Genomic DNA, 144,179 nt, shown 5'->3' with positions numbered 1-144,179 from the left:
CTGTTATAAATCATTTTGGAATTGTTATATTTAATTTCTCTTGCAAACCAAGATTCTTTTTTTTTCTACTTTGCAACAAATTCTCAGTAACTGTCTACCATCTTTATCTTCCAGCTATTGTATGAAGGCCCCAAAACATCACTCTTTGGAGTAACCTCACAGTTTTCTAAAAAGCATTGTAATGTATACATTGACATTTGGTCATAAAGCATACATATTTTAAAATACATAAAATAATTATGTAATTTCCATCATAAATCATGAACAATAAAGAACCCAGTAATTTTTCCACCACATATAAATAAACCCATCTTTTATGTCTGTTTTTTCTCCTAAGATAAATCAACACGATCCATATTTAGGAAGACTGGAATAATTATATTTTTCCCTATAAGTCTTCTCTCTAATTCCCAAATCAAAATGTCATATATATTAGGGCTTTATCAGATGTCAAAAGGGAAGAAATGTGTTTGTGTGTGTGTATGGGTGTACATGCAGCTGGTGAATAGTGATTAATGATGATCATGATGATTACAGTCCTTGGTATTTTGGGGATTCTCACCTCCCTCTCAGATCTAGAATAGATAATAAATGAAGTACACAGCTGCACATAGCAATTTAGATGTCTTCTGCCTGCAGTTTTGTGGTCTGATTATCAAAGGCACATTTATCTCTGAGTCCTGCAAACTTCTATGAGAAATTTAGATGTTCAGGAAATATTTTATATGCCAGGTTTCTCTTTCTATGCTTTTCTCACACTGGACATTTACACTATTATTTTTTCATAATTATGAGTGATTTCACATTATAATTTGATTAGAGAAATTAGATAGGGTAGGGATAGATCTTCTTAAATTGTTTACAATCAGAAGCCAGAACAAAAGACCTCTGAGTGCTGCAATGGCTGAAAACATCAGGTGGGTAAAGTGAAGTCAGATTCAATCAGGTAAATGAGAGAATGAAACCTGACACCCATGCCCATTAAAGCACCATCCATTGGATAAAAAATAGATAAAACTTTCTTCTCTACAGCAATTGAAGTTATTTTCTAAGTAGAAAATTCTGCAAAAACTTTTTATTGAGTTTAATTATTTAACAAGTGTCATGTGAAAATAGTTCCAGGATAACAGACGAGGACAGAAATGAGGGTGGTGGTTGGTGGTGGTGTTATTGTTTTGTTGTATTTCCCCAAATCTTCTATGACTAAGAATTCATTCAGTAGGTCTGTGTTTCATAGTTCTGACAGCTCAATGTCTGCCTTACCTTGTATTAGGCAAAACTACTGTCATCTGAGGACAGACTGGTCACAACTAATAAGACTCTGGAAGAAATGGCCTGAAATAACTGATATTCTCTTCTCCAATACTTCAAAACATTTTAGTCTTCCTTTGTATGAACAGACCATGCACATAAATAAAATAACAAGAGGCAAAGTTAGTTTTTTTAATCTTTTAGGGAGTTATTACTTCAGTTATAAAAGGAACGTGTGCTGATTGTCTTCCTGCATCAGATGCATCACCATATTTATTTGAAACAACTAAATCAATTAAAAAAAAAATAGTATAGCTGTATTTTTATACAGTTTGGGGAAGTCCTATGAAAATGAATGTAATACATTCAAGTAAATAAAAATGAGAACCTTCAATTTACATTTCTTTATTTTTTCTATATGACGCCATAGAGCTGTTTTTCGTTAAACTTTTATTTTCTGTACAAGACCCAGTTTTGTATATGGGCTACAGTCTTTCAAGGGATCACAGATGCTTGGATTTGGTACTTGTGTATTTCTTTCTCAGCCTCATATAGTTGCCACATGTTGTATACTTTGAAAGAAACATTCTCATTTTGCCAACAGACTTAGCTTTCTGGTTGCATCAACACAAATGTAGTGCCCTGTAGCAGTTTAAATGAAATATAATTTTCTCATTCATTCATAGAGACAGATCTCCCAGAGAAAGAAGAATCATTACTTTTTGGAAGAGTAAATTAATGCTTTTATTATTATATATGAACACATTCTTTGTCTTAAATAGAAAATAATCAGAGAACAGCACGCAATTTTCAAGAAGAAAAATAAAAGAATAAAAGATTGCATTTCTAGAAGGTTATGCTGAACAAAATGATTATGACCTTATGAGAATGCAGGTAAAATGGATAGGGAAAAACGGAGTACTTACGGAGAAGAAAAAAAGGCTTCAGGTCTCCTTATAGCTATTATTTCTCGTTATGTAATAAGAGAAGATAGTTTGTTATTCATTTAGAATCACAGAATCATAGATTCACAGAATATCCTGAGTTGGAGGGAACCCACAAGGATCATTGAGTCAAACTCCTGGTTCCACCCAAAAAAAAAAGAAAATAAATAAATAAATTATCATGTGTCTGAAAGTATTGTCTGAACACTTCCTGAACTCTAGCAGGCTCAGTGCCGTAACCCTGGGGAGCCTGTTCCAGTGCCCAACCACCATCTTGGTGAAAAACCTTTTCCTGACAAGCATTCATGAATATTAGAGCTTTCCTTGGACTGATCATGACTTTTAAACATAATTTGTAACTTTGCTTCTTTTTTTCATTAGTAAAAGTGGTAAAAATCTTAAGAATTTACTTGTGATTTTAGACATCTACATTATTTCAACTCATATCCCTTCCACCTAGTGTGTCTCATGGCAATGTTTGGTGTCACTTTGTAATGACAGATTTAGTCATCTACAAGCAAGTATGTCCGTTCTGAACAAATAAATCTTAGAATGTACATCTACAGTAATAAATATATATATACATATATATGATAAGTTGTCTGTGCATCCATGGAAAGTAATACGTCCTTAAAAGATGCTATCAGCACTGAAGGAAATCTAAGGATAACAGTTCCCTTAAAAACATCAGTACTAGAGGAATAGCAAATTCAACTAACAGAGTAGTAAACGAAAACAAAAAACAACAATAAAAACAGGGAGATCATAGAGTTTTAATCTAATATTTACAGAGAAAATCCAACAAAGTTAAAGCCAGTAGATCTTATTCCCCCCACAGTATAGTTAGTGTAATATTTATTCTGAATAATGATTAATTATAAAAGCCATAAGGTATGCATAAAGTTCCTGTTATGAACGTATGGACCCGACTTACCAGTCTGTTGTACATGGTTTTCTCTGTCGTAGTTACGAAAAAAAAAAACAAACAAAAAAAAAAAACCTACTAATCAAGTATCAGTGGTGTGAAAGCAAAAGAGGTGATTTATACTGAAAAAGCTTAAAATTTCATTGTGATTTCTGTAAGAATTATAATTCCTTAACATTTTAAACATCTTTCATTATTCAGAAATATTAAATAGAATTTTTTTGGTATATAATTTCATTCCCATTCTTCTCTCTGACTTTTTCCCCTTTCTTTTATTTCAAGGCTCTGAAAATAAACTCTTCATTTTTGTTCAGTGGAGAACAGAGTTTAAAGGTTAAGCAAATGCTATAATTAAAAAAAAAAAAAAAAAAGAAAGAAATACTCTAATTTTAGATTTTATTTTCCACATAAAAGGAGCCTAGGTAACCCATCAGGCAAATCTAAACAAACTGTGTTAATTTCTGTGGTTGGGATACTAAATGGAATTGTGTGGTGGCTGTTTCTTACATCCCAGCTTGTTTGACTAGTCTTAAATTCAGCATAAATCTGGGTCAAGATTCACATTTGCAAGAAGCCATTCTTGTGCTATCACTATGCTACTGTAAACTAAATTCCCCTGAGTAACAAACTCAGCTTGCCTATTTATACATTAAAGTAGGTAGCACTGAGCAGTTTTGATGTATAACTGCTTCTCATAACCTCTACTATTTGGGACAAAATGACTCTTGGCTTCTGATGCTCCTGAATGTTGAGGAAAGAGCCAAATGTCTTCCCTTCTGCTCATGGCCTGCTGGATGTACCTTGTAGGATAAATATCAGGTTTCATATTCCCAGACTTCAATAATTCTTGTTACCACCTTCTTCGTGGCAGCACACAGTATCTCTTGGTTCTTTTAAGCTGTGCACATTTATTAGAGAGCTGAAGGGTTGCAGTTGCCTTCAGTATGCCCCAGGATAACTCTGGGCCCCACGGTGTAACTATGGCCACTCACCTAAGCACCACTTCCCGTTCAACTTCCTGTAGTACTTGGTCCTGTGCACGGTAACAGAAGATCCTCACTGACAGATTTTTCTATCATTATAATAAATATGGGTAGAGATCATAGAAAAATATAATCATTAAGGTTGGAAAAGAGCTCTAAGATTATCTGGTCCAACCATCACCCTTCCACCAATATCTCCCAATAAACCATGTCCCTAAGTGCCAGGTCCAGCATTTCCTTACATATCCCCAGGGACAGGGACTCCACCACTTTCCTGGACAACACATTCCAATGCCTGACTACTCTTCTTCTCTTTCTGAGAAGAAATTTCTTCTAATTTCCAACCTGAACCTGCCCTGGCACAACTTGAGGCCTGGCACAACTTGAGGCCTCTAGTCCTATTGCTAGTTACCTGTGAGAAGAGGCCGAACCCCAGCTCCCCACAACTTCCTTTCAGGAAACTGTAGAGAGCAATGAGGTCTCCCATAAGCCTCCTCTTCTCCAGACTAAACAACCCCAACTCTCAGCTGCTCTCATAGGACTTGTGTTCCAGACCCTTCACCAGCTTTGTAGACCTCTGGACATGCAGCAGGGCCTTGATGTCCTTCTTGTAGTGAGGGATCACTAGATATAGATATACCATATAGATAGAGTTTGTATGTATATATATATGCACACATACATTATCAAAAAACAACAGTCGTAGGATGGTCTGAAGACGTGCAGAGGGAAGAGTTTCAGTAAAACTATCTTTCTTTAGACCAAATGACACAGCTGGAAAAAGCCTTTGCAGTGTATAATATCATCTTTATAAATACAGCAGTACTCCCACCTCTCCAGGGACCCCATTCCCCCTCCAACCCCCCCCCCCCCTTTTTTTTTTTCTGGCTGTATGCATGACTCTTTTGTCTTTATGATCTTATTTCCTGAATAAAATTTTATTATTATGAATAACAGTAATAATTATTTTTATACAGGCTAAGGAATATTTACAGCTCTGGAAATATCAGACTATTGGTGACTTTAGCAACAAGTGTGAGCCAGCAGCAGATGCTTTTCTACCCAAGAAGGTTCTTTTCAATGTTGGAAGGAGTGGCAGTTCAGCACACCCTTTCTTCTCATCATGTCTGAGCTGTACAGAAGCTGGGGAATTCAGCTTTTCGTGGGGTGTCAGTGCTCCAGGATAGGTCAGAATTTTGCCACCCAGAAGTTTACCAGGATATCCCTGAGATCAGCACACGCTTCTGGCCTTCAGGGAAAAAAAAAAAAATAAATATCTCTTTCATCTCTTTCTTTCCGGAGTAGAAGAATTATTCTCCTTATTCATTATTCTGGGGTGAATGTGTGCTGATGAGTCTTCTGTCAGTGTGAAGCAGGCAGGGGCTGCCTGATGAGGCCAATGAGGGGAGTAGCCAGGGCCAAGGGTTGGGTGCAAAGACCTCAGGCCCCAAGGTGACCAGGAGAGCTAAGCCAGTGCCAAGAGGCTGTGGTCACCCTGAAATTCTGCCATGATGGGAAGGTCCAAGATAAGGTTAAAACGGTAAAGTCAGCAGGGGGTTGTGAGACCAGGCACACACATCACAGTAGCAACACAATTCAGGCAGGGACTAAAGGCAAGGGCTGAAACTTTTGCTCCCAAGAGAAGAGAGGGAGCCCCTGCTGAATGTTCTTTCCTATTTTCCTCAGAGATGTCCTGTGCCAGGCAAACCTTCTCAAATGGCCCTCTTATCAGAGGGCTACCTTGAGCACAGAGAGATGTAATTTCCCAGGGGGAGAGGTAAAATGTACAACCTCACCTCCCAAGAAGAGATATAAGATCTCATATCTCCAAAATATTTGAAAAACACCATCTTACAGTTCTTCCTAAACTCAGAAATTCAAGAAGAGCTAAGTTCAGCTATCACTGTTTCTCATGGCTGCAAAATATTTCCAGTGAACTCATCAGCATCTGTGATGGGCAGGGGTTTCTAAGCTGGTCTGGTCCTGGGAACATCTGGCCTGCTCACAAACTGCTAATATCAACAAGAAAAATCTGGTAATTTTTACTGTTTTGAGTATTGAACGAACATTTATATATAAATTTTCATAGGTGCATTCTCTCTCACAGAAACACACAGGGTACATTTAAGAAGAGTTGAACCACTTTGGATTTGTCCCTTTATAGGAAAAAGGCTTTATGTTTTAATGGTTACTTTAAAAGTAATAAAGAAAAAAATAATAATAAAAAGAAATAGATAATTTCCAAAATTCATGGTTACTCTTAAAATATAGGAAGGTTTAATAAAGTTTAAACTTTATACATTTCAGTTGAGATAGAATACCTGGGATACTGAAAACCAGTAAAAGAACTCCAACTCATGTTCTTAGCCCTGTCATCAGAGTGGTTCCAAAGATTGTTTATCAACATGGTGATAGGTGCTTTATAAATGTAAATATAAACATAAATATAAACACATGCATATATATATATTATCTGCTCCATATTTACATATGGATTAGAAGGCTTTTTTCTTCCTTCTTTATTGAATTAAAATTTCGAGAATTTATTTATTTATTTATTTATTTAATTAGACCTAAACACACTGAAACTCTGAACACACATATTAATAAAATAATCTTCAGGAAATGTTTACTTTCTACAGATTGGTGCTGGGGATAAGATTAACTTGTAGAATGATCCTCTTTATTTTTAATTTCCTCTCCTGTTCCGGTAGCTTTATGACTTTTTTTTTTTTCTTTCAGAGTGTAAATTGAGTACTGCTCCCCAGCAGTATTTTTTTTTCCCTAAGTTTGGATTATTTGAATTGTTATATAGCTTCAAAACCTTTACACGATATTTTAATGACTCCTGAAATAATAAGTATCACAGGTAAATGTAACAAATTGCACATTTTCTTTCCTTGGAGATTTTATCTTTCTTGTATATCTTCAAAAGCTGTCTGGACATGGTTATGGGCAATATGCTCTAGGTGTTCCTGCTTGAGCAGAGGTATTGGACAAGATGACCTCCAGAGGTCCTTTTCAATCTTAACCATTCAGTGATTTTGTGATTTTATTTTTATTTTTTTACTAGCCCTTTAAACATTTGAAAAAGTACAGCTTAATAATATATTTTTTCCACAAACACACATCTTATTTTTTTCTTGGTTGGTTCCAATCATCTGGGGGGGAAAAAATGTTACTTAACTAATGTTTTAAATTTTCTAGCAGGAAATTATAAAATGAACCTCTGATGCTACACAGAATCAATTTACCATAATTAGAATAGCTGACAACAAAAAATCTCACAGAACACCAGAATACCAATCATTTTAAGACTAAGAAGATACATACTCCTCAGATGCACATTCCTAATTAATTAGGAAAAATATCTTCACTTACAAGGCTCTAAAATACTATCACCTCCCTCCCTTTCTCTCCCTAAATGAAGAAAAGTGATCTCTGAAGCTAATAGGTACTACCAAAAAGAAAGCTGCATTTTTCATTCACTTTTAGACCACACAATGTGCTGTGACCTACAGAATCTTTCAGTTTGTCCTGGAGGCCCTTGTATTTCTGGCCACATACCAACTACAGTGGAGTAATATACACGTATATTAATCGCCTGTACTCTGGTAATTCAGCTACCCAAGACTGTGTGCTTGAACTTGTCATGGCTGTGCATGCTGTGTCCCCAGATAGAAGTGTAAATTATAAGTCAGTGAAGATGTTCAAATAACAGTTTCATTTGATTTACTATAGCCATGAACCAAGCAGGAAGGATGTGGAAAGAAAGTGTATGTGCAGGATCCAAATTTTGGAGTCATCTCAAATGAGCCTTTCCAGTCTACTCTGCAGAAGAAAGCATCTTCTTTCCATGACAGACAGACATACAGGCTCAATCCTGCCAGTTCCTTGGCCATAACTGTATCATAAGGGAGAACTTAATCTCATCATACTCAGCCCATCTGGATCACCCGCAAGGAAGTTTTCAGGAAACAAGCTTGAGAAACCTAGCCAGCCTATAGCAAACTTAGACAAGAATTATGTGCATTTTTCACTTCTCAGAACTTCAACTATGTTCAGAAAAAATGAAAAAGGATGAGAACAGCTGTAGTACTCGATACAGAGGCACCAGAGTCCAATGCCCTCTGACCAGACTTCCTAGATGTTCCACACTTTGAGGGTTTAAGGTTTAATACCAAATTTATATATCTGAAGTAATTTGAAATTGCATGAGATTTGATTTAGCAGAGTCATACAGCAATATATTTAAATCATGATACAAGTAGAACACTTAGAGTATAGATGTTGCAATATGCAGCAGACTGACAATACAAACATGGTTCTTATAACTGCTCTTTGTGATATGTTCAAAGTCACTGTCTTCTCCAGTAGCCAAGAAAGAATATTTGGAATGAAATCAGGTCTGTCCTGATACTTGGATTTCTTTTGGTTTGTTTTTCAGTGTTTGTATTGTCTCATGCTGAGAAGTAACACCCCAGTGTATCAGGAAGATACACACTTGTGGTTTGTTCGGTTGGTTGGTTGGTTGGTTAAAATAACTCCGGGATGTGCTAGATGGTACCAAAATCCAGTGGGATCCAGTGGGCTTTGGAGCTCAGATGTTCCTTCCTCCATTAGGGCTTTGTGCAGTGATCTCTAGGGCACAAGTTCCTCTCAGGCTGGCCCAGCCAACAGTCACAGCTGCTGCAGTGGTTCCGCTGCAATAGGTTAGGATTTGTGCATGCTCCCAATAGGCATCTCACATTATACACAATATATATACATCTTTAAAAGACTGGACCTACAGTCCAACAAGAATAGTCTGACATATTCAGCACACAGATGAATAAAAACAGCACCAATCATCAGAAAAGTGTAGTGATTAGCCCTTACTTACACACAACAGGACTTACTTTGGTCTTTTTTTTTTTCCTCCTATTTTCTTATATTTCTTCCTTCCCAAATCACCTAATTTTCTTAATTTCTCCACTTTTCATTCTTCCCTCTGGAACTTCCCATAATCAGTCTTGTGCAAACCCAAAACGTTCTTACCCTGCATCCCATAGCGTGCCTGGGGCATACTCCTGGGCAGCAGCCCTCCTATTTGAAAGGTGCTCCACTGTTGACTAGTCGTCATGGGTGTCATACCAGGAAGTTGGGGCTGAGACTCTGCTGAGACAGCTTCCAGCTCTGCTGTAAAGGACCCAGACAGAGCATCCCTCCCTCTGAGTCTATCAATTTGGGTTCTCCCTTGCCTGCCAGCGTACCTTCAATGCTCCCAGGGTTGGGCCTGGGAGAAGCGTGGCTGAGCATTATTTGTGAACCACCTCAAAATTTCCCTTATTAATTCTTCTGTCCTTTCTCAAATAAATTAAATAATAATTAATAATAATAATGTTGTTAGAATATTTCTAAGTGCCAAAACAGCATATTTCCTCTTTTTTTTTCTTATAAAAGGTTGTTTTCTCTGATTATTATTATTATTATTATTATTATTATTATTATTATTATTATTATTATTATTATTATTATTATTATTATTATTATTTCTGTTGTTGCTGTTCTTCCAACAAAATAAACAACAACAAAAAAATCAGCACAACTAGTTAAGGTAAAGATAGAAGCACCTGAAAACAATGCACAGTCAAGCCACTGAAATAATGGACAGTATTTTAAAAGTCTTCATTTTTATTAATTTTCATTGTCAAACTATTAAAAACAATATCAGACATTCAGTAAAAAAAAAAAAAAAAATTAAAAAAAAATCTCAGATACTGTGATAATGGACAGCTGTAGAAAATCACCCATATGTGGAAGACTATGTAAACAACACTTTTGCATGATGTGTTTGCACAGCTGTTTTTTCAGTGTATTCATATATAGCACTCTACTGCAGCAAGCCCCAAGCAACAAAAATGTGCCACCATTCTTCTTTAAGCCCACAGATAAGTCAGAATGACAACTTAGTTGTAATGTCTCCTAACTTAGTCAGCTGATATTTGATGAGAGCTAATATTTGCAAACTGACCTACTGAAGGAACAAAAGAATGCCATACTATATGGTCTTTGACTATTTTACATTTTCACTAAACTACATAGACTGCAACAATTTTGAAAACAGACTTCAGTAGAATCTTTAATACATTTAGTTCTTTTATGTCTGGAACATATTTGGAAAGCAAGAGTTATTTGTCTGCAATCCAAGTGAGAAGATGCAGTAAATTAATTTTATTTCCTATATCACTTACTATCTCTTTTAGTCATCTGGCTAAAACCTATTACCATAAATCATTACAAATTAAGCTATGAGAGGCAGAGAGGTAAATAGAATTTAGGAGAGCCCGGACTAAAATATATATATATATATATATATATATATATATATATATATATATATATATAATGTAAAGAAGTACAGATTGTTTTAACAAGTCCCTGAGAATACACATAAATATTGAGTCTTAGCACAGTATCTGGAAAATTTACTGTAGTAAATGTATAGCAGCCACTGTTTGCTGTAAGCTAAAAAAATCCAGGAAATGCATTCCTACATGGAGGCTATATAACTTTCTAGCAAAACACTGAAGAGACTGGCATTTGAATAAACTGGAGGAACACCTCTCTATTACTTTTGTTTCCTTATCTCTATAACATTTGATCCAAACAAAATTTGTTATGGAAGAATTATAGAAAAAACAATAAATCTCAATGGGAAAGAACATGGGTTGGAGCATTGTCAGCTAATGTATATTTTCAATATTTTGTACAAACCAAGATGTTATAGTATTCTGATATTAGAGACTAAAATATTAATCCAGACCTGAGCTTTATATTGGCTAAGCATTTTCTCGTCAAGCTTCCTATCTAGCCAGCAATTTAGCACATGTTTATATATTCATGGTTAAAGATTCAGACCAAAATATCCAGACTTGGGTGATATTCCTTGAGCTCAGGAAAGAACTAAAATTAAATTAAAAATTAAATACAAGCAAATAAAACAAATTACCCTTCAGTTTGGAATTTGGGGAATGAAACAAATTTTATGGGGCATTGCAATTTGTTGCAATTTCAGGCAGGAAAGCAAAATTCTAAATTTAACTTTGAATGAGAATAAATAAGCAATATTTTCTGCTTTCTGAGTTAATGTTGATGGATTTTTTGAAACAGCAAAATCCCATGGCTTGCTGCAGCTGAACAAACCAAGCTACCAGGGCAACTATGAGAAGTTCCCATGACAGAGTTCCCACATCGCCCAATTGAGGAATTTAGAAAAATATTGTTACCAGCCTCTGGCTTCAAGGACAAGGTCTATGTGACTGCTAATCACAAGGGGGTTGTTTTCTTGTACTTGTTTGTCTGAGTGCTTTTGACCAATAATGTTGTGTGAAACACTATCTGCCCCTGTTAAGTTCACTATAAAAGCTAGGCTATTCGGGCAATAAAATGGAGTATGATCTGACCATACTGGTGTCTGTCGTGCTTTTGGCTGTGCTTCTTGCAACAAGTTAAGACCAAAAAAATGAAAATGTTGAAGTTAATACACTAAATAACACTTTCTGAACTAGTGGAATTGAATATCACTTTGAATGACTGTAAATGTCTGTAAATACCACAGCATATATATGGAAAGCAGGAGCATTAAATGTTTACTTTTTCAGTTCTGGAACACAGTTATCTCAGATGTTTCTGAATTAATAAAATGTAGATTGTGATATCAGCAAATTAAAACAACAACTCATTTTCTTTCTTTTCAGAATTCTCCTTGTATTTGTCAGTGAAAATAATGAGATTTGAGCTTCCATGCTAGCATTCAGAAACAACTTCTTTCAGTTCTTTCAGTCTCTATCAAATAGAAGTTGTTCAAGTGTAGCACAAAGCTGAAAGCATGAGTCTGGCTCTGAGGAGGTTTCACAAGTTTGCTCAGTATATGTGCAGGACACTCTGAGGCCTAATTCTGTTTTTTCTAGTTTTGGCTATGATAGAGTTAATTTTCCTCCTAGTAGCTGGTATGGTGCTGTGTTTTGGTTTTAGGATGAGAATATTGTTGATAACACAGTGATGTTTTAATTGAGCAAAGCAGTGCTTACAATAAGCCAAGGACTTTAGCAGCTTCTCACACCACCCTGCCAGCAAGGAGGCTGGGGGTGCACAAGGAGCTGGGAGGGGAGAGAACCAGGACAGCTAACCTGAACTGGCCAAAGAGATATAAAGAGATATTCCATACCATATGGCATCATGCTGAGCAATTAATATGGAGTGGCTGGTGCGGGGAGGGAGGGAGGTTGCTCTGCTTGGGAATGGGATGGGCATTGGTCAGTAGGTAGTGAGCCATCGCATTGTGCATCATTTTTTTGTACACATTAGTAGTAGTAGTTTTATTATTATTATTATTATTTATTTTCTGTCCTAATAAACTGCCTTTATCTCAACCCACAAACATTTACTTTTTTTTCTGATTCTCTCCCCCATCCCACAGCAGGGGAGGGTGAGCAAACAGCTGTGTGGTGTTTAGCTGCCATCCGGGTTAAACCACAACACTGGTGTAAATAAGGTAGATAGAAAACTTCCTCTTGATTTCAATGAAATATGACTGCCTCTGCAAGCTTCCACTTGTTGACCAACATAAACAAAGTCTCAGGTTTCTTCTTTGATTCAAAATTACATTACTTTTATAACAGTTGTTTTCACACAGTTCTTTGCATAAGCCTGTATCATTATGAAAATGTAATGTACTGTTGTATACCTCTGCAGTAGCATCTATTTCACTTTGCTGTATTATAGCAATATAAAACCTGAAGATTTTTCAGTTACCATAGTTTATATGTTTTTAAATAGTTCTGACTAGTTGCCATGAAGTATAAAAAAAAAAAAACTACAAATAAAAAAAAAAAAAAAAAAAAAGGAACCAGAAGCTTTCAAATATATCACTGTGATTCCTTCTTTCTTCTAGTAATTAAGGGAGTTGATTCCAAGCTGGGTAGGGCCTTGGCAAACCTGATCTAGTGAATGGCATCCCTGTCTATGGCAGGGGGGGTGGAGTTAGATGATCTTTAAGGTCCCTTCCAACCTGAGACATTCTACAATTCTATGATTTATCTTTATTTATCTTCATCTTCATCATCTTCATCTTATCTACATCTTTATCTTACCTGCATGTATATCCCTACATTTACCTTATTCTCTATATCTTTATCGCTGTCTTTATGTTTATCACTTGTTCCTTCTGGAGAATCCAGGTGAACAATGGCATGGGGAAAGAGAGGGTTGGCAGGGGCAGGAGGACAGGGCAGAGCAATGTAGCTCTATTGCATCTCTTGTGCTGGACACTGGGACAGGAATGCAACCAGGTTGCAGCGCACTCCTGTCCTTTTCCTTCAGAGAACAGTCAGTGCTTTACAGGACGGATAAGATATATCTTACAGAGGGCTAGAAGCCCCTGTGGGGCTTCCAAGCCCAAGCAGAGCCACCTAGAACAGCTCACCCAAGACTGTTCCAGATGGCTTTTGATTATCTCCACAGAGGGAGACTCTGCAGCATCTGTGGGCAACCTGAGCCAATGCTCCATCACCCACACAGTAAAGGGATTCCAGATATTCAGAGGGAACGTGTTTGGACTAGGTGATCTTGAAGGTCTTTTCCAACCTAGATGATTCTGTGATTCTGTGACTTTATTTTGTCCTGTTACCATGCACAGAGCCTGTTCTCAGTCCTTATTTTATATTGGCAACACCTCCACAGAACACCTAAAAACCCTGAAATTAAGTTGATCTTTTTATACTGGTAATAATGAAATAAAAATAATTAAGTAATAAAAACTATTAAAAGAATATTGTGATTTCATGTCCAGATTTCTCTATCTAACCCAGAAGAACTATGTATAGAACTGTAACATACTCAGCTATTCTTGGAAAATAAAACACATTTTAGTTGAAGAAGTAAAAACTTTAAGTTAACTAGTATTTGAATTAAATGTTTCTTCAGGATATATTGCTGTTCATCTTTCTCTCAGTGAAAAATTGATTGATGAGGTAATAATCATCATTGGCATCTAATTGCTATTCCATTAATATCATTTATTACCTATCCTATCCTGTTGATATAGGTAAGCAAGACTGTATATCAAAACAATGAAGTGGTACAGATTAAAAATAGCTTATAAATATTTTATTTCTATTAAGATCATCTATCAGAAAGATTTGCTTTTATGAATTCATTATTTTCACTAGTTGGTAATGTTTTGCAAACATGCTTCCTATAATGCACTGTTCTTGAAATATCGTCACAACTCTTACCTCTGAGTCTATGATACTTTTTTATTTTGTGTATGGCACGGATTACTTAAATCATGGTGATGGTATATAAATTCCATCTAGAGGATTAAAATGAGAGGTGGCATATTTCATGGTTAAATACAGAATATTGAGTACTTTTCAAATACATATCTGCGCTAGCTTATATGAATAGCTGTTTTGATATGTAGCCAATAAAATAAAATTCTGCATAAAAATGAGCATGAGAGGGATGTGAACACAAAGTGCAGTGCTCAAAATTCTCTGGCTGAAAGCCATTTTTTATGTAGTATGAAATGCAATTACAGTTTCTGTAGATCCCTATAAAAAGCAATGAATACACCCACAAATTGATTCGGAGGGAAAGATACAATCTGAAAACATACATATACATAAATAATGCTGTTCTCTTTTACCATAATTGATGGATTTTGTTTTGTTTTGTTTTGTTTTGAAAGAGCTGTTTTTGAGAAACAAATACTTTACTTTTCCTCGTCGATTTTGCTTGAATTTCCATTTTCTTTATCAGGATTAGAAATTCTTCTGTTATTTTCTTTTTAAATAATTTTAAATAGTTAATTTTCTAATTATTCAATAAAATTCAAACCACTTCTCATTATAAACAATAGAAAGATTATTCTAGGTACAAGTCAGTTTTAAAAAGTTTTTTTCATTATTCTTATTTTTTTTTTATTTTACTTTTTCACCTGTTGTTTGTTTGTTTGTTTTCCCAAAGGTGGGAAGGGATGCCATCCAGAGGGACCTGGACAGGTTTGAAAGGTGCGCCTGTGCAATTCATGAAGTTCAACGAAGTCATGCGCAAGGTCCCACATCTGGCTTGGGGTAAATCCAAGCACAAATACAGTCTGGGTAGAGAATGGATTGAGAGCAGCCCTGAGGAGAAGGACGTGGGGATGTTGGTGGATGAGAAGCTCAAAATGAGCTGGCAACATGTGCTTGCATCCCAGAAAGCCCTCTGTATCCTAAGCTGCATCAAAAGAAGCGTGGCCAGTAGGTCAAGGGAAGTGATAATCACCCTCTACTCCACTCTCATGAGAGTACACATGCTGCATTCACCCCTGGGATCCCCAATATAAGAAGGACATGGACCTCTTGGAATGAGTCCAGAGGAGGGTCATGAAGAGGCTGGAGCACTTCTATGAAGAAAGGCTGAGAGAGTTGGGGTTGTTCATCCTGGAGAAGAAAAGGCTCTGGGGAGACCTTATAGCAGCCTTCTAATACCTAAAGGAGGCCTACAGGAAAGCTGGGGAGGGACTCTTTGCCAGGGATTGTAGTGATAGGACAAGGAGTAATGGCTTTAAACTAATACAGGGTAGATTTAGATTTGGTATTTGGAAGAAGTTCCTTATTCTTAGGGTGGTGAGGCACTGGAACAGGTATGGTGATTTTACTCAGGTGGACAGACGAGTTCCACCACAGCTGCTCTCTCACTGCCCCCTCCTCAAAGAGGAAGAGGGAGAAAATATAACACAAAGAGCTCAAGGTTTGAGATAAGGATGATTTAATTAAAAGGAAAAGGGAGAGGGGAAAACAAACAAACAAATAAACAAACAAACAAGGCCATGTGGAAGCACAGAGAGAAAGGAAAAAAAAAAAAAAGAAAAAAGAAAAAAAAAAAAAAGGTTATTCTCTACTTCCCACCAATGAGCGATATTCAAAACATGTAACAGTTGTTTGGGAGGACAGCCCCCTCCCCCACCAGAGCCCCCCTTTTATTGTTGTGTGACATCATCTGATATGGAATATCCCTTTGGTTGATTTAGGTCAGGTGCCCTGGTGATGTCCCCTCCTCATCACTTACCCACCCTCAGCTTGCTGGCTCCTGGGGGCTTGGAGGGAGTCTTGATGCAGTGCCAGTATTATGCAGCAATAGACACAACACTGGAGTGATATCAGTGCTGTTCTAGCTACAAGGGCAGAGCACAGCACTGTGTGAGCTGCTGTGTGAGCTGTTAACTCCATCCCAGACAGACCCAGCGCAACAGGTTGCCCAAAGAAGTTGTGAATGCCCCATCCCTGGCATCTCTGGCAATTATTCAAGGCCAGGTTACATGGGGCTTTGGGCTTCCTGGTCTGGTTGAAGGTGTCCTTGTCCATGGCAGGAGTTTTGGAACTGGATGATTCTTAATGTCCCTTCCAACCCAAACCATTCTATCATTCTATGATTTATGGATCTACTTATTCGGATACTATTTATAGCTAAATAAGATTATACATATTTTCCATTAAATCAATAAACCCAAAGTTCTTAAAATCTTAGACTTCAGTATTAGAGAACAGTCATTTTCAGGAAAGCAGATCAATGTGTGTTTAACATTACACATAATCCATAAATACCACTGAAATCAATGGGGTTTTTGGACACGGTTTAAAATTATTACATCCCTAAGGGTTTTTGTTTGTTTGTTTGGTTGGTTGGTTGGTTTGGTTTGTTTTTGAATAAAGAATGTGAGTTATGACCTTAGTTAATTCCAGAGATATAATGACACCCAGCAGCAGAACTATCCATATTTACGTTTCATCAGACTAAATCATTATTTTCTTGGATATTTTGTTTTAAGTAATATAATCATTAACATTCAGACCCAGACTTCAATGAAAGTATTTATTTTTTTATAGTATACGTATATATAAATAAATAGAATTTATTAAGCCGTTAGTATGTGGTCCATTGTGTATCAGTTGCTTGCTCTGGGCCATCACTTTCTTGATTTAAACTATGGCAACTGAAAAATCTTCAGGTTTTATGTTGCTATATGATAGCAAAGTAAAATAGATGCTGCTGCAGAGGTATACAACAGTACATTACATTTTCATAAAGATACAGACTTATGCAAAGAACTGTGTGAAAACTGTTATAGAAGTAATGTAATTTTGAATCAAAGAAGAAACCTGAGACACTGTTTATGTTGGTCAAAGTCACAAAATCAAAGAATGGTTTGGGTTGGAAGAGACCTTAAGGATCATCCAGTTCCAACACCCTTATCATGGGCAGGGCCACCTTCCACTAGACCACAGTGCTCAAAGTCCCATTCAACCTGGCCTTGAACACTTTGAGGGAAGGTGCATCCACAGTTTCTCCGGGCAACCTGTTCCAGTGCCTCACCACCCTCAGAGTAAAGAATTTCTTCTAAATATCTAATCTAAACCTACCTCTATTAATTTACACAGAATCACACAGAATTGTCAAGGTTGGAAGAGACCTCAAGATCATCGAGTCCAACCTCTGACCTAACACTAAAGAGGCCTCCACTAAACCTTATCACTAAGTTCATCATCTAAATGTTTTTTAAAGACCTCCAGGGATGGTGACTCAACCACTTCCCTGGGCAGCCCATTCCAACATCTAACAACCCTCTCAGTAAAGAAGTTCTTCCTAAGATCCAACCTAAAACACCCCTGGTGCAACTCTAGCCCGTTCCCCTCATCCTGTCACCAGGCACATGGGAGAATAGACCAACCCCCACCTCACTACAGCCTCCTTTAAGGTACCTGTAGAAAGCAATAAGGTCGCCCCTGAGCCTCCTTTTCTCCAGGCTGAACAATCCCAGCTCCCTCAGCTGCTCCTCATAGGACTTGTTCTCCAGACCCCTCATCAGCTTTGTCGCCCTTCCCTGGACTCTTTCGAGCATCTTGATGTCCTTCTTGTAAGGAGAGGCCCAAAACTGAACACAGTACTCAATGTGTGGCCTCACCAGAGCCGAGTACAGGGGGACAATCACCTCCCTAGACCTGCTGGCCACACTGCTTCTTATACAAGCCAGGATGCTGTTGGCCTTCTTGGCCACCTGAGCACACTGCTGGCTCATATTCAGCTGACTATCAACCAATACTCCTAGGTCCTTCTCTGCCAGACAGCTTTCAACCAATTTAAAGCCATTACTCTTTGTCCCATCACTACACTTCCTGATAAAGAGTCCTTCTCCTGATTTCTCATAGGCCCCCTTTAGGTACTGGAAGGCCACTACAAGGTCTCCCCTTCTGGGCTGCAATTATTCAGGAAAATGCAGGTCTCCCCTTTGGATCTCCAAGTGCATGTTGTAGGCTCAATTTGTGTTGAGTTTCCTGTCAACTGATACCCCCAAGTCCTTTTTTTCAGAGCTGCTCTCAACTCATTCTCCACCCAGCCTGTATGTCTGTGATTTCCCCAACCCAGATGCAGGGCCTTGCTGAACTTAGTGAGGTTCACAAAGGCCTACCCCTCAAGCCTGTGAAGTCCCTCTGGATGACATCCCATTCCTACACCGTGTTGACTACACCGCACAACTTGTTGTTATTAAAAATCGTCATTCCATAAATCAGCTTCTATCTCCTTGGTTCACTGCAAACTATTATGTCTTTTTTAACTGACAGGACAAGCATTAATGGGCACAAAATGAAACACAGGAGGTTTTCTCTGAGTATCAGGAAATCCTTTTTTACTGCGAGGATGACTGAGCATTGGTTCAGGTTGCCCAGAGAGGCTGTAGAGTCTCCCTCTGTGGAGACACTCAAAAACAATCTGGACATAGTCTTGTTAAACTGTTGTACATGTCCCTGCTTGAGCAGAGGGGTTGGACCAGATGACCTCCAGAGATTCCTTCCAACCTCAAACTCTGTGTGACTCTGTGGTTGATAGCAATATAATTTCATTTTTAATTATATCAACTTTCTACAAAAACATTTACATTACACTGGTGTGTTCTTATTCAAAGAAAAAAAATAAGCACATTCTGTCTTAATAAGTATTTTCAAAATTTCAATTATTTAATCATTCAAATTTATCTTATTTTGCTGACTTAAAAGTTTTTTGTTGGCTGTGTTTTACTATTGTTACCTACAATTTTAGGTTTCATGAAATATGAAATATCAGAGGAATATGTAGGTAAGGAGTCTCTTAATTTAATTTGCTCATGCAGAAGATACAGCTTCGTATGTCTTTTGACTATTGGGTTTGTCTAGCAGAAGACTTGTGCATCTTGCTCCACTGGGCATGGCCAAGTAAACCAAGCTTAGGTTGTTTAAAATAACATTGATCCCTCTTCCTGGTGTCTTGAATTAGTGGACATTGGACAGGCTAACTGCTATGTTTTTCTCAAAGGATTAAAAGCATAAGAGAGAATTCAGTTCTAGCAATCCTTGGATTATTTGATTACATCTTGCTCTTCTTTCCCATGCACACACAAAATGACAGACAATGTTGTTATTCTTGGTAACTGTATGTTTTGTTTTGTTTTGTTTTCCCTTATGATGGTATTCCTCCTCTAAAATTAGACACATTTAGCTGATAAATTTTTGCTCATGTAAAAATATTAAACACAGCATTCTAGGTTTCAGAGAAAGTGTGAGTTATTGTTAATAATGGCTAATGGAGACGATTACTAAACATACATGAGGTGTTATCATGGAGGTGGCAATAGACATTTTTTTCTTCTCTTAAGCTGTGACATACTATGCAGATATGAAAGTTGTGTTCCAGTGCTTTCCACCTCTAAAGGAAAGTATGCAAAATGTATGTTTCACAAACACTAAAATTTCATAACCTCTGAAACCTGAAGATACATTTAAACATTTTATTCCTGGGAAATAAAATTCTAGATGGGGAAACTATAATGAATATTTACATGCCACAGTTGTACACTGTTACAGCCAAATTTATAGAATTCAAATTATTCTTGGCTCTTAATGTAGTCAGATGTAAATTGGGTGCAAGGGCCAGTCAGGTTTTTTGGTGTAAGGTATCTCTGATGAATTTTTTTCCATCTTCAAATGTAATTAAACCTTCAAAATTACTGAGAGAAGAGATAGCTTGCAACATCATATTCATTTTTCTTCATTCTCTTAGATTAAGAAAAGTGTGTTTACGACTTGAGAGGTTATTGCCTGCTGTTTAACTTCAGACTGTCATCTATTTCCAATGTTCTTGAATTCATTTTTATATGACAAATTAGCCCAAAGTGCAACAATGGTATATGTAAATGAAAAGATAGAGGTATATGTGAAAAGTTCACAGACGCATTAAAATATAACCTTTTTTTCCTTTCCAGGATGACACTGAGGTTATGAAATGCATTACTTTTATTTTAACATATAGGAGTGATAGCTCTGTAAGTAAGCTAAACAATGCAAGATATATGCAAAAGTCTTAATTAATTTCATGTCCTTGCTGGCTTGGATTTTACTCTACAAAGTCAGTCTTGTCTTGACACCTTCCCAACACATTTTGGATGCAAACTAAGAATAAATCTGCTGATTTAACCAGTATTGTGTTAATCAAATAATGATTGTGAAATCATTTGAAATTACATTGATTACATGTGAAAGAACTTCTTTACATGCAAAAGAACTTCTTCATGGTAAAGGCGACAGAGCACTGGAACAGGCTGCTCAGGAGGTTGTGGAGTCTCCTTCTCTGGAGATATTGAAGGCCTGTCCGCACACCTACGTGGGCAACCTGCTCTGGTAGTGGGGTAATGATCTCTGGAGGTCCCTTCCAACCCCTACAGTTCTGTGATTCTGTAATGATTTTAGCTGTACTTATGAATGAAACTAGTTTCAAAATCCTCAATGAAAGTATCACTCTCGTTACATAGGCCTCACTAAACATAAGTCTAAGCATACAGGAAGTATCACTAAAAAGAGTGGAAGCTCTTTCTGAAAGACTTTAATTTTCATTTAAGTATAAACAAGAATTTCATACAAATCTTTCTTTTATAGTTGATGTGCGTCATGATAGTATATCAAAACTAAGGGCATAGTGTTCTTGTGAAAGTGAAGTGAAAACAGTCATTGGAATTTGTCAATGCACAACCATGTAGCAGGTCACAGGAACTCAAAATCTGCCATGTTTTTGTTCTTCTTGCACAGTCTTCAGTTGAAAGTTGGATATTTTTTTCTGTTCTTCTTTAATTTCAAAATAAAAGTTTCGTATTAAAATAAAGAACAGCTTGCATATCCAGCAATACAACTATCCTGCAATAAGATAAGAGCAGTCAAGCATTCGAACGGGTTGCCCAGAGAAGTGGTGGAGTCACTTTCCCTGAGGGTGTTCAAGGAAATGCTGGACCTGCTGCTTAGGGATGTGGTTTAGTGAGTGACATTGGTAGTACGGTGATGGTTGGACCAGATGACCTTGAAGGTCTTTTCCAGCTTTAACGATTCTATGATTCTATGAACCAACTAGTGCAAGTTTACTGGAAATGGAAAAAAGAGTTGCACATTTTTTGGCCTTCATGATTCTAAGATTTCTACTAGACAACTTCACAGGGCTAAATAGATTCTTCTCCACCTTTATTAAGAATTTTAATTTTGAGGTTAGTAAGTTTGAAATAATAATCTTCTGGAAGTTCCTTTTTCAGTCATCCTCAAAAACAAGTTAGAAGGATGTGAAAGGTTTTACCAGTTAAAACGTCTACATCCTTCAGCAATTACAGCCATTAAATTGTTATTTGATTGAAAAATAAATTTTCAACTGAATGCATAACTACAGAAAGAAATCCACAGAATATTCTGATGTCAGACAGTTAGGATCATGAAAGCCAAAGATCTCTCCAGAAGGGCAGTGACTGGAAATGTTTCTTTCTAGCAGAATGAAAATTCTAGATGGAGAAATCCTGCTAACCTCCAAAACAGGCAGAAAGATTTTCAGACAGGAAAGCTTTGGTGAGCTCTTTCAGTCAACTCTTCAAACTCCACCTGAGAAGCTTCAGTTAGATTCTGTAGATTATGGAGATATATGATAATATTTTATTTATTTATTTATTTTATGTACCCTTCTGTTTTCAGCTACAACTGAAAATTTGGGGTTATTGTCACTAAAGTGCTTCTGAATAGTACAATATAGTAGACTTAATTTAACTGGCACTGCACTGATGTAAGTAACAACTGTTTTACTAAGAATAAAAGATCTTAATTCTTGTCTGAGACAAGCTTCATTTTTTATCACAAAATCATTTGATCTTAACATACTAAGAGACCTAAATGAATAAAAGCTGTATTGTGTTGCTCTCACCTGAAGGCAAGAAAGGTTACTATTCACATTTCAAACCACTAAATTCATTATTTTTGTAAAAAAAATAAATAATAATAATAATAATAATTTCCACACTGGGACAATTCAGATCTGCTGTATACATGATGAGTAGGTTGACACAAATTAATTGTTCTGGGAAGTGAATGCATTAACATAATGAATAGGGAAAGAGTTTTATAGGTTATAACATGCATCTAGTTATAATGAAAAGTACATATGTGGTTGGCAAAGTTGACAAAAATACCAAAGGAATGGATCTTAGTGGTTTTATAACAACATGGAAATCATCATTTCTTAGGGGTGCATACATATTTATTTCTGATGCTATATCGATCATTAAGAACAATCATATGAATACTAGCTTAGATTATATCCACTCTAACTTTTCATATTAGGAGCAGTTAACTAACAATTTAGATGCAGCAAATACCATCATGATGAACAGTTATGAAAGCTAAGAATTTTATTGCTACAAAAAAGAAGATACTGGTTAAGAGATATTAAAAGTAGCAAAGTCCATTTCACTTACTAAGGAATAGTACAGTCTTTAAGAAGGTGACACAAAATTCTACTAGCAAAAATACAAATCTTTATATTTTAATTAACACCTATGATAGAATTGTCCGTCCCAAACCACATTTTCATAGCAACCTTTTCACCACAGATTTGGAGATGGATGAGGCAAATATCTCATCCAAAACTTAATTAAGTCCTTGTTATAGCTTCGTCAAAATTTTTAAGATATTCAGATCACTATGTGTTTTTGTTTTTGTTTTATGTATATATGTTTATGACTCCTCTTTTAAATAACATGACTAAAGAAACATAAACTCTTTGATGAGATGATCAGAGCTTTCAGTTTTTCCTGAATTCATCAAACTGAAATCTTCTGAAATATTCCTAGCAAGAAAATGCTGGAAATCTCCCGTGATCAGGCTATATTGCAGGAATTTTTTGTTAAAGTTTTTCACCTAAGAGAAGACTTTTCTGGGAATTCTTAGTTATAAAAAAGAAATCTCAGAATTTTTATTTTCTCTAATTGAACTTAAAGTTTCACTATACTAATATTCTCCTTGGCCAGTGGAGAGATGCGCTGGTTTTACTCAGGTGGGCAACGAAGCTCCACCACAACCACTCTCTCATTCCCCCTCCTCAAAGGGAAATGGGGAGAAAATACAATGTAAAGGGCTCAGGAGTTGAGGTAAGGACAGGGAGATCACTCAACAATTATCATCCCAGGCAAAAACAGACTCAGCATAAGGAGATTAATAAAATGTATTGCCTATTACTGACAAACCGGAGAAGTGAGAAACAATTAAAACGAACTAAATACACCCTCCCCCCATCCACCCTCTTCCACCTTCTCCCCCCAAAGTGGCACAGGGGAATGGGAGAATGGGGGTTGTGGTCAGTCTATAGCACTTCTCCACCACCGCTCCTTGGTCACCCTCTGCCCCTGCTCCACATGGGGTCCCTTGTATGGGATGCCATCCTTCCCGAACTCAGACTGCGGGAGCTGCCAACAGTCAGCAGCTCTTCAAGAACTGCTCCCTTTTTGGGTTCATACCTCCGGGTCCATCTGTCAGGAGCAAACTGCTCCAGCACGGATCCCTCACGGGCAGCACCTCCCCCCAGACCCCCTGCTCCTGTGTGGGCTCCTCTTCACGGGCTACAGTTGCAGCCCGGGGCCTGCTCCTGCAGGGGCTTTCCATGGGCCTCAGCCTCCTCCAGGCCACATTCACCTGCTCCACCGGGGGCTTCTCCACGGGCTGCAGTGTGGAGATCTGCTCCATGTGGGACCCATGGGCTGCAAGGGGACGGCCTGCTCTACCAGGGGCCTCTCCACAGCCCACAGGAAAACTTCAGCACCTCCTGCCCTCCTTCTGCGCTGACCTAGGGGTCTGCAGGGCTGATTCTCATTCCTGGCTCTCCCAGATGACGTTGCATGGCAGTTTTATTTCTCTTTCTTAAATATTCTCTCACAGAGGCACACACAACATCACTTACTGGCTCAGCGCTAGGCAGCAGTGAGTCCCTTTGGAGCCAGCTGAAACTGGCCTTATCTAACATGGGGCAGCTTCTGGATTCTTCTCACAGAAGCCACCTCTCCATCCTCTCTCTACCAAAACCCTGCCACATAAACCCACTAAGATCCCTCTTTCATATGTACTTTTTGTGAGAGGTGTAGGAATCTCATCTTTATATTTAACCTGAAAAGATAGTATTCTTTTACTTGAAGAGCTGCATTTTGTGCACAGAACAGAGGAATTGTTTTGAATGTTTAAGAAGAAATTAATCTCTGACACCTTTTCAGAATTTGTCTCTTGTTCTTGGATCAGTATCCTGCATTTTGCTTTCTCACTCTGAGAACATCCAATATGGAAAACCAAGTTAAAAAGCTCTGAGCACATGGTAATATAAGCTTTTAAATGTGCACTCAGTGACTCATCTGCTCTTCAGCATTGAAGAAAGGAACTGGAATCACACTGATGATGGGAACAAAGTTACGGTGCATCAGATGTGTAGGAAGGTTTATGGATACTGATAAATGTCATGACTTAGCTGAAGTTTATTATGTCAAACAATAGTGATACTTCTCCATATGTGTTGGTGTTGGTGTGTTCATCAAAGCTGTAGTTTGTGGTTGTCTGGACAGAAAAAAAAAATAAAAATTTGTTTTGTCTTCAAACTGAGCATCTGAAAAGAATTTTACATGGCAGTGAGACAGCTTACTGCTTGCTAGAAGTGCTGTTGTTGTGCATCAAATGTACGTTCTGATAATGATAGGTTTTATCCAGTTTATTTTATTAGATTATCTTATCTTCTGCATATAGGCAAATATATTTTTAGCTAATTAGGTGTCCCCCTACCCTCCCCCACCTTTTTTTTTTTTTTTTTTTTTTTTTTTTCCCAGAGGAAAACTACTCAGTTATTGCTTTCAGGGAGGATATAAAATTACTTAGTAGACAATTATTATGATTATGATTATTATTTATGGAGATTACAAATGTACAAGTTGTATGCTATTTATCAGGAGATATTCCTGATCTAATCCTCAAATTATTATTCCTTTGGGCATGTATAACTCATCATTAACTTTTGACATTAAAATTTGCATCCTGATATCCTAAGTGGCAGTTTCCCCTTTTCTGGTGTACTCAAAGAACTGAGGTCAGATGGGATCCTTTACCTGATAGTTCAGAGCTTTGTGCTTTTGGTTATTGAATACTTCCACTGGAGGAGGACCCTGGAAAAATATTCTTAAATTTCCTAGCTGCTATCATTGATATTTCACCAAAATTTTCACTAATATTCTTATGGACTGAAAAAAATAATACGGGGGGATGGGCAACCAAAATACATTCTATATAAAATAAACTCTATCTATGTATATCTAGAGATTTACCCACACTGTATGCATGTTATTGAGAAAATATTGTACAAGGTGTTACTTATCTGGAAAATGTTACACACATTTTTTTTTTTTACCCCTCAGTCACCCATGTGACAGTAAAGTATCAACATGAAAAGCACCATGCAATTGATGATATCATCATACAAATGATGATATTAAATATGTACAAATGCTGCTGTCTTTAAAGCAAGAACAAATGTCAGACACCTGATCTAACCTTTGATAATAGCCAAACATCCTCCCAGCCTGTACCTCATCACTTCTTTGTGTATTCTTCAATGAAAAATAACAGATGGGATAGATGGTAGAAACCACTTTTAGATATCTCTTTTCTACCTGGTACAAATAAACTCGCCTACCATTTCTGTTATATATGTTTATTTTTCTTTAATACATCTGAAAAATTGAGAAGATGCCTTTCAGTTAGTTTCCCATGGCTTATGTGTGTGTGTGTCAGGGTTACATTTACCAGTCTTAAAGTGCTTGAATTATTTCTTTTGTTACATTAAGTATGGGACTATTCTGCCATAAACTTTATACTGCTACAAAAGTATATACTACAAAAGTATTATCCCCTTTTTATTCCGTCATAGCATAATTAAGAGTTTTAGATTGGCTGGAAGAGATATGATCTATTTTTTATGTAATACCTCTGGGGGAAAAAAAGAAAAAAAAAAAAAGGAGACAGAAAATTTTGTAAGCATACTTACTGATTTTAACTCTGAAAAAGAATCTGCAGTCTTCAAAGAACAGACTCAGAAAAAGGAATTGACTGAAGTCTTTTTTCTTTTTTCCAACTATACTTTTTCTAGATAACATCCTCCTACAAACTTTGGGTCATCACAGTTACAATATTGCTATCATGAGATTTATCATGTTTAAAATGCAACTAAATTATTATGACTTCTTAGTAACTTCAAGAACAGCTAAGAACAAAGAGTAGTGCCTAAGATTTTCTAAACAGAGAGACCATGAAGAAGCCCAAAGATTCATTTCTTGTTCCTGGCTGTCAGCCAGATATTAAATTCTGCTTTGCTATTCCAAATTATGACTGCCTTGCATAAACATGCTGGCTGAAATGCACTATCAAGCAAAGATTTGAGGCTTAAAGGTCAGTTTGTGAATTGCCTGCAAGAAAATAGGTTCTTGCTTTCACTTGTTTTTCCCCCTTGCCAAAGGAAAGCAAGCTTCACTCAGGAGGGAATAGTACTCTGGAGGCCTCTGTAATTCTTGTATATAAGACCAAAATACTCAGGGGACCTCTGGAATTCTTGTATACAAGACCAGAATAAATGGATTTACTATTCAACTGCTCTTTTCCATCAGTCAGAAAATGAAGTTCTGTGGGTTTGACAGTTACACACTTATGCAACAGTAACTCAATTTGTAAGGGATCTCATAAACTTCAACAAGCTTTGAGTAATCTTTCAACTCTAACAATTTTCTGAAAGAAAAACAAAGTCCTCACTCTCATTTCCACTCAGGATAATGGGAAGAACACCACATATTACTTTGGTCTTTATATTAAGCCCATATTAAAGAAGACAGTAATGGGGTGATAAAGGCCATCATTAATTGCCTGAATAATCCCCTTTTAACTTCAATTTGTCTTTGGCCAAAGCATTGTTACAGTGCTATAGTTATCCAAATAAAATATCTTTGCTTTTGTACACAGCTATTTAGCCTACATAGATAACTTATTCACAGTGAGGGTGGTGGAGCAGCGGAATAGGCTGCCCAGGTAGGCTGTGAAGTCTCCTTCTCTGTAGATATTTAAGGCCCATCTAGATGCCTACCTGGGCAACCTGCTCCGGGGAATCTGCTTTGTGGGGGGGTTGGACCCGATGATCTCTGGAGGTCCCTTCCAACCTCTGCAATTCTGTGATTCTGTGATAAGGTGATATGAAATGTCTGAGTAGACATAAAAACATATAACTGAATCTCCACTCATAACTTATTGTAAATTGTCTACTTTAACATTTAATGTTAAACAATTGTTGGTAGAAAAGGAAACATCCTACTTAGAGCAAGTTTTTTGCAGACTATAGTGACAATTGATTATAGCATTGCTTTGTGGGCCAATGGAGGAGTAAGAAAACTGTTGTTTATAGGAAACATGACAAAATGTCCCCAGGTGAAAGTAAAGAGAGAAGAAAACACTACCATCATCACCATCAGAATATGTCTTAGTAAGGATCTGTGGTGTTGATGTCTTCCTGAACAAGACATGTGGCCAGTCAGCTGACATGTGACCCTGAAGGTGGTCCAAGGAGAAAAGATTCTCTAGAGTAAGAGCTGAGGTAGCAAAAATTTTTCTTATTGTTTGATCGTTGGTTTTAGTTTTGTTATCATGAAATCTATGGACTATAGTGTTTGAGTTTGGTTTTGTTGTTGTTTTTGTGCCTTTTTTTTTCCTCTCCTACCAAGCATCACACTTAAAGCACAAGCAGTGAGTGGAAGCAAGGGTCTCCCAAAGATCTGTCTCAAATGTCCTGGCACACAAATGCTGTGTCAGGGCACTATGAAGACAGCAGCTCCCTCAAGCTGGGACCATCAAACTATCCCATCATCCCCGCAAGCAGCAGGGCAGCTGGCAGTGCCAGGGCAGCCCCCACCCTAGGAACCTCTCTGGGGACACTGATGGGCTAAGACTGGGCCAGGACATGGCCTGTGGGTGGGTCCAGCTGGATGAGGCCCATGAGCAGGGCAGGGCTCTGTGGAACTGGAGCTGGAGCTACTGCAGCCTCAGTAGGGCAGGGGATGACAGACCCAGGGCTGGCATGGGGGCCTGAGCCTTTGCAAGTGGGGGAGCCTTAGGGATTGGGTAGGGACAGGAAGGGCCCTCAGGGCCCTGGCAAGATGCATCATGTTTTTCCCTAGGAAAATTATTCTGAGTTATTAGAATATTTTTTCATAGCATTAGTTTATTTAATCTATTTTAATAAATATTTGTTATTCTTCATTAATGAATATACTTCAAAACTTTGATTCATTTGTTCAATTAAAATATGGATGTCAAATCTTCTTCCTTTTTTAGATTTTTTTTTCTCTAAACTCTAAAACAGTAATTGGGAAATTAGCAAATTTACATCTAAATAGAATACCTCTGTAATGCACCTATAACCATTTTCAAAGGACTATGGAGAAGAAAGCCTTACTATTAAGAAAATCATACATACAAAACAAAGATTAATTTTGAAATTAGAAAGCATAACTTTTAATTTGCCTCTAAATGATGATCAACTTCTTCCCTTTCTGTAGGTTAAAATACAGGTAACCAGGTTGCAAGAGGGGATTTCATAAAAATATTAATCTTTAGTGAGCACACCCTGACCACACTGGGTTGTTGTGTTCGCTGAGGGTATGCATCTGACTCCCTCACACTGCTCTGGGGATTGAGGCTCCAAAGGCTTCTGTGTTTGAAGAAACAAAATACGTCCATCTCCCGCCTGGATTTACCCCTCATGTTTACCATCAAATATCCAGTCTCTAACTCCACATTGTGTTACTGGCACCATTTACCAACCCTCCAGCTGGACTGCAGCTGACAGATTGTTGTCAATGCACCTCTTCCATTACTCTAAATTCAATGATTTTGACTGTTGCCCTACTTTCTATCCTTATGTCCATAGTTTTATTCAGTTTGACCCCTCAAATTTCTGCTAGGCTAAATACAAAAATACAATAGCAAGGCAGTCCTCAGAAAATTCCTCAGAAAATGCCTGATCTCTTGTTCCATACTTATTTGGAACACTGAACAACCTTTTTGGTTAGCTTGTGCAGCTATTAGAAAGTACCATCATGGTTCTAATGTAATTCGTATTATAATGTGCTAGCTATAAGGTATACTAAGTCCTCAAAAAAATGATTGGATTTTTTTCCCTGCTTTAGGGTTATCCATATATATTTCTCCTTATTCCTGCACTGCTTAAAGATGTAAGCAAGTCACCATGCTGTCATTATCTGGACAAGCCATGCCCAGATAAATTTATAAAAATAAAATGAAAAAAAAAAATCATATTTTTAGAAATGAATGCTGTTTTTTTTTTATTATTATTTTTTAATGATGCTGGAAATTCTTCTTAGTTGCTTAGCAATTTTTTTTTTCAGCTTACAGCTACAGGCTTGGAGCTGTGATGCTGACCCTGCACCTGTCTATGGAACTGCAGATGGCTGATGTAACACAGGCTATTGACTTCAAAACAGGAAGGAGGAGGAGAACCAGATTGCTTCTCTGAGATGCACACACATTTTCAAAATGCTAATTGTTTGTTCCCTAAAATATTACAAAGGCTTGTGCATTTACAACTGGGATGCATCTTCATGCATCATTGAAGTCCTAATGTATACCTTTGGTGAAGGAGGGAAATCTGTTCAGAAATTATACATTTCTAATTGTGTATAAAGTGACTTGCAGTGTTATTCAATAATATGTTCCATTTCTTTCAGTGAATTGAAAGAAACAAATGCAGGATGGGAAAAAAAAAAAAAAAAAAAAAAAAACACCATATAGAGTAATTTAAATAATGACTTGAGTGTGTATTTTTTTTATATATTAATGAAACTGCACCACAAAAAAAAAGACATACATGTACATCAAACACACTCACCATATTTAAGACTTTAGAAATACCAGGGATCCTAGCAATAGTGAAAGGCAATGCCACTGTCGTTATGCAGTTAACAAAAGATATCAGAATAGTTAATTAAGAATAGTGGACTATTAAAGGTCTAGAAATAGAACAAAATTGGTACCTTTCCAAAGATATAAAATGACAGCAAAGTATTAGCACAATGAAGCAAAATAATGACCATTTTTACAATGAAAGGGTGAAAGAGAATCAAATTCTGAAATATAAATACATAAAAACACAAACACACATTCACATATATATACATATATAATTAGAATTTTGAAAAGTGATCCATTCAGATCATATTAATAATTTATGTTAATATACAAAATATTGATACTCCCCATTTTAAGAAATATAAACATCCTATATGCAAGCGTGTGAACAAAAATATCTTTTAAATGTAATTTGTTATATTCTGCAGAACTTCACATTTCTAGGTGAAGAATTTAATGCCTGTTGAAACAATCTTACTAGGATTTAAATCATCTTGATATATTTAAAGAATATACTTATTTTTTTACATTGAACTCTGCCTTGAAAAGTAAGACCCATTCAGTGGATAGAGTGGAAACAAGGGGTTCGGTTTCCTTCACTACTTTTCTAGTGAAATGGGAAAGATGGAGAGGATCTTAGCTCAAGGGACAGTGAATCAGAAATTTACATCTCTCAGTAAAAAAAAAAAAAAAAAAAAAAAAAAAAAAAAAAAGTATCACTTGTTGGATTTTAAGTGCATGATCCACTAAGGCATGTCTTATGTCAAAGACAATATCTAAATTAGAGGAAAGACACAATTCAGGCACATGTACTGAGCAAAAATCTCAGTAATAAATCAATTGATTGCAGTATTTATTTCCTAACAAAAATAAAATACCTCTTTGCAGGGGCTGTTATTGCACTTACCTGCTTATAAACTAACAGGTAAGAGGTATATGCTACACACAGTTTCATGCAGATATGTATCTGGGTACCCCCTTTTCACCAGTGACTGCACCAATCCTTCCCCTGTCCATCACTTCAGAATTAGTTTCACTCATAATAAAATATGACCAAGTCTCAAAGAGTGTGCAAATTTAGAAAGGATCTAATAAACACCTGAAGTGTGCTGTTCATATATCTATGACATAAATTATGCACACACATATATGCATACTGCAAGTAAAGAAGTTTCCATTGGAATTATATGTTTTGTATTCTCACTTGAAACTAAATTCAAACATATTGATATGTACATGTAGAACAAGAGATATGTATTATATATATACATGTGTGTAAATAATAAACTCTGGGTCCGTGTCAGCTAATATGTAATTGACGTTTAGCTTGTCAGCTAAAACATATATATAAATATATATATTAATATATATATATACATTTATGCGTACATACATATAAAAAAGATATATACACCTTAATTCAAGTGTCATTTCCTTTTCGTTTTTTTTTTTTTTAATCTTCATAAATCTCTGCTTAGTATTTTCTTGCATTATTTTGTGGAACAGTCTTCAAAACACCATTTAGACAGCTGCACCTGCAAATATCTCCCCACAGTACTATCTGACTTTCCTCGTGGGTATGAAATGGAATGTAGGCTAGTGAAAGATACAGAAATGAACAGAGTTCTGACACTCTGCAAGTAAGACACTAAAACCATTTTTTTGGTCAAATAGTTGATGTAGCAGCTAAATGAAAACCTCTTAGTGAAACCTGAGACATTCAGTTTCTTTAGATAATCAAACCAGGCTCTGCTTCTTTGTGTTCCTTCCCTATCTTTTCAAAATGCTTACAGCTCTCAGTAACGTCTACTGACATAAAGTCTTAGGGTCAGCATCAAATCCCATTAAAAATAATCCAAAAGACTCCTTTTGAGTTCAGTGGGTTTTAAATCAGACTCCTTTAAACTCACCTTTTAGAGTAATAAATATTCATAGGTGGATGAAAGAAAAGAAAATCTCTCCAGTAGTTTTGAGTCCAGCAGAAAGATCATTTCCTTGGTGAAGGATACTTCACTTATTGACCAAGAAAGTCTTATGGACCAGGATGAAGAGTTGTGTTTTGGGGGTATGCAGTATGTAATCAGGTGTATGAGGTAATAGAAAGAACAAAACCACAGGGGCATATAACACAGTGTATGATGAAATATCTGCAAGATATTTAGGTTTCTTATTCGTTCTTTAAGTTAAATATAATTGAGATTTTTGTAAATGTTAATTGATTGTTCCTAACAAATCACCTTGCCATTAAATAACATGTTGGCACAGTTTCAGAAATCAAAATAAAGCAAAGAAATTTCTAATTCTGCTTCTTATATCTCCCACTATGCACAACTCCTCTCCAGCTCATATTGTGCAGCTGTCAATAATATAATCTGGTTCAGCCTCTTGTGGGATAATAAAATCTTACTGACAGGAATGAATTCAATTTTCTCTGTTTTACATAATAAGATTCAAAGACTAGTTAGTTTGAGTGGAGACTTGGCTGGAAAACCTCAGTGTGCTTTATCAGTGCATGGACTTTTCATTATGCAAAGTGATTAAGAAAGGGAAAGGCAGAGGATTTAGAAATGGAGATTAAGACATCATAAAGTGCTAAGAAATATGATGTTCCTGCAGGGGAGAATATTGTGCGGGAGTTGTACTTATGGTATAACCCACAAGCAAAATTCTCAAGGTGAAAAAATTGCACTACCATCACAATACTTTTATATTAGCACTTAAAACACACTTTTTAGAAAGTTGATGCTGTGTTTCCAAAATGTTCACTTGATAGAATAGTAGCAAGTTATAATAACATCCTTTGTTTACACGGGGAAAATCCATCATACCATGCTTCCTGCTGCAATCACTCTGACCACAGTACTATCTAACCACATGCAAAGAAAAAATCATTCCTACATGCTTTATACAGGCCTAAATATCCACCTTTATGGATTAGTGCAGTAGAAGAAGGTTTTGCATGTAAGCTTCTCAAAGAAAAGACTGGGTCTTCAACAAGGCTTCAGCAATTGCTGACATTTTTTTGGCACAGCTATGTATTTTGCAGTATTGGCATGGACTGTAGTTGTATTTGTCACTTAGTACCATTTCCTCAATTTAAACGTTATATGCTTATAGCATATATACTATGAGAATATATATATATATTAATTCTATGGGAAAAAATAAATAAATAAAATAAATAAAATAAAATAAAATAAAATAAAATAAAATAAAATAAAATAAAATAAAATAAAATAAAATAAAATAAAATAAGGAAATATTATGTTATGGTATTCCTAAGGAACTAAAAAATATAATGTACACACATTCTTGTAGACATGTGTAGATACAGAAGTAAAAGCATTTTATTTTCTTATTATCCCTACTATTACCCTTTTTGTGGAATTATCTAGCCTAATATAAGTATACTAGCTGTAAATGTAGCTTTAAAATGTGGTTTAAGTGATAGTTTAAATGCACAATCATAAAATATCTGTACCAACAGAACGGAGAATTTAACTCACACTAATTATCTCCTTATCTCATAGTCTTAGTGAAAATGTGGTTCACCAAAAATGGCTCTGTCAGCTATAGGCATCTTCCCCTATTAATTAATAATCCGTTGTATTGGTAGGATGAGAATGTAACATTTCCTTTAGAGTTGCCATTTCCTAGTACTAGCTGACAGGTGTTCTTGCCCTGGCTCTATGTTCAGTGTCTGTCTAAGGACAATGTTAATCTCAAAGGTGTATCTGAAAAGAAAAGCCCAAATTCCAGGAGCTTTTTAAGCTACAACCAATGGTCTGAAGCACTTGACAGCTGTTGTAATGGTAAAATAAAATGGTAATATTACCATTTTATTTATTTATTTATTTATTTATTTTTCTGATTCTTCATTTAAAAAATCAAGATGAAATTCTCACAAATCATTAATAAACATTCCACCAGAGTTTTTCAGACAGATCTAATTACTATTATCTCACTTAATTTAAAAAACACCAGTCTAATATTGTCTTTCAGATAAAGTCCTCAAGTATACAGATTTAAAAACAAATACATGATGAACACACTAAACTGAGAGCTTATTTAATTAAGCTTAAGCTGAGTTTCTCATTTAGTATGTTTATGGTTTCATAATTATCTATTCTACATTTTGTTGTAAGAGATTTTAATTTTATGTACTTCTACCTGTCAGTGCTGAAAATTAATAACAGTTTCCATGTTGTTTACTGGTGATGAGTAAGAATTAAACTAGTATTTTCAATAAAAGAAAGCTCCCAATTGGCCTTTTAAGAAAAGGACATCATGCATTGAAGTAAGCAGCTTTTTTGTTATGTTAGCAGAAATTACTGCTATGAGAACAGTTCTGGCATCTTCTGCCACTGTAAAGTCAGAGAAGTGTTTTTAGGCCTCTAAGCACCTGGCCTTACTCTATCTTAGAGATCTTTGTGCTCATTGATATAAACATTCACAAACAGAGAAGTGTAATGAGAAACCAATGGAATGGACAAGTATTTTTTGTTAGAAAATAATATAAGAGCTAATGCTGTTGCTCTGTATTTTTTTCTTCTGTTATGCAAAACTTAGATGCCAATGTTTCATGTCCATCACATAGTTACAGGTTATTAAGCTGTGAGTAGTCAGAACTTAGCTTTCCACAGAGGTCATTCTTCAACCAAAGTAAATCCTCATTCTGGCCAAAACTCCCCTGTGACTTTCTCAGCTGTGATGAAATGTCAGCTGCATTTAGCTTTGTCTCAGAGAACATCACCTCCTGAAAACCTGGCAGCAAAAAAGCTACCATGAGGAGCTACTACAATGCTAACAGAACACCTGAGGCTGCAAAGTGGAAAAACTCCTGTGAAGATAGATCACATGATAAACCTTAAAGGGAACTAAATTAACAGAATTTTGATTAAGAACACTGTGAAAGAAAAACAAAATACCAATGGGAGTACAAGACCTACCTTTGCAAAGAGTAAGCTATTACAGTTTAATGGGCTCTGTGGAGTAGTAGGGGGATAAGTCTGCATGGAACTGTAACATGAAGGTAGACTATGTGCTTACTCTTGATTTTGTGAGAAATTTTCCTGAAATCCAAGTGAGGTTAGAGATACGTGCTGTGGTTGTGTTTGACAATTTGTGTTGATCAAAATTTTCACCATATATTTCCTGAAGAAATTATTCAAATCAGGGAGTTTATGTTTTCTCATTCTAGATGATTTCATAAAATCAAGTGTGTCTCTATCTAAACTATGAAACTTCATATGGCAAAGAAATGTAGGATTTAATAAAATGAACAAACAAACAAACAAAAAAGTTCCCCTTTTTACCACCCTAAAAAACAATAAAGAGTGCTTTTTATTCTGGAGGAATTCTGAACAGAAGTCAAATATTCAAAATATTCTTTTACTTCGAGTTACTGTGGAGTTCCTTAACTGTCTAAATCATGGTTCTTTTGAGACTGAATGTTAGATATTTTCTGTCCAGTGATTAGGTGTGTATAAAACCTAATAGCATAAAACCATAACATTTTTTTTTATTATTATTATTTTTTTTTAGAAAAAAATCTATAAATTCCAGTGCATGTAAAACCTGTTGAGAAAACTATTTTTATGTCCTGGCCTGAGTTTCTAACCATGACTTTCAAGGTCATCTTTTATTTTTCTCTGGCATTTGCACAAAAGCTGAAAAAGAAATTCATTTAAAATTATCTCTTATACCATGAATTAGTAGAATGATAAGGTGACACTGGTAAAGAATTATGTGTTGTGATTTGGTGCTTAATCTTCTATGGCCACGTTGCTGAGATGTAAAATCATTTTGGAACCAGCCCTGTGACCTCATTCCTATATCTAACATATTATTATTATTACTATTATTATTATTATTATTTTTCTAGAGTAATCTGTGTGTTGCTTCCATAACTGAATTTGCTGCTGCCTTTGAAGATGTCTCTTCAACAAGTGACTTATCGTGTCATGTCACAACCATTGGGGTTCTACAGGACATAGCCTCACAAAACTTTGTGTTTTCAAAAATTAAAATTTCATTCAAAGTTCCATTTTTCCCCAGTGACTTTAATCACAGCAGCTTTATTCCTCTTGGATTAAAGAGTGATTCTCACACATATGCATTATCCTTCTCAAAACATTAACTGGTAGAAGAGACAAGGTCCTTAAAAAATTAAAAAGCATAAAATAAATGAAAGTTGATGCAAATGCACTAATCATTATAGAGGGGAAGAATGTTTATAGACATGGTTTCATGGTTTTCTTTACATTTAGATTTTGTATTAGATCAATACATTATATAGGAGGCAGAGTAGACAAAGTCAAACAGTAATCACAAATTCTATCAAATTTTTTAGGGAAAATGGAAGAATGAAATTTCATCACTGCAAAATTCTAAAGCAATCAGCACACAGAATTGAGCTGTCAGAGATAACAACCATAAGTCTACCTAAGCCTGAAACAGATGGAGCTACCTTATTATTGGATGCAGCCTAGCAATTAATAAATAAATACATTTAGCTTGTATTCACAGATTAGAGGAAATACATATAGCTTTAATTATCTTACAAAGAGTATAGAAAATGATTAATAAGAATGAAAACAAATAATACCCTTGCAATATGAAATGTATCTTGTAATTCAGACCAAAGGGGGGGAAGGGGGAGGGGAAGGAAGAGGGAAAGAAAGGGAATAAAAATTGTTTTTATTTTTGTAAGTTAATCAGTTCTCTCTCCTCATATATGAGATATTATTAATTTTCTTTGCTTGCATAATTCACAAAAGCAATTGATACTCAAAAAGACATTTAGTCCGTTATAAAATCCACCTGCATTTCTCATTCCTTCAGACTTCTGAGACAGTGAATCATTTGGTTTCATTAGATTACACCTGAAGCATTTTTTCTTTCTTTCTTTGTTTAACACTTTTCTTTCTAAGACTCCATTTTAGTTCAATTCTAATTTAATTTATGTAATATTTTCTTTACTATGACTCACTGTGTGAATTAACATTTTTCATTTCTCAAGCACGGGGATCTGTAAGGTGTGGTTCCAAATACAAGGAATGTGGCCAAGGTCATCTTCATGGACTGGTGGTTGCCAATTTCTACTGAATTCCCATCTAACGTGAACTCCTCTCACAAAGATACGTAAAAAACAGGGTCTCCCCCTGCATTATGAATTTAATGGAATGGGGCAACCAGGACCAATTGCTTCTCTGATAGGACAGCTTGCTAGCTGAAAGAGCAGGATCACATCCAGTCAGTCTAAGTCACTCTGGAAGGCAAGGAAAACATTGACAGATGTCACCTTACTAACGAGAAAGCCTCTGAATTTCGCTCATTGTAATTCCTTACTATCGGAGCTAAAAATTTATATACTTTTTATTAATCTTGTGTTATCAGAAATTTGGCCTGACTTTCTTTCTCAGCTCTTCAGATACTGTCTCCAGCTCAGCATGTTTCTTAATGAGTGGTTTTATTCTGTGGTATTACACTCCAATTTCTGAGATATTGATATAGATTTTAAGAGCTATAAATGGTAAAAGCTTATTGATCGCACATCTACTGGTATTCAGAGCTGTAAACCACACAATAATCCTGATGGAAGAATTAATTTCAGTGACTAACAATTTCTTATTTCATTAAGACTGAAAACTAAGCAATATGCCTGAAGCACATTTCAATTTTAGAATTTTCCTCAGGTAAACAATGTGCATGCTGCTCCCTAAAGCAATGCAAGATTTGGAGGGTAACCAATGATTTGAAAGCCTTAGTAAAATTAAGTGCTCACACTGAATGGTTTTTTAAAACAGACACGAGAAAACTGAATTAATTCAAAGGTGAAACTTTAAAAGTATGGGTACCCTTAAGGCTGAAATATGTTTCCTTTTGTTGTTTGTTTTTTTTTTTCCCCAAAGGAAAAAATATATGTGAAAGGCACTCTTCACAATTGTTTCATCTCTCTTAAATTAACAGGTCAGGATAACCTAAACAAATCCAAGAGTCTTACAGATTTGGCTGGGGTTCTTTCCAGCTTCCTGGTATTTAATTTTAATCAATAATAGAATGGAGGTGTCATTTCTGAAGATAAGTGAGTTAATTGTGAGCCAAAGGAGAGAGCAGGATGACCCAGCTAAAGTATAGATTGATTACCATGTTATCCTAGAACAAAAGAATAGAAAGCTGGCATGTGATTCAATCAATACATAATTAAATTAAGAGGAATATAAATGCAGTCAATATCACGTTATGGAGAACAGGCCTTATCAGACAAAACCAATCCTATTTTTTGATGAGATTACAAGTTTGAGTGACAAAGGTAACTGCAGATGTAATATACTTAGATGTTAGAAAGGCATGACTTAAATTTGCAAAGACTTAAAAAAAAAAAAAACTAGCACAGACAAAAAAAAAAATAGCACCTAACTGTTCTCAATGCCTTGAAAAAAGGATTAAGAACTGTCTAACAGGAAGACAACAAAAAGTAATGCTGAGCTAGGAATCATTAAACTGGATCTATCTAAGGAGATTCATTGAGTGTTAGCATTAATTTAAGTCTACACATGAGACATATAGGTCTCAAAGAAACACATTTCATATAAATTCTGATGTAGGCTTTTGGTTTAAAAATTGTTGGATATCATACAGGTATAAGCAAATAAAATCCTACAGTCTGAATTGCATATAATATCAGATTAGAAGCTAGCTGAAGTTCCATTCTGACGTCAGAAACTATTCAAACATATCAAAATTTCAGAATATGAACTATTTCACGACTTCAGATTTATGATATATATTTTTTTCTATACTGGGCTTTCTGTAAGAAAAATTTTCTCATCTCAGCAGATATTTAAATAAATATTCTGTTCTTATACTGGCATGTGTAGGAGTTCAGTGAGTTTCAATTCTGACATCACAACCTTGCAGAGATTTTACACTTAGCAGAATGATAAAAGTGGAGGTCAAAACTGCTGCAGCTGTGGAAGTTGTACTTTCCTTCTGATCCTTTGGGAGTTCCTGCTTTGGGAGAGATAAACACACCAGCAATGTGCAATATGTGAAGCTTGCTCAGATTCTGCAGAGTAAGCAAACAAAGGGATCCACTCACCATGTTAATCAATTGACAATCCTCATGAGAAATACATTGTTTAGAGATCACATTGTGTGTTAACTGCAGTACTTTTCTGTGTTTAAGAGCTTTGGACATGAGCTTTTCCTGTCAATATGCCATGCTTCTGTTTGTCTTTGTCATGACTTTGACTGGGACAGAGTCAATTTTCTTTGTAGAGGCTTACACAATGCTGTGACTTATATTTTTGATGAAAACGGTGGTGATAACACACTGATGGTTTAGTTGTTGCAGAGTACTGTTTACACAGAGCCAAAGACTTTTCTGCTACTTGTGCTTCCTGCCAGTGAGGAGGCTGGGGGTGCACAAGGATATGGGAGGGGACACAGTCAAGATAGCTGATCCAAACTGGCCAAAGGGATATCCCATACCATATGATGTCATACTTAACAATAAAAGCTGTGGTAAAAAAGGAGGAAGGGAAGGATGTTCATAGTGATGGTATTTGTCATCACATGTAGCAGTTCCTTGGGAAGAGCCCTGCTTTCCTGGGAGTAGCTGAGCACCTGCTTGTGGATGGGAAGTAGCGAATGAATTTTCTGTTTTGCTTTGCTTGCACATGCTTTTGCTTTAACTGTCTTTATTTCATTTTTTTATGAAAAAAAAAAAAAAGCTAATAAATAGAAAATAAAAATTTTTATTTTATTTTATTTTATTTTATTTTATTTTATTTTATTTTATTTTATTTGCTGTAAACTGTCTTTATTTCAACCCGTGAGTTATTTCACCTTAACTTCCTGATTCTCTCCCCCATCCCACCTGGACAGTGAGTGAGAAGTTGTATGGTACTTAGCTGCCTTTTGGGGTTAAACCACAACAACCTTGAAAGAACAGATTAGTAAAGTAAATAGAATGAATACATCACAAGGTCATTTTAGTCATTATTCATGTTTGCTGTTCATTTCTTAGCATGTACAAAAATTTCCCTGAAGGGAACTATTCATTGTCCTTCGTTTCCATGAAGGGACTATTCATTCACTTAGATTCAGTCAGTGACATGGACATTCCTATCAAACTAGTCATTCTACTATCCCTTTACTATTGTTTGGACCTGGGAATTTATGGGTTGTATTCCATTTCATACCAAGATAAACATCTAGAATATGTTAAAATTGTGCTTTAAAAGTTTAATTCTCTTCAGTGAGGACAGAGTATACACTAATCAGGTCACAAATAGAGAATTGCTTGGTTATCAGACTGTCAGTTTTCAGATCATAGACATGATTACTGGCTGACCTCAGAGCCAACTGCACCTTGAGTAGAAGGTTCTATAAGGGCATCAAATAGAGCCCGTTTAAAACTCACTGTAATTTAAACAAGACATGGATTAGCTGATGAAGTTCTCATAGTAACAACACTTCCATTATTGCTTTATATTCCAGTTGCACTTCTTGGAGAACATGTCCATTAAAATAATGTATGATGCATGATAATGTCTTCTAATTAATAGTCTTGAGGAAGGAGAAAATACATCTTTTATAAATGCTACTATGAGACTTGCATATGACTATTAGTTAACATCTGCAGTTGAAATTTTATCTTAAACTGTGAATATACTCACAGCTGTTCTTAGGACTTTACTTAGCAACACCTACAGAAAAAAAAAAAAAAAAAAAAAGGGGGGGGGAGGGAATTATAGAACTCTGTAAAATTGACAATTTCATATGCTGACCACAGGACCCACACCTTTTCTGTATAGAATACTTATTGCCTGGCTCAGTGTAAGATGAGAGGATCACATGATCATTAAAACAAGTTCTAAAATGCTGATAGCTATGAACATTATGACTTTACTTGTTAAAAATTCTCTGAACTATGTGGGAAGAATAGAGTTGTATTACCACTGTAGGAACTTTCAGGTTCTTAGGAATTTAGATGACACATTTCACATTTTAGAGCTACACTCTAGAATCATAAATTTGCTAGCAGAAGGAAATTTTGAGGAAAATTACATTTTTTTGTGTGTACCGATCTTTAAAACTCCAAACATTATACTACAACCATATCTCTAATGAGTTTACTGTGGTGGTTAAAATGTGGAAATCTTACAGTACTGTCTTTGAATATATATATATATATTTATATATACTTAATACTACTTATGGCTTTTGAAAGATATATTACTAAATTACATATTTGTCTTATAACATCTAATACCAAAAATTGTTTTGAATGGTTAGTTTTTCATTCATTACACATACTTGGTTTTGCTGCTGCGTGCATTAAAAGTAGCTGAATGTCATATTCTGGTACCCTGTCAAGGAAACAAAAACCTTTGTTTAGTGTAATTTAAGATGAAGTCTACTTTTTAAAAGATATTTTACCAAGGTAAGTTAAATTAATTTTCTCTTTCCTTTCTAATCCATATAACTTAATCTCTTCTTGCCAATATTCTCAATGATAAAACATAATGGAAATTTGGCCAGGTAATAATAAGTGGAGTGACTTGAATGAGTTTTAGTAATAAGGAAGCTGATGAGGTTTCATGCAAGGGCTGTTGCATTGAAACTGCATTAAGAAATGATTAGCAAACTGAAATTAAGAAGCAAAGAGAACAAATAGAATGTTAAACCAAGCAGGTGGTAAAGAGGAAATACTAAGGAAGGAGCTAGAAATTTAGTAAAGCTTAAAGCTGAAATATTTCTTCACTACTTAGAGAAGGACTATTACATCCTTTAAGTACTTCAGGGGAACTAAATATGAAAACCAATTAGAAGAATAAATGTCAACACTTAGGTGACAGAAGTTTTTTAATGTAGCTAAAATACTAAAGACTTCAGGTCATAGATATCAGACACACAGCAAAGCATACTGGCAGCTGAAATTAAAGCATTTTGCAATAACAGGAATAATGTGATTAAACTATTTCTATCTTTGCATGGAAAAGAGGAGGAAGACCAAACAAAAGGACTGAAAACATCAATTCACATAGAACACATTTTCTTCAAAAGTCCTTGGCAATTATGTTTTTCTATGATTATCTCTAAATACTTATTTTTACATAATCTTGTAGAGGAGAATTTCTTAATCAACATTTAAAAAAAATGTTGCATGACTATTTGCATATAGGATGCAGTTTACGTAAATTTTCTGCTTGTATCTCAGTTATCCAATAGGTCATCAGAATATATTGTGTGACCACAGAAATAAAAATATGCCAGCCCTTAAACACTGATAGTAAATTATGAATTCTCAGAGAAGACATTACAAGAAGCGCCCAAGGGAAACACAGGCTTAAAAACTTGTTTGCATAAGTGAAGACCCATGATTATGAATAATTAATGCTACCACAAAAATCTACACTTGAGGAACATAAAGGCTGTAACCTAAACTTGAGGTCAGTTTTTCAAAATGACAATAAAGCTATTGTGGCAACAGTTACTTTGAAAATTATATGGAATTCCTAATTGGGGGAATCCTATTAGTTCCCTATTATTTTATTTCTAATATGTCTATATTATTATTATTAATAAGTAACTATCATATTTTTATTAATTTATATCAAAAGTGATGGTTAATATTTTGCTGTTGTTTAATCTTAATGTTTTCTATTTCAACCCCCTCCAGAACTGAAAACATACAGGGAATTTGAGTCATAAGGACTAGTGTGATACTAGTTTGCTATCTTCAAAAGTATTTCAGATGAGGGAGAATAGTTTGCTGGATGGTAGCTGTTTTTTACACAGGAAAAGCTGATTCAAAATCATCAGGACCACTACTCTGACCTCAATCAGAGGCACAGTAAAAAAACATGCGGGCAGTCACTTCTCTAACTCACTGAAAATACTGGGAGGCAAAATGAATTATAAACCTCTGCGTTCAGATCAACTCTATAGTTATAGAACACAGGTCCTAATGTGGAGTATACAAAGTAACTAGTATCTTTATCAGACCAACTAATGCTTTGATTTGTATGTTATGAGGTAATGTCAGAACATCCTTTCACATAAGCTAGGTATGTAAAGTCCAACGCCCACAAGAAATCAGGGTCTGATATTTGTTAACCCAAAAATGGTATTTTAGACCACTGCACAGGCCAAAGATGATGACAATATATGGATAGGTGTCAAGGCAATGAGGATTAGTTCAAGGCTTGACTGTTTTTAAGACCAGCTCTGATACAGTACAGCTGTTTGACCTGGGTTTGAACTGCTGTCCGTGAAAAGGTCTGTAGAAGGGGTTATTGAGGGACTTCTCCCTCCTTCTCTGAGAATTGCATTTAAGATCCTTGGTCCATTTTTTCTTGCTCTGTGTCTGAGTTAATTTGCAACTTTGCTTGTGCTTGCTGATCTGAATCTTAATTCGCTGAAATGAATTCTTGATTTGTTCTTGGACATGTGAAATCAGTATGGACTTGGCTCAGATGGACTTCTGGCTTACCTGATTACCTTCAGTAGACTCCAGCTTGCTTACATCCTGTAGGATGTTGTCCTTGTTGTTGTGCTCCCTGCCTGTGGCTACTCTGCTGTCACCCTCAGCTCCCGGCTCCCCTGACCATGCAAAGAAGCCTGTGGCATTGTGGCTCTTAAAGGCTTTGTCAGCGTTCAACTACATGCAGTATCACACCTCAGTGAAGAGCATTTAAATGACTTAAATGCACATAGAAGGTGAAGAAGCTTATTTGAAGATTTTTCAAGATTAACTTTCACCTAATTGTGACTTGTAGGGTCCTGTGGACTTTTTTTTTTTTTTTTTTTTTTTTTTTTTTTACTGCATAGCAAGATCCACAAAATGGTGGAAACAAGCTGTGAACACCTAATCTTTACATTTCTTATTTTACATTTACTTCAACAAACTTAAAAATGTTTCTTTGTCAGTAACAACTTTTGTGAAACAGATTTTGGAGGTGGTTCCTTCCAACCACAGGATTTCTGTTGTGAAATGTTTAAGTTGTCTCTTGTAATGGATTTTAAAATTGTTATAGGTATTTAAACTCCTTGGTCTGGAACTTGGTGTTTCCAGGCATGGACACATGCCCCCTCTGTGGGCTTCTTGTCATTAGACAAATGAATCACAATGACATAATTTCAGGAAGAGAGGTGAAGCCTACTCCACTGATATGGATGACCAGGATATGCCAGAAAGAAAATCAGAATGCATGCCCCTGGTAAGTGCTGTCACCACTGTCAACAGCAGACAATAACAACTCGATCTTGTGAGGTGACCAACATAGCTGGTGTTGGGAGAACATGTTAGGTGTGTTATATAAATGTTAAATCCTCTGAGGCTCAAGTTGAAAAACATCTGTCTTCTGGACCCTCACTGTAACTATAACAGGATTTTTATATTTAGACAGCCAGCTAACTTCTAAGTCATAAATTAGTTGCCAAGTCCTTTCTTCAATATTCTTTTAGTAGAGTTCTCCACACTGAATTTTTGATTTCATCATTCTAGAAAACTCTGTGTAAAACTTTATTTATATTGACAAATATTTCCAGAGTATTACATACACAGTTTCTCCTCCAACTGCAATTCCATTTACCATTCTGTGGCAGCATTTCTTTAAGTTTTCTCTTTCCACACCTCTGCCAATTACCCTCCCTAAGGAAAAAGTTTCCCAGATAAATGAGTCAATGGAGATATCTGTTAATAAAATCTTGAAATCTATTCTTTACTGCTGACAAATAACATTTAAGGAATGCCCTACAACTTAGGCTTTTAACTTTCTACCTTGACAATATTTAGAAATATCAATCACTTCAATAGTCTCATAACATATTCAACATCCAGCCTTTTCAGGGAGACTTTTCAGAACGAAGGCCATTAAGATTATTGCTCCCTTTTGACATAAGTTATTTAAATATAGATATTTGCTGTAGAATTATAGATCAAAAGCTCATCATAATAGCACATAATTTGCTTTTCCAAACACCAATATAATAAAAAAGTTAGAAAAGAATTACGCAGTTGAAAGCACTAGTTTAATGAATAGTCTCTCTCTTCATTACAGAATGCTCATCAAGTTGGCTTGTGACACCAAAATGAAAGGCAGAAATTCCAAGGGAAAATTTAAAAGCAAATTTGAGGCATTTTTTCTTCCCTTACAAAGCAGAGGAAATGGCAGAAGCAAATATTTAAACAGCTTCAAGGTAGGGAGTTTTAAACTGGTAATCTTCAGTAGAGAACTCTTATCTCTCTCTGTTTTTCTAACATATTTCAAATCTCTAACTTCTAGGCAATTGTATGGAATTAATTTATATAATATCTCTTCAGCATCTGCAGAAACTGTAAACATGACACAGATTGCAAAGTAAGGTAGTATTTTTTAATATTAGTAAGTCAAATAAAAGAACATAGACAAGTCAGATATTAGTTAAATTGAAGAGGTTTTTTTAATATCTGAGCTGAAGGAAAAATTTGCCAATTACAGCTTTTGACATTGATCAGTAGAGTTGTTTGAAAATAGGATATACTTTCTAATGTAATATTTCAGAATAAGTTTTTTGGTTTTGGTTTTTGGTTTTGTTTTGTTTTGTTTTTTCAAATTTGAAGTTTCTGCAAAGATTTATTTGAAAGTTTGAATTTCAGACTGCTGAGAAGCTGTTCTGGTGCAAGACTTCAGCTCTTCACTTTATATAGCTCTCTCTAGAGCCTCTGTTGGTTTCTGTAATGTCTAGCGAAGATTTTAAAAAAAAAAAAAAAAGTCTAACAGTTATGCTGGGGGATAAGGGTGTTCCATACACAATTTTTGTATTCTCTTGAGGGTAAGTTCTGATCACCATATTGGGTGCCTACTAGCTCACACAAGCTTTTGATAACACAGTGAGAAAAATGTCTTTTGTGATTATCAAAATCAGTGCTCAGAGCAAAGTGGCTTGTGTTGTACAAATCCATAAAGCCCTTCCTCCAACCCATAGCATTTCTTTTAATTAAATGTCTTGACTCAGATCATTTGTGCCGTGTTGTTATTCTGAGACTCAATTTGATTCTTTTCACATATTGTTAAGTGTCTATGGTAAGAATTCAGATAGTCAGGACCAAGTTTTCCAGACACTTTTTACTAAACCAATAAAGTAAGTACACAAGCATGTATGTAAAGCAGTTCATTAATGCATAAACTTTAATTAAATATTTGGATGGTGTGTCAGTCACAGCCTATGAGGGTTACCATAAATTTGAGTGTGTAAAGGTTGCAACCATAGGTTTGTAAGATTCCATTACACACAAGGACACAACAGCTTTGTTCACATGACTTTTTGTTATTATTACCACAAATTACTGCAAATCACCACTAGTAAAGCAAGTATATATTACAAGTTACTAGAAAAGTAAATGTACAATATGAACATTTACCTATATGTGTGCCTGTATATGTTATTTGAAGTGTCACTGATATAATTCTCACCAAAGTACTCCCAGGAGTGGGATTAACCAATGACAGAAAAGTCTCTCTTCATAGATAATCTGCATCTAGGAGTGCAGTCAGCTAAGTATCCCTGGTGAGGGTCCGGTCTGTCCTGGAGGTCTCATGCAGAGCAGATTATTTTGCTTGTTTGCTTAGATAATGTCTTACTTTTAACTTTTTTTTTTTTGGGGGGGGGGGAGGAGGGGGGAGGGGGGAGAGTGGGGGAATATGTAAAAGTGCATAGGAAACCAGTTCCCAGCTTTTTTGTAACTACAATTTCTTTAAACTAGGTAAGAAGGGGGATGAGGCTGAAGCAAGGATTGTTGGAGCTGTGCCAGAGGGAACAATAGCAAGGCCGGGGGATAAGGTGATGGGCCAGCTGAAGTGCATCTACACCAATGCACGCAGCATGGGTAACAAACAGGAGGAGCTGGAAGCCATCGTGCAGCAGGCAGGCTACGACTTGGTTGCCATCACAGAGACGTGGTGGGACCACTCTCCCAACTGGAGTGCTGCAATGACTGGCTATAAGCTCTTCAGAAGGGACAGGCAGCACAGAAGGGATGGTGGTGTGACTCTATATTAGAGAGTCTTTCAATGTTGTAGAACTCGAGACTGGGAATGACAAGGTCGAGTCCCTTTGGGTTAGGATCGACGGGGCCAACAAGGCTAGCGTCCTGGTCAGGGTCTGTTATAGACCGCCAAACCAGGATGAGGAGATGGATGAGGAGTTCTACAGGCAGCTGACAGAAGTTGCAAAATCTTCAGTGCTTGTTCTCGTGGGGGACTTCAACTTCCCTGACATATCCTGGAAGCACAACACAGCCCAGAGAAATCAGTCTAGGAGGTTTCTGGAGAGCGTGGAAGATAGCTTCCTGACGCAGCTGGTTAGTGAGCCTACCCAGGGGCGGTGCCCCGCTAGACCTTCTCTTCACAAACAGAGAAGGACTGGTGGAGGATGTGATTGTCAGGAGCTGTCTTGGGCAGAGTGACCACAAAATGGTGGAGTTCACTATTCTTGGCGAGGCCAGGAAGGGGACCAGTAAAACCGCTGTATTGGACTTCTGGAGGGCTGACTTTGAGCTGTTCAGGACACTGGTTGGTAGAGTCTCTTGGGAGGCGGTTCTGAAGGGCAGAGGAGTCCAGGAAGGCTGGGCACTCTTCAAGAAGGAAATCTTAATGGCGCAGGAGCAGTCTATCCCCACGTGCCCAAAGACGAGCTGGCAGGGAAGAAGACCAGCCTGGCTCAACAGAGAATTGTGGCTTGAGTTTAGGAGAAAAAAGAGGGTTTATAATCTTTGGAAAAGTGGGCAGGCCACTAGGGAGGACTATAAGGATGTTGCGAGGCTGTGCAGGGACAAAATTAGAAAGGCCAACGCTCATCTGGAGCTCAGTCTGGCTACTGCTGTTAAAGATAACAAAAAAAGTTTTTATAAATACATCAACACAAAAAGGAGGACTAAGGAGAATCTCCATCCTTTACTGGATGCGAGGGGAAACTTAGTTACAAGAGATGAGGAAAAGGCGGAGGTGCTCAATGCCTTCTTTGCCTCAGTCTTTAGCGGCAATACCGGTTGTTCTCTGGATACTCAGTACCCTGAGCTGGTGGAAGGGGATGGGGAGCAGGATGTGGCCCTCACTATCCGCGAAGAACTGGTTGGTGACCTACTACGTCACTTGGATGTGCACAAGTCGATGGGGCCGGATGGCATCCACCCAAGGGTACTGAGAGAACTGGCAGAGGAGCTGGCCAAGCCCCTATCCATTATTTATCAACAGTCTTGGCTATTGGGGGAGGTCCCAGTATACTGGTGGATAGCATACGTGACGCCCATCTACAAGAAGGGCTGGAGGACTGACCCGGGAAACTACAGGCCTGTCAGTTTGACCTCAGTGCCAGGGAAGCTCATGGAGCAGATTGTCTTGAGAGTCATTCATCACACAGCACTTGCAGGGCAAGCAGGCGATCAGGCCCAGTCAGCATGGGTTTATGAAAGGCAGGTCCTGCTTGACGAACCTGATCTCCTTCTATGACAAAATGACGCGCTGGGTGGATGAGGGAAGGGCTGTGGATGTGGTCTACCTTGACTTCAGCAAGGCTTTTGACACCGTTTCCCACAGCATTCTCCTCAAGAAACTGGCTGCTCTTGGCTTGGACTGGCGCACGCTTTGTTGGGTTAGAAACTGGCTGGAAAGCCGGGCCCAAAGAGTCATGGTAAATGGAGTCAAGTCCAGTTGGAGGCCAGTCACTAGTGGCGTTCCCAAGGGCACGGTGCTGGGGCCGGTCCTCTTTAATATCTTCATCGATGATCTGGACAAGGGCATTGAGTGCACCCTCAGTAAGTTTGCAGATGACACCAAGCTAGGTGCGTGTGTTGATCTGCTCGAGGGTAGGAAGGCTCTGCCGGAGGATCTGGATAGGCTGGACCAATGGGCTGAGGTCAACTGCATGAAGTTCAACAAGGCCAAGTGCCGGGTCCTCCACCTGGGGTGCAATAACCCCAAGCAGAGCTACAGGCTGGGAGACGAGTGGTTGGAAAGCTGCCAGGCAGAGAAGGACCTGGGAGTGATGGTGGACAGTCGGCTGAATATGAGCCAGCAGTGTGCTCAGGTGGCCAAGAAGGCCAACAGCATCCTGGCTTGTATAAGAAGCAGTGTGGCCAGCAGGGCTAGGGAGGTGATTGTCCCCCTGTACTCAGCTCTGGTGAGGCCACACATTGAGTACTGTGTTCAGTTGTTCAGTTTTGGGCCTCTCCAACAAGGACATTGAGGTGCTTGAGCGAGTCCAGAGAAGGGCGATGAAGCTGGTGAGGGGCCTGGAGAACAAGTCCTATGAGGAGTGGCTGAGGTAGCTGGGCTTGTTCAGCCTGGAGAAAAGGAGGCTCAGGGGCGACCTTATTGCTCTCTACAGGTACCTTAAAGGAGGCTGTAGTGAGGTGGGGGTTGGTCTGTTCTCCCACATGCCTGGTGAAAAGACAAGGGGAAACTTGGGGCTTAAGTTGCACCAGGGGTGTTTTAGGTTGGATATTAGGAAGAACTTCTGTACTGAGAGGGTTGTTAGACATTGGAACAGGCTGCCCAGGGAAGTGGTGGAGTCACCATCCCTGGAAGTCTTTAAAAGACGTTTAGATGTAGAGCTTAGGGATATGGTTTGGTGGGGACTGTTGGCGTTAGGTCAGAGGTTGGACTCAATGATCTTGAGGTCTCTTCCAACCTAGAAATTCTGTGATTCTGTGATTTTTTATGGATATTTTGAAACATATAAAATATATATATACATGTACATATTAAACTGTATCTATGTATATCTAAACATATGCACAACACCTAGAAGCATTCTTATTGATATCATAGTCTAATTTTACCAGTGAATACAAGCATTTACACAGAATCACAGTTATGTGTTCTTTATTGAGTTTTTCCCCTTAGCTGTCCAATTGCAAATAAAGTTAAAACTAGAGGTGGAATCTTGTTAGTATCCTTATGGATGTAAAAGTTGCAGCCTGTTTTTTGTTTTTTTATTTTTATTTTTTTATATTAGGAAATCCACATTACAATCCATTGCAGACTTCCCTATTTTCATTATTAATAGAATAATTCATTTCCACTGGTAAAGTTATGCGTTTCTGTATATGCAGTAGTATATTTCAGGCTACCTAGTAATTGTCTGATTTCCATACAAAGTAGAATTGCTGATACATTTTGTCACTCATTATGGTTGCATTTTTTTTTCCATTTCTTTGTGTTTCTTCTTTCTTTCTGTTCTTTACCTTTATCCAATATTGACTTTCATATAGCCTTTGTCCTCCAGGGAAGGTACATAGTCAGCTATCTGGAGGAGAATACTGCTGAGTAGGAGTCTCCTCTAACCTTGGTACCAAGACCCCTTTCTGTGAGACATTTGTCAACGACAAACACATCCTATTCTGTCTCTAGCAGAATAGTCTTCGGGCAGCTCAACATGTTCCAAGCTGCTTGCTAATACCTCATCCAATCAGCTATCTCCACTACTTCTGTAAATCTCCAATCAGCTATTTCCACTACTTCTATATAACCATCTTTTATGGATGTATTTCAGTCAAAAGAATACAGATTAGTTTAAGACATTTAAAGAGAATACTCTTTGCTAACCTGGCTCCTTTTATTCAAAATAAGGAGCATTCGTATCTCTGCCAACAAACCTGAGAGTGCAATAACTTCTTCAGAGGGCAAAAATAGAGGGGCAAAAGATACATGTCTGTAGCCTTGTATTAAAAGAGAATTGATTCCTATACATTCTTTTTCTGTTCTGACACTGTTCAAATTGTAAGCAATTTCTCCCACCCAGGCTACCTTTTAGAATCCTGTTAAATCCTGACTCCCTCTGCTCCCAGATTTACTTCTTTAAATTAAATTCTTTCCACTTTTCCTCCATTCTAGTATTTCTTTCTTCCTGCTATGTCCCTTATGCCCCTAATCTCTGAGTAACTTCCATCCACTCCCTGGTGTCCCATTTATGATTCATCATTACTGCTCTGTATCACTAATCATTGTGACACTCAAAAGCTCCAACACTTCCAGAACACCCTGCTGTACAACCAGACTGTGCATACCAGATTCTCAGTTTTCATTGTGTCACAGTATTTTTGGCTAGCAGTCATACTGAAACTAAATTGTCCCTTACTGCACATTCACTTCTCAGACAGACATTAAAAAGTTAAGATGTGAATTAAGCATTTATTTCTAAAGTTCATCTGTGTATGTATGTATGTTTTCCCAGCAAGTTAAGATTAATGTACTTTTCTTTTTAGGATAAATTAAATTTACAGATTAGATAAAAATTCAGAAGTGGTCTATTGTGTTACAAGCTAGAATACATTAATGTTAATGTGGAATCCATTAGACCTGCTTGTGAGAATTCAGCCAATACATAATGCAACCCCATCACGTATAACTTACACATCAAGAATTTGGGGCAAGGGATAATGTAACATGGGAGGAACTACTTTCTGGAATATGCTTGTCACAATCTACCACATAAATGTAAAACTTTGTGTCTAACCCACCAAAAGCATCCACACACAGGCCTGTAAAAACACAATATTTTTACATACACATAGAAAATAGTGTCAATATACACAAAAGTGTATTTGTATACATAGATATATGTGTATATACACAAACGCCTATCTACATCTACGTACATAGTATAAAAGAAACAATGAACATCTTTGTATCACACTCTGTAACCCTTTAACTATGTGATATGGTATTGCCTTTGCTAGTAAGTGATCACAGGCTTTGCACCAAGTTTGTGTGGTCTCAGGGCTAAGGCTTGTCAGACCTATGAATTTTTATTGACCTGCCCCCAGCCCTGTCTCCTTCCAAAAAGGGGCTATGGCTAGTTATACTTCTGCTTAGCACTCTACGGTACAGCTATAACTTTATACAGGTAGTATAACAAATTTTTCAAAAATATGTATTAAATATATACATATATATATATACAAACACATATATGTATATATACATATATATGTTTATATAAAGACCAGGTAAAACTGCAGAGTCTTAAGAAACAGAGGCCCAGGATGTGACATAGACGGGTACAAGCATGGGGCAATAGAAAGATCACAGATGTAAACTTGCCAATGGTCAGTTAAAGAAACAAAGACAGAAAGAAAAAAAAAAAAAAAAAAAAAAAAAAAAAAAAAAAAAAAAAAAAAAAGACAAAAGATGAAATTTTTCAGGGCAAAAAAGAGAATAAAGAAATATCCAACATATGTAAAATGCACTGTATTATAATGAATCTGAATGTAGTATGGTTAATACAGACAATGAAGAAAGAATGAGGTGTAAAAATGTATTATCAAATATATAAATGTAACTCCACATGGATCCTTAGTGTGAGAAGAAACCATCAAGATGAATATCAAATTCTTCTTACCAAAAGACTACAGGTGCCAGTGATTCCCTATGACACTCTACTACCACCACCAGAGTGAAACCACCAACTTTAGGACACAGAGGAACAGTGAAAGGCTGAGCATCATGCCAGGAAAAGATTAGAAACTGTGTGTGTGTAACAATTTTAACAGTATTACTACTTAGATTTTTCTCTGTATAAAATTATAAGAAATCCAGATCTGGAATTTTTATAATATAAATAATATAATATAATATAATATAATATAATATAATATAATATAATATAATATAATATATATCATTAATATGTATTAATATAATATATATTATTATTATATTATATTATATTATATTATATTATATTATATTATATAAATATATAAATGGAATTATTATAAGAAATAGATCTGGACTAGTAATTATACTTGGATTAAACTGCTAAGGCATTGTTTATCTTAACAATAAATTATTGGCTTTATATATAACATTTGTTTCCTCTTTGCCAAGAAAGAACATTTTGAGTATAACAACACACAAACACTAACATGCATGTATTACATACATGAATTTAGCATGTGTTCCAGATTTTTAGTTCATCTATGGGCAATCTCAAAACTTTTGAGATTGCTTGCTTGACTCACCCCTACAATGGGGTGTATGATCTGTTCATCTTTTCTGTCTTTTGCTGAGTTCTCATTCCTCCTCCCCCCTACAATGCAGCTTTCCATGAGGCAAAGCATTTAAATTTGGAACACATATGCTTTGGAACATGCATACTATGGATTTGAAACCATTACTTTTCCCTGCAGTCACATTCCCAGTGGACACAGTCAGCTTTCTTGACATTAAATACACAAATGAATTATGGCAGTAGGTATTCAAATCAGTTTCTGATTTCAATTTGAAATTCCTCCCTGAGGCTGAGCTGTATAAGTAAGTTTTCTGTCCCTGGAGCATGACCATTTACAATTTTCACTGTCAGCAGCCTAAACTTACAGTCGCAACAGTGAAAAAATTTGGAATGATAAGTATGCAGACACTATGACTCAGGATGAGGTAAGCAGATGTACACTTTCAAATCTGACACTCTATCATTATACCTACTCTGATAATTTGTACATGCACAGAGTCTAAATGCACTTGCAGTGAGTCTAAAAATGTCACAGGAATTGAAGAATGGTATTGGTACCAGCCTTAGGAGCTTAGTGAACAGGTTATTCTATCACCTAGTGTTATCCCTGCTAATTGAGTGTTGCTCCTGACATATGTATTTTCTACTCTTTGTGTTTTAAATTTACCTTTTTAATAGTATTTTCACTGAGTTTCTTCTTTTTGTCTGTAACTTGCAGGTATCTCTGTTTGGTGGTGATAAGCATGCCTTTGAGAAACTCTCACCTGTTTTCTTTGTTCGGCCAGGCTTTCAGACAGCATTACTGTGCCATTGCATCATAGGTTTCCAGATCATCCAGAGTAGCCAAATTACATTTTCAATATATATTTTATAAATACACTTTCATCCTCTGTGGATCTTACACATATATTCGGTATTAAAAAATAAAAATAAATAAATAAATAAATAAATCTGTGCAAAACATTTAGAACCTCTATCTGTTGAAGATTGTTTTAGCAATGTGGTCAACAGCAGCTGCAGTGCAAAATGGTGGCTGAATAATAACACCAGATGGATATGATTCCTTTACAACTAATTTACTGTAAATTATTGCAATATTGTGACTCATCTAACTGAACATCACTATATTGCATACTGGGTGGTAGATAATCAGCTCCATGTATGTAATGGGTAGTTTCATCCCAGGTAAAAAACAGGAAGGGAAACATCTTTGCACTTGTACCTATAGTATATGCCATTGAAATAGTGTTAAAGTCCAGTTTAGTACTCCAGGAAAATCCATAGGAGACTTAAAATATTTTTCAGTGATTAAGCAGATCACCATACCACGACATCTGTCCACCAAGTAAGGTGATTATAATGGAACACAAATTTTCAGTCAAAGCCTCTTTGAGGTACTTTTACTGCTCATTCAGGCTAGGTCAGGCAAGAGCCCAGGCAAGGCATCTTCTGCCTTTTAGCCCTAGGGCTCTTCCTGGGAGACAATCACATGAGAGGGATTGGGTATTCATCTAGTTTAATAACTCCTAATCTCCCTGGGGGAAAAAAATATAGGAGAAAAGGGATCAGCTAATTATAGTTAATTGTATTAGCCTAGAGAGAGTGATTAACATAATTAAGATAACCTTGTGACTAGTAGCTCTGGCAGGAATGCGTTCTTGGGTGTAGTAGGTGAAAAACAAAATTAAAAGAAGTATAGGCTAAAAAAACTAACTAGTCTTAAATGGATTACTTTTTGAAAGACATGTGCTACTAAAAGTGCACAAGATTGCTGTAAGCATGTAATGTCTCTAAGTGAGGAAGGTTTTGCAGAAAGAGGGAAGATTGCAGGTTAATGACTGGAAAGTCTGCTGTGTGTGAGTGATGTGAAAGAGGTAAGCATACATGAGTTGCTTGGTAACAGAGCATTTGGTCTAGGAAACAGCTACAAGTGTACCAAGAAAAAACAGGGTGAATACAAACACTGACTCTAGGCAACTAGTTTTGTTTGGTATTTTGACTTTTTGTTGTTGTTGTTTTTGTTTGGTTGGTTGGTTTTGTTTTTGTTTGTTTGGTTGGTTGGTTTTGGTTGTTTTGTTTTGTTTTGTTTTGTTTTTATGTTCCTCTCCCTCCCTCTGGTTTGAATGTAAATTTATGTTGTGAAAGCCAAATATGTGTCATCGTATAATTTCTGTCTCTAGTAAAATGTGAGACTGCTTGTTCTCTGTGAATTTTGTGGGGTCTGTCATGACAGCATGATAATAATACAACACAATTTTAAACTACTCCTGAAAAGGTACATACATAAAAATATAGAAGCCTAACTTTTCAGTAGTTTCAGGTCACTGGTAGTAGTAATCTTCAACTTATATTTTCATGATATCTACAGACTTAAGAGCTATGTAAAGGGATTTGTAAAACTTAGTTAAGATTTTTTTTCCGTTTTCTGCATTTTTTCTCAAAGCAATGGGGTCCTTCTGCATTCAGAGATAAGAGGGAAAGACCAAACTGTTCAAGAAGGTTGTGCTTCAGCTACTCCCATAGCGCTAAGAGTTTCCTGGATTGTATTTCCGGAGCTATGTCTATGTTTTTCTTTTGTATTTATGTTGGTCTGAAATGTTTTTTAAATTAGTTTTTCTCTTATCTAGAGTACAAAACAATCCAAATTGTTCCTCCAAGAAGATCATTTAAGAAAAGAAAAAGAAGGGGTAGCTCATGTTGCACAATACAAATAAAAATTCACTGTAATCTTAATATTTGTTTTTATATTCTTTAAATAAAGCTTTTCCATAGATTAACGATTTTAATTTCACCTCACACAATTCTTAAGCCAACTCTCTTTCTTCTTTCCCTGAAATTCATTGGCTCAGTATAATTAGTAATGTTTCTACTTCTGTGGTAGCTTAAAGGCAGTTGAACAGAAATGTTTGTTTAAATGCCTTATAAAGAGTTTGACTTTCTGTGTTACTAGGGTTCCTCCATTCCAACATAGTAGTTCAGCCATCCCCAAACCTTCCACCCCACTACTGCCTTCCAGTACTACTGAAACAAAACAAAATGTATAGTTTACAAAGTGTGTGAGGAAAACATCCATACTAACACAGAAGAAACTATGGATAGTGATCATAATAAATCTTCAATGAAAGCTCTAACCCATGAATTTTAAGCTTATACCTGAACCATCATTAGAAAGAGTACAGGAGTTGAATAAAATAATGTCTGAAAGTTTCCTTTCTATTCACAAAAGCGTATTGCATGCCTGCTGCAAAGACACAGACTGAGGCCAAAATGTAAATCTTATGTTTGGAATTAAAACTTTGACCTGTCAGTGGATTAAATATATACCTTATTTTCACTATCTAAAGCTGGGGTAGCTTGCTGCTCTAAATCCTGTATACTTATATCTAGCCAAAAAAAAAAAAAAAAAAAAATCAAGTGGAAAAGCTTAGTTCCATGGAGAATATGCCCTGAGCTCTGTGAAGCTCTCGCATTAGAAGATATCCAAACAAATGCTTTTCACAGTCTCAAAACCTACAAAAAAAAAAAAAAAAATCAGTGGCGAATAATGTTACAAGTGGAATGTGTGCCAGTCAGACATGTTGATCAAAAAGCATAACAGTGTAATAGATCACTGGTAACTAAGTTTACATTAGAGTTCAGGTTTGGTGAAGCTAAAATGCTTATTGCTTTCAATTTGCTTTTCATCAAGGCTCTATGAAAAATTCTCTGTATCCGGTTGGCTGGTTCACTCTTCTCTCCCCCCCTTCCCTCCTGGGTGCTCTCTTGCTCTCTGTGTCTCTCTCATTCACTCACTCTCTGGGATTTTGACATTGCAGTAACCTTCTTGCAACATAAATAAATATAAATAAATTAAGCTTCTGCTAGAAGGAGCTACAGTAATGAAAACTTATTTGTGGGACAAGTTAAAAATGATACTACATATAAGAAAAAACAACAACAACAACAACAAAAAAAAAACTAACTTTAAATTTGTTATGATCTCAAGGTGTTACAAAAATAGTAACTAAAATTCTAATAGGAAATAATCCAATATTCACTTGATATTTTAATAACTTTATATTAATGTGAACATTATATTTCTAAAGACTGTAACTCTAATCCAAATGGTTTAATAATTAAAAAATAAATAAAATAAAATCTCATTTTTATAAGCATAAAGCATAGTCATTAAGCAAAGTTGAAACTGAAATACATACAAAGAGATACATCATAATCTAGCTGCCACTTCAATTTTTTACACTTATTAAAAAATACATGTATTCATTGTTCCGGAGATATGCACATTCAATAAAGCAGTAATAATTAGCTTTGGCAGCCAACATGCTGGCTTTTCCTGAAGCTTGAACTCTTCTTGACATAGCTACCAGCTGCATAAAACTTCTCTCAAGAGTTCATGTTTTTCCTTAGGAAAAGCCTGTGAGAAGAAACAAACCTAGTGGAGTGTCCCAAAGTCAACAGAACTGGTCTTCTATAAAATGAATAATGTTACAATATTTTGCTTTTATTTCTCACAGTCAACATCTTTTTGAGTAGGAGAAAGTAAAAAAGATAGAAGGTGAATGTTTTTACAAACTGACAGCATTTAGTCTAAGACTAAAGTGATGACTTATGTATTCAACCATGCGTTTTGGACTTCAAGGTTTTTTGTTTGTTTGTTTTTCCTGTAATCTTAATGACATCTATTAAAACTGTTAGGTGTGTACTCGTGGTTCTATCTCTAAAGTTAATGATGTAATTTGAAACTGCTTATTCCTGTTACTATTTACATGATTTTTCAATTAATACAACCGTGAACTGAGAAGGTAAATTATATTTCTCTGTTGAAGTTTTATTTGTTGATGCATTCATTCACAGTTTTTAGGAATAACACAAAATTCATTTATTCATCGTTCCGCATTTACAGATTCTGAGAATCCACAATCTTCAAGCTGCTTGCTCTGCCTCAATCTATGTCATTGTTTTGATGTGTCTTTAAAATTGACCTGTTTCAGACCAATGCATATCCTGAAATGAAAACATTTTGTATGTGTGCATTTATATGTACACACAAATGAGAGAGGGAAAAAAAAAAAGGAAGGAAGGAAGGAAGGAAGGAAGGAAGGAAGGAAGGAAGGAAGGAAGGAAGGAAGGAAGGAAGGAAGGAAGGAAGGAAGGAAGGAAGGAAGGAAGGAAGGAAGGAAGGAAGGAAGGGGATATTGCTAACTGATGTCATTAGAGACTAGAGAAACTAGGGCAAACCATCAAACCATCATGGGCATGAAGAAAACTTTGACCACATCAAGAAATATTTAAATATTCCCGAGGCAAGAGAGTATATATAATTCTGTAGTATATAGAACTTAGGCATAGAAACAGTTTTGCACCTTTGTTGTATCAACTGCTGCATGCTTCTTGTTGCCAATTTTTAAAACAAAACAATACCACACCTGTGTTCTGTTATGAATCTCCGCAGAAGTGTCTCAACTATTACGTGTTTCTGGAGATGTGTTTATCAAGTAAGTACTCAAAGTCTTGGAAGACCAGCAGAGGCCTAACACTGCTTTGAAATCAGCTCTTTAGAAAGTTAAAAAGTAAAAATAAATGAAAAACAGGAATAGATAAAAAGGCAAGAGTGCTAGATTACCTTGGGAGATTAAAAATGTCCAGCATAACTGCCAGGCTTAACCACAGAGAACACATCTTGGTAAACTATTACCCATTTGAATTATAGCTTTAAACTCTGTTGTGAGAGCTATCCAAGAACTCCTAATACCAACTTGCCCTGAACACATCCAAAATCCTTGACTGTGTTGGGTCACCACACAGTTTTACATCAGCTTCAGAAAAGCTCCTGTACTTCTTCTCCCACGTGCCTGGTGACAGGACGAAGGGGAATGGGCTTAAGTTGCACCAGGGGAGTTTTAGGCTGGATGTTAGGAAGAACTTCTTTACCGAAAGGGTTGTTAGACATTGGAACAGGCTGCCCAGGGAAGTGGTGGAGTCACCATCCCTGGAAGTCTTTAAAAGACGTTTAGATGTAGAGATTAGGGATATGGTTTAGTAGGGACTGTTTGTGTTAGGTCAGAGGTTGGACTTGATGGTCTTGAGGTCTCTTCCAACCTAGAAATTCTGTGATTCTGTGATTCTGGTATTCTTTCCTGCAGATTGTATGAGAATGTTGCAAGCTTACTACTCCTAACACGCCAAAGCAATTCATCAGCATTGCATAAAATCCTAATGGCACTGTAAATATAACAAAATACCACTAAAATCTTCCAAATCTCCCTGAAGGTTCTGGTCAACCTGCCATAAATCTCCTCTGGCATCCAGGGCACTTTACTTTTTCATCTGAAATTGCAATTAACAATCTCTCTGCAGAAAGTTAAACCAAATAGAAAATTGGATCAATTTCAGTTTCCCATGTTACCATTAAGATAGCTCATTATAAAATACAGTTGATAGCTATAAGCATGTACTTTGCTTTGATACAAAACTCTGTGTAGTTATTATTCAGTGCTGTAATGATTTAACTGATACCATTGTAATTACTGTAACAGATTCCTTACAGTATGTTTCCTTCAGAATTTTTAGAGCTAGATTCCAAAGTCAGTTATAAATAGACCTGGAAAAGCTTTTAATTTTTGTATTTGATCATCTGGATAAATAGCAGTCCTCCTACTTGAGGTGCACTTAACTGTGCTTACGTCCAAATCGGTGTCATTCCTTACCTTTCATTTTAGTATATCTGAACTAATTAAAGTGCACCTTTTCCTAAATGCATTATTATAGCTAGAAAGTAATTTTATAACAACAGTAAATGAGTTGCTATCCATGCATCTAATTAAAAATTCACTGTAATATTGGAATTAGTTTGTTGAATTAACATAAAACTGCTGACAGTGTTCAGTGCTTCTGAAATACAGCATTCCATTGTGTATGCTTTAGCCATATGTTTTCACAGAAGAAACTCTGATAATTAACTATAATCCTATAATCTGATAAAGAAAAATAAAATTTTGTAATCTTTAAACAGGTTCTTCCTTTTCCTAGAAGTATGCTAGCCTAAATCCAGTGTTCCATCTTTGATAAGGGGAAAAAAAAAAAAAAAAAAAAAAAAAAAAACACTTTTAGAAAATATTTATTCCAGGTGTTACTGTCAAGATTTAACAGGCACAACTTGTTTAGTTATGTAGTTTAACATCGGGCATTAATTCATTTCATGCCAAATATTCTACAGCAGTTAAACACATTTTACTTCAAATTTAATATCCTCCATCCAAAAAGAAAAGAAAGATGTTTCAGAAAGTAATATTTAATATTATGGAAAAAAAAAAAAAAAAAAAAAAAGCATTATTTAAAAATAGCTCAATTTCCTTGTAAACAATAGCAGTATTTTAGCAGACAAGGATGGGTGTCAACTACTTCTCTCTGAATATGTTAAAGGAAAATTTTAAAATTGTTATTTTCAACCTCTAAAAATTATTAAAATATCAACCTGTCTCACAACTGTATCAGTTTCTGCACCATTATAGCAGAGAGAATGCAGAATGAAGGAACATATAGAATTCTGAGGGTATTCCAAAAAGATTCAGATACTTCAGAGGACTTTCTATATTTTAAGGAGGGTTTCTTACTTGTGATACAAATTTTAAATTCTACTAATATAAAGAGGATTTTTCTTCCCATGAATGATGAGATGAAGAGAAAGGGTAAGAAAATGGGTAAAAATAATACCTCTTCCTGTAGCAGATTTTGTTCTTGTCTGGTCCAGAAAAGAAAACTGGAGTGTCTGAGTCAAAGGAGAACATTAAATTTGAAATTCACTTGTAATTAAGAAAAAAATAGCTCAGCTTTGAGTGGTGGAAAGGAAACAGGAAGGGTAAAATAGTCGGGCAAAATGTAATTTTCACATACAGATTTACAGACGAATGCTTCAAAAAATGTTGGGCTTTTAGCCCTTTTTTCTTAATGTTAAAATCAATTTTTTTCAGACAAATATTTTTACCATAAGAGTATTTTACAGAAAAAAATAAAAAGAAAATATAATACAAAAAATGTGAAAATCATAGAGTTTAAATTAATTACTTGGTCAAAAACTTATTAACTAACATCCTTGTTCAATTGTAGATGATTAAGCACAGAATAGACATTAGTACTAGATATTTCTCATTATTGGTAAAATGTATTTGGAATGTTAAGTATTTAACAATTATGTGAAATTTCATGTCACAAAGAAGCAGTAGCAGGAAACAGTACTTGGGATTATTGATGCATGTTTTTCTGGCTGCTTCAAAAAAATAGTAGTCACATTTTAGTAGTACAATAGTAGTGACAAGTGGTGTCCCTCAGGATTCTGTCCTGTGACTGCTACTGTTTAATATCTTTATCAATGACATCAACAGTGGGATCAAGTCAACCCCCAGCAAGTTTGCAGATGACACCAACCTGAGTGGTGCAGTTGATACAGCAGAAGGAACAGATGCCATCCAATGGGACCTGGAGAAGATGGAGAAGTGGGCCCACATGAACCTAATGAGGTTCAACAAGGCCAAGTGCAAGGTGCTGCACCTGGGACAGGGCAACCCCAGACAGGTGTACAGACTGGGAGAAGAACTCATTGAGAGCCACCCTGCGGAGAAGGACTTAAGGGTTCTGGTGGATGAAAAGCTTGACATGAGCCATCAGTGTGTGCTTGCAGCCAAGAAGGTCAACTGCAACCTGGGCTGCATCAACAGAGGAGTGGCCAGCAGGTCGAGAGAGGTGATTGTCCCCCTCTACTCTATCTTTTTGAGGCCCCAACTCAAGTACTGTGTCCAGGTCTGGGGCCCCCAGCACAAGAAAGATGTGGACCTGTTCGAGCGGGTCCAGAGGAGAACTAAAAAGATGATCAGAGGGCTGGAGCATCTCTCTTGTGAAGAAAGGTTAGTAGAGCTGGGGCTGTTCAACCTAGAGAAGAGAAGGATCCTGGGGTGACTTCATTGTAGCTTTTCAGTACTTGAAAGGATTATAAAAAAGATAGAGAACGACTTTTTGCTAATCAGATAATGACATGACAAGGAGAAATGGCTTTAAACTAAAAGAGGGGAGATTTAGATTAGCGGTTAGGAGAAAATTCTTCACTCAGAGGGTGGTGAGGTACTGGAACAGGTTACCCAGAGAGGCTGTGGATGCCTCATCCCTGGAGGTGTTCAAGACCAGGTTAGACAAGGCCCTGGGCAACAATTAGATCTAGTAGGTGACATGGCAGAGGGGTTGGAGTTAGATGATCTTTAAAGTCCCTTCCAACTCAAGCCAGTGATTTTCCATTCACAGGTTTCTTGTCTACATGGCTGGTTGAATAAGGGGACAGTCAGTTCTGATTTATTTATTTATTTATTTTCAACCAGCAAGTTAGATTATCTTTATTTTGTAGTAATCCCATTTGTCTTTCACTGCCAAAATTGTTTTTGTTGATTTTAACCCAGAAAACTAAAATTCTTCTAAGAAGCATAGAATTGCTTAAGCAATGGAGATAATTGGAGACTAACATAATTCATGCTTAGATAATGCTTAAATACAACAAAACTATTCTAGTGGGCACTGATTGTTGTTATTTGGAAAACAGCTTCATCTGTAACATGGTGCTCTTATTTGTTAATGGCATTACATGACAGTTTTATGAAAACATGATGTTCATATTATCATGTTACCAGGAAAAATCTGAAGTTTAAATAAAAATATTAACAGAGTTAAACTAATTTCTGATCTCCTAGTACTTGTATATTTATCAAAATTTAAATATTTTCCATAACACTTATACATCCACACCATCTGCTCCCCGATTCATTTCTATTTAGCACCCTCTCCCCAGTTTTATCCACTTGGAAGCTCTCCAACATTCACTCTCTCCCTTTAGCGAGACTGGAAAGTAATTGAAACATAATGTTTGGAGAAACTAGAATTAAGTCTTGATAAAAGGATCTTATGATGAGCTACTTATGCTAACAATATTTGTAGAACCATATCTAGGATGAATGAATGAATGAATGAATGAATGAATGAATGAATGAATGAGTCAGAAATTGAGATCTGATGTTAAAGAAGTTGTAAAGATTATCTAAATATTAAGCAATCAGACAAAAATGTGAAGAAGTATAAGATTTTTTTAGTGGAACGTTTTTTAGGGGAAATGTGAAAGAAAGATGAACCACTTTGAGTCATGTTCACTGAATGGTAAATAGGTAATGGAATAACATTGACAGGGGTTGGGACATTGACATGCACCAGGAAGCATGATAAGCTGAGACAGTCTATGTAAGGTTGATGGAGGAAATAGCATGGAAATAACAGTAAGCTTTACATAAATGAAAGTGAAACATTAGAAAAGAGTATGCTTCTGTACCTCCATTCTCTGTCTATGAATCATAGACAAATAGTGTACAAAAACTGACAACTTCATTGAGCTTAATTATGTGAATGTCTGTGAAGTGATGGACCATGACTTATATAAGTGAGAAAATGGTTTGATAGTCCAGTGAAAAAGAAAAAGACAACACTGAGATGAAAGGCAAATCAGAGAAGAGATAAAAAGAAAAAAAAAAAAGGCAAATAAAATGGCAAGTGTGAAAAGACGGATGATGTTTCAGGAACTGTGACAAGTTTGAATGTGATGATTGGAGCAAAGGAAAGTCATAACACCCTGTTTCTACTTCTTATATGATTCTTTTTTTTTTTTTTTTTTTTTTTTTTTTTTACGTTTGAGTCTAGTCAGAGGCTTTTGGTTCATCTGTGCAGCCCCCCTGCTTCTTTTGCTTGATTCCAGGTAATGACAGATGAGGAGAAGGCACAGGTACTTAACAACTTCTTTGCCTCAGTCTTCATTAGTGGTCAGGCTTCACACAACTCTCAAGTCCCCAAAACTCTAGACAGGGGATAAGGGAGTGGAGTCCCTCCCACTGTAAGTAAAGAGCTAGTCTGGTACCTTCTGACGCAACTTAACTACATGTCTAATGTAGTGGGCCCTGATGACATCAATGGGCCCTGATGACATGCATCCCAGGGTCCTGAGGGAATTGGCTGATACAGTTGCCAAGGCTCTCTCCACCATACTTGAAAAATTATGGCAGTCAAGCGAAGTTCCTGGTGACTGGAAAAAGGGAAACATCACTCTCATTTTTAAAGAGGGTAGAAAGGAAAACCCAGGGAACTACAGACCAGTGAGCCTCACCACTGTGCCTGGAAAGATCATGGAACAGTTCCTCCTGGAGGCAATGTTAAGGCACATGCAGGACAAGGAGATGATCCAGATCAGCCAGTGTGGCTTCAACAAGGGTAAATCATGCCTGTCCCATCTGGTGGCCTTCTGTGTTGGAGTAACTGCATCGGTCAACAAGGGAAGACCGACCAATGTCATCTACTTGGTCTTCTGCAAGGCCTTTGACACAGTTCATTATGTTCCTAATCTCTAAATTGGAAAGATATGCCTTTGAAGGGTGGACCAGCTGGTGGATAAGGAATTGTCTTGATGGCTGCACCCAGAGAGCAGTGGTGAATGGTTCTATAGCCTACAGAAGAGAAGGCTCCTGGGTGACTTCATTATGGCATTTCAGTACTTAAAGGGGTCTTATTTATAAGACTAGGCTAAAAAAATTGGAGGGCTATTTACTCAGGTAGGTAATGATAGGACAAGGAGTAATGGCTTTAAACTAAGAAAGTGTGGGTTTAGATTTGATATTTGGAATAAATTATTTACTCTGAGCCTGGTGAGGCACTGAAAAAGGTGTTGCCCAGAGAAGCTGTGGATACCCCATTCCTGGAAGTGTTCAAGGCCAGGCTGGATGAGCCTGATCAACCTGATCAACCCTAACTCCCTCAGTCTGTCTTCATAGGAGAGGTGCTCCAGCCCTCTGATCATATTCATGGCCCTCCTCTGGACTCATTCTATTAGGTCCATGTCCTTCTTATATTAGGGGCCCCAGAACTGAAAACGTTAGTCCTGGTGGGTTCTCACAACAGTGGAATAGAGGGAAGAATCACTTCCCTTGACCTGCTGGCCATGCTTCTTTTGATGCAGCCCAGGATGCGGATGGCTTTCTGGGCTGCAAGCACACATTGCCAACTCATGTTGAGATTGTCATCAACGAACATTTACAGGTCTTTCTCCTTAGAGCTGCTGAAATGCAAATGAAGCTGTAAGGCTATAGAATGCACTAGATTTAAAATAGCCATAACAGAAAAGTCATGGGAGCAACCTGCAAGTAGAAGCACATGGATCAGCTTGAGAAAACTTATAGAAGATGGTTTTCCACCTCAAGGATCCTCAGAATGGATCTGATTGGAAAACAGTGGGGCTGGCAGCAGCCTGGAGGAATTCCTACTCACATGGCTGCCTTCCAGCACCTGGAGTGCCACTAGGGACAAAGTTAAGAGATGTGATTCATCTTCTGCTTGTAATTGAAGCTGACAGAGTTACATGTTTTTTTTTGTTTGTTTGTTCTGTTTTGTTTTTCCAACAGCATTGGCAAAGCAATTGCTTGTTCTCCACTGGATTCCCTGTGCATATGCAGGAACCTAGAGTGCAGGCCCTGGCAGGCTCCACATGCTGGATGGGGTAGATGACACCTATGGTGGGAGAGGAGCACAGTCATGCTGACAGCAGTCCTTTGCAGATGTTCATTTGCAGATGTGTATGAGTGACCATACCAACAAAATCAAAACGAGCTGCATGTCTGGCAGGGCAGTGCTACTATGTCAATGTAATAAAATCATCCCAAAAATTGGTAGTTTGTTAGGAAACTAAGAGTGACAATTCATTAAATTATTCCAGAGGCTTTTTAAATGAGCTTTGCATGTAATGATATATTTTCATCACATTCATATTTTTAAAAGATTTTTCTAATATTTTTCTGTATTTTGTGTCTGTTTTTGTGTATAAGATGTAAACTCAGTTGAAAAGGAATCCATATTTTATTGTTTAAGACGGGTTTTTAAGTTAATTATCTTGCCGGTTAGTTAAGACTAAACAGTGCCATCTGGTGAATGGTAGTAGTGACTTTCAGGAAGAGTTTACGGTCATTGTACTTTATGAAATAGAAGCATAAAGAGAGAGATCAAAAAGAGAGACAGTGATAAAAGGAAGGAGAAAATAAAAGCAACCTGAAGAGGTAAAGATGCAGAGGTACAGAGAAGGGTCTTCAGTAAAAGGAGGGTGAAAACAAAACAAATTATTTTTTGAGAATGTAGGAAGTATGGAGACAGAGAGAGAGCAAGCAAGGTTTCTATTTTTAACACTATTGATTTAGGGGTTAGAAAACCATGACAGCTTAGATTCGTTAAAGTGACCTCCCTTGTCACTGTGACTCACCCCAATGGCAGTGATCTGCCCATGTGAATAATCTTCATCATCAGTCTTGCAAAAGAATTGCATCTAAAGGTCTTTTAATCAAGTGAAAATAATAACAATTAATTGGGATGCAGTTTTGGCCTGTGTAATAAATATATTCTGCTTATACATTCTAAACAGTTTCTTGGCTTCTACCCTGACTTTTTATTATTATTATTAGCTTCTGGAAAGGATTGTTAATGAAAAAAAAAATCCATAAATGGAAGAGGTAGTATTGTGTGAAAAACAGATTTTTCACCTAATTGAGTGAAAATAAAAGATTGGACTAGATGATGTTAGAGATCTTTTCCAACTTGAATGATTCCGTGACTCCATGAAAAAGCAGCAAAAAAGTGTACCTGCTGCTAAACCCTCTGCCTGTTACCTTCTCTGAGAATTTATGAGACATGAAAGCAAACTTCATACATTTCCTCTGTTTTTATTATTATTATTTATTATCTTTTTATGCAGGTTTTCCTCCTGCATGAATGTGTTTACAATACATATTTCTGAGCATGAAAAGATGCATGATTATTGTAAGGAATTTAATTACCCTTTTTAAATCCCAACAAAATGGCATGTAACATTTTATTTCTTTAAAAAGTTCTAGTAATAGACATTCTAGTGCAGATTATGGTGCCAAAATGGAAAGTGGTATGATTTTATCATTAACTTTATATCTGTATAACATTTCCTGGAGATCTGAAAACATGTATTATAGTGGCAAAAGAGCATAAATTTATCATGTAGAAGTTGAAGTGGCTTTTTATGTTTGTCATTTTGCTTTCAACATACTGTAAACATGCTACCTAATAGATTTTCATTATTTTTAATCATGTTTTATGTTGGTTTACTTCTTACTCATGAGAATTATACTGCTTTTTCACTGTATTTAAATAAACTGTACATTTTACATAAAACTTTACACCCAACAGTATAATTGTGCTAAAAACATGTTATGCATAGCCTTCATTATGGTACAAGCTCTCTTAGTTTATCATAATACTTTAAATATTGGACATTTCAAAAAAAGCTACAACTCTTTGGTTCCTGGTATTTCAGAAGTCCTAACATGTTAGTGTTTAATTTTGTTTATAATGCCCTATTCATTTTCAGGGGAAGTGTGAAAAATAAAATAATTTATAAGGATGAAGAAGGTGAGATGATGCTATGTAAAAAGATTCCAAAATATGTTATTGGTTTAAATTTTGTTTCCATTTTTAGGACAGTTGAATTAAAGTAGAACTGGATTAGAATTAAACTCTGGATTTGAAAATATCTCTTTATCATTATTCAGAAATAATGTATCAGGTTTTTTTTTCTCCGTTAACATATTGAAATTGTGAAATGAAGGCACTAGATGTTAGCAATTTTGTAAATATACATGTATTGAATGGAATAAATTAAATTAATATTAAATGGAATATCCATTTAAGATAATAATGCCTCACAATTTGAAGGATGTGTGTCAAAGAGATTGTGACTTTCCAGAGTCAGGTGTATCAGAACATGAAACAGTGTCTAAGTCCTATAAATTTTAGTCTTGTGTTACTTCTTCAACTTTCAATAAATATATGTTAGTATATTAAAACCACCTGAGGCAAAACTTTTGTCTCCACCACACACTTGAAGGAGAGAAGCTAACTGGAGAAGAACAAATAGAATCTAGACAAATTTGGTCTTGTTGAAGGGTTATCATTAATTTTCCTTATTGTGATCCATTTTGGAAAGACCTTCCTAAAGTGACAGGCTAGGAGCATGCTTACATTACCACTGAAAAAATATGAATTAAAAAATAAGGGAATAGCTTTGGGGTTTCAGGGTGTTTGTTTGCATTTAATGATTAAAAATGCTTTTGTGGTAGTAAATAGTGATATTGGTATGTTAGCATATGGTAACATTAACATACTTACAGTAGTAAAAAATTATCTTTGCCTTATCATACGATACTTCTACTCCTATTTCCATAGTTGCATTTCAGTAGCACTGGTATTGAATCCCACTTCTCTGAAAACAACAAACATATGAACTTAAGGATTTAGTCAATAAATACAAAAAGATCCCCACTGAAAAGAGACATCCCAGAAGTCTCAGACCCAATGAGAAACACAGTGTAATAAACTGTTAGACAAAAGAAAAAATAAGACACATGGGTGGAACTGAGAGCAGTGATAAGACATGGCAAAGTTATGAAAGTGTTATAAAATAATGTGAAACCTTCTCAAAGATCATTAATGAAATGAAGAAAGGTTTTCAGATACAGAATCCATGGAAGATCATCCCATAAAATACTCCAGTTCTGTATGTAAAATGTAAAATTTAGGAATGGAAGGAACTAAAGGGCCTTTTGAATATTGCACTTGATAAAACAGATAATTCCATGCATATATTCAAGAAAATTTTTCAGAAGAATTGAGATTAGGGAATGAGGAAATACTGAACAATAAGGATAGGAAAAGAGCAAAGAGTTAAATGTGCTCATGGCAATGGATTAGAACAAGGAGAAACTTCAAAACTGGAAAGAAAGAAAAAAAAAATCCCCTTAGACATTATTTTCATAGAGATAATGGTATTTGTATCCATAGAATTGAAGACAAATTCAAGGCAATGTTTGGTAGGAAGCAACATAATTTTTGTTTTTTATTGTTGCTATGTTAGACAAACTGCATTCTGTGTTCTCGGAATCTTGTCTGATAAACATGGAGGAAGGCAAACTCTATTTAATGAAATATATCACCTCTTTCTGACAAACCTGTCACCCCTGGTTATGGAAGCTCAAGCAATTATAGAAGCTGGAAACAGGATCTTTTCAAAATTTGACCCTTTGCTTAGAAGGTGATACTGAGAGAAAATTTTAGTCACTCTTCCTTTCTTTTTTCCACTATCCCCCAGAATGTGTTTTCCTTAAAGTGTGGAGAGTTTGTACTTGCACATAACCAGTTTAAATTTAGTTACAGTTAACTGCAAGAATTTGCTTGGAGAAGCCATGTACTACCCTGCCTCCTGCAGTCTAGAAATCCATCTTTTATTGAAGATGACCTGCATTCTCTGCAGGAGAAATCACATATCTCCACAGAAGTCACAAGCAATTCCAGGAAAAAATAAAAAAAAATAAAAATAACTAAAAAAAAAAAAAAGAATTAAAAAAAAAAAAAAACTTGAAGACTTTTGAGGATCCATAAATTTTAAGCTTCACAACTACTTCAGTTCTTTGTTTTTTACAATCATAGCCATGCATAGAATTTGTAATTGCAAGAGCTTCAGAAATGAATATTTCTGATGGATTGCATACCAATAGGTAAGGTAACATTTTCTGAGAGCTGGTTCCAAGTTGAATGCAGGTATGTTGTAGAGGTTAATGGCTAATATTAAGTTCCTGTTGTTATCAGCAGTTTGACTCCACAGTTCATTACTGCTGCCTTAGTCTGTTACTGATGCTTTTCTTTTTTTCCTGTGTGTTTATGACTTAGTGAAAGCGCCCTGGAAAGCACTGTAAGGATTTCAGGTATATTGTATAAAAGGATTTAAATAGTACTGCTTGCAAGGAAGTAATAGAACTCTGCTTACCCAAAAAGCACTTAGTGTGTCAGTTTCATCCTTTTCGAATAGAATAGAATAGAATAGAATAGAATAGAATAGAACAGAAATAATTTTCCTGGCTATGTAAGGTGAGAAAAATGTCCTTCAAGATAATTAGAGTGGGAACATACAAACTGACACTGCCCCTTCCCTTAGTACTGAACCTCAGTTAGAAAAATAAATAAATAAATAAATAAATGGATAAACACAGAAATGTTTTGCTTTTTTTTCTTGCCAAAGTGAGAACTTGGATGAAATTGCTTTTTTCTCAGCCAGAAATAAATATTCCATTTTGGAGTAGATAGAAAAGGTGAAGAAAATGAAGGACTGGTTTCACAAAACTGCTGCAGGTGGTAGCATTTATGGTTGAGTAACAGAGAGGTTGGGCATCCTGTCAGGATAGAAAGAGCACATTCAATTTATTCCTCTCCCTGAGGAAATTTGAAACCACCATTTCTTAATTTCTAGGGACTCACCAAGCTATAATCACTAAATGATAAGCTAATTCTGTGTTTTCTCTTGACATATTTCCACTTGTACCAATAAATTACATTTCTGAACAGATGTTATAGCCAGATGCTGCACTTCCCAAGAAGCCACTATTAACACTTAAATAATTTTATAGAAAGTGGAACGGCTCATGGAGACAATCAAAAAGGACATAATTTCAGATTATCTAATACCTGGTAAGATAACATGCTCTGCTCCCCACTTCTCCCAGGAAAGAACCTAAAAACATAGAAATACCACTGTCTGCTGATGTTGTTACTAACTCCAGTGATGACAGGGTTTCAGTCCCTCTGCTAGTGAATATTCAGAAAAAGACACTAGCATTATTTTCTATTTCTGAGAAGAGACTAAGAGAAACCCAAGTGTAGATTGTAGTGGCTTGAACTCTATTCAGAAACTTCAAATACAGAGGAACTGCTACTTCTTTCATGTTGTACTCTAACTTCAGTATATCCATAAGCACACATTTTTTTCAGCTAAAATTCTGTGACTGTCTCAGGAAACAGATAATTTCCAGATGGGAAAAAATATGTATGGGTTTAGCACTCCTTAATAAGTAAAATAATTTGCTAGATTTAGGATAGATTTATGACCAAAAATGTAATATTTACACCAATTTATACCTTGAATAATTAACTCATGGATGTTATCTCACATCTCTAGAGTTTCTTTCTTCTGGAAATTTCTGGAGTAATTTTAAAGCACTTCTAAACCTAAAGTTCACTATTTATGTGTGAGGTGGGTAGGGCTCACATCACAGAGTTTACATCATTAGCTGTGGCTGGAGGAACCTGATAGGGGCTCCACACAACCTGTGATGGCTCAGTGCAGCAATCTTTTTTTACCAAGCAAAGCACAAACAGAAAAAAAAAAAAATGTGTAGGGAAGAAGAGGAGTAAAATTTAATAAATTTTAATATGTAAATATGTAATCTGGATGAAAAGAGGGCAAAAAATCAGGGATTAAATCCTTTAACCCTTTTACTTGAAGGTTATATTATATGGAGTTTAATTACATAATCATAAACATTGATACTGATATTACCTCTCAAAATGGGACATCTGTTAGTATTCCTTCCACACATCTCATGCTGTAACATGGGTTCAGCACTGTCTCCAAGGGAAAAGCTTCACGTGTGGATTTATAATTGCATTCCTCCACCACCTTAATCAGTTCTGTTTTTGCTCTATCTGTGCAGGAGCCAGGCTTTTCCTCTTATTTCTGAATCATGACAGCTCCACCAGCTTACACTTGGGTTACTTCCATTCCTCTTCACAGGCCAGGAGCAATACAGCCTTTGTCCACCCGGCAACACAGCAAAATATTTGTTCCTGGCAGGCAGACAAGTCTGGCTGGTCCAGGACTTCTGCTTGCTCATTTGGCACCACCTTTTCACAGAGAGGAAGAGTACTCTTCTGTCTTGTCCTGTAGGTCATGACCGCTGTGCATGAATGTTTATCACAGTAGGCCATGTCTCCAAATCACCAGGTTCTGCAGCAATTCTTCATCTATCTACCCATAAACAGATTTATTAATGATGTAGAGTATGCCCACCCTGCTCTTTTACACCCTCAAATAAATGCTCCCTGTCTTAAGTCTACCTTTCATATGACACAGATCTGATGAAGACTGGACCTAAACCTACCCAACAAGAGGAGGTTGTGTATCAGTTCTGAAAACCTGAGAAGACATTTCCATCCATAACATTGATGGATTAAAATAAATATATGACAAATTCCAATTGATTAAATTATTTCTGTTAATTTTGTTAAAACTATCAATATTTTCCTTTTGGAATAATTAACAGTCAGAAAAATTGAACATATTGGTTTGTCTGTTTCCTTCAAAAACAGAGATTGTTGCAGGCATATCTGAGGAGGTTTTAAGGCATAACAAATCTCAGGTGATAAGCTGTCATCATAAATTAATCATTATTAGATTATACCTAAAATGAATTCAGCACCTGCACGCTCCAGTGTCCATTATACAGTATATTTCTTATATCTTACTTGAATCTTACTTGAAACTAGTGAGTGGCTTATATGATGTTCTGCATATGTTCTATTTCATGTTTCATGCTCTGTCATTAGGATTTTACTTTCTTTTGATAGGAATGGAAGGAGAAAATTGTTGACTGATGTAGCTATTTTATTTGCATAGTAAATAGTACGCAAAGAAAGAGTCAAGGTTCATCTGCTGCCTTCTGCAACAGGAAGTCCATTTATTTGTTTATTTAATCAATTGACCTTAGTTGGCAGGACTTACATACGCACATATGCACATACACATACACAAAGACAGATACAGTTGTGATAGGAATCCCAAATGGCATATAAAACAGGTTGCCATTTGCATTATCATTTTTAATCTTTCTTTGCACAATCAAGAAGAGTAATCTGGGAGCATAAATGCACAATTCAAGGAGAAATACAAAATGCAAATCTTGCACACTTGGAAACCCATGTAAAACAAACAATTGGTTTTACTGCACTGAGTAAGGCAATAAAAAGGTCAATGACTACAAAACGAGAAGTAGATGAGTACATATTGCTACACCCTTTTAAGCACTGACTTCCAATAATGAAGTTTGGTAAACAAGGCTGAAATACACTGCCTACTGGCAGAATATTAAGTAGGTTACTCTAAACACTGCCAGATTGGGTGACTAAATAGTCTGTGAAGGGAAAGTTTAAGAAATACTTTTTTTCTTTTTTTCTCATTTAGGTAACATTTATTTTACTTCAAATTACCTGCTCTTCCTTAACAAAACTTCTAGCAACTGTAGAAGTCAAAAAAAGTCAAAAGGAAATAATGATGAGGCCTCATAGATTCTTGATTATCCTTTTTTTTCAAGTTCCTGTTTACTTTCACACAAAGGACTCTGAAAATGCTTAATTGCAGACCATATCTGCATTACAGCTTTGTAGTTGACACTGCTTTTAATTAAGCAACAAGAAAATATCTGATCTAAACTTTCAGTCCTAAAGTAAAGCTTATTTATTTAGGAAGATTTTTGTGCTATTTGTTTAACTAACCATCTATTTTTTGCCTCCAGTAAATATGGAAATATTTATTAAAAGTGAAATAAGAAAGTCTCATTTAGTAGTAAAGTCTATAGGAATCTTAAGTGCTAAAAATCCCAAAGATAAATGTTTATTTTTTTTTTCAAATTTATTTATTTATTTTTACCAGCCAAGTGTCTTTTGTGTCTCTAATTTGTATCTCTATAGTATGTGCTTTATGAGGTTTCTGTTTGCGTAGAGGTTTGATGTTTCATTCTGTACAGCATGTGCATGGTAATTTTGTATATTTTCTTTTTCTTAGAGCCAGCAGTGTTGGAAACCAGATCTAAGGTAATGAGACAGAGAAGGAATACTTTGGCACAAGTGCCAGTCTCATCTGTTTTTTGAAAATGCATTGCTGATGTACTTCTCCCACCTGCAACAGAAAGCACCTTTTACTTTCTTAGCTTGGTCTCAGTCTGCAGTTTGACATATGTACTTTCCTTACCTTATCAGCTCCTTCTTTGATTCTGTCATTACCATGTAATTTATTCAGACATTAAAGAAGAAGAAGAAGAAGAAGAAGAAGAAGAAGAAGAAGAAGAAGAAGAAGAAGAAGAAGAAGAAGAACAAGAACAAGAAGAAGAACAAGAACAAGAACAAGAACAAGAACAAGAACAAGAACAAGAACAAGAACAAGAACAAGAACAAGAACAAGAACAAGAACAAGAACAAGAACAAGAACAAGAAGAAAGGTTTTGTGTGAGACTATGACAAAGATTATCTACATTCAATCAATTAACTCTCTTAATGAGAATAACTCCTAGGTTTAATCAGAAGTCAACTGGAAAGAAAATCTACTAGTTGGCAGTTTGGATCAGCTCAAAAAACTGCTGCATTGTTAAGTCTGGTGTTTGCTGTTGGAATGTCAGGTAAAATACACAATGTAACAAGAAATACAGACTTCTCTTGCCCCCATGAAAATCTTTGAATTCTGCCTTCAGACAGTTTTTCACAATTATTGCATTTTCTTTAACAAATATCCTTGATCTTCATATGAGAAAATTATGCCATTCAGAGGAATTTCTTCAAAAGCTGTCACATCTTGGGAAGGTGTTTCACGTTTTTTTTTTCTGTTTCATTCTTGTCTCTTTTATTTTCTCACTTCTTCCCCCTTTGTCATTGCTTCATTGTTGCTCACAACTGGCTTCCTATCAAAGATGAAAGATGAGAGACATTTCAAGGTTTTCCTTCCATCCCTGGAACTGCATAAAGAAAACTTAAGGTCTGTTTTATAACTAGGTATTTCAGAAAAAAAATAAAATAAAAATAATAATTAAAAAAATCATTTCCACACTGTATATCTGGAAAATAGGGCAATGCTTTGTAAATTAGACCTATGGTCTAATCATAAAATATGATTATGAATATGAATCATAAAATAAATTGAGCTGGAAGGGACTTGCAAGGATCATTGAATCCAAGTCCTGACTCCACACAGGACTACCCTAAAGTCAAACTATATGTCTGAGAGCATTGTTCAAATGCTTCTTGAACATCAGCTTGCCGTCGTGATCACTTCCCTGGGGAGACTGTTACAGAGCCTCAACAACCTCTCAGGGAAGAATCACAGAATCACAGAATCACAGAATTTCTAGGTTGGAAGAGACCTCAAGATCATCGAGTCCAACCTCTGACCTAACGCTAACAGTCCCCACTAAACCATATCCCTAAGCTCTACATCTAAACGTCTTCTAAAGACTTCCAGGGATGGTGACTCCACCACCTCCCTGGGCAGCCTGTTCCAGTGTCTATCTTTTCTTAATATCCAACCTGAATCTCCATTTCATGCCATTCTCTCACATCCTGTCACTGCTGACCAGAGAGAAGAAATCAACATCACCGCCTCCACTGTCATGAGGAATTCTCTCACATTCCTGAGGAAGCTGAGGCCTGCCCTGAGGTCACCCCTCAGTCTCCTCTTCCCTAGGCTAAACAAACAAAATGACTTCAGCCACTGCTCACACATCTTCTCCTCTAGGCACTTCATCTTTGTAGAGCACCTTTGGACACTCTCTAATAACTTGATGTCTTTTTTAAATTGTGGCACCCAAAACTGCATACACCAGTCAAGGTGAGGTTGCACCAGTGCAGAGCAGAGTGAGACAGTCACTTTCCTCGACTGACCAGTCAGAAATGTTGTGCCTGATGCACCCCAGGATGTGGCTGGCCCTCATGGTTAACAGTGGGCACATTGTTAACTTATATTTAGTTTGCTGTCAATGAGAACACCCAGATCTCTTTCTTGTATAGGTGTTCTACAGCCTCTTACCCTGCAGTCTGTAGGTACACTCAGGGTTGCCCCATCCAAGGTGCAGAATCCAGCGCTTGTTCTTGTTAAATGGTTATTTAACAATGCTCTTGTTAAATGCCCAGCCCTCTAATTTATCAAGATCTCTCCACAAGCCCTCTCCAACCTCAAGAGAATCAACATCTCCTCGCAATTTAGTGTCATCTACAAACTTACTTAGTATACCTTCAAGTCCTGCATCCAAGTAATTTATTAAAACATTAAAGAGAACTAGTCCTAAAATGGAGCTCTGGGGAACCCTAACAATGACTGACCAGTAGCTTGATGTGACCCCATTTACTATAGCCCTTTGAGCCAGATCTGCCAGACAATTGTTCACAAATTGCATTATGTTTTTGTCTATCTGTATGCTAGACATTTTGTACAGAAAGATACTATGAGAGACAGTATTGAAAGTTTTGCTGAAATGCAAAAAGATTACATCAACTGGCTGTGAATATACTGTGTAATGTGTCTGGAAAGCTTCATATTAACAGGTACATTGTACGAAAGCTAGAATTCTCTCCCATTTCTGCTGAGGGTGGATAAATTAGAGTATTATTGAGTTCCAAGCTAAGCTGAAAGCTACATTAATATTCACATTTATCTGGCTTATTGACTTTATTCCTAAATATTTAATGAATAACAAGGATAAACATATGAGATCAAAATACCTGACTTCTTATCTCTTCAAATTCATTAGCCTCAAGTTTTTGTTATTCTCTGTTTTTTGTGTGGTATGACTTCTTCTTGCAGAGATGACTGTCCATGAATTGCAATGCTTATTGGTACATGCTGTCTATGCCCATAGGTTAGATACAACATTAGTACACTGTGACATGTTTAATAACCTGTTTCCACCAAAACAGCAAGGTATGTCCTCCTTCCTTTCCTGCTTTTGGTCTTTACTATCCAATAGGACTGGATCCAAAAGGACCTGGTCAAGGTAGGTTAATGGGCAGAAGCCAATGGGATGAGGTTCAACATGGCTAAGAGCCTCATCGTGCACTTAGGCCACAAAAACCCCATGCAATGCTACAGGCTTGGGGGAGAGTAGCTGGAAAGCTTTGGAGAGGAAAAGGATCTAAGGGTGTTGGTTAACACTTGCTTGAACATGAGGTGGCAGTGTGCTCAGGTGGCCAAGAAGGCCAATTGCATCCTAGCTTATATCAGGGCTAGTGTAGCCAGTAGGACCTGGGAGGTGATCAGACCTGTATAGGACCTGTATTCTGCTCTGGTGAGGCTGAGAAGGGTCTGGAACAGAAGTCCTGTGAGAGCAGCTAAGGGAGCTGGGATTGTTTAATCTGAAGAAGAGGAGGCTCAGGGAACCTTACCGTTCTCTACAACTACCTGAAAGGAAGTGGTGGGGAGCTGGAGGTAAGCCCCTTCTTGCAGATAACTAGTGATAGAAGTAGAGGGAGTGGCCTCATGTTGTGCCAGGGGAGGTTCAGGTTGGAAATTAGGAAACATTTCTTCTCAGAAAGAGTAGTAAGGCATTGGAACAGGTTGTCCAGGGAAGTGGTGGAGTGACCGTCCCTGAGGAAAGGTTGGATGTGATGCTTAGGGACATGGTTTAGTGGGTGACGTTGGTGGTAGGGGGATGGTTGGACCAGATAATCTTGGAGCTCTTTTCCAACTTTAATGTTGCTATGATTCTATGATTAGTTAGTAACACATGTGTTTGAAGATTCATTGTGTTTATCCTTATGTGGTTTTGGAGTATCTTACATTGAGTATCTCCTGCATGTGTTCTATGCAGACAGATTGAAGTCTGCCAAGGGCAGAGCTAAGCATAGTGTGAGAAGTTAACATAACTCATCAGGAAAAAACAATAACAAAACAAAACAAAAAAAAAAAAACCTTCACATTGGTTTAAACGCTTTTGGATCATTAATTTCCTGGAATGTTCTTTAATGGCTGTTGTGTACAAGGTAAAATACCGTTCTTTAGAAAAACGTCATCCTACTAAAGAGAGTTACTCTCTAACCTCTGCAAGCACTGTTTTTGTGTACTGGTAAACTAATTACTCTTCACAAGCCCCCAGGCTTCTTACAGGAAGCAATGTCCTATGATTCTCTTTGTTTTAAAGCACCTACTATTTTATAAACAGGGAGATTTTTCTTGTTTGGACTATATGTTATCTCAACTCCAATTTGGATATAGTTTTGAAATTACTTACACAGCATCTGTAACACAGTGACATTTACTACAATCTGAATACTTATCAAGAAAAAACAGCAAAAGGAAAATAATTTTCTGAAATTTCCTTTTGCTTTTCAACATTGCAATGTCATTTATTCCAAAATACACATCTAGGATGCAATCTAACATGGTCATTAAACCAAATAGATTCTGATGTACAACAGATTATAATGAAACTGTATAATGCCCAATTAACACTTTCTGCTTCTGTAAGATTCGACTTTAGTCAACCACACTTAAGCTACTGTAAGAACACAACAACCAAGAGAGAATTATTTTCTTTGCTGACAAACAAACAAAAACACTAAAGCAAAACTTGGCTATCAGTTTCACTTTGGTGAATTTATATTACTGCCTTAGATTAAATTATTACTTTTAATATAAATCCCCTCCAAACATGTTCAGTACCTAGTTTTTGTTAACTGATCACCAGTACTTATGTAATTAAAAATTGGTTATTTTTTTGGCCTCCTCCCTTTCAGTAAGGGCTTCCTGCTCACAGATAATATGTTTGATTGCTTTATTCTCCTACTAGTTCTCTTGGACACTTACTTATTTGACCTCAGCGATGTTTGCTGGCATTCTTGACATCATTAGCTGCTGGCTAAAATAAACAAACAAACAAAAAAAAAACAGCAACAACAACAACAACAACAAAAAGTAGCTTCTCATCAATGTTACATCAATATTAAAACAAACAAAGAAACAAAATATAAAAACACTTCTCTGCTCCTGTATTTGATAATATGGTAATTGTTTTAAATACATTCAATGGAGTATTAATTTAATAATAATACCCAAGCATTTAGTAAGTTTCACAAGTGGGAATGGTGTGAAGGCCACTTAAATTAGGATTTATTTACTTCTTTTATAGAGAAACTAAGGAAAACTTCAGAAACCTACTTCAAATAAAGACTTAATTGAACTTTCCAGATCTATTCTTTTGTAGAACAAGTTGTTTAACTTACATTACCCACTGGGATATCTTTTACATGTAATTTGATTGTTAGTCCTAATTGCCCAAACCACTGCCATGAGGCTAAAATAAATAGGAGAGGAAAAAAGGACATATTTTGGGGTGGGGTATAGAATTAAATAAAATAATAATAATAAAAAAGAAATAGGTTAAATTAAAAATTAAACCATTAATAAGTATCTTTAAAGAGAGAAACTGGAAAATGTTTTTACACCCTGAGTCATGTCCAAAGAACTATGAATTCAAGCAAATAAAGGTAATTCCAGATGACTGATCACCTTCCAAGGAACTGATTTCAGCTCTAATTGTGCATTATCAGTGGTCCAATGAAATAAACTAACATTTCCTATTGTATATGAAATCTATCATGTTTCTAATCAGTCACCAGTTCCGCAGCAGTAGAATTTCTCTGGTTACCTCCAATTACAATAACATTGGTGTAGATAGTGTATGGCTCTTTACAAACTTTAAAATTAAGTGATATTTTTAAAAGTGAGCTTTGTATAAACATAGCAGAATGAGTACTACTGTAAAAAAGTAACTTCTGTGCCAAATTGATTATATATTTGACAACATATAGAAATTCTTCCAGATTTTTCTTTTTCACATGTATTACTGGATATTGTCAGTGCAGATCACATACAATATTTCTTTAAGCTCCTGAGAAAGAATGTTAACTTTTCTAATAAGCACCATTGAGAGGTCACTGGGAACAAATGGAATTGCTCATATAATTTATTTACTCTGTGTGTTTTCTATTCAAAATTATAATTAATTTCCTGTAGTTATTAACACATAGTTACGCAAAATTATTCCAGTCTGTTGTTGATGTTGTAATTTGCTACCATAAAACCTGGCACTACCAGTGTCTTTCTTTAAAAATAATCTTTCCTACATTTTGAGTAAGAGATAAGCCAAATGTAAGAGTAGAGGAATATGATCAAAGTATTCACCTTTAAAAAATAAAATGAAAAGACTCATGCAGCACTTTCAGAACTTTAACAAATAGCCTGACATAGAAAACAACCATAGAAACCTGAAGAGTCTCTGTAGAAAGTTCAGAGCCTGCTGGGTGGATAGGTATCCAGTGCTCCAAGAAAACCATGAAGCCCTTTACCCTTTTCAAGCTAAATATTTTATTTATTTATTTACTGGGGGAGTGGAGAAGATAGGTTGGATGTCCAGTAGAAGATATTTCTTTATTCCAGTCTATGAAAATTCAGTGGCTAAAGACAAGTCCATGCATCATCATTTGCATCTTACATCAGTCTGACAAAACCTAAATCACCTTAAGTTGCTCTTAAATCTTTTCAAAAAAGAAACAGAGGCACAGGCCCAAGGAAGATTCTACTCCCAAAGGACTCTGCCTAGGAGCTGAATTTTTTGTTCTGTCACAGTTCATATCTCTCGTTAGAATCTGTATGCAATAGGCATGCTTGAAAGCCAAGACACAAGACTATAAGTTAGTCATTTTTTTTAAGAAATTATTTATTTTTAATTGGGGGGGTGGGGTGGGGTGCTCTGTGTCTTTTGTTTTGATTGATTGATTGCTTGTTTCTTGTTTGCTTGTTTAATTTGGTCTATAAGTATAACATCTGATTATCTGAAACTAAATTCGCCATCTTTTTTGTGATTTACTGAAAAATCACTCTGGGATCAATCTATATATAAGAACATCCTTTAATATGAAATAAAGAATATGAGGAAACTTTAAAGAAGCAATGGAAAGTAGAAAACCAGATCACCTTGGGACAAACATTGCTCACAGTGAATAGAGGTACAGACACTTTGCTCATTATTTCAATGTAATTCACATTCAGTTTATTGCCCATTTTTCTTAAAACCACCAAGAATTGAAAATCTCTGGCAACAGAATGGAAAATTTGCACTAACCTCAGAGACCAAATTCTGTGACTCTGAGGAAGATGAAGAAATTCAAATAGTTCTGATTTTCATCCCTTATGGAGCTATATGCATACAAGTAGATCTGGATATCTGTCTTTGGTTCTTACTGCTCAGCATACTTTAAGGCAAAGATAGGAAATTAAGACATTTTCCAAGTAGACCATGATCCTCTTTACTTCTGTTACTTCTTTATATCCAACATTCTATAGTTAAACTTGTATTGAAATTTACTTTTTTTGATGCCCATTAACTCTTCAGCTGCTAGAATAATAATAAAAAATAGGCACCTGCTTCCTAAAGTAGCTTTCTGGAATTTAGAAAAGTTTGGGTTTTGACTTGTATGTATGAAAGCATAAACTCATGTAATTGCTACAAGGGCAAGATGATTTCAGTATCTTGCTACTAAAAAAGTAGGTTAATTAAAATACACTCATTTATGTCTGCATTTCCTTTGTTTCATTCACTGAAAGCTAACCCAACAGCTAAAGCATCCAGCAGATTGCAAAAATGTCTGCAGGTCATAAACCTAATTGTATTTTGGTAAAATTCAACATAAGGCTCTTATTTCTTGAGGCATAAAGCAACTTCGCGCAAATGAAAAGTGCACAATAAAAATCCCTTAGTTATTTCACAGCTTCATATTCCACAACTGCATTTATTTTTAACTTTGGATTTACTTTCACAGAGGACAAAATCAGTGTTTGAGAAATACATGGGTCTGTGTTTTTGCTTCTACTCTTTCTACTTTCCCATATTTAATTTCTCCTACACATTTAATAAAACTGGAGAAGAAACAGACTGAGTATTGAGAGACAGGCTGGCCTTTACCAATGAAGAATTGAGCTGACACATAACAAATGCAAGCTAGATCTATTACAGAAAAAAAAAAAAAAAAAAAATCTGTATAGTATTGGACAAACTTCTAGTTTTTTTGTGTGTGGTTTTTTTTTTTTTTTTTTTTTGCTTTTTTCTATACATATATATTGAAAAATAGAAGATATTTTCTTCCTTATTTTCATTTTCTGCTCTAATTTCATGAAATTAGAATATCTTGGAAACAGTACTAGGTAGAACCAAATTGTAGTTTATGCTTTGAATTTTGCAAAATGCATATTTCTAAACTACATAAGTATTTCAGTGAGGTTACAGAAAAGTGCATGAATTGAGTGAGACACAAGAACTCATGCTACTCTGAGTAGCATGGTTATGTTTTACTATTTAAATTATAAAAGAGCTGTTAATATGATGAAAATGAAAGCCAGATCTATGACAAACAATGGAAAGGGAGGGATGGACCCTCTAACTTCATAAGGAAATACAAGAAGTTGTTGTTGTTATGCTACCCCACCATTGTTGTAGCTATTTATTCTATTTAGACACTTAACAAACTTTGTTTTTTGTCTGTTTTGATATCAGAAATTTTCAATAAATGGCATCCCACCTGGTACAACAAAAATGAGTGATTACCCCATACAACATAATGTGTTACCAAGATACAGTGGTCAAGGGTTTTAGAAATCAGGTGATCAGGGTTTTAGAAATGAAGTCTCAGAAACAAACATAAGCAGAAATAACATTTTGCTGGAGACTTGTAATCTCTTTTTGTTTTATTTATTCATGATTACTATTTCAGGTAGTGATTTTTACAAGTCTACAAAGAGAAAGAAAAACGTCTTGATTCTCCTGTAGACAATCACTCTTTCAGAATAAGATCAGTCTGATTTGCCATGGCAAATCTTAATGTAATGTATTTCTGCTTGTTTTTCAGACTAAAATGTTTGATATGAGACTCTGGGAAAATGTTGAGACCTTCACACGTTTTGGGAAACTACAGTCCAGCCAGTCTCAACTCTGTCTCTGGAAAGGCATTAGAACATCTTGTTCTGGAAGCCATCTCCAAGCAATTGGAAGAGAAGGTTATGAGGAGTAGTCAGCGTGAATTCACTAAGGGGATATCATGCTCAACCAACCTTGTTGCCTTCTACGATGGCATCACCAGCGGGGCAGATGAAGGGAGAGCAGTGGATGTCATCTGCCGTGATTTTAGCAAGGCTTTAGATACTGTCTTCCACGACATCCTGCTAGGAAAGCTGAGAAAGTGTGGGATAGATGAGTGGACAGTAAAGTGGGTTGAGAACTGGTTGACTGCTCGAGCTCAGAGAGTGGTGATCAGTGGTGCAGAGTTCAGCTGGAGACCTGTGACTAGCGGTGTTCCCCAGGGGTCGGTGTTGGGCCTGGTCTTGTTCAACATCTTCATTGATGACTCTGATGAGTGCCCACCCTCAACAAGTATGCCAATGATACAAAGCTGGGAGGAATGGCCGACATGCCAGAAGACTGTGCTGCCATTCAAAGAGACCTGGACAGGCTGGAGAGACAGGCAGGAAGAAACTAGATGAGGTTTAGCAAAAGCAAGTGTAGAGTCTTGCACCTGGGAAGGAACAACTGCAAGTATCAGTACAGGCTGGGGGATGACCTGCTGGAGAGGAGCTCTGCGGAGAAGGACCTGAGGATCCTGGTGGACAACAGGTTGGCCATGAGCCAGCAGTGTGCCCTGGTGGCCAAGAGGGCCAATGGGATTCTGGCATGCATAAAAAGGAGCGTGGCCAGCAGATCAAGGGAGGTGATCCTCCCCCTCTCCTCTGCCCTGGTCAGGCCTCACCTAGAGTACTGTGTCCAGTTCTGGGCTCCACTGTACAAAAAAGACAGGGATCTCTTGGAAAGAGTCCAGCAGAGGGCCACAAAGATGATACAGGGCCTGGAGCTTCTTCCTTATGAGGAAAGGCTGAGAGACCTGGGTCTGTTCAGCCTTGAGAGAAGAAGAATGGAAGGGGATCTTATCAATGTTTACAAATGCTATAAGTGTGGGAAACAAAGGGATATGGCCAACCTCTTTCTCTTTTCAATGGTCTGTGAGGACAGGACAAGGGGGAATGGCCATAAAATGGAGCACAGGAAGTTCTGCACCAGCATGCAATAGAACTTCTTCACAGTAAGGGTGACAGAGCACTGGAACAGGCTGCCCAGGGAGGCTGTGGAGTCTCCTTCTCTGGAGATATTCAAGACCCATTTGGACAACTACCTGTGCAACCTGCCCTGAGGAACCTGCTTTGGCAGGGGAGGTTACACCCAATATCTCTGGAGGTCCCTTCCAACCCCTACAGTTCTGTGATATTTAATTTGGGACACCAACTGATAATTTTCTTAAACCTTCTTTTATTTTCAGTATAGTGGTAAGGAATTTTATTATTATTATTTTCTCTGTATGACTTGAGAAAGAATGTGGAAGATATCTAAAATATATATTTGGAGGACTTGACCATGCAAAAGGATAAATTGGAAAAATTTTAGGGAATAATATTATTATAAAAATAATATATAAGTATAAAAGTGTTGAATTGAGGAAGCTGAAGAAAATATTTATTTACATTACTAAATATTTCTCTTTTAGAATTCATAATGTATCTTGTGCCACTGTTTCCCCACATAGCTTGAATGTTTCCTCTGTCCCCTCAAAAGCATGGAAGTTGATCAAGTTTCTTGGAGCTGTAGCAAATATCACAGAATTTGGATATTAAAGTATATTCCTTAACTTCACTTGAAAAACAAATAGTCTTTTAGGGACAGTATCGGGAAACATGGGTAAACTGAAAAAAAACAAGTGTCAGCCTGAATATGGCTGGGGAACTGAGAAAAAAAAAAAAAAAGATGGTACTGGTGGGAGAAATCTGGCTGAGAGGATACAAATTATAGAAGCCTAAAAAAAAAAAAAAAAAAGAAAAAAAAAAGAAAAAAAGTCCAGTGTGTGACAGAGGTCTCATTCAGGTGTCTGTTGTCTGTCCCATATAACTTTTGTGAGACGTTTTCTACAATACAGTTATTTACTAGCAGACGATGTATGTGCAGGGCTGTTGTAGATGTGGGATGCTGGCCTATGTATTATAGATCCATATACACATGCTTGAGAGCTGGAAGCTTTTCAGTCTACCTTTACATCTATCTTCTGCATGACAACAAAATCCTGCTTTAGGAGCCACCAGGGAATAATTACATTGGTTAGTATCATGTGTGTTTTGACGTGCTTTCTTTCTTGGGAATGGAGCCATAGGAGGCCATGTATTTCTGACACATACAGGGAGCCTCTCTTTGCAGAAACAGACATGGGTAATTTCCAGGGCTGGTATTTGTACCAAGACTTCAAAAGCAACAATGACCAGTGAGACTATAATCTTCCTAGATGGACTATGCTGATCAAAGTTATGCTTTGAAGTGTAGTGTAAAAGGACTGATTTTATCAAACCTTAGAATGATCATTAACAACAAACTGGCTTCTCTTTGTCTTCAGAAATTAATGTGGGCTTCCTATAATATAACTTCCACAAAACCTCAGAGTTTATACGTGTGAATGTGTACAGATCCTGTAGGTGCACAAGGACAAAGTGAATGTCATCCATGTGACCATCAGAAAGTTAGAGAATGACAACAGAAGACCTGAACTTAGCAGCTAGTAGCCCACACATGGCTGACATAATTTTTTCTTGCATCCAGATCTCATCAGATACTCCTTTGATCCAACACACCCTTAAAGAAACTGTCAAAAGCATGTATTTCGCATAAATTTTTTAAGGTCTTCAAAGTCCCAGTTTCTGGAGGCTCCATAGCTAGTCTTAGGCCTCACACTCAGTCTCATGAAGGGCACGATAAGCACATGTTAGGTGTGAAAGCAATGTTTATTGGATACCTTACACATAACATATTTCTAAAAGGCCTTGGAATTTCCATGAGCATCTCCAAATAAGGACAAAGAACATGAATCTTGCATGTTCCTCATTATTTTTTACTTCAGAACAGCACTTTGTCTCAATATATCAATTATTTTGTTAAAATCAAAATTAGAGGTCAAAATTATCTTAAGGAAACTGTTATCCTGTTATTCCTGGGAGTCACTGAAACACATCTGGGGGACAATGTAGTCAGTGGTCCCAGACAACATGGGTTCATGAGAGGTAGGTCCTGTTTAACAAAATTGATTTCCTCTTATGATAAGATCACCCATCTAGTCAACCAAGGAAGACCAGCTGATGTAATCTTTTTGGATTTCAGTAAAGCTTTTGACACAGTTTCACATAGGATCCTACTGGACAAAATGTCCAGCATACAGCTAGATAAAAACATCATATGATGGGTGAGCAATTGGCTAGCAGGTAGGGCTCAAAGGGTTGTGATAAATGGGGCCACATCAGGCTGGTGGCCAGTCAACAGCAGGGTCCCCATTTTAGGGCCAGTTCTTTTCAATGTTTATATAAATGATTTGGATGTAGGACTTGAAGATGTTTTGAGTAAACTTGCTGATGATACTAAACTGGGAGGAGTTGTTGACTCCACTGAGGGTGGAAAGGCCTTGCAGAGAGATCTGGACAGATCGGAGAGCTAGGCGATCACCAACTGTACGAAGTTTAACAAAAGCAAGTGCTGGGTCCTGCACCTGGGATGGGGCAATCCTGGCTATATGTACAGACTGAGCAACGAGACACTGGAGAGCAGTCCCACAGAGAAGGATCTGGGGGTTTTGGTTGATAGCAAGCTGAGTATGAGCCAGCAGTGTACCCTGGCAGCCAGTGCTCTTAGTCATATGGTCTGAACTTTTAGGTAAACCTGTGTGTTGCCAGGAGTTGGTCAATGGTCCTTGTGGTTCCCTTCCAGCTCAGGATGTTCTGTGATTCTTTGATTCTATCCAAGAAAAAGGTGCCAGTGTAATGAGAATGTACAATTTCAATTATAATAAGTTGTGTTCAATTATTTATTTTATATAATATATATATATATTAACAGCAGTCAGTGCTGAGATTATGATTTTTTTTTTTCATTTGTTGAAAAATAAAGAATCACAGATTCATAGAATATCCCAAATTGGAAGGGACCCTTAAGGATCATCAAGTCCAACTCCTGGTGCCACACAGGTCTACCCAAAATTTTAGACCATGTGACTAAGTGCACAGTCCAAACACTTCTTAAACTCCAACAGGCTTGGTGCAGTGACTGTGTCCCTGGGGAGCCTGTTCCAGTGTGTGACCATCCTTTCAGTGAAGAACCTCTTCCTGATGTCCAGTCTAAACCTCCCCTGCCTTGACTTGACATCATTCCCGTTAGTCCTATCACTGGTGATTAAGGAGAATAAGTCCGCGCCTGCCTCTCCACTTCCCCTCACAAGGAAGTTGCAGACTGCAATGAGGTCTCCCCTCAGCCTCCTCTTCTCCAGGCTGATCAGGCCAAATGGCCTCAGCCACTCCTCATACATCTTCCTCTCTAGGCCCTTCACCATCTTCATCGCCCTCCTCTGGACACTCTCCTACAGTTTAATGTCCTTTTTATACTGTGGTGCCCAGAACTGCACACCAGAAGCAGTGGCCTGCACATTGAGACCTCTGTTCAGATGAACAGGCTCATCTGACATGAATATATGTCTTTCATGGATCCAGTTATTTCCTTTTTTTTTTTTTTTTTTCCCCAACTGTTGTTATTTAATGATTTTCTCATCAAATTTTGTTTATTTGACTTGCTCAGATTTTCAAATACACGTATGCTGAAGGAATACAGAGAGAGGAATAGAAACTAGTAGCAGAGACTGCAGAACAGGCAGATCAGATAACATACCTTCAGGAAAAAAAAAAAAAAAAAAAAAAAAAAAGCATGACATCTGTGAATAAATCACCTAATGTGACAAAAGAGAACAGGGGAAAATTGGTTTTGCAAAACCAATTTTGAAAAATCCTTTTGTGTTTCTTTTTTAGGCCAGATGAACTCTCCTGGCAATTTATTTAGGAAGTCAGGCTTTATTTGTTCACACTGTTTTTTTTCTTCAAGACCAGCTGAAGAGTGTTAGGGTAAAAAGACAAGTCAGGAAGCAGATAAAAACAGAGAGATACATATATTGACTTGAGAAACTGCACTGTATGGAAGAATTATGTTAACTTCTGAGCTTGAAATATTTTTTTGTTGTTATATTGTTTGTTTGGTTGTTTTTTTTTGTCCTGGTTTCAGTTAGAACAGAATTAATTTTCTTCCTAGTAGCTGGTGGAATGCTGTGTTTTGGCTTAAGATGAGAAGAGTGCTGATAACACCCCGATGCTTTAATTGTTGCAGAGCAGTGCTTATACTAAGCCAAGGACATCTCAGCCTTTTGCTCTGTCCTGCCAACGGGCAGGCTGGGGGTGCAGTAAAAGCTGGGAGGGGACAGACCCAGGACAGGTGACCCAAACTAGCCAAAGGGGTATTCCATACCATCTGACGTCATGCTAAACAATATATAGGGGTGGCTAGCCGGGGGGAGGGGGCCAGACTGCTCGGGGTTAGGCTGGGCATCGGTCAGCAAGTGGTGAGCAATTGCATCGTGCATCACTTGTTTGTACATATTATTATTACTTTCCTATTATCACCATTGTATTATTATTATTATTATTGTTATTATTATTTTTGTTATTATTATTTTCCTGTCTTATTAAACTGTCTTTATCTCAACTCACGGGCTTCACTTTCCATTTCTCTGCCCCGTCCCAGAGAGGGAGGGGGCAGGGTGAGCGAACGGCTGCGTGGTGTTTAGCTGCTGGCCGGGTTAAATCACGACATTTTTTCACAGTGAAACATTTCTGAAGCTGAAAGCAATGAGTCTGCACAAACCAGACATAAGAGTAGAATAAATCCTGTGTATTTAAAAAAGATGCAAGACTGACACATGACTACAAATTTGAGAAGATCATAGAAACTGGCTGCATTAGGATTTAAAATAATAATTTTCCAAGACAGGTGTAAAAGAGGTTATCAAAGCCTTCTATCGTACACATTCACATACTAGCAAGTTGTCAGATATAAGAATGGGTTATTTTGCAGAAAGCAAAAAGATCACATACAAATGTGTCATATGTAAAAGTAAGAAAAAAAATCCACCTGTTAAAGTATCAGGCAACAAGGGAAGATTCTCTTAAGCTATATGGAAACTATCTAACATGGTACTGAAAGTTGATACACCTCACAACAAACCTTATAAGGTAAACTAAACCAAAAAATGACATTGAATTAAAATGACTGTATACCCCCTCCAAGTTAAGTTTTACATGGAGAGAAACACACATGATTTCTGTGAATGTAAGTTCCAGCATTTAAGAATATAAATATAAAAGCTATTTTTACCCTGAAGAGTTGGTGAAACAGGAAAAACAGAACAGAGGCTAGAGAAGTGATTTAAGAGTCATTGTAAGGTATGCAATAGAGACTGCTACTGACTTAAGTATTTTTTAAAATATAAAATAGCACTGCTAATAAAATAGCAGATAATAATGTAATAGTGGTATGAAACGATCCATTTCAAATGTCTATATCTGTCATTCTGAGCATAAACGTTAAGAATGTGAATATCAGTAACACAAACTTTAAGAAAGATAAAATTGTCATTAGGCCTAGACACCACAATAGAAAATGCTAATATTCATACTTTTAGAGATACAGCTTCAGTGAATTGTCAGAGCACAACTCATTTTAGTCACAAAGAAAAAGTTTATGCAGCTGAGTCTGCCGGTTGGTAACAAGGAACTGCTTCTGCAGGGTAGGGAGACACAGGACACTACAGCAACTTGACTGATACCATGGTATTTTCTTCCTGTGTGTAGACAGGAAAAGGACTGGGTACTCTTTTTGAGGCTTATATAATGAACTGAAACCCATTATTTTCTTTCTCTTTTTTGCAGGAAATCTATAAAAGCAGAGATGAGTTTGAGCTTGCAGCCTCTGCCTGGGAAGTTAATTTTGCCTACATATACTGAGGCAGGAAGAAGGAGACGGAGGCATGAGAAGGGGCAAGAAAGACAGACACACAGTCTGCTGGAACAATATTAATCGGTTGGAGACTCTCATCTGAGAAAGAACATTATAGATTCTGGACCGCTTATACTGTAAAATAGATCTAGCTGTTTAGCTAATTGGTTATTAGTACAACCAGCACCATGAAGACAACTAAAATGATGATGAGACTGTAGAACCAGACATTAACAAGTAAAATCAAAGGTAAAGTAGAGCAGAAATTCTAGATAGCATAAATCAGTTTGTAATACCTATAATCTGAAGTAATGGGTTTGTGAAAGGACAGATAAATAGAAAGATACTGTCAGATATATGATGCATAACAAGTGTCTATCAAAGGCCAAGCAGAAGAATGGCCCCAGAGCTAACAATTTCCTAACTCAGGCATTATATCCTATCCTGAATGCACAATTCCTTGCTACAAATATTCATCAAGTGAAAGATGAATAAAGAGTTACAATACTATTTCCACATAAGGAAGCTTTTACCACATTTTTTCAAAGATTTTAGAGTCCCAACAAAAGATTTTCCTATGAAGAAACATCAAAGACTTTTTATTCTTCAGAACTGATCCTCTTCTGAAACTAATGGTAAAGCTGACATTCCAGTTCCTTTGAAGCTGATGGGAATTTTACAGTTGATTTCAGAGGCCAGATTTCACCTAGGTAGAATCTGAATGAAAGGTGTTTTCACTGTTTTCACCTCATACATCCCTTAAAGCCAGTTTGGTAATTTCTAGCTACACTATTACATATTTGGCTAGATACTTTAAACTAATCCTGTAAGGAAAGTCCTATATCTTTTATCTTTTTTGATCTTTCTTAAAAGAAAACATGACAGATCAATGCTGAGCTATTGTTGGTATTTCCAGACCATTTCTACTGCTAGGCAGTATATTTTCAATATATAATCCTCTATTAAAAACACACTCTGCTTTTGAATATAACAGCAGACTTGAATTTCATCCACCCAAAAAGTGTATGATAAAGCAATGAAGGTCAAAAGCACTCCTCCTCCCTCCTGTAAATTGGCTGCCCTGAGAAGTTTCAATAAAACACAAACCATACATTAACATACCTCACTGATTCTTAATCATTTCCACTTTTAGTTACTTTCAACTTGCTGTTGAGGATAATGAGACCTGACACACACACGTGAGAAGAAATGTCTCACACGAACTAATTTATAGAAGACTAAGTTGGCTTGCTCAGACACCCACAGTAATATCTGATATAATAAAAGGTTCAGACTGATGAGGTAAACAAGGTTCAGTCTGACTTTTGAGCAAAATTTGGTCAGTTTCTTTTATACCAGAGCAAATACCCTTGTTCCTTCTAATTTTTCCACAGTTTGACTCCTACTGCCTTTGCTGTCCATTTAAGGTTGAGTGCATTGAATTCTGGTGAATGTTTGAAGATCAAGGGCTTGAATTGTTCCTCTGCCAGGTAACCTCTTTTCCTCACTTCATCTGTCTAACTCCTTTGCAGCACTATCCCCTAGCCTCAGTTAGCACAAAATTACATTCATGTCCTTGGACCTGCGGGTGTTAGCTGTCTTTAGTAGACAGGCAGTAACTGATCATCTGGTCTCAGCAAGTCCCTCTCACTTAAAGCAGAGAGCCTGCAGGTTTCCTAAAGTGGAGGGAAGGATACTACTCCAGCAACATTTCATCAAGTACTAGCTGTTCTAGAGAATTCCGTAGGTTTATCCACACAAGGATATGAACTCTTTTACATTGATCTCTAGGCAGATTTTGTGTTCAGTACCTTTCACTGCTTTCTGAGGACTGAATCCCGAGAAAATGCAGATACACATTTTATTTGTGGCTGTTTCATTGATTACAAAAGCACAGGACACCAATCAGCCCTGATTTCTTATTTCCATTTTCTGTACATCCATAGAGTGTGACAAATTTTTGAAGAAATGTTTTGCCACTTTCCAGAAAATAAAACTCTTCTGTTAACTCCTAAGGCACTTGAAACAAAGATTAAAGGAAATTAGGCAGTAGAAATAATTGAGAAAAAAATCATAGACAAATTGTTGTCATTAAACAAATCAATCATTGTCATCTCTCTACTGACTAATGCATATATAACAAACTACACTGTTGAAATCTATTTGCAGCTAATAATTGAAGTGCACTTAGAAAGTGCTTGGACAATGTGCAGGAGTAGACAGGTGGGAAAACATGTCAGATTTTCAAAACAAATATTTTTAGTCCTATAAATATGGTGTACATTCCTGACATGCAACTAGAGTGATTTCATGCACTGAATTCTCTGTTGATTTTCTGTTTCATATTATCTCAGTTTAAATTGTTGGTCATACCTATATATTTGAGTTTGTTGCAGGCTTAACTATATGTTTATATATATATGTGTGTGTTTATATATTTTCAGGCTGGATATCAGGAAAAGGCTTTTCTCCAAGAAGGTGGTCAGGTACTGGAACAGATTCCCCAGGGAAGTTGTCGCTGCAGCAAGCCTGCCAAAGTTCAAGAAGTGTTTGGACAATGCTCTCTGATACAGGGTCTGATTTTTTTTTTTTTTTTTTTTTTGGGGGGGGGGTCCTTTGGGGACCCAAGAGTTAGACTCAGTGATTCTTGTGAGTCCCAACCAACTCACAAGTCTATTATTCTATGATTCAATATATATATATACAGAGAAAATTTATAAATATGTATGTATACATTTTTCTGTTCTCGTGTACCTCCAAAACAGTACCTGTAGCAACACCTCCAAAGTTTTCCTAAGTCACTGAGGCAAAACCCTGCACCAGAAATCTGTCAGAAATGAGCTAAGAGATTTGTGCCAATACACAGAGCATGGGTCAGATTTCTACGAGCTGATGAGTACCCACTGCCAAAAACTGTGTGCCCTTGAGTTGGAGAAGATCCAGAGTAATTCAATTGATTTAATTGTGTTACTTCAAATTCACCATAGATCTGACCTCATCTCTGTGGCCACAGTATGGAAATACATCATCAGACTTTCTGGGGTAAAGATCGTTCCATCCTCTTACCTGCCGTCAGTTTCCTATACTGTCTTGATTAGTTTGCAGATACTTGTTTTTGCACATGCAGCTTTTCTAATTAAGAGCAAGATTGTGGCTAAATGCAGTAAAGTATATACTGCTTAAAACATATGGTTATTTCTGTTGCCTAAGGGCAATACTTGATATGGCTGATAGCACTGATATCATGAACAGATATTATTACCACTATATTTAGATGATGGATTTTTAAAATGTTCAAGGTGAATTCAGTGTTATTTAAAATGAAATATTTTTTTCTTAATACAACTGCAGTTATTGCATGTAGCTAATACATATAAGTTTTGCCTTTTGCCTAGAACATCATTTTATTAGAGAAACTACATTTGTTATGATAGGTAGTTGCACTGGCATGTCTTAATCACCTATGCCTCTGCTTCCCATTCCTGTGATTCTTGTTAAAATCTCTCTACAAGAACTCACTGGAAGTAATGTTAGCTAATGGTGAGTTAAACTGACCAAAAGCTGGAGTACCTCTAAAAGATCTTCAGTGCTGTTCATTCTTTATGCCAATAGACTCTGTCACTATTCCATTTCCCTTTTAAGGTCTCTAGACTATTAAATTTGCTAAAGAAAATATTATAACCTCACCTTCTTTCTTCTATTCTCTCAAAGATTTCTCAAATTTACAGATAAAATCTCTGGGACTTAGTTGATTTAATAATAATAATAATAATAATAATAACAATAATAATAATAATAATAATAATAATAATAAAATAAACAGTTACATATTATGCTTCCTTTTTTTAATGTTATAAATTTTTGGAAGTCGTTAATAAAAAGAATGCAAACAGATGTGAAAGCTAGTTGCATTGCACTATTTTACCTTAGCTTTTCTATCATTGTTACTCAGAATACAAAAGTTTTAGAGACTTTTATAGTATTAAAGACACTATTAAGTATTAAAGACCATATTAAAGACACTAATAAATAGCATATGAGTGTACAGTGATGTGAGTTACTTCAAGTCCGTCTTACCATGATGTTTCTTCAGCATCGCAGTATTGCTGTCACAAGCATGCTAGGTATGCCTTCTATATGCCATTCTTATGCAAATTTTGAGTTGACCTCAAGATCCAAAGGCCTACATTTTTAAATTTATTTAGGCATTAGCAGGGATAGATCCAAATAAGCATTTTCTCAGAGGTTCCAGAGTTGATCCAATGTGTACATGTATTTCCCACTGATTACAATGGATTACAGGACTAGTCCACTCAGTCCTCCAGAAAAATTTTAAAAATGCCTATCTGCATCTCAAATTGCTTAAATAACTTAGAGAGATTAGATTTGGTCCATGGTTGTTATCTCTGCAGTGTTTGATAATATATGAAAACTTGCCTAAAGATGTAGGTTGAAGATCATAACCTGAAGAATATATCTGTGGACACAATGAAACTCTCTACAATAAGATTAAAGCTCTCCTCCAAGCTAAAGAACAAGCTTTCTTTAAGGTCCTTTATAATATTAGGTCATTAATTGTTCCAGAAAACAAGGTCTTTTCATTTATGTAACTTTCAAATATATATTTCTGTATATTAGTAATAACAGAGGAGAATACACATTAGGCAGAGTGATTGTTATCCCTGGAAGAAAGCTGATAACTGTTATTTAATACTAAAAAGTGTTCAGATATCCTGGAAATTATATTATATGAATATAATAAGGCAAGAAGCCATTTAAATATTTTAACAAAACTATTTATTTATGTTACAGATAAAGAATGAAGTTAAAATTCAACTGAGAAGAATTTGGACCTAATTTTGACAATTTAATTTGCGAATTAATACATCCTAGGATTTACAGAGACAAACGTTTCTAGTGTGTGAAGAATGGAAAAATTATTCTATACTTTCAGATGACAGGCTATAGTTATCAATATACATGAAGAATTTTAGGTTGGTTGCCTAAAGTATAATATGGACGGAACCAGTTTCTGTGCATACACAGAAGGATTAGAAATCTCTTGTTCTTCTTTTAACTGTAGCCTGAAGGCTACCCATACTTAGACAAACACATATACAGAGTCCTGCCATTAATAGCAGCCAGGGTAGTCACACAATAATTGAGAACAGCTGAAGTATATTAGTAGCCACAGCTACTTCTTAAAGCTTCTGACATATCTCTCCTCTGCAAAGGTTATGTTTGTCTAGAGACCATATGAATGGCCCTAATACCAGAGAAGTACCAGCTGAAGAGAAGAAAGTAAGGGGAGAGAAAGAAGAAAATTAGTAAGGAAGAGCAGAAAACAGCAGGGGAAAAAAAAAAAAAAAAAAAAAAAAAAAAAAAGTCAAGAAGTCTTTTATAACTATATGATAGATAAGACCTGATAAATCCAAAAACCACTTGTCATTTTTGAAGTGAGAATAAAATTTAGAAATTTGGAGGCAGTTTCTAACCTGGAGGGTTAGAAAACCTCAAGCCATGTCCTTCTGTTTTGTTTTGTTGTTTATTTGTTGTTTGTTTGTTTAAATATATCTCCAATTATCAATAAAATACAAATAAAAAATATATTTTTCAAATTTTTTTCCCCACCATTTTTCTAGCTTATATATGCATATGGTCACAGTAAAAATACCTACCACTTATTATTTTTTTCAGTCTAATTGCACAAATAAAAAGGAAACGTCTTAGGAAGCAGTATGAACACTTATGGCTTCTACACTTAAGGAGTTCTGAAAATTTTTAAAAGCATGACCAGAGTAATCCACAGGTATTTTAAAAGTTACCTTAAATGGGGAAAAGTCTACATCAAACCCTCATTTTTTCAGCCTCATTTCTACTGGTTTTGTAATATAAGCTTCTACTTTATTTTTGTATACAACTAAAGAAAAAACATGATTATGATTGACTTAACAAGTGATTAATTATTTTCTTTAGAATTAAATACACGTCTGCCAGGTTGCCAAATTATATATGCAGAAGTGATCATTCCCTGTGACATGTCACTTACTGAACTGGGCTGGAAAGTAAGATGATTCCTCAGACTTTGCTCTGCTTGCCAGCACTCAGTCAGCTAAGGCTGTCATACAGGTGCATTGACCCTGATTTGAGGTCTCCCATCCTATAGCTAGACTGCTACCTGCATGTGAGTTAGGTGGTTGACAGCTAACCTGAGTGTATTTATGCTGCACTGCAGTCAGCACCTCCAAATCAATAGGCCTTATTCTGTGGCCATATGAGTAGCTGATCGTTCTGCCACCCTTTCAGATTGCATCACACTTGATAAGGTTCTGAGTTCAGTTAATTGAAGTTTGTCAGCATTTTCTCAGCAAACTACTGTAGAGAAAGTAAATGATGAAATGTGATGAAATGATTGAAAAAGTGAAAATACTTTTATGAAAGTGGATTAGTTTTTGCACTGACTAAAAAAAAAAAAAAAAAAAGAAAAAAGTTTCAAAATTGGTTAAAAGGTGTCATTTCAATTCTTCACAAAACAAAACAAAAATTCTGCAGAGTTTCGTCTTGGGAAGAGGAGACACGGCTACAGAAGAAAATGGTAAAATTACCCAGAAACGGTCAATTCCCTTTCTGCAATAAAGATGAGGGCTGGTTGGAACAGAGTTGAAATAAGTTAATTAGTATCAGTCAGGACTAAGTGAAGAGGAAAAGCTTAGTAGTCTCTGATGGGAATGGGGAAGAGAGAAAATTCATTCAAAAAGATTATTCATCCAAACCCCAGCCCCATCTCCAACTCTCTGCGAAACCAATGCTTCCCAGATCCAAGCAGTTGTGAGCTGTGTGATTTTCTTACTCAATCAGTAAATGTTATGGAAACATGCTTATTAAGCATGCAGCTTCCTCTTTTCCAATTCAGACTGTTAGTCTTTTCTCAGTTTTCCAAAAGTCAAGTATTTGGCCCCAGTCTCAACAGTATAATGATGCCAACTTGCACTTCCTGCTGCTGCTATAGACTGCTACCCAGAGATGGATTAGCTCCCTGAAAACTAGCTTACGTACATTCACACTGTGTTGCAGTCACCTCAGATTAGAAGCCAGTCACTCAAAGAAGTCAGTATTTGTTTGTTTTCTGAAGATCTAAGACTAAGATCTAAGACTGGGCCTTACAGCCCAGTTTTCAAAAAGGCAGGCACTCCCAACACAGTCATGCTTGAATTCACAGAATAGGCATATAATGCTAAGACTTTGGAAACCTTTTAACCTAAGCTTCCAAAATGTACACATTCACTAACAAGACAGAGATGGCCTCACTTAGCACGTGCTTTTATTAAGGATGGGATTTGCCCAACATACAAAATTCTGCACAAATAAAGGAATTGTTTGTGAAGTACATAACTTTTTTTCATTGTATGTAATTCTGAACAAAGAAAAGCTATTGACAGAATTTCAGAGGTTCAGAGAGCCAAAAGAAAATTAAAATGTCCATGAAGAAATTTCATTATTGCTCAAAAGATGAGGCCAAGCAACTTGCACAGTGAATGACAGAAGTGTTCTATGTAGAAAATGTAGGAGAAATATGTTCGTAAAACTGAAAAACTTAATGGTTAAGCTTCATGATTGTGGAGTGACCTTGACTTCTGAGTTTTGACAAACTCAAAAACATAACACAATTAGATATGTCAGTTGAGCAGACTTTGCAAGCCATTTCCAAAAAAAAAAAAAATAAAAAATAGAAATAAAAAAAAATAAAATGCAAATGAAGACAAAGAGACTTTAATTCTTAAGCAGCAAACAAAAAAACAACAGCAGAAAGGCATCACTATCAAGGATGTGCTACAAGGTTTCAAAGGCTAGGAAAAAAAAACAACTTTTGGAAGTTTATAAAACAAATCATGTGCAGCTACTGCAAAGACATTAGGCATAATGGAAAAAATAGGTAAGTCGGTTTGCTCTGAGTAGCAGAGTCTTGATTGAATTACAAAAGTAAAATACTTTAAGTCAGATTACAGGAAAGTGCAATAATCAACTTATTAGTAATTAATTATTGCACTTTTTGTTTTTGCATGGATTAGTATGTATAGAATTTTTTTAGAGAAACATCTTTGGACATTTGAGCACTGACACCCCTCTCTATTCATGCCCTTTATTCATTAACATTAAGATCTGCAAGATATCCTGGAAAATTTCTCATTACATTACATTCTCATTAAGTATAGAAATTAATTCTTGGCCTTGCAAAAATTAAGAAATGCATTGCATAGTTGCTTCAAAACTTAAGTCAACAAAAGGTAGCATTCTATGTGGCATGCATTTTAATGTTAGTAATGCAGTCTGCATTTTAATGTTAGTAATGCTAAAATTAATAATGCTGTCAAGACATTTCTGTTCCAATACTTGGACAAGAAAGACCAGAAGAGCAATCTAGCTTTAAAGCCATTTCCAGCTGGATACATAACTGAAACAAGATTACCTTATGGTGGATATGAGATGATTAAGACTGTAGCATTAATTCAGTCCCGGATCTTGATTATTTTCCTCTAAAGCACTAAAGGAGATTCATTATTTTGTATAGCTTCAGTATACTCCAGTGGTGAACCCACAGGGCAATTATTTTATAGAGTATTGCCATGGGATAGATTGTCTATAGATTCTCAGCAAACTAGTCTATTTTTTATTGTATGCTATACTTTAGGCCCTCATGATTAAAACACAAAGCAAAAATCTATCTTGAGAATGGAATAAAAGAAAGCAGACAAGTATGGAAAAAAAAATATCCAAAGGATATCTATAATATGATGTTTATTTATTTATTTTTTTCAAAGCAGGAAAAGCACTTTTAGAGTATATGGAATATATAGTATAAAGTATAATTCCATAAAGTATATGGAATGAAATACATTTGATAACATAAAGTCAACACTATTAAAAATAATAGAAGTAGCCAACACCTAGCAATTTGTATTATAAGCTACTCACTGAATCATGGTTTTAAAAGACAATATATTTTGCAAATGTAAATGAAATTGGGGCTGATGTCAAGAGTTTGTCTTTTCTATATCAGTATAATTTTAGCGATTTTAACCTCTGAAATTTGTTTGCCTGTTTAATGAACTTGCAAAAGACAATTCATTTCTTAAAATACTTTTATCACTTACAGCTTTATAACTTACCCAGATCACTCTAAAGCTCAACAAATATTAATGTCACTGGGTTGTTCTTTCCTTCTTTTTTTTTCTTCTATGACAAAAAAAAAAAAAAAAAAAAAAAAAAAAAAGGACCAGTAAGAAGAACAGAATGAGATTTATTGCTTCTGAAGTTTGGAAGACATAGCAGTTTCATAAGACTTGTTTCTTTGTTATTTCAATAAAAAACTTATAAGAGCAAATGAGCATGACCACAAAACAGATCTAGACAATAGACAGAATATGTGCAATTGCCCAGACTATATGCAGTAAATTAGATATTCTCATATCCATCGCTTATATCAATTGTTATATGTGTACATTCATACACAGTGAAGAAAGGGAACAAGTGTACATTAATATACACTGAAGAAAGAGAACAAATAACATTCACAATACACCTTTTGTCCACCTTTTACAATTTAATAGCTAATAGCTGTTATTTACAGGGAGATGGATAAAGGCTTTACCAATTTGCTTTGCAAGGTATAGGACATCTCAGTTGTCTGTGCTGCATGAAATTCACTGAATACTCATTCTCCTTGATAAAATCACAGAATCACAGAATTGTCTAGGTTGGAAGAGGCCTCAAGATCATTGAGTTCAACCTCTGACCTAACATTAACAAGTCCTCCACTAAACCATATCACTAAGTTCAACATCTAAAAGTCTTTTAAAGACTTCCAGGGATGGTGACTTCACCACTTCCCTGGGCAGCCCATTCCAATGCCTAACAACCCTCTCGGTAAAGAAGTTCTTCCTGATATCCAACGTAAAACTCCCCTGGCACAACTTTAGCCCGTTCCCCCTTGTCCTGTCACCAGGCACATGGGAATAGACCAACCCCCCACATCGCTATAGCCTCCTTTAAGGTACCTATAGAGAGCGATAAGGTCTCCCCTGAGCCTTCTCTTCCCCAGGCTGAACAAACCCAGCTTCCTCAGCCGCTCCTCATAGGACTTGTTCTCCAGGCCCCTCACCAGCTTCGTTGCCCTTCTCTGGACTCGCTCAAGTACCTCGATGTTCTTCTTGTAGCATGGGGGCCAAAACTGAACACAGTGCAGCCTCACCAGAGCCGCGTACAGGGGGACAATCACTTCCCTAGACCTGCTGGCCACACTGCTTCTTATACAAGCCAGGATGCTGTTGGCCTTGACCACCTGAGCACACTGCTGCTCATCTTAAAATCATCTAAAAATCTAAAATTCATCTTATTTTTATTTCTTGATGCTTTTATATTTATTTCTCCATTATGAGCATTAAAGGTTTGTGCTATTAGGCTGAATCAAAGCCAAATATTATCATATTCTGTATTTTCATATAAAGAATAGATTTGAATATCTGTTTTACTTCAGCTGCACAAGGGTGAGACAATACTAGTATTATTTTTTCTCCCTTTAAACCTAGTAATAAAGTGTGATTATTTTTTCCTATATTGCTGCCTTGGAAGTGAACTCAAGTTATTTATCCTCTCTGGCCAAGCTCCACAAATCCACAGGAAAGTGTTTTGTCATTGGTAATCACTGTAATCCACTGGAAAGACTATGTCACAGCTAATGGAGGATAACCTCCATAAAAATCCAGCTTTGCTGGAGAGCTCCTGTGGCCAGCATGCAATTGTCCCTTCCCAGTGAACAGCAAGTTCCCAGCCCTCCCTGTAACAGAAGTGTTTGCATGCAGTTTATCATTTCTGTACCTTGCAGAATTCAAGTATGATCAGAAAAGGATTTTAGATTACATTGGTTTAAGAGGTGCTGAAGGAAAACAAGACAGATACACAGCAAGGCTGTAGAGAGGAATGCAGTCACAACAGAGAATTTGCAGTATATTAGCTAGTCAGTATTCAGGTTAGGATAATTAGCTCATTCTAACCAATAATATAGCAAATATTATTTTATGAAGTGGTTTATTAGATAGTTCAACCTCTGTTGAATGTCTTGCTTCATTCACATCAAGCAAATGGCACAAGAAATTATTTGAACCTTTTGCTGCCCAGTTCTTCACTTGAAGATGGATACGTAGTTAGGATGGAGAAAGCAGAAGGAAGAATACATTCCTGCCTCAAAGATCTACAGTTTCAAATGGCTAATTCATAATAATTAATAGCACAATCCATTAGAAAGAGTGGGAAAAAAAAAATGTTATTGCTTTGCACGGTCCTTTGTTTCTTCATATAACTAGCTGCTAAACATTAATAAGGTAACAGCTGAGGAGGCACTTCAGCCCAAACATTTAAACATATCTGTTTTGTTATGTAAGGTGGTTGTAAGAAAATTTCAATATACTCTACCGAACACCATATTCCAACGCATTGGTGATGTACTTGGTTTAATTCAAGGAGTACCACTTACTTAGAAACATAAGTATGCACCTCCCTTAGGAGATGATCCACTATGTTTACGAAGGAATTCTTTATTCCTTTCCACAGAAAAGTGGGGTAAGAAATTCAAATTGTCCTCAAAAGACTTTTCAGCTTCTCATACTGTCCTGCCAGCGAGGAGGCTGGGGGTGCACCAGAAACTCGAGAGAACACAAAAAGGACAGCTGACCCAAACTGGCCAAAGGGATAGTCTGTACCATAAGAAATCAGTCTGAAAAATAAAATGGGGAGGGAGGGAGTTGGCGAGGGTATGTGGCCACTGCTGGAGGATAGGATAAGGATCAGTCAGTGGGTAGTGAGCAACTGCATTGTGCATCACTTGTATTGTATATTTCTTTATAATAATTATTATTTTCCCTTCCTTTAAGGTACTATTAAACTGTCTTTATCTCAACCCATGAGTTTTAACTTTTTTGTTGGTGTTCTGAATCCTGATTCTCTCCCCTCTCACACTGCTGAGGAGGGGAGGGGAAGGGGAGCAAATATCTGTGTTGTGTTTAGCTGCCTGCCCGGTTAAACCACAAAACAACTCCAGGGCAGGATTTGCAATAATTTTATTTTTATCTTTAAGCAAGGCACTAAATATTTCTCTGCAAGTGGCAGGAATGTCAATGCCTGAAGTCCACTGCACTTTTTTTTTGTTTGAAGGCAAAAACCATTGGTAGGGAGGGAGATTAGATTTTACGAACAAATGGATACTTTATGCTTTACATGTTCTCAAGGATATATTACACAGCCAGCACTGGCAAAATGTTTGCCTTCCAGTCATTATTTCATAAAAGCTCCATGTAATGCCTGGTGACTTCTCAAGTACTACTCACATCTGTTTCTCCATGCTTCCTATTCATCTTTCTCTGTCCCCCCACGCAGGTCCCACTATGGCCCCAGTCTCTCAGGAGACTGAGCCTGTTGCCCACAGGCCTTAGTCCCTCAGAGCAGCTTCCCTCCTGCCAGTATCGGGTCTCCATCCCTGTGCCCCACACTGGCATCTCCCCATGTCCCTCACATTTCTCCTGCTCCCACAGCTGCCACTTGCCCCAGCAACACTAACTGGCCCAACACAGGTCAAGAAGAAATGTCTGCAGCCAGCACCAGGCCACACACAGCCTCCTTCCTCATTCATGGGCATCAGGTGTGCTGTGCATGTGTCCTGGGCAACCACAGGACTCACAAAACATGTCTGTTTAAAAGGGTTGACAAAAGACATTGCTTACAGTCTTGCAGATTTTGGATGTTACATGAGAAAGTAAAACCACCATGCTGCTTAGACTGCAAGTGGTACGTGAAGTGCCCTCCTGCTTCGGTAGCTGAGACGGCTTCAAAATGTGGACAGGCTTTTTTCATACCTTGTTTCTTAAACAGAAGATGGCAGAACCTGAAGACCTCTTCTGCCAGAAGGCAGCAGAAAAAAAAAAACAAGGGCTGTGGAGGATTAGTAGCACCTGTGATCACATCAAGCCTATGGAAATAATGGAGGCCATGCTTGCCTAGCTGACTACCAGCCACACATCCCAGCTTGCTGAGTGGCAGCCCACAGATCCTGCCAAGAGAAAAGATCCCATTTCTCCTCCTCTCCTCAGTGCAGCGTTCATCCCCAGCTCACTGAAAAGCATCCTGTTGCACCTCAGTGTGGAAATCATCTTTGGTAAAGTTAAAGGGAGATCGGAAGGCTTTAATGAAATTATTTTTTTTTGAAGTTTTGATCAAGGAAAAGGACCCCAGGCTTTATATGCTACAGGGTTTAGTTTTTACTCTATTGCAAAAAAAAAAACAAAAAAAAAAAAAACAAAAAAACTTTTGTAGATCCTTATGAAGTAAACAGAAATGGTTTGGGAAAGAGGACAGAAATAAGCATTCAATTACTTTGGAAAAAATATCTTCAAGTTACATTTTCATAATGAACAAAGTCTGCCCTTTAAAGTAATTTTACTTTAGGAGTCCTACATAACCCTTAAGATTTAAATGACACTCTTTACTCTTAATGTTGTTTTCTTGCCTGCAAGCTATAACCACAAATCTTCCAGTAAAAATGTCTCTTCATTAGCAGCAGAATATCCTTGGCTATTCTGCATAACAATATGGAGCATGAGGCAAAAAATGATGCAGTTTGCTGAGACTGTGCGTGCTCATACATCAGATGGAGAGGGGGAAATGGGTTCTCAGCAAGAGTATCTGGGCACTTATTTTATAAATGGAAATAAATATGTCTTGCCTTATCATCAAAGCTATTTATCTTGAGTGTCATTTCAGAGATAACAGCATTCTTTTCATTGTGTAACAGAGAGAGTACTTCTGTCTAGCTTGTTGATCTTCCATTCTTTACTTGCTTTCAGGTTGGTTCAGGTTTCACCTGCATCAAGTTTTTTACTGGGAAGCAGCAAGTCTCAAGATCCAGCTCCAATGTCACTTGTCACTTGTAATGTCACTTATATACTTGCACCGTAGTCTGACAGCCTAAGTTAAATAGTTAGGATTATCAGAACATGAATGTTTATGTTTTCTATCCTGATTTACATACAACCACTCCTGTAACTTCAGAAAACATTATCAACAGAGTTTGATTAAAATATGAACATTTAAAGAAGAGTTATCTCAAGATAATATACTTCAAGCTATTGAGCTGCATTCATTGAAAGAAAAGGTGCAGGATGCTTCTGTTTACTGTGCACAGAGGCCATGTATAGGCAAAGAGAAGGAGATCATTTCCAACCAACTAGAAAATGTTATAATGGTGTATAAAAGTCAGAAAATCTTAAGAAATAAATCAACTTCAGAAGATAAATAGGATTTGCTGTTTCACCTTGAGCAGAATCACAATTTTTCCTTTATTTTACACAATAAATAATAGTGTTCCTGTATTACTAGGTGTAATTAGAGGATGCAATAATAGTATCTTTGGGAGAAGAATAACAGTTTATATTCTGTAAGAAAGTCTGGTGAAGGATGCTCTAATTTACTTTTAGGAAAAGTTGGAAGTTGAGATAATGAAAGGAGCAAATTGAGAATAAAATGGGAAAGATAGTTGTTCCACAATTCCAACAGGATTTATAAATAAAATTTCCTCCATTTTCAGATAGCTCCACCTAGAATTTGATATCAAAACTAAAGGCATCTTGCTTTATAAATGACCTCCTGAGGGCCCTTCAAACCTGAATTATCCAATAATTCTACAATTCTCTTCAGATAATTAACAGAAGATCCTTAAAATCTTGTCACTTCTGAATGGTTTTGACTTTTAAAATGTGCAGAGGTGCTTAATTTGATCAATGCTTGGTAATTGCCGATACAATCTTACCAAGCATTATCTTTCCCACTACACTCCATAAAACACGTTCATCGCAAACTACATTAATAAAAAACAAACTCAAAATCAATAGTTTGATAGCCTCTGCAGGGCTGCTTACCAAAGGAAATAGATGTTATTACTTTATTGCTTTACATTTGGAATCAGTATGTACAGTATTTTAAGCTTTGTAATATCTTCAAAAAAAGCAAGAGGGCTTTCATGGCAACTGTGAGATGTCTCATTCTCTGCAAACAAATAGGTGAAACTTGGATCTTCTACAGCTAAGATAAATCTAGGTCTGATGTCAAAGAATATGATTGCTGTAACGTTACGTACAATAATCAATTTTCTACCAGAAATTTTACAACACATTTGACTGGAGTTAACAAACAGTTTCAGGATAACTAGAAATACTGTATTAGCACTACTTGCTAAAATTCATAATTAGAAGTTTTGTCAAATTAAAAATTAAAATTAAAAGTTAAAAGAACTATTAGTTAATCAGTATTTTTAATGATGGTGATCAATTTTCCACGTTCAAATGGTTTATAAAATTAAACATTAAAATGTATTAGTTTCCTTTCTCATGAAGCATTGTTAGGATCTGCCTATGTTATGGCCTCTTCAGAGAATGTATACATGAGTATGCATGGTAGGTAATGATGTAAACATTCATCAAGATTATGTAATGTGTCTAAATAGCAGTAAGCTTTTTTTTTTTTTTTTTTTTTCCCTATGACAATGTTATGACTTGCAGTCAGTTTACTTAGATGGTTAGGTTTCCTAGCATACACTAGGATTCTATTTCATCTTCCATTGCGTGCCTTCCAATCTTCATGAGAACAATGAGTAAACAGAAAAAAAAAAAAAAAAAAAAAAAAAAAAAAAAAGCATGTTCATTCAAGGAGCAACATAACTGAGTTTTTCACAATTTCAATTGAATGTTTTCAGCTAAAAATGGATAGGTGATGTAGCATGGTGTTCCTGTAAAATGCCTCATTTGTTTGAAGAAACATGCAATTGCTAAAGGAAGCTAAAGGAGGAAAAAAGAGAAAAAACAGGATTGTAGTGTGGAACTGGTAATGGAGATTGGATGTCATTGCTTATCCTCAATATCTTTTTCAAATTATTTAACAGAGAGACTAACAGAAGTGGAGGAAAAATATACTTGGAAATTTTCTCTGTTTAAGAATCAGAAAGCTAATGTTATCCTAACTTAGAAATCAAGGATGACAGTAAAACAAAAAAATATCAGATGTGTTCCTAATCAAAAAGATAAGAGAACAGGAAAAGAGGGTACTCAACATCAAAAGTAAGATTAAGTTTAAAGGAGAACTAGATGATGACTAAAATGAAATGAAAATGTGCCTCATTCAATTGCTTCTAGAAAAAAATATATATATATTATTATTGTTATTGCTAAATATATATATATATATATATAAATATTGCTTGTAGGACAAGAAAGAAAGAATAAGAGTATGAAAATGGAAAATACCACAAAAGAGGTAGAATGAAGCTTAAAGACAATAATGCTCTCAAGTGAGGGAAGGGACCAGGTAATCTGTGTTTGAGAAATCTGAAACGATGCATGAAATTGCAGACTCGGGAACATCTATGCATTTAAAAAGACAGTGAAATGATCTTGTTTCTTTCAGGCTCATTATTCTGACATCATCTGTAATACACGGTTTTGTGCAGGGGCAAATGCAACCCTGACCTGAATGAAAGGCTGAGCATCTGTGCAACCAGAACACATGACATCCAGAAGCATTTTCCATGCCAGTCAGTGCTAATGGAGTGAGGAAATGAAGGAATAAGGAGGAAATACATATATATGCAGCCTAGATATAACATCTTTATGTGTATAACTTCCTTCCTTCAAAGGAAATATGGTGAATCTCAGCGTTTGGACAACAGTAGAATTTTAGAATTTCCTGAAAATCTTGTTGTACAGAATGTTTCCCAAAATTTAGCTGTTCCCCACAGGTGGCAGCTCCCCCTAGACCCCCCTGCTCCTGCATGGGCTCCTCTCCACAGGCTGCAGCTCCGACCTGGGGCCTGCTCCTGCAGGGGCTCTACATGGGCCTCCTCCAGGCCACATCCACCTGCTCCACGTGGGCTCCTCCACGGGCTACAGCATAGAGATCTTCTCCATGTGGGACCCATGGGCTGCAGGGGGACAGACTGCTCCACCAAGGGCCTCTCCACAGGCTGCAGGGGAGATTCTGCTGCGTGTTTGGAGCACCTCCTGCCCTCCTGCTGCACTGACCTTGGGGTCTGCAGGGCTGCTTCTCACTCCTTGCTCTCCAAGTTGCTGTTGTGCAGCATTTTTTATTTTTTGGTTTGTCTGTCTTTTTGTTTGTCTGTTTCCTTTCTTAAATCTTGTTTCCCAGAGGTACAACTGATATCACTCATTGGCTTGGCTCTGGCCAGCAGCAGGTCCCTTCTGGAGCCAGCTGCAACTGGCTTTTCTCTAACATGGGAAGCTTCTGAGCTATTCTCACAGAGGTTGCTCCCTGCTAGCAAACCCTTGCCATTTAAACCCAATACAGCAGTCAGCACGGAATGGGATACAATACATCATGGACTCCAAGTTCACTTAGGAAATGGTGTAGTTGGTGGACACAACCACAGGGGTGCTGAAAGGCATATCCATGTCTGGGGAGCTGCATGGCTTTGACACAGCCAGTACAGTATCAATATTATAAACAGGATCAAAGCATGTGTTAGGAAGGCCACGTGTGATCTATTTTAGATCTATTTTTAGCCACAGGAAACAGAACCCTACCAAGAATTGAGAGGCAGGTACATGAGGGTACACTAACAAATGTTGCTGTTTCAGAAAATCAGACGGAATGGGTGGAAGGAGCAGCAAGATCATTGCAGAGCTAAAATCCTCTATCCAGTTCAAGATCTGACTCTCAGCTTACAGGTCCCATCTATTTCTGTGACGAGCAGAAGCTGAGGTGCTGCCAAAGAGGATGAGACCTTCATTGAAGATCCTAGTCATTGCAGTCCTTCCTCTCTCATTTTGCATTGTCATCTTTCCATATTTAAATTTGTTATTCTTAGGTTTTCTCTTTCCAACTCTAGTTATCTACTTACAGTCATTTCATATGATTCAGTATGTATTTATTCTATTCCCACTTAGATGGCAGGAACATCAGTGGGACAGAATTGGCTATACCAGAAAGTATATCCCCTCCCACTATCTACTTTCTCACTGTTTATCAAAGCTATTCATATTCACTACTTTTTATATTAATCTCTCTTTCCTTTCATCTCTTGCTTTTTATCTTTTTGTTGTTGTTGTTGTTTTTGTTTTCCTTAGGTAACTCTCGTTGTTTTTGACATTCTGAAGCTGAAAACTACATGTATTACAGATTCCATCCAAGACAGGAATTTCTTTAAAATGTGCCTGAGGGAATAAGGCATATAGTAGCTGTGGAATTCAATGAGGATACTGTGGAAATCCTAATTTAGGATTTTGGGGGATAACTCACTTTCCATTGAGAGAATCTGTCATATGGATGTCTCATTGGGTGCAACTCAGATGATTGATTGCACCGTATTTCTTTTTCTCTAAATGGCATTAAAAAAAATTTCCAATTTGACTGGTTGGTTAGTTTGTTTGTTTCCCAATATTTCCTCCTGAAAGAATAAGGTCACAGTTCGCGAAGTTGGAAATTACATAACCCAACACACATCTTTCTGGTACACATCTTTAACCCTTTGCTTCTTTTATATATTCTTTCCCAATTCAAAACCACATTTCATATAATAGCTTCTGTGAATCTGCTACTGCAATATTTACCACTTTTTCACTTTTACACCAAAAATCAAACATGGGATACCTATCTATTAAGTAAGACCTACATTTTTCTTTATGTTAAATCTATTATCATTGTCAACTAAAGAGCATGTTATAGATTCAAACCAAAAGCTAATGTGCATTATATGTTGGTATCAATTCCATAAGCAGTAAACTTGGTAGCGTATAATTTAAAATTATTCATTTGATGAGCCAAATCCTGAAATCGTTCCTGACCTGCCATTCAGTCTTAGGCAAAATGTTGCAATCTTATTTTCTTCATGTCTAAAAGGGAGACCTTACATAAGCAGGAGTTTTATACAACGTACAGATACACCAGCCTGGCTGAAAACCATTGTTGTAGACTTCAAGTGTAAAAAGTTGGCTGCTTCAGCACATCTTTCAATCATGCTAAGTCAAACTGCATTTTTTAACACAAGTATTACACTACTTTAGAAATAAAACTGCTATTTTTATTTTTTTTTTAATTTTAGTCATCTTGATCACTTTCGTTCCATGTGGCTGTCTCAGAGAAGGTTTGGAAATGCTTCACAGCACAGTAACATCCTAGGCATAGAGCATCTGGGTGCTCAGGCAGGTCCCATCAGCTGTGCCTGAAGCCTCCTCTGTAGAGGAGGATACTGGGGACAGCCACATGCTTCTTTGAACAGCCAGCACAGCTGCTCACTGGCTAATCAGCTCGCTCAAATCCCACTGATTAGTAAAGACACTTCCCCAGCATCTGAAGTTACAGCTAGTGTTTATAATATGGTTAGGTGTGTGTAAAGGTACAAAATGGGTGAAATAATAAACATGGTGTTGTGTGTTTTTTTTTTGTTGTTTTTTTTTTTTTTTTCCTCACAGTACCTAAGACATGCAGTTTGTAAGCCAAGTTTTGCCAGATGTTATCTATCATAGCCAACTTACAAACCTTTGAAAACTGAGGTTTGTAATACAAATGTTGACAGCTTCTTAACTAGAGCAGAGCACTAGTTCATTCGGTGTATATATACTGTCATTTTCAATACTGCTGTGCCATCTGTTCACTCTGTGAGTTGTAAAAGGTTTTTCATCTGACTATTGGTTTTAAAATCTGTTGGATAAATTGAGTTGTAAAAGGTGAAGCCATAAAATGATGGCACCTTCTCTTTCTCTTCCCCTTAATTACACTATCTTTCCTAGCAGTGTCCAAATACTGAGGATGGAAGGATTACTGAAAACTGTTATGCTATCTTGCAGCAAATCATTATTATAGCCGTCATTTAGAAGGAAATGCCATCATTAGGCTTGCAAAATATATTTAATAATCACACCCTGTTTTCTGACAGTGATAACTTCATGATAGCTTTCCTTCTAGACTGAAAAAATCCAGATTTCTTCCTGGACAAAGATATTTTCTTAAAAGATGTTTCAACTAAGTCCTTTCAGTAAGTGTGGAATTTCCCAAGTGTGAGGAAATTGCATGTCTCTCTATGTATACATTTAGAAAGAAAGAAAGAAGGAAGGAAATAAGAAAGGAAAGAAGGAAAGAAGGAAAAGCAGAATAATTCAAAAAAAGACAAAGCCTTGAAGCCTGAAACATAAAAAGTAAACACCTCCTTTTCAGAATAGTTTTATATTGATAAACACTAAGTGAAGATGTCGTGTCTATATAGTAAGAAGTCTGTTCAGACTTAGAGCCAAAACGTATCTTTCAAACAGTCTGCTTGGATTTAATCAGCGTCACAGTTGTCATTAGGCCAGTATATCTGATAATTTGAGTATTCTTGTGATAGGAGACAAGCACAATATTTTAGGGCAGCAACATGCATCATTGTATTAATTATTTTTACTGTTCATATACACTACTGTGTTTAGGATGTGGCTAGAAGAACTGAGCAAAATGGAGCTTGAGAAACTAGAAGATGAATAAACACAAGTTTTGCACAGTCATTCAGATGCCTGACGTGCTCCTTGGGGCTCAGTGAGGAACACCTTAGGAATGACAAGATACAAAGATGGCTGACCATCTGCTTTGTAATAGAAAGTGTGAAACCCAAATTTAAAATATGATTGGTAATAGGAAAAAAAAAAAAAAAAAAAAAAAAAAAAAAAAAAAAAACATACAAACAAATAAGGAAAAAATAATAATAATAAAAAATACAAATAAAAAACATGCTCCAACTCCTTTGGTTATGCAGTCTTTCTCTGTGGGAAATAGACTGCCATTATGTGCTACATGAGTTTGCCTGCCATATTGAGTTTACATGGGAAGGTTTTGGTGGTGTAGGCTGCAGGGGCAGCTCATGTGAGAAGAGCCAAGTAGCTGCCCCCTGTTAGGTAAGGGCTAGTTTCAGCTGGCTCCAAAGGGACTTGCGGCTGCCCAGAGCCAAGACAATGAGCAATATTGGTTGCACCTCTGTGAGAGAATATTTAAGAAAGTGAAATAAAACTGCTGCGCAACAGCAGCTGGAACAGCAAGGAGTGAGAAGCAGCCCTACAGACCTGAAGGTCAGTGCAGCAGGAGGGCAGGAGGTGCTCCAGGCACTGCATATTAAGGTCCCCTGCGGCCCGTGGAGAGGCCCCTGGTAGAGCAGGCTGTCCCCTTGCAGCCTGTGGGTCCCACATGAAGCAGATCTCCAAGCTGCAGCCTGTGGAGGAGGCCCCATGAAGCAGGTGGATGTGGCCTGGAGGAGGCTGCAGCTCATGGAGAGCCCCCACATGAGCAGGCCCCAGGCTGGAGCTGCAGCCCATGGAGAGCAGCCCATGCAGGAGCAGGGGGTCTGGGGGGAGCTGCCGCCCACCCGTGGGGGACCCGTGCTGGAGCAGTTTGCTCCTGGGGGATGGATGGACCCCGTGGTACGGAGCCATGTGGGAGCAGTTCTTGAAGAGCTGCTGACTGTGGGCAGCTCCCGCAGGATAGGTTCGGGAAGGATGGCATCCTGTGGGAGGGACCCCACAGGGAGCAGGGGCAGAGAGTGCCTGACCGTGAAGGAACAGAAGTGACAAAGCATTAGGGACCGACCACAGCCCCCATTTCCCATTCCCCTGAAGTGCTCAGGGGGAGGAAATAAGAGAGGGTGGATGGGGGGAACGTGTTTTTATTTGTTTTGTTTTAATTTTTTTTGTTTTTTAATTTCACTGCTGTAGCTTGTTGGTAATAGGCAGTAAATTACATTAATCTCCCTACACTGAGTCTGCTTTGCCTGTGATGACAATTGTTCAGTAATCTCCCTGTCCTTATCTCAACCATTGAGCCCTTTTCATTGTATTTACTCCCCCTTTCCCTTTGAGGAGGGAGAGTGAGAGAGTAGTTGTGGGGAAACTCAGCTGCCCAACTGAGTAAAAAACATACCTGTAAAGATATCCATACCCATTTTTTTAGGTAACTTAAAGACTGATCTGTGATGACCTAATATTCATGATGATGACGTTTAGATCAAGGGTTCAGTTCATTTCTGTCTCTTGTTTGTGGCATACATCACTTAGTATTATCAATTAATTAGTATGCCTTCAAACAACATAGTACTGCTTTAAAGATAGGCATTACATCTTAATAGGGAAGATAACCAATTGCATTTTTTTTAGTCTTTCTTGTAATGTTACATCACTATGGATTTTTATTTTTTTTTACTAGTTTGTTAATCAGGAAAAACAAAAAAGAACTAAACCACAGAATTTGGCTTTTCAGAATTCTAAAGTTGTGAAAATAAAACAAAACAATAAGGAAAACAAGACTTTACTGTTCTATTTGCTAAGGGAGTGTGCTGTCATTTTTTACTGTGATTTCTTTTGTTCATGCTGCATGGATGGTTTTATTAAACATCCTGAGGGTAATTCTGTTTGTACATCTGTTATTTCAGCCTGGAGCTTGTTTTCAAGCAAAATTTGAGCTACAAAAAAAGTTTATAAATATTGTTATCCAATTGCATAAAAGGATCAGGTACAAAACAGGACCTCTTATAGTAGCTGTTAGATAATAGTAATGTGTAAGACTATGTTGCTTGCTATTAAATTTTTTTCTTATATTTATTGCCTCAGATGAGACTTGAAGTAAGACCCTTAGAGTTTAAAGAAAATCTAAAAATAAGTCTCCATATGCAAAGCTTACCTCGTTCTTAAGCATTAATTCTTCATATTGCATCACGGAACATTTTAAGATGGGATAATTGGAGTAATGATGCCAAATTAGAAAACAGAAAAATTAGGTTTGAGATCTCTGAAATCATAGAATAATTTTTCATAGGAACTAAATGGGTGGTACACTGCTTTATGCTTTTGAACAGGAACCTACACTACACTATACCTACACTAGGTGTGTATCTTAGGGAGCAGTTTCACTAGCAAGGGATGAATCAGGTAGCTCACATCTTTCATCCTGAGCCTCATGTCTGTGCCTGGGAAGATCAGGGAACAGATCATCCTGGAAGCAATTTTAAGGCACATGCCTTAAAGATACTAAGACAGCTAGCATTGTTTCAGCAATGGCAAATTGTGCCTGAACAATTTGGTGGTCTTCTATAATGGAGTCAATGTAGTGGGTTTAAGTGGCAAGGTTTTGGTAGCAGGGGGCCCTAGGGGTGGTTTCTGTGAGAAGGATCTAGAAGCTGCCCCATGTTTGGTAAGGGCCCCACTGCTGAACAGAGCCGAGCCAATAAGCGATGTTGTTTTGTCCCTCTGTGAGAGCATATTTAAGACAGGGAAAAAAATGCTGCGCCACACAGCAGCTGGGAGAGTGAGAGGAGTGAGGAACAGCCTTGCAGGTGCCAAGGTCAGTGAAGAAGGAGGGGGAGAGGTGCTCCAGGCGCCAGAGCACAAGTCCCCTGCGGCCGGTGGTGAGGACCATGGTGAAGCAGGATGTCCCACTGCAGCCCATGGAGTACCATGGTGGAGCAGGGTTCCATGCTGCAGCCCGTGGAGGAGACCACAGTGGAGCAGGTGGCCCTGCACCGACGGAGGCTGCCGCCTGTGGAAGACCCCTGCCGGAGCAGATTCCGGGCTGGACCTGTAGCCCATGGAGAGGAGACCACACAGGAGCAGGTGACCTGGCAGGAGCTGCTGCCCATGGGGGAGCCAGGTTGGAGCAGTTTTCTCCTGAGGGATGGACCCCGTGGTACGGACCCATATCTGGAGCAGTTCTGGAAGAGCTGCTGCCTGTGGGAAGCCCACATCAGATCAGTTCATCAAGGACTGTATCCCGTGGGAGGGACCCCACAGCACAGGGGACGAGAGTGACCGACAAGGAGTGGCAGAGAAGAAGAGCTGTAGACTGACCATAAACCCCATTCCCCCATTCCCTTGCACCGCTTGTGGGGAGGAGGTGGAAGAGGGTGGATGGGGAGGAAAGTGCTTTTGATTTCTTTCCTTTGTTTCTCACTTCTCTAGCTTGTTAGTAATAAGCAATAAATCTTACTATCTCCCTATGATGAGTCTGTTTTGCCCGTCACAATAATTACTGCATGATCTTCTTGTCCTTATCTCAACCTTTGAGCCCTTTTCATTGTATTTTTTCCCCGTTCCTCTTTGAGAAGGGGGAGTGAGAGAGTGGCTGTGGTGGAGCTCGGCTGCCCACTCGAGCGGAACCATGACAGTCAGTCAACAAGGGAAAACAGTTTCCATGCCACTTATAGTTTTATAGAAATGATTTAAAACATCTTTTCCAAGCTGAAAATTCCTAGCTGGACTACTTGTGCCCATACATACATGTAGGTTGTTCCATGTGTTTTATCACTTTTGTTACTGTCATTGAACCTTTTTGAGATCAGACACAGATTTCTTGAGACAAAGGTAACAGAAAAGTTCACAGTGCTCAAACGCAGGTAAATCATGGAGCTATGCAGTGTCATAGCAGTATTGTTCTCTGCATATTTCTCTGTTCCCTACCTATCAGTTTCATGAAAACATCAACTTCATTCTCAGCAGCAGTTGGGAAAAGGCAGCAGATTTTAGGAATCATTCATCCTAAACCCCTGGAAGTCTTATTTGAATGACAAAATCAGATGAAGTATTTCTGGAGCACATTTGTTATGTCTGAAAAGAGTTTCTGTTTGTCACTTGATCACCCTCATATTCATTGCTTTATGCTGAATTTCTTCTGCCATTTTAATTAGTCAAGGAATGTCATAAGACCCTTCTTATGTTCTCTAGAATTGCCCCTTGCTCTTAAAACCTTGAAGAGATTAATATAATTAGTAGCATGCTCCACCCTGGTATGTATTCTTTTCCAAGGTAGTTTATAAATACAGCATAAGTCCCAGCACAGATGCCTGTAGAGTTCCACTTTTCCCTACTTTGTGAAAACAGATTATTTAGTGTCTTAACCATAACTTCTTCATGTTTTTTAAAGTCTTGGGAGATCCTATGTTGAAAACCTTTCAGAAATTTAAGGGGACTGCAGAAAACAGATCACTCCCTGTTCAGCTGCTCAGGCCTTATAAATTTCAGTAGGCTTGTAGGACAGGACATCTATTTGTAAAAGTCGTGCCGAGCCTTCAATATAGATTATGTTGGATAACACCCCTTCTTTTCTCTTTTTAGAGTTTCTACTAATTCACACTGAACAACTAGACTAGTCTCAGTTCCAGGAGAAATTCAGGAACTTTATTTATTTATTTATTTATTTATTTATTTATTTATTTATTTAATTTTATCATATTTCCACCATTAAGTTACAGGTACTACGGTTAAAAGAGAAGTTGTGTACACCATTGATTAAGTTACAACACCTCTCAGGTCTTTCAGAACTCTTGAATGTATGCTATTTGGTCTGGGCAACTGTTTACTGCTAGTTTTGCTTCAAGTCTTCTATATATGTTTTAGTTTCAGACAGATTTTCTGCTTCTTCCACAAGGGAGAAGTCTGCTGTGAGAACCTCCTGAAGTGATGCAAAGAAGTAATTTAATTTGTCTTAATATTGCTTTTATGATTCAATACAGAATTTCTGGCATGTTTTCTGTTCCAAGGGTGTCTGAGAAAATATTTATTATTAGATTATTAGATTTATTATTATTATTATTAGATTATTAGATTTATTATTATTATATATTATTAGATCCCTCAAACTGTATTTTGGTCTGCCTTATTGCTTTTGTTTTTTTGTCTTCTGAAATTTATGACTCTTTCTCATGTCTATATTCTGACAGAATAAATTTTTTGGAGAACATGTAGCTTCTAACAACATCCTTTCACTTACATTTTAATTATGGTGGTTGGAATTCACCTTTTCTCTAGCCTGGTAGTGTGTCCATTGAGTATTTCTTATTTAAATGGTGAATATTTTTCTAGAGGTTGATCTTGATCTCGAGCTTGTTTGGAGGTTCTAGCAGGGGAGTGCAGCCTACCATATACCCTTGATCGATGAATGGTGTGCCTGTATTGGGGAAGTTTCTTCTCTTTGACTGAGCATGCAGCTTCAGGAAGGATGAACATGGAGTGGTGAGGGAGGAAGGGGACACCCACCTAGCCAGCCAGATCAGTCAAATCAACCCTGGCGATCAATGGGGTGACAGACAGATGTCACAGCCAGATCGCACTCACATCTGTTAGAGTATGATGCATTAATACTGGTGCTCAAGTTTCCACAATACAAGAGTAGTCCCATTTACTTAATAAAAGTATTTATATTCAAGTTATGTCCACACTTAAGGTATTTTTGAACTTCACCAAGAAAGAAATTATTTCAACATGGAGTAGTAATCAGATTTGTGTGTGTGTGTGTGTTTTCATAACACAGTAAACAAGATGTCATTATTGTGACACCTCTATGTGTTATTTGCAGATTTATTTTAGAAGAATTTGCCCGTAAAAAATATTTGTTCTTTGTCTTGGATCTATGCCATTATGACAGTCAAAGAAGGTTGAACTCATAAGAGTTCTTATTTAACAGTAAATTTATCAAAAATATTTCAAGAGAATATTGTATTCTGCTTGACCACTGTTTTGTGGACATTATCATCAATGAAAAAGCATAAAATTAATACCAGAATCATATTTGCAATTTTCCATTTAATAATACTAAATGAAATATTTAAAAATAAACAAGACATTAATTTAACTGAAATGAAAAAAAATGTGTATATATATATTAAAAAAAAAAAAAAAAGTTGAAATGATGTGCTTGGCTTCTCATTCTCTGCCTATAGAAAAATACTAGTCATTTTAGTTAAACTGTCAAATGGTAGATGTCCCGACGCATGACAAATCCAATAAATTTTCTACAGGTAATTCATATAAAAGCTTTTTTGTTTACTCTTGTATAATTAAAATAAATATCTGCATGCCTTCTCTTCTTCAATCAGGGAAGTGGTTGAGTCACCAGCCCTGGAGGTCTTCAAGAAACATACAGCTTAGTAGCATGGTTTAGTGGTGGACTTGTGGACTAGGTTAAACATTGGACTAGATGATCTTAGAGATCTTTTCCAACCTGAATGATTATGTTATTCTATGATTAGTACTATCCTACAAAAAGAATACAATGAGGTAGAAATACATTCAGATCGTGGACAATCCCCCAAAGCATTTTTCTAAGATCTCTTACTCTGTTCTCCTAATTTCTCCCAAATTATCCTAAATTCTCCTAAGATTTATTTCTCTATTCTCCTGCTTAGCAATAAACATTTCTATAGACCTCAACTGGCTCAGTCAGTTTAGGCACAATATGTCATTATGTGAGCTAAAATAGGTTTATGAGCGATTGTTGAGAAAACAATAAAGAATCATCATAGATAATAGTAAAGTTCTCAACTTCTCTGTTTGCACAGACTAAACATTCACAAACCTTCCTCTTGGTAACTGGGTAGCTTGCTAAAGTTCTGCCTCCACTTGTGTCTCAAAAGCTATCAAAACTCTGAATAATTAAAAACTTTTTACTATATTGCCTGTACTGTAAAATCCAGGTCTGTAAAAAAGTCTATGCACTTCCTATTTAAAAACTGTACTGTGTAGGTTTGATCACTTGAAGAGAAGTATGTAAAATATGTAAACAGTACCAGTATAATATATATATTTCACTCTTCTTTGTTTCATCTCTGTTTCTCTATTCTGTGGAATTTCATATAAAGGCCTCTATCATTTCTGCTCTCCAACTATCAGGGTCTATAGAATATGTTACATCCTTTCCTGTTCATTTTGTAAAATATGTTTTGAGGTAGCAATGACATTTAAGATTGGTTTCTGTAGTAGTTTGCATGCACTCTATTCATATCAAACTATTTCAAGGTATTTTCTCTTAGAGTTGTAAAACATTCTTTTACAAGAATAGCAAAATAGATTATTGATTTCTACTTTCTGTGCATGTGCAAGGATGTGCATATAAATGCACATTGTATATATAAGAATCAAGAACTTATTTGCCATCTTTAAAAGACGTAGTTCTTAGATTTGTTAAAATAGCATTTGTCTCCTCTGTGTAGCAAACTGGCTGGCTTAAATGAATGTAGGCTCATTTAGGTTAAAATAACAGATACCAAATCTGAACCATAGGAACAGACAAATAGTTTCTTTTTTCCAATGTTCTTATTGTAAACACAAGTGTCCTGGTTTCTGTTAGGACAGAGTTAATTTTCTTCCTAGTAGCTGGTAGAATGTTTTGGCTTAGCATGAGAAGAGTGCTGATAACACCCCAATGTTTTAATTGTTGCAGAGCAGTGCTTATACTAAGCCAAGGACATCTCAGCTTCTTGCTCTGTCCTGACAATGGGCAGGCTGGGGATGCAGCAAGAGCTGGGAGGGGACAGACTCAGGACAGGTGACCCAAACTAGCCAAAGGGGTATTCCATACCATCTGACGTCATGCTAAACAATATATAGGGGTGGCTAGCCGAGGGTGGGGGTCCCAGACTGCTCGGGGTTAGGCTGGGCATCGGTCAGTGGGTGTTGAGCAATTGCACTGTGCATCACTTGTTTGTACACAGTAGTACTATTATCATCATTGTTGTTATTATTATTTCTGTTATTATTATTATTATTTTTATTATTATTTTCCTGTCTTAAAAAACTGTCTTTATCTCAACTCTCGGGCTTTACTTTCCTGTTTCTCTCCCCCATCCCAGAGAGGGAAGGGGGAGGGTGAGCGAACGGCTGTGTGGTGTTTAGCTGCCGGCTAGGTTAAACCACTACTGCAAGCAGAGAAGAAAAAAGCAGTGTAGGAAGCCGTTTGTCATTAGTATCCAACTGCTCCTGTTAGAGTGAAAGCTTGTCCTATTTGATTCTGCATAGCTTTGGCTAAGAGTATGAAAGCTAAAAGTATGTTCTTATTTGTTATCAGTATCATAGGTTTGAAATGAAAGCAGGATAATCTAAATAATCTAAAATTTATTTTTGGAAGTCTACTGCACCATTGATGGAGTTGATATTACTCATGAAAATTAAGTCAATTCTATAGAACGCTTTCACACATATGGAGTAACCTATACATTACTACTGAATTGTAGCTCATTAATGTGAACTCTCCCTTAAATAAGGTATAGTTTTACTTCCACATATTAAAACAAAGTTATTTACAGGAAGCTTAAAACTGCCAAATTTTAATACTTTCAAATGAGCTCATCAATCAATTATTATTAAAATAATATATTGCTCCTCAAAAGGTATTATAGCAAAACGAACAAACAAACAAAAACAGCTATCCAATCTGTCACACCATCATCTTCTTTAAAAATTACCTTTATGATTTTACTAGACCTTGATTTTCCAGCTGGTATTTTTCATGTAGTTTTATCACATCTGAATGTATTTTTGCACTTTATGATGCATGCACTAGGAACATGCCTAGTTTTAAACCAACCTGGGTTAACAACAGGAAAAGAAACCACATACCTTAATTTTTCAGATGAGTAAACTGCTTCTGAAAAGTTCTGGAAAACTCTGAAAATGAGAAGAAAACTCGGTCTCTTGTTTCAGGTGATCACCAGCAGCAAATACCATTCACAAGAGCAAAATGTCTGAAAAATCTGTTATATCAGTCCTTTCACCAATCCGAAACTGCACGTTGCTGTAGAATTAAAATGTGCAAGTAGATACTTCAACATTTTATTAGACCTTCTTCTGTCTTCAGTGTTACCAAGATGAGTATCTTCTTGTATATAAAGTGTGCTCTGGTGTCCTCTAATGTATAATAATGTAATTCAAATATAATAATTATTCTATGAACCCTTATATCTTCATATAGTTTTCTGTTCACGTAATGAAGTGTTAGTCAATCAAAAATATCATAAAGAAATAGTTATAACTTAGGAATGCTTATGAAGAAAGTCCTTTATGACTAAGAAAACTCTTTGCTATAGTGCTCATTCTCACTCAGAATTAGTTTCTAGAGTGATTCAGTCTTGGTCTTGCTAGGGCACTGTACATTCTTGCCAAAACACATTTTATTTTATTTTTTTTTTACCACGGGCTTAGGAGATATAAAAGACATGACGAAGTCTTTTAAGTATGCCTTTAGGATGTAGGATGTTCCTCTGATGAAGAGGAGAATTTCAGTTTTTAGATGGTCCATTATAGCTGGCAGAGAAAGTAATGGTTCCATATGGAGTTTGATTCTTCTAAGGAGTTGATCACTTCTTAGTCCATCATTAGTTACTTCATTTTCTTCAGCTTTTGATAGAATTTCATTTGTGCTGAGGAAGTACAAAAGGAGAAATGAGAGAAGAAAGTAATTGCACAGAAATATCTAAAGGCATCTCACTACATATTTTCTTGTGAAGTCGGCTAATTTGTCTCTGCCAGGTTTTTGTCATCAGTAGATAGGTAAGTTCACTGAAACTGAGTTTCTTTCTTGTGGTACCAAGAGTTGTTTCAGTGAGGGAACACCTTGGTTTGACCTTTTACTTCATATGCTATACTTATTTGAAGCTATGCTCTAATTACATCATTTTCCCCTTTCAAATGTGATCCCAGATAATTGTATCTCTGCAAGTTCTTGGCTCCCTGTCAAGTGATTTGACAGCTAAGTTCCTAATAAATCAAGACTGAAAAATAAGAATTAAAATCCTCCTTATTTTTAATATAAGAATAATGTTCCTTAATCAACTTAGTTAAGCACAAATTAAACATTATTGCCAACAAATTTATGATTATGCTATCTTAACAGAAGATAATTTTGAATCTTTACAGCAGTTTTCATGCATAGAATATATTTCTTTAAGTCCCTACTCTTCCTGACATCTCCCCCAACTGAGTAAGCAGGTAAACTTTATGTCAGACCTGACATGCCTTTCTCATAATGGCAGAAACTTCTGATTCTCAAGACTGTTTGAAAGATAAAAGTGAAAAACATTTGGAATTTCCATCTTTGGACATATTCAAAACATAAGTTGACACATCTCTGAGCAACATCCGTTAGCAGATTCTGTCCTGACCAGGGGGCTGGACTGGGAAATCTTCAGAGGCTCCTTTCTGCGTCAGTCATTCTGTGAGTTTGTGGTATAGTTAAATTTAGAAGCTAATATATTGCTGAGATTGTGTGCATATGCGTGTGTGTATGTGTGTGTGAACTTCCAGCTATTAAAGAAGAAAATTCTATGAATACCTAAGATTTAGGTATTGATAGGTATTCTAAAAGCTGAACCCTATTCAGTATTTCAGTAGATTATTTTATATTAGAGTATTTTTATTTATTTATTTCTATTAAAAATATTTAAACTGGAAAAGAAAAATGGGGTAAAACTTCTGGGTAGAGTTTTTTTCCCAAACCTTTAATTCAGCTGTGCTGAATATAAATGACCCACAATACCATGATGAAAATAAAGGATAGGATTAAATTTATCACAATAAAAATATCCTTTCACATGATTAAGTGACAAAGCATCAAATTATTTTTTCTTCAGACTAGCTTACAGTGCAGCTCCTTTCAGTAGTCATGCACGCTTCAGAATCAGGATAGAAAGTGTCAGAGATAGAAAGTTCCAGAATTGACCTTGGGAAGCTCCTGATCATTCTTCCCACCCATTCTTGGAACAAAACCTGCTCCGCACAGCTAGACACCTGCATTTTTGTACTTCAGACTGTTATATTAAATGCCCCTCGGCATTTATGCTAAGACTTATTATACTAAGTGTCCCTCGGTTGTTACAAATAGACTGGATAATTTTAAAGAATTCACTGTTGTTAATTCAGAATTTGTACACTATCTACTGCAAATATTTCAAGTCTCACCAGCAAGGGAGGGTGGTTTCTCCCAAGATGGGATGGGGGGGATGGACCTGAAAAGAAAAGGTAAGTAATTTTTTTTCCCAGTATAATTTTGTGCCCTGCTTTTTAGAAGAGCAAACTACTCTTTGGTTTTCCTATATGTCAGCTGAACCTCTTCAGAAACTGGATATGTTTTAGACAATGAATGCTCTTTGCAGAGGAACTAGAGACATGTAAACTCTAGAGAGCAGGAAAGGTTTGCCATGTCTTGAACAGACTACATGTGTTGTGTATAAACAGAGCTTAGTTACCACTGAATATCCATTAAGAGATTGAAAAAAAAAAAAAAAAAAAAAAAAAAAAAAAAAAAAAAGTGCATTATTCCTAACATTAATATATTGAAGTAATATGTCTCCTGTATCTTTTCCCCAATATTTTCCCTTATTTAAGGGTATTGGTGAAGGGAAATGTAGACTCTAACTATCAGAGATATACTACATCATTTGTAGACTTTTTCATTGTTGTTTTATTTTGTTTCTACAGCAAAAATATTTTCTTTGAATTTAAAATCCTCTATGTCTTATATTCCTCTCTTTTATACTCATCTCTTACCAATGAATGTTTCAGAAATACACCGTGGAAACCCTTCAAAATTATGCAACTCAGAAAATTTCAGTGGTACAACATTTCTCTGAGGAATGTTAAGCTTTACATAAGATAATTAGTTCTGGATAGCTCTATCAACCAATCTTCTAAACTCCATTTTAAGCTTCAGATGTCTTCTGAATTCATAGTACCAGTAAATCATCTAACAGGTCTTCAGATTACAGCCATGGTTCTGCAATACAAATATTAATTAAATAATAAATTAAAGCATTAATCACCAAAGTAGTTGCTGAGCTCCCAAATGAAATATTGCTCAAGGATGGCACAAACACAGTTTATTGATAATCTTGAACAAGCTTTAATTTCAAAATTTATTTTCCCTGGAAATTAATAACATTTTCTCTCTCTCTGTCTTTTTTTTTTTTTTCATGGAAACCTTTCCAGACTTTACAGAGACTGCTTAATCCATGACTCTTCCTGTTCCTGTCAGCTTAGATAACATATATTATCACTGATATTTTATTCAACCCAATTCACAAAGGATTTTTTTTCTCTTGTATTTAAAGTAATTTTGCAATCCTATAATTTGTCTAATTTCTAAGGTAATGCTAAAATCTTAAAAATATAGCTCTCTGTGGTATTTTATCACGTAAAAGAAAAGCCTACCACCTACCAGGAGTCTTGTTACTATGCCACAGAGACTACCTATATCTCAGAGACTGGGTTTTTTGTTGAAACAGGTCACCTGTTTCTTACTGTAATCAAATCAGCAGATTTTAATATATTTATATTTATATTTAAATACTTTTAATAAACTTAGGTCTATTTTAAATTAAACAATTACACCACATTTGTAGTGACTTCATGAACTCTCAGACCACAAGAAATGAATATCTCATCTATGATCTAAAATTTTCTGAAGTTTTCTGGAAAAGGTTGAAAAACATTTCTGATTGCAAAGTTTTGGTTTAATTTTTTTGATTAATAAGTAGTGAAAAAACTGCAATATGGATTTTTAGAACAGCTAACCTTAGTAGTCAAAGTTTTCCATAAATAAATGAGGTGATTAGTTTCAACCTTAAATAAATTACATATTTTAAAGCTATATTTTAAGATGATGTTCTAATTTGTTCAGCAAATTATAACTTTGAGTCCTTTTAAGGAAAGATGACCTAATTATTGATTAAGAGCAAATACTGGGATACTGACTGATGCCAAATGTTACTGAACTACATTATTTAAACCAATGCTGAAAGAGAGAAATACATGAATAAAATCTTTCAATATCCACCATCATTAAATACATAATATTGTCATACTCTTGTCATACTGGAGAATATGGAGAAATTTCTCCATAATATGGAGAAGTAATAAAATGTGCAGCATATTGTGCATTTTATATTAATTTGTATTTTGCTAATGACCAATGGCTAATTAATTTTTCATAGTAGACCTTAGAGCTTTTGTTTATACAAGTGTAAAACTACTGAGAGTCATGTGGAGTACTGTATGTAATTTTTCTTTTACAATAAATAAATAAGTAAGCAATAGAAATCAAGGTTTGTAATGATTTTTATGAATGGGTTGTGAGACTAATAGTTTTTATGCATATATGTTCAGAATACATTATTGGGGTACAAACTATCTGAAATACTACATTTATAGCAAAACTAAAGAGCTGAAAATATAAGAAACTTGGAAACTAACATTAAAAAAAATAAAAAATAAAAAATAAAAATTTGCATTCAGAATTCAGGATTTCAGAATTCACTTGCATTCAGAATTCAGGATTTTGGAAAACACCTTTTCATATTTCAGTGTTCAAGGTGGGAAATGTTACCAACTTTTATTTCTCATATGAAATAAGAATGCAGATGTTATTTAGTGCCTGTTAACACCAAACTCTTTTCTTATTTTTTCATTTGTTCATAAATTTTACTGGGAATTATTATTATCTCTAGAGTTTCTACTCAGCCAATGTATTCCAAAGGTTACTTTACATGATGAAATCTGTACTAAATCCTGTTCACTTTACAAGCCAAGCAAGTAGGAATCAAAGTGGTGGTTGGTACTGCTTCTGATTCCACCTTCACTTTCAGTAGGAGAGAATATCAGCTCCTGAAGGTCCAAAAGTACAGTCAGGCAAAAAGGGTCCAAAAGCACAGTGTAACACTACAGTTTAAACCTTTTGCCTATGACCTTGCCAACACCGATGACAGACATTTCAGATAAAGCCAGTGTGGCAGTCCAGCACTGCCAATCCTCATGTGGACAGCAGCTCTTCAATGCTAAGTGCTCTTCAGCTGCCTAAATGTAAAGGATGCTATCTAGTTGATGCATTTAACAGTCCATACAGAACCAATTTCTACATACCTTCTGTGACACTCTAGGTACTTTTTGAAAATAACATTTTCTACTTTTTTTTTTTTCTTCTACATACATAACTCTTGCATTTACTATTGTGCCACTATCCACCCTCTTGTGAAAATTTAAGGATAGGTACTTAGGTAGTATATTCTATATTGATCTGTTTCTATGTTGACAGATACTTCTGACATCCACGGAACAGAGAAGGATCTGTGGATATTCTGGAGTGGCTTGTGACTTGCTTACCACCCCTGTAAGTGAAATCATTAATACAGCAGTATCTGCCATGGTAAAGTAGTTTAATTGTAATTTTTGTATATTTAAGAGTAAATACATTTTCCACTCACCACTGTAGAAAGTAATTAGAGCAATAAGCGAAGCCAGTGAGTGACTTGTAACACAAGTGTGAGTCTAAACCCGTCTTACCGAGCTTCTTAAAAATGTCAGGCATTTATTCATACTTCTGCAGCTTTCAGGTCAACATATTAATTAAATTACCTGAGCTTATTTTAATGAACTCTCAAGAGACCAACGCTTTTTGTGACTTCTAGGAAAAAAACACAATTGTTTATATTTTTGAGACATTACTGTATAATATACATAGGCTTTGAAAGAACTTCTCTTTCAAATGCTTGATTTGATCTCACATATCAGAATAAGCTATAACTGAACATCTTTTCACATAGATTTTTTTTTTTTAATTTAACATTTCTTGTGTATGTGTTATATAAAAAAATAATTTAGTAAATTTTTATGGTACTAATGGTACACTGAATTGGATAAATTTTAATCAGCTTCAAACAAACTAGACAAATATCCAAATCTGGAATTGGTTAAACACAAATGACGATTATACCTCATAGCATATATTTTTGTGTGTGTGTGTGTTCATATTTAAATTACCTTGCTTTACCATCAAGTATTCACACTGGTTCCGCCTTTAAATTCTTTATCAAGGCTAAATACTTTGAAATGCTCATTTAGTGACATTTATTCATTTATTGATAGGAATGTTAGAATGGAATTAACAGAGTCTTTGCAATGGAAGATGAAATACAAATTAAGCTCCAGTCAACCATGTGTGTGTGTGTGTTTCTGTTGTTTTCTTTGTTTGTTTCTTAATATATCAAACAGCAATTACACCTGGTATACTTAAAAAACAGTAACCTAAAACAATTAAGATACTATAAATTTGTGCTGTATTATTAGATACAGTAAACGTATGACAAATTCAACTTCTATGCAAGTCAGTCACAGGATCCGGGCTTAGATGCACCTATTTATTTATTTATTTTACTTGCTGTTATTATGTATGGAAATTAAAAATATATCCATACATTATTTTGTTCCTGCCTATTAAATTGTCATTGCAAATTTTTTCATTGCTTATAAAAGCTTTTATATGTATTAAAACTAGATTGTTTTGTCATAATTCCTGCACACTTCTAATAAGTAAAAGAGATAGAAAATAAATATTATTTTAAAAAATTTACACTGATCTGACTTACAAGGTCAAATTCTGCTACCATGATTTATGTTAAACACATCTCATCTTTGGACAGATTAATTAGTTAATGAAACATTTTCTCTTCATGTCCCGCATACAAGATTTTTCTGCTGTTTGATAAAACAGATAAGCACATGGTTAAGTTATGAATATATTTAAATCCATCAGGTTGCAAGGACTTTAACCAGTAATAAAGATAAAAGATATTCTACATGGTTTTCTGAATAAAAATAAGCAAAACAATATTTAATATGTTGAATTTTAGTATATGTAAAATGGAGACAAACATTAAAATATATTAATATTTAACCATGTATGTATAATTATTTCAGCCACACACTGTCCCATACATGGGAATTGTATTACTGCAGTCAAGAAGTCAAATTACTATCTGCTATAACTCCACTAATTTTATTGTAATTAAACAGGGTTCAATACATCCTTTCTATCCACGTATGGTGTTAACAGAAAATAAACATAAACCCAACAGCAAAAAAGTAATTTTGCCTTTTTAGCTCTTCAGAAACCAAGCTATGAGATTGTAGTCTGCATGTGTGTGTTATACAAATTTTTCATCCCTAACATTGTAACACTTTGGCAATGGTAAACAGATTTAAAGAGGTAAAGGCTAAAAAAAAAAAAAAAGTCTTCATTGTGAAGCTGCATCTCTTCGAAATCAGACTCTAGAACTAGGTAGCCCTCCAGAACCCAACTCTCTCTGAACACATTCTATTGTGCCTTTTTCTCTATGTATCTTGCTGTTCCACAACTTTTGATTGCATTAACTTTGATTTTGATGTTGTTGTTTATTTGTTTTCAATTTGGTTTTGAGGGAAAGCACGAAAAATATAAAAGTTTACTTAAGTCTATCATTAGCCTCACCTGGACTTTGAAATTCCCCGTTTACCAAAATCAGTAAAGTAAGGCTGGATTATATCTTTGTCTTTACTGTTATTTATGTTTTTTTTTCTACAAGATCAGGTTAGCAGGGAAATTGCTTATATTCTAACTTTTTGATACTTATATCCAGAATGTGGAGAAAAAAAAAACAAAAAAAAAAAAACACAGGTTTGGTTCATGGGAATAGTGGGTAAAATAAATAAATAAATAAAATAAAATATATATATATATAAAGCCTTCTTCTTTTGTTGAATTATGCTGTGATTCATTTTTAATAGCTTTTCAACAAGTCTACTAGAGCAACTGTAACCTGACTCAAGCTTCTTTTGAAATCTAGCAACCTCTACTCCACAGAGAAAATCTGTCTGGCTGCCACTTCTCAAAATAATTGGTATGAAAAGTTCCCAACTAACTTCTTACAACGATGGAATTAACCATATTTTCTGCTAAAATGTTCTGTTAAAAAGGAAAAAGAAATCCATACCTTTCAGTTCATGTCAAATTATTTTATGAATTGTTAATTCAAGAAATTACAGTTCTAGAAAGGTAAATGCAACCACTGGGGGGGGGGCGGGGGGGAAATGAAGTAGTTTCAACAGAAAATTTCAATAGTAGAAATACTGATTTGAATGACTTGTTAAGCCACTCAAGGATTCTGACAAAAATAATTGGAAATATGTTGATATCTCAATTTGTTCCCTAGTTTTCACTCCATAAAATATATATATATCAAAAAAACTGAAATAAATAATTAAAAAATTATAGGCTACTTAAGGAAAATAGAAAATGGGTATTTAGAACTGGAATTAGAATTTGTAATTGCAAGGCTTCTTAGATTAAAAAACTAACAAACTAACTAACACACACCTGATATCTTTAACTGCATCAATTACCACATAATTTCTGAGTGACATTTTGAGGTCCTTTAAGTACTTATGATTTCTCACTTACAAGAACTGATCTGCATACTGTTGAAACAAGGAAATATTCATGATGGAGGAGAAAGAAATAATTAAAAAAAAATATATATATACCTTCTGAATAAAATACTAATATATACTGAAATATATTGTAGTGTAAGATAGTAGTGTAGATGGTAATTTTTTATTTATATCTAGGTGAATATGTATAGATAAGTTATTTGATGCCCAGCGACCACATCCAACAATTTAGTCAGCTACCACACTGACTAAATACAGAGTTCTGATGTATTTCTGATGTCCCTGTTTTGAGGAATGTTGACTCGTGCTACTACTAAAGCACAGTCATCTTTACCTTTTAAATAATTAGAAGAAGATTTACCAAATTCCATTTTTCTCTGGTGTTTTCTTCTCCAGTTACAGATGCAAATCACCTTTATGAGATTTCTCATGCCCAAGTTATTCAATATCATGAAATTCTTTCTTGTAATGGAAATCAGCAGCATATAAAGTTTAAAATCAGATTTTCTTATTATCAGCAAATTGTGTGTCCCTTAAAAGTTCTGATAGTTCTGAGATCATCAGAAGAATTCTATGGAGAAAGTTTCAGCAGATTAAGTATATTTCCTTATTTTACTTCAAACTGATCACTAATATGATTAATGTAATTAATTAATATTACGCAGGACTAAAAGTGTCTTATGGACACCTATACTATAAAGCTAGTGACGAACTGGCTGTTTTGAGACTCAGGGAAGATGTTGACAGAGCAAAGCAAATAATGGCAGAATAAGAACTGGATATCTCAGTCAAGAATCAATGATATGTATTCAGAGTAGAAAGCAACACGGCATAGTTGAGAATTCTACAGTCTTTCTGTGTTGAGGCCAATACACAACAGATCTCTTTGTCCCTATCATAACTCTCATGTTCATGTTTAGAAAAAAATAATAATTATATGAATGTCAGATGGTCATTAGTCTTTTGCTTGGAGCATTACTGTGGATTAAAGTATACATGGCTGCATTACCACATGTAAACCACTGGTTGTTTACAATAGTTCTTTCATCCAAAACAACTGTTTAGGATGCTCCTTCTTCTCTATGGAAATTCCCTATTCCCTGAACAGAATCGACAAAAGTCATTTTAACTACAGAAATGCCATGGATGAGATGAACGCTTTCACATTGGACAGAGACACTAGGTATCAATAGGAATTATCAGCTGACCAAAGAGCACATTATATTGCACAATTCCTTTGAAAATCATGTTGGTATTGTTAGACTTTCAGTCTAAGAGCAGTAGTGCTTCATGGCTTCATAGCATTTGTTGCCATAGCAATATATCAGGTCTCTGATCTAGCTTCTTATTTTGAATAAGGGGTGGGGGTTGCCTTTTTTTGTACAACTATGACAAAAACACAGGTGTATAAAAATGAAAACTACTTTCCTTTCAAAACATGAAAACAAACACAAATATTTTAAAATATTTAATTAGCTCTGTAAACTTGGTGAGCACTTACATTTTGCTTTTTCTGGGTCACATTTAAAACAATAGGGATGCCCTAAAATAAAAATACAGTTTTAGTAAGTAGATGTGTATGAAAATATTAAAAGATTAGTGAAGATAACAGTTCATGTTCCTCAGATTATCTAATCATAACAAAACTTCTGCTTGCCTTTCAGAAAAAGATAAAAAAAACTGAAATATACTTACCTCCAAATTAAAGGGAGTCATCAACAAAAATAACTATAGTGGTAACAGAACAATTATTTTTATAGTCTCCTTAAGATTTTGAAAGTATAGTAGAGGCACTCAATTTATTAAATGACTCAATTAATTTTATTGACTGAATTTATCACAGAATATTTTAGTAAATTATTTTCTACAAACTTGTGTGAGGAAGCTAAGATTATTCATTTATGAAAGTACAATAGTAATAAATTATTAAAGGAGGCTTGATACATAGTTTTCAGTATTGCATATGGACATAGAAAGTTGTTGACAAGGTCAAAAATGCTTCGACGGGGAAACACAATGATGCTGAAAACAAGTGAGTGAGCTGGAAACCACAGAACAATCATGCATTTTGTAACTATGAATATAATTAATCCAACTCAGCAGCGTTCACTGTGGTTTAGATTGGAATCTACGTAGTTCAAAGACCTCTCCCATTCCTGAATACATGTAAAAGTGGGCAAAAATGTCCAGTGGATCCCAGGACTGAGCTCTCTTTCCTGTTCAGGTTCAGCACACAACTCCACTCCTTTACCAAAAATCCTTGCCCCTTTGACAGGACCAACTCCTCAACTGCAGAGGCCTTCACATGGGTCTGACCAAGCTACAAACAACCAAGCAGTCGACATCCAGAACTCCCCACCCAGAACCAAAAATATTATTAAGGAAATCAGGTATCCTTGTTGCTCATACTATATCAGCTCAGCGTTAGCTTAACAGAGAGGCAGAGATAAGTGTTTGAGATCTGAGGTGGACTGAGGTTGTTTACTGAGGTGAATCCACTAAAGACGGATTGGGTCTAACTGAACTGTAGCTGAGAGGCCACTGAAGGGATTTGAAAGATGATACAATAGGAAATAGAGGACATAAAAGGCAGACTGGGGAGTTAGTGTCTTGGGTTTATGTGGCAAGGACCTGGTAGCATGGAGGCTGCAGGAGTGGACTCTGAAAAGAACACAAAAGCTGCCCCATGTTGGAGAAAAGCCTATTCCAGCTGTCTCCAGAAGGAAGTTGCTGTTAGCCAGAGGAATGCCAGTGAGCAATACCGGTTGTGCCTTTGTGAGGACAGATTTATTAAAGGGAAAAAAAATGCTGTGCAACAGCCACTGGGAGAGACAGACAAGGAACGGCCCTGCAGGCACCAAGGTCAGTGAAGGAGGGCAGGAGATGTTCCAGGTGCTGGATATTAAGGTCTGCTGTGGCCTGTGGAGAGGCCCCTGGTGGAGCAGGCTGTACCCCTGCAGCCCATGGGTCCCACATGGAGAAGATCTCCACACCGCAGCCCATGGAGGAGCCCCTGGTAGAGCAGGTGGATGTGGCCTGGAGGAGGCTGCGGCCCATGGAGAGCCCCCACAGGAGCAGGCCCCGGGCCGGAGCTGCAGCCCATGGAGAGGAGCCCACGCAGGAGCAGGGGGTCTGGGGGGCGCTGCCGCCCACCCGTGGGGGACCCATGCTGGAGCAGTTTGCTCCTGGGGGATGGATGGACCCCGTGGTACAGAGCCATGTGGGAGCAGTTCTTGAAGAACTGCTGACTGTGGGCAGCTCCTGCAGGCTCAGTTCGGGAAGGATGGCATCCTTAGGGAGGGACCCCACAGGGAGCAGGGGCAGAGAGTGATTGTGAAGGAGCGGCGGCAAAGTGATAGGGACTGACTGCAACCCCTATTTCCAGATTCCCCTGAACTGCTCAGGGGGAGGACATTGAAGAGATTGGATGGGGGGAAAAATGTTTTTATTTCATGTTTGCTTTCTCACTGTTTTTTCTGTTAGTCATAGCCAATAAATTACGTTAATCTCCCTATACTGTGTCTGTTTTGCCTTTGACAATAATTGGTGAGTGATGTCCCAGTCCTTATGGCAACCCTTGAACCCTTTTCATTCTATATTCTCCCCCTTTCACTTTGAGATTGTGGGGTGAGAGAGCTTGTGGTGGAGTTCAGCTGCCTGGGAGGGCAAAACCACCACAGCTAGACAGGGCTGGGTAAGAAGTGGAGGTAAGGGCCAGGTTCAAGCTGGTGGCTGGAGGATCAGGCTGTGAAGAAACTGAAGAAATTCTCAGGAAAACAGCACATTCACAAGTAGAACTTCTCCCAGTGCAGGTAAAAGAAAAAAAAAAAAAAAAGAAAAAAAAAAAAGAAAAAAAAAAAGAAAAAAAAAGCAGAAGCCCGCCTGGAGAGAGGTTATGTATGCCAAGGAGTCCCATGTCCTTTTCCACATTTGGATAACTTGACAGAGGATCTTCATTAGAGTATTTCTTTGGCCATCTCCAGCAGAGACTTCTGCCAAATCCTCCTGTATGTTTCAGCGTGATTTCCTTCCAATGATTAAAGTCTGAACTCAGACAAACTTTTGCTGTTTCTTCTAATTTATACACTGTAAGGACAGCTGAAAAAAATGATATATAAATTTTGTCTACAAGGATTTTCTTCTGAGTTCAGCAGAATGGACATGAGTATCTATAAATTACTGTAAATATCTATTTTAACTTTAATCTCTGTATTTGGCTCATAAAAAATACAGTTTGAATGTCTTTTTACAGATTTTTTATAAAATATGTCTGTTTATCTTTGAAGGACAAGAGTCAACTGTCTGTCCTGGAAGTGGGTTGTATTATTCTTCAGATCATTACAGTATGATATGCAAATATTTACTTTCAGCTATTATAATAAATAATGTATAAACTATTTTCTGATTTAAATGAGATTATGAAAAGGATTTTTGAGGATTTTACAGAAGCTATCTTGCAAGCAATGCACTCCGAGAAAAAAAAAATGTACTTTTAAAAACTTTTGAATTTTCCTTGAGACAGTCTTACTGCTTAGGAATATAAAATTATATTTCTATTTTCCAAACTAAGAAACTCAACTAATAGTTCTATTTTTTACCCCCCTCTCCTCTCCCTTCCCCCCTTTTTTTTTAAATAGCTATTAAATTTATATTTATTCTCATGGTCTCATAAATTTACAGATTTATTTTTTTTTCCTACAAGACTTTTCTCACAACACCATAAAATTCTAGTTATATATTTCAATTACAATTCAGTTATTTCCATATTATCAATATGCATCAGATATCTAGCAGGTATTCCAGACTTCAATGTGTATGCACAAAATATTGAACAAAAACATTTCCTAGACCCTTCTAATTTTTGAAGGCATTTTCTTCTATTTATTTCTGGAATGGAGCATGACAAGCTAAAGGCTCAATAATGATCATTTCAGGTAATTTCATTTAGTTAGAAAGATGTTAATGAATAGCCTACTGCTATAAAGTGCATTTTTAGTGCAGACAGAATATGAATTTGACCTCTCTTCTGAAAAGTAATACCTTCCTTGACCTGCATATATTCCAGTGAGACTGGAGATTTCATTTCTCTGCTTGTGTGTTTGTTTTGAACAAGTCTCTGATTCAGCATGGTTAGTATTCTTAGCTCATTCAAATGCCTAATAACACATAATTTCCACACGCCTTTATATGATGTAAAGGTCTAGTGGCAGCACTTGAGAGTTCAACAACAATTAAAACAAACAAACAAATAAACAAACAAACAAACAAAAACTAAAAGCAACTAGTTCTCAGGAGCCATTGCCGATGGCTTAACTAAGGAAAATACTTTGAACTTTTTTTTTCTTGAACACTTTCAGATGGAGCTTTTCTGGGAATTTCAATTGCCAAAGACAGACTGCAGCATGATAGAGTTCAAATTCTTTTAAAATATCCCTGTGCATTTTTCAATATCTGTGGGCAGCCCTTTCCTATCAATGTCCATTACCAAAAATATTGACCATATGGATGTATGGTGAGGCTGAATCCAGCAGCATACAGAGGGTACTTTTCAGGACCCTGAATAGGAAGAAAATAAATAAATAAATAAATAAACAAATTAGTTTTTCATATTTGGCAATACTATAATTTTAACCTATATAACATGTACACATCTGGGTAGGAAAGATGTAGTTTCAAGGAAGACTTTAAAAAAGAGATGGTTCTTAAAATATCTTGACATGTACAGTGAGGTAAAATGCAGACCTTCTTAAACAGACAGAAGGCCTGGAACAAGTATATTCCATTACTTTATTCTTCTTATGTGATGCGTATTCTTCCTATGAGCTTTTCTATTTCCTGGGTCAGTAAGGACACCAGATCCTAAATAGCTGAAATAGAGTAATTTGGCACTGATACTCCCTTTTCTTCAGCCAGGCCCCTGTCTTTTTTCTCTGCTTAGGGCACAGTATGTCATAGTTGGTGTAGATTTAGTCTTTCTTTGGGTGATCCTTTCTGGACTCAAAAAAAAAAAATCTTTATGGAGAGGTCATGTTGGCAGTACAGCAACAGTACAGCAAGAGGAGCCAAGCAAAACAAAGCAAATAAACCCCAGTTTTCAAGGTGAACAGAGCTTTAGCTGATGTATAGAAGAAAAAAAACAAAAACAAACAAAAAAAAAACAAAACAAAAAAAAAAAAAAACACTAATTTGGAAGCAAGCTGCTATTCATATTATTTCACTTTTTTAAATTGTCCAAGTGCATGTAACTGTATTGTCTTTCATTACTTTTTCAGAGGATACCTTTCTACTCTGTCACTGCTTTGGAGATAAAAAAAAAAAAAAAAAAAAAAAAAAAGAAAAAGAAAAAAGAAAATGCCTGCTGGTGGTTTCAGAGGCTTTGTAGCAAGAACAGTGTCCCATAGATGCAAGTTTATTATTACAGGTGGTATACATCTCAAAAGATGGTATTTGGTTTAAAAAACACTTCAGAAGTTCTTAATTCAATCCATATTTCTGGAGGCTCTCTCTTCCCTGCTCTGCTTCCTGTTCTTGCAGCCTGTGTACAGAATCACAGTCATCTCTTTTCCAACTTCTGGCTTTTTTAGTAGCTGCTCCTTCCAGACCCCAGACAAGCTGCAGATACCTATCACGTTAAAGCTAAACTGTCATGAGACAGTTTTACACTGTCTCACTTTTCTACCGATAGCACAGAGCACACTGGTTTGTTTAATTAGCTGTCTTGTGCCTGGAAATACATATATTGGCCTGCACACATAATCCCTTTGGAAACATTTTTAATTCAGAACACAAGATAACATCTAGTGGTGCTTAGATGTGATTTTTTCCCTTACAAAATATCATCTGTGGAGCAGCTGACAAATGTGAATTCTTCCCTTACAGAATAGCATCTGTGGAGCAGCTGAGCTGACATGATGCTTCAGGTTTAAAATAAAATCTAGTTGCTGGCATTCAGGCTTACTGCTTACCTGACACTTTACATCTATATGCTACTGTCTGCTTGTACAAGGGACGAATTCTCTTGTCCATCAGTTTCTTTCTTTGAGTTTTGGTGTCCTGGCTCAGTACAGGAAGGGTACAGAACTAGGGTGATTCCCATTTCTGCTAGGAACATTTTCAATAACACTGAAAAGTTCTGAGTGTGAAATGGAAAACAAATACTTTACATAGGAGCAATTATATTCAGAACAAGACATTTCACTTATGAAGTCACTGCCTAAGGGATCTCTGCATTTCTACAGGTGTCGTATTTTAGCATGGATACCAGACATTAATAGCTTTTACTGGTAGTTAATGACCAATATGAAAGGCTAAGAGAGGCAGATAAAGTCAGAGAGCCCTCTTCCTTATTAGCCTTCAAATAAATATTCAGTCCAGAGGTAAATATTGATATATGATGTGAGAAAATAAAAGCATCACAGGAAAAAAATGTTGATTATTTCCATGTATTGAAGAAATGAGTATTTGAACTGTTGCGTTTTATGCTGAATTTTGTTCATATTACTGATCATTTTCTGAGGACTGGAGACAAGACAAGGCATTTATCTGGACACTTAACAAAGTTCTTTTATCTGTGTTACACACTATTCATAAAAGGAAACCTTGTAAAACATTTGGGACATCCTTACCCATTTGTGTGCTCCAGCCATGTCACTATTCTACAGCAGGATGAGATTCAGGGTTTCAGTAACACTATAGGTGGCTGGGTACCCACCTACATCATGATTTACACAAACAGGGAACTTGGTTTCCCTAAAACACTCTCTGAAACTAAACTAAGGATGGTAATAGGCACAGAGATTGATCAGTGCAACCAAAATGGACAAGGAAAAGAATATGTCCTTATGCACACTCCACAGAATTAGGCATGATGACAAGAGGAAGGGTCAACATCCAATTGTCTACACTTTGAAAAATAATAATAATAATAACAAAAGTATATGCAAATTCTGTGTTCTTTTCAAAGTGGTATTTAAAATCTGGAAAATATATTAGCTGGCTTGACAGTTCCCTCATTATATCTGAATTCTCTTGATAACAGGTACACTCAAATATAGCTGCTTTGATTCAGAAGTATATGTTTAGTGTTATGCAAGTGGAGTTATGCAAACCCCTTCATATCTACTACATGATCTTGTGTTCCAGGCATTTAATTCCTTCAATTCAGAGAAAGATCTCTAACTTACAGTAATCATATATTTGTCAGAAGGCCAAGAAGTTCTCATTTATTTTAAATGTAATGTCTGTGCAATCCACGTTATTCAGAGAAAGTTGAATTCAAATGTTAAAAAAATAAATTATAAAACCTAAGTGCAACATGAAGCCAAGCACAGAAGCTTATTTTCTTATACCTGTATAATTAATACTCAATTCTGTGACTCTTTTCAATTCAAAAACTCTCAATTGTTATGAAATCTAATGATGACTCAGGATTTACAGCATGCTATTCTTCTAATGTTCACTGATTATTTTACTGGAAAAAGCATAACTTTATATGATCTATCGCCATCATTTTTTAAATAAGAATCCATAATTGATCTTTCTTCTCTTTCACATACAACTATTATGGGATATTAAAACTACTGAATAGTATGGACATTTTACAGAGTGCCATGTTTGTAAAGTATCTGTCTACCCAAATGACCAGAAAGTTTTATGTCATGTCTAAGATGACTATCTTCAAATATCTTCGAAGGATCCATGAATATATATGGTAAGAAGTAGCTAGGAATAGTAACATATACATGCATAGATTTTATTATTATTTTTTGATACATTTAATAAGAGCCCATAAGAAACACTGTGCAACATGCTGCACCCTGAAGGCTGAAAATAGGAGAGCTTGAAAACATCAGTCAAAAACTCTTACCTTGCTCCTCACTAAGCTGGGTCAAATATTAAATCACACATAGAATCTCTAAATCCTATTGAAATCAGAACAAAGATCTTCACGTCAGGCTCATGATCTCTAAAATAGATTTTAAAAGGTGAGTTCACCATGGTCAAAAGTACAATGAAACCAGATGCCATTTGATTTTTGCCTCATGGGGCTGGGGACCTGATGCCACCTTACTTGTGCATGGATACACGCACCAGTAGAAGTGTGGTGAACAGTTTGCCCTATCCCACTCCAAGCACGCAATCTATGCAGCTATTTCAAAATGCCTAGTTGGGAGTGGTATCCCTAGCACATACTTACACATCAATTTGATATCCCATGATCATCTAGTTTTTATGAGTCTGAAGGCCCCTCCTCTTCTACTGATTTTAAAATAACTATGCTCTTTAGATACTTCCCATACCACACCAAGGTTTTATCAACAACAAATTTCAAAGTTGTGGGCATGAATTCCCATGATTTTCTGCAAATTTTATGTTTTTCTGTGACTCCAGAGGTTTAATGATTCACGGGTGTAGGAGTTAGTTTTGGCACAACTTCTCAAGAACTATAGTGTCAAAGGAAATAATAGAAATAAGCCCAGTGGAGAAAAGCAAACTAAAAGATGAAAAGCAAGCTGATATATCTCTGGCAAGGGAAAAGGAATGGAGTTTATAAGAAGCTCAGAAATGCCACGCTAAGAATGGTGCAAAAGCCCAGGGTGGCGATATATGAACAAGAACATGCCCCATGACTTCTTTTTGAAAGTGGCAACTAAATGACGTATGCTTCTCTGCCCATCTATGGCTTACGAGCCCTGGTCGTTGCAAAGGGACTATTTTTGCAAATATTACAGTAGAAGACAGACTTCTGGGAAGAACAGAAGAAAGAAGCTTTTGCCACTTTGGAAGAGCAGTAGTGTCACTTTAAAGAGCAGTAGTGTCACATATAAAAGCAGCACTGTCGGTGTTGGGGGTGGTAGGCAGTAGCAGTAGAGTTTCTTCTCTGAAAACTACGTACTAAGGACTGATGTAACCTGTAACTTTCCCAGTGTTCTACATTTAAGAATTCAGGCACAGCTGCTGGGGGAAGAGCACACTGCTGCTGAGATAAAAGTCTGTACTTGCTGCTTTTCTTTGAAGAACAGAGCTATATTTAACAAGGACAGGGAGTGGTTACTAAGGATAATTTGTAATAAAATGATAACTGCCCTATGTGTCCCCAAATTTCAGAATAAAAAAAAAAAATCTCAACACCCCTTTCTTTGCCAAAGCAGAGGCAATGTTCCCAATGGCCAGTATAAGATGAGGCCTTTCAGCAGGCTCAGCTCACCCCTCTGCCTGAAGGACACGTTTCATGTATGCCTCTCTGAACCCACTGTCTCCAACCCAAGGCAAGTCATGGAGGAGCAAAAGGAGTTGCAGCAGTGGTCCAACCCTGTACTTTTACCCTCCTCTTCTACAGTGAACTCTGAGAAGGAGAGAGAATTACAATGTAATGGCCCTTGACTATCAGACAACTTGATGTTGGAGCCTGTAGCTGGTTGCTATTCCCCAGACATTAAAAAGAACCTCAGGGACAAGTATCTCAGTGGGGCAGTGAGAATGCCTAGATTGGCTTGTTGTTCTCTTTACAAAGCTCACATAATGGCATAAGAAATTCACCTCTGAGCAGATCAAGGCATCGGATCTTGGTAAGGACAACACAGACTAACAACACAGACTAACAACAATATAGAATTCTGCCAAGAAATGAGTCATTTTAAAAGCTTTGTGTGTTTACAACCTGAAACAGTATTAGTAACATCTCCAAAAGAAAATATCACCACTACCTCTGTCTCAGCTCAAGAGCCCCGACACAGTCCTGACATGCCTGCAAACATTCCTGACCTTTTAAACTGTCTTGATATGAGGACAAAACCACAGACTCTTTTCAGAACTGTATAGGTACTGCCTAGAACAGGGGCAGACAGGTCTGTCAAAAAACTGCAAAACATGATGTGCGCTTTAAAGAAGGAGTGCTCTACATGGATCTCCCATGAACAAATCCCTTGGTCTCATGAAGACAGCAGCCAAGCCATCTCATGCATACCAGTAGAGCTGCAGAGAGCTCTGAGTGGGATTGTGAGATTTCATGTAAAAATCACCTGTGCTGAGCCATGCACCACTAATATGTTTTCAGTGTATTCAGACCATAAAAACAGGGTCAGATGTTAAAGGCTCCTTGTGTTTAATACCTAAAATTTATGGAAGTTTATATCTGTCCATCACTTGCAAGTTGCCTTGTGTTACATAGAAAAGAATTTGGAAAGAGAAGAGTATTAAAACTGACTAAAGTTTTATGATGAAAATTTTCCTTTTAAAAGATTATCCCTTTCATTTCTCCTGGAGAACTTTTTACAACTCTTAAAAGAACTTCTGAATCTTAGTTTATAATTGCTTAATGTCTATTTATCCATTTCCCTTCTTACTGAACTAAAATAAGTCACCCATGGAACTATATTCAACATCAAAGATTTTCAAAAATGAAAGAACACCATTTCTGGAATAACTTAGGGTTTTGATATTTAGGTCTTTTTTTTTTTTTTTTTTCTGAATTTGAATTATTGAAAAAAATCAGTGGAAGCTTGGTTACAAAATTATGAACTGTATGCTTTGAAAAATTGTGAGGTGTTCCAATAACATTCACACACTCTCATTATTTATGTCTACGTTCAAACTGGTGGTTCTTGATGTGGAGACCTTTCTTCTTTTCTAGCTTCAGAATGAAATAAAATTAAAATACCCTGAAATGTATCTGTTTCATACACATGTAGACTGAGAGAAAATTCCAGAACTCTTTTGTAATACTGGTTCACTCATAACATCTATTTACTTTCACTTTGATAAATACTGCTCACGAAATAATGAAAGGACAAAGAAACAAAAAAAAAAAAAAAAAAAGCCCTCAAATAATTTTATATATCATTATGAAAGTCTTGCTCCTTCCTAAGATTTGTCTAAAAGAGATAAAATATGACATTAGCAAGATTTGAACTCTCACTCATAAAAATTTAAATGAAATAGTGGGCTGTTTTTTAAGCTCACGGGTATCCAGGGAACAATGAATAAGAGATAAATTGGTATGATGCTGTACATATTTATTCAACCTATATCAACAATGATAAAAATTTTTACAGTAAAGAAGTAAATTACACAAGAGGACCCTTTCTATTCTGTCATCTCCAAGCAGGCAATTGTTTCATAAAATTCTTTGTAGAAATTAATTGAGCTTCATTGCAATGCCACTTAAATTTTTTATTATTATTTTGGTTTGTTTTTTCCCTTTCAAATCCTACATTGAATTGCTACATTTAATTTTGATGGAGACATTTGAGGGCGCTGATATAAATGACTCCAGAAGGCAAAGGAAATTATTTTCCTGGAACTCATGTTCAGTCATCTCATTCAAATTTGAAATACAGTTTGCAGAAACTTGGCTTTTGGGAACAGACAGGGACCCACCCCAGAAACAAAATTCATTATTAATCACAGCAAGGAGCCATAGAACCAGAAGGCAGTGTCTTTTGTTAGTTACTGTGGGCAGATGATGACATTTTGGTGGAAGTTTGGTTACAAAATTATGAAATATATGCTTTGAAAAATTGTTGGGCTTCGTGGGAAGCCCATGTGTTATTCTGGTAGTGAAATACCCCAGGAAAAAGTGCATGCATATTGTCTGTTCTGGACAGCTGTGTGAGTCTGAGGTTCAAAAGAAAGTGACAAGTTTTGAACTGGAATGGGAAAATGCTATACAAAGAGGTATTTACAGTCTTAATTTTGATTTACCATACTTATACTACTACTGCAATCATTTCAGTGGTGGATAAGTAATGCACTAAGAAAAGTGAAGTTATATCCCTCAGCTTACTCCTGTGTAATAACCCCTGATTTCTTTGTAATACCAACCCTATTTGAATTCACAAATTATTATCTCATCCCTAGCACCTCCTGTAAACAACAAGTTCTCCCAGTGTGTTTAAGAATTTAAAAATAGTCTAAATAAAAGCTTTAGGTAGCCTTGGCAGTGTCAGATTTGCAGTTATAATACACTAAGTGTGCAAATGTAAGTTTTGTAGCTCATAATGATGAAAAAGCAAGACTGTTGAAATGTTAATATCCTAAGTCAAGACAATGTTTAACACAATATTGTCATGCAAGTGACTTAATTTTCACTATAGAAAAATACATTTATTATAATTTATTATTATAAAATAAGTTATAATAAAACAACTATTGTTATTATAGAAATACTTATTATGTATTATGTATCGTGTTACAAAAATATTTATCCATTTCTTAGTCTGTCTGAAATACATGTAATTCTTTGAATGCAACAGAAAAGAACATCTCAAGTGGTATGTTTCCTCTAACCAAATAAGAAAAGTTTTTGAATATGTATATATTTCAAACATGCTACGCAATTCTACTTATAAGCCTTCTATGGCCAAATCAAAGACCTCATAATAAAAGCTAGAACCCATTGCTCAGTTCAGTATCTTCATTGATAGCTTCAGGTTTTTCCTCCTGTGCTGCATCCTCATTTAGGAGCCAAGATAACTACTTTATTCACCTTGGAGTCAAACTGATTCCTAAATATCTTCTTGTGACTTACCTGACCCTTATTTATTCTCATTAGGAGGGTACTGCACATTGAATGGGACTAATGCAATCTCTGAGTGTTCTCTGAAACTACTCTGTTCTCTAATTTCACCATATGCTCTATTGCTTTCCAATAACTTGCCTTACTGGAACTAGAAGTATGAGACATTATAAATGCAGTAATAAACTATATCTTTGTGAGATGAATGGCACATAAAGTAACAAAAACTCTTTAGAAATTCCTGGGTTAATGTTTCAACTGAATTTCATTTTTAGAGTGACTGTCTCTTATCAAAACTGAGATGCAAGGGGAAAATTATTTTCTCTATCATTTACTTCTAGATAGGAATAAATATAAAATGCTGCAACTTATTTCAATATTATTTTTACTGTTAGCATGTAAAATAACTTAGTCATAATCTGTGCAGCTCTCTGTCAGACCCAATAAAAAGATGTAATGCAAGTTAATTAAAACTGACAAAAGATATGTTCTCTCCTTTTTGTTTATTTCTTTGTTTAAATTCAGCTATATTTTATCAGTTTCATTGCTTGTGGAACTATCTATTGGTAAAAATAACTAGTGAATATTTAGGCTCAAAAAATTGTGCTAATTGCATTATCTGTTTAACTTTGCATAAGCTGGTATGTCTCTTTAATGACCTGCCTGTTGGTTTGTTGGTGATAGTGGTGGGGTTTTTTTGGTTGGTTGGTTGTGTTTTCTTTTCAAAAAAAGTCTTGTTTAACTTGTCTTTAACGTTTTTAGTAGTCAGACAAACTAGTCACTGTGACAGAAGCTTTTCTCTGAGGTGTGACATCCATGGAACATGTGATCTGTGAAGTAGCAAGAAACTTTCTGAAATGCTTATAGGGAGTGTGTGTGTGTGTGTGTATTAGGTTGTTTCATTTTTGAAAACTATTCATGTGACAGTGACATAGTAGTTCTGCTCATTTGTAAAATCCTATACATACATTTTCTCTACCCATTAATTAACTCTAGTGATTTCTTATTAGATCGTGTGCAATATCAAGTTAGCATGTAATCTGTCTCTTCTCTTTCTAAGTATGTTTAAAATATGTTGATTTAAATGGATTTGGCCAGTTTCTTGGCCTAGTGTACAATTTTCATTAAGGTGACCTTTTTTTGGTAAGCAAAATATCAATTTTCTACCTGATTGCTTTGAAAATAATGTTTATCAGCATATGCATGTCTGCATTTCTTTTGATACTGAATGAAATTTGTTACAACTCTTCTCCAGTTAGTTCAACCATCTGGAGACTTATATGTCCATCCATTTTCTTCCATGACAAGCAGAAATCACCAACTGCTCTGTAAATAAAACTGAGTAGAAGTGAACAGTGTTATAACGCAAACTATAAAAAGGTATCATTTAAAGTATATTCTGCAATATCTATTCATGTAGTCTACAGGAATAAAGCAAAGATAAGAACATTTGTCACTTTGTTACTGATTGGAAACATTTAAAGTATTGTGCTATCTTAAATACTACTTTGACAAAATTCACTATTCATCTAACATTTATTATATTTCTCCTTTGCAGACTGGTTTTAAGGTATGCATTTATAGGATCAGATATTTGCTTTTTAAAGCAGTCAAGGTGTGATAGGAATACAGGTCTCCTACACCTCTGCAGTTTCTAGTTGATATTTATCCAGTAAAAAAAAAAAAAAAAAAGAAAGAAAAGTAAGTAAATCCTGTTGTCTTATGCCTACATACAATAGATTTTAGGAGGAAAACATAGCTGCTTCCCTTAAATTCTTATAACAGGAAGGTGAAAAGAAGTCAGAGTTGGTCTTTGTCTGTCATGCTATCCTTTAAGGTGTCACCACTGCCAACCCCTTCCCACAAAGGAGCATCATGAAAAGATTTTTTTTAAATCTGCATCTCAAGCTCTAGAAACATTTTTGTTTGTAAATAGATATGACTTGCACCTTGCCTATGTTATTACTGTAACTAAAACTACAAAAATATAAACCTTAGCCTTGGCTATCTCATAAGTTTGGGTGCCTTACAAAGTCTTCTGTCTCTTCTCATAGCTCTCTCAGCTTCAGAAAGAAGGCGATAACTCATTGACTTATTTGATCTGGCTCTGAGAGTGAATCAATAACTGTCTTCCTTTTCAATTTCTTAAGTTATTGCTGTAAGAGGCAAAGGAACGATATCCAGGGCTACCCAAGATCCCTTTGGATGTGCTTGCTCCAGTACTAGGCACAACATGTCTGCATTAGCCTCATGCTGTCATGTGTGTCCAGGCTTATTTGTCTTCATTGAAAAGAAAGGACAGATGCAGCTTCAGGGTCCCAAACTAACATTATTTGGCAGAAAAAAAAAATATAGATATAGATATAGATATAGATATAGATGATATAGATATAGATATAGATATTGATATAGATATAGATATAGATATAGATGATATAGATGTA

The 144,179-nt window shown here is 36.4% G+C and overlaps 3 long non-coding RNA genes across 3 annotated transcripts; 2 read left to right on the top strand and 1 right to left on the bottom strand.

The window, feature by feature from the left end:
• Window positions 1-73,109: 73,109 nt before the first annotated feature.
• Window positions 73,110-137,342, bottom strand: LOC140001459 (uncharacterized). The gene is made up of 3 exons (XR_011806691.1): window positions 137,086-137,342; window positions 119,586-120,385; window positions 73,110-75,102 (listed from the first exon to the last, which is right to left on the bottom strand). It is a non-coding gene; the product is annotated as an uncharacterized lncRNA (long non-coding RNA).
• LOC119715442 (uncharacterized) lies at window positions 88,666-93,866 on the top strand. The gene is made up of 4 exons (XR_005262509.2): window positions 88,666-88,699; window positions 90,066-90,381; window positions 91,527-91,622; window positions 92,577-93,866. It is a non-coding gene; the product is annotated as an uncharacterized lncRNA (long non-coding RNA).
• Window positions 103,174-104,278, top strand: LOC110354403 (uncharacterized). The gene is made up of 2 exons (XR_002406315.4): window positions 103,174-103,336; window positions 104,025-104,278. It is a non-coding gene; the product is annotated as an uncharacterized lncRNA (long non-coding RNA).
• Window positions 137,343-144,179: the final 6,837 nt, after the last annotated feature.

The sequence above is a fragment of the Anas platyrhynchos genome, chromosome 1 (assembly GCF_047663525.1).
Source record: "Anas platyrhynchos isolate ZD024472 breed Pekin duck chromosome 1, IASCAAS_PekinDuck_T2T, whole genome shotgun sequence".
Taxonomy (NCBI): domain Eukaryota; kingdom Metazoa; phylum Chordata; class Aves; order Anseriformes; family Anatidae; genus Anas; species Anas platyrhynchos.
Note: the sequence above shows the minus strand (reverse complement) of the source record. Positions and strands in the feature narration are given on the sequence as shown.